General features: G+C 43.7%; 2 long non-coding RNA genes across 3 annotated transcripts; both read right to left on the bottom strand.

The window, feature by feature from the left end:
* Positions 1 to 15,961: 15,961 nt before the first annotated feature.
* On the bottom strand, positions 15,962 to 83,663 carry LOC131816526 (uncharacterized). 2 transcript variants are annotated; one of them, XR_009348092.1, is made up of 5 exons: positions 83,364 to 83,663; positions 20,224 to 20,349; positions 19,712 to 19,868; positions 18,354 to 18,591; positions 15,962 to 18,253 (listed from the first exon to the last, which is right to left on the bottom strand). It is a non-coding gene; the product is annotated as an uncharacterized LOC131816526 (long non-coding RNA). The 2 variants fall into 2 exon arrangements; XR_009348093.1 differs by lacking the exon at positions 83,364 to 83,663 and adding an exon at positions 37,572 to 37,655.
* LOC131816527 (uncharacterized) lies at positions 62,478 to 79,629 on the bottom strand. Its single transcript, XR_009348094.1, has 3 exons — positions 79,240 to 79,629; positions 66,769 to 66,871; positions 62,478 to 64,975 (listed from the first exon to the last, which is right to left on the bottom strand). It is a non-coding gene; the product is annotated as an uncharacterized LOC131816527 (long non-coding RNA).
* Positions 83,664 to 137,568: the final 53,905 nt, after the last annotated feature.

The following is a 137,568-nucleotide window of genomic DNA, read 5'->3' as shown; positions in this document are numbered from 1 at the left end:
GAAACAGTCCCAGAACCCCACTACAGAGCATATAGGTCTGGAACTTGGCAAGACCCAAAATTAATGGTATCATCATAAAGTTTATATATAATATAATTTCTTAAGCCATGCACCAGGAAGGAGGCTCATATGCGGTAACCAACTCAGCCCACCCATAAATAATCCATGTTAATATCCTAAGAGAGGTCACGGATGAGGGTAATGTGCTGACATCTGGCTGCTTCTGGCAGGATAGACTGGATGGTATAAACAGATGGCCTTTAATTAGTGGTGGGTTGTCTCAGCAGAGGGCAGCTTGGGCAGGAATGGTTATTTGGACTACCCACCTCATGCCTGGCTCCTACAGCTCTTGGCAGATTGTCAGAAACGCCACTGTGGTTACTGCCAATAGGTCTGATGTCACCGGATGGCAGCCTCTGGAGTTACCATCGTCATTGGAAGGAGGCCTCTTCAGGAGAGTCTCTGTGAAGATGCCATGGTGCAAACGGGCTGGAAAAACCAGGGGGATGGATGAGGGTGGAGAGAATCCATCAAATAAACTTGCCTTCAGGAGAGTTCCCTACCAAATCCTTGGGCTTTGAAGCCCCAGCTGTTGCTTCCTCTTTTTGAACTCCACACATTTTGAACCCCTTCAGCAGTAGAAAGAGAAATAAGGAGGTGAAGGCTTAAACTTGTTGCCTACTGCATAAGCATTAAAGGGCAGAGGAAAATGCCCATAGGTCATTATAAAGAGCCAGGCTGCTAAAGGATCACAAGTTCCACTGCCCAGATAGAAAACAATCAAGCTTCTGTTTCAGATATAATGAGAAAATGACTTGCTATGTCCAAAATGGAAACACAACAGCCAACCGTGTCTTCAATTCACCCAGTCCCAAAAGTTCTACAGCCAACTGTGTCAATTCATCCAGTCCTGAAAGTTCTGAGAACACTTGGATCCAGAGCAGAATGAGGAAGGCTTCTCTTCTGAATTGAAAAAAAGGAAGATAAAATATTCCTGTGCTGACCCTGTGCTGGCACTTTTGAGAATGTGTGCCTTCAAAGCTAGGGTCGTTGTTGGTGAGGACAAGATCCAAGCTCTGCTGTCCACAGTAAAAGCATGGGTTGGTTGGTGGACATATGAGCATTTAGCCAATTTTCTGCTGATTTCTTTTTCCAACGATGACCTGAGAGTTTACTTTTCAGTATGTGATGGTAGTAGGAATCACACTTAGCCAGCTCAGGTGTCCTCAAACTGAGCAGAAACTAAAAAGACATCTGATGTGCTTTCAGAACTTGAAGCAGATACCACCGTTCTCTTGTCTGGTCCTACAATGTCTTGCTTAATGACTTTTATAGGTCATGGTTGACTCCGATGCAGTTTCTGAGACTTAAGAATTGGCATGATTTGCTTCATTATATAGAAATCCTAGAAGTCCAGAAATCATGTTTATATATGTGATTTGGGGTATACTGCACTGCCCAGATGGGAGAGGTCTTTTTAGACATGCAGCATAGTACACAAAAACCTAGTCATAGAGAGGAGACCTTCTTCTATGTCTCCTTCAAGGTAACCTTGGGGAAGTCTGAAGAAGCAAGGTCAAATTTTCCTAAGTACTGGGAGCTTTATAAAAGTCTGGAGACCTTTGGGAAGATATCTAGAATGCAAGAAGAATTCTGGTCAATAGGAAAAAAAAAAAAAAAAAAAAGGTTTCCCTACTCATATGTGAAATATCTCCAATCAAATAGTATATTACCTGGGCTGAAAACACCAAGTTTAGGAAAGATTGCAAGGATTCCTATGTGAATTTCATGGATTTAAGTTGACATGGATTTACCTCATGTCAAAAGTTATACAGGTAAGCAGGGCCCAGAATATTCTTGATTGTCTAAGTGTTTTTTCATTATTCTTCATTATTGGGATAAACTGGAAAGACATCTGAAGATCCCAGTGTGAGTGTTGACTCCACAATGTATGGGCTGTCTAGCCATGCAAACCTTCCTCTGCACAACGGGAATTATGTACACGTTTTATTGGTTCATTCATTTAGTTGGTATTTAGTGTATGCCTTCTGGATTTTGACCTCTGTTTTAGATGTTAGAAATGCTGCAGTAAATGACAACAAAAGACAAACCCCCTGCTTTCCTGGGTCTGACATTCTAGCAGGGAAGCTAGGTAATAAATATTAATAAGGAAACGTGTACCACGCAGGGAGTGATAGAAAGGCAAATAACACCGGGAAGAGGAATGGCGAGTGAACAATGGGGTGGGGCACCATTTTAGAATGTGAGGAGAGCAAGGTCTCTGTCCAATAAAGGACACTTGAGCAAGTATCAGAATGGAGGAATGGAGTTAGGGAATAGAGTTAGTCATGAGGATATCTGGGAGTTGAATATTCCAGACAGAAGAAAACAGCTCAAGGATAGGCCTGGATGTTTGATGTGTGTAAGGAAATTCCCAAAGGTCAGTGGAGCAGAGTGAGCCAGTGTCCGAGGGAATGGAGATGGGGTCAGAGAAAAGGTGGGGACCAGAGCACAGGGAGCCTCACGTACATTTTGCCTGTGTGACTTTCAGGGGAAAGACTTGATTTCCATGTGTTTGTGATCTCCGAAGCTGCAAGCACAATGGACGTTTCTCGAGTGATTGCTAGGAGTCGGGTTCTTTGTTAAGTGCTGGCCTTGATTAACATCGTCTACTGTCACTACAACTTCAATGTATCCGTCTTATTGTCCCTTTTTACAAGTCAGGAAACTTAGGCTGCAAGGTTAAACCACTTGCCACGTTTGCCCTGCTGATAAGCGCTGCAGATTCCAAAGTAAACGAGACTAAACCACAAAGGGGTCAAAGGCTCGCCCCGTCATTTGACCCTCCCTCTTCAAAAATCCAGGAGATGTAGCCTTGGCGGTGCTCTTCTTAAGCACGGAAGCAAGATAGAGGGAAACCAAGAGGTAGAGCCCTTTGGGAGGAGCCCATCTCTTGCTCCAGACTCTCCACTAAGCTTCCAAACCCCTCATTCGCGGGAAGCCTTCGCTCTATGCTGGCCCTGGAGTGTGTTTCCACAGATCCTGAGAATCAAGCTGAGCGCTGAGAAGCCCTCTGTATTCTTCTCCCCGTGTGGTTAGAGGTGGAGGAGAGTCTCGGCAGCAGTGCCAGGAGCCACACCTCTTTGTCAGGAACATGTAATTAAAAAAGAAAGAAAAAGGGGAAAAAAATGAGCAAAGAAATAGCCATCCACCTCCGTTTTTCTTAAACACATGCTCATGTGCACACACATACACACACAACCCACACACGCGCGCGCAAAGCCAGCAGACGTCCATCCCTCAGGTCCTTGGGATCCCGATGAAAACATTTTCCACCTGGCACAGTGAGGCACTAAACACCCCTCAAACCCAACCTGAGACTTGGACCGTCAGAGGAGATATTTTTAAAACCATGACACAGAGGAGTGTGACACACTCGGTTTTCTCAGTGGGTGGGTAGAGCGCTATTTCATGTTGTTCTTGTCACCGAGCCCAACATTGTAAGTGTGCACTTTATGGCTACACTGAGAAGGCTCTGCAGCAGCCCTAGCACAGCGTGTTCCCAGGGAGGGAACGGCTGCCCACGCTGGCGCAGGGAAGGGGGAGGGGAAAGTCGCTGGGGACACAGGCGATCCCCTTGAGGGTCCTCCCTTGTGTTCAGTTCATGCTCAACAGCAGATGAAGGGTCCCTATGGCTGCTTTTGTTACTCTGTATCCGTCAGGGCCTGTCTTTGGGAAAATTCTGGATATTCAGGTATTCAGTGATACCTAACGCCCTAAATCACGAGGTCTTTTTTTTTCCTTACTCTCCTGTTCTCCTTCCTCTTTTTCCTAACTGGAGACATTTTTTCAATATCCTATACAGTTTATAAGCAAACTAGGAGTGAGCATCTGGGTCTCACTTTTCAGATGCAAAGGTGTTTCCTCAATGGCCCTCCTTGTTTTCTTGGGATGACTAGAAGATACTTATTGTGGGAATGGGGGCAGTGGGTGTGTCTGCTCCTGGGCACAGGCAATAAAAAATGAGATGAAGGTAGGGAATTTAAAAGCAATCTAGAAAACAATTAATAGTTGATTCTGCTTTTTATTGGCCCCTTGCACTGGCAATTCTAAACAATTTCAGTGATACAAGACTCCTCCTTATCTGAGAAGACCACTCCCACATTGCCCTGCACCACCCCTTGGTGAGTTACTGAGTTTGAGGGGGATAGAAGATTGGTTTGAGGTGCGGGTGGACTTCTGTGTTTCAACAGAAAACCGGGCTCTCTGAGTGGAGGTCACTGTATTTCCCACTATGTGGACGTATTTCTTATTTTTCCATTGATAGCAAACAGATTTTACCTGTTCACTTTAATACAAGTATAAATGTTAGTATTGTCCAAGGAATGACAAATAAGAAATGCCCAAGAAGCAATGAGATAAAATGGAAAGATTTAGAAGTGGATCTCCAGAAGGTATCTTTGATTCTGTACTACCCCTGAGCTCCCACATTTCATCCATTAGTAGCGGGACATTCCAGAGCTATTTGGAGGAGAGAAGGAGAGAAGAATCCATATTTCTATTTTAGACATGTTATATTTAATATATCTATTAGATGTCAGGGTGGAGATGTCTGGAAGGCAGTTGGATATACAAGTCTGGAATTCAGGGGAGAGATTGGGTCTGAAGATAAAAATTCGTGAGTCATCAACATATAGATGACATTTAAAGCTATGATCTCAGCCAGGTAGTGTAGACACAGAAGAGAAGAGGGCCACTGCTAAGCCCTGGAGAAAACAAAAAAGGAAGGACAAAGGAAAGAAGATGGAAAAAGAGATTCCACTGACGTAGCAGGAAACCCAAGAGAGTATAATACCCAAAAAGCCAAGTCAGGAAAAATTGCCATTTCAAATGCTGCTATAATCTCCAGATGAAGATTGAGAATTGGTCTTTAAGCCTAGCCAAAGGCTGAGAGAAGAGCAGAAAAATGAGGACAAAACTTGGTAGGAAGAGATTGAGAAGAGCAAAAATGTGAAGGTGAAAACACAGAGTACAGGTAACAATTTCAAGGAGTTTTGAGAGGTGGCAACAAGAAAATAAAGTGATGGCTAGAAGAAGCTATGAAGAAAGGGGGAAATGATTTATATGGGAGATATTCCAGTGCATTTACCAGCTGCTTAGAATGAGACAGTGGTGGGAAATGATTATATTGAGGGAAGGAGAGATTATCAAAGAAGAGTTTTTAATTCAGTGCAGGATGCAGTGTCGTTGAGGATGGAATCTGGTGTAATTCAAGGCAAGATCTGGTGCACTAGCCACAAAGGCTCAGATGGGAGCAAGCGGGGTTGCAAGGAATGGGGACTTCAGGAGGTGGTAAGTGACTCGTTTGCAGGTGGATGAAGTTCTCTGCTGTCTGCCTCTGTTTTCTCAGTGAATAAAAGATGAGGTCATCAACTGAGAGTGAGGGGGAGGACGGAAGAAGAGAGGAGATGTGAAATAGTGACTTTGGAATATGGGATTGCGAGTTGACCAAGGGAATGTACTAGAATGGCCAGGCAATGCTGATGGCCCAGCTGAGGTTGGTGGTCAAAAACTGACACCTGACCAGACAGCCCTGTTTGCATTTTCCTCCAGCCATACTCAAAATCTCTGTGCGAATTCTGAGTTGGCAAAGAGCTAGGTTGAAGCAGGGTAGTTTTTAGGTCAGCAGGCTGGAGGGAGGGATGAAAGCTGCAAGTTTATGCAAGGTATTGACCATAACAGTAGAAATAATAGAATGAAGGCCATTAAAGACTTGAAGGAAGGGTGCAGATGGACCAGTTGATAGGTTAAAGGTCTCTGTAGAGCCAAAGAATTGCTCATCCATAGATGAGGAGAAGGTGTCAGTTGTTGACTTACCCAAGTCGGGAGTGGTCGATAGCATATAGTCCAACACCATGGGCCTTAAAGGATCTGAGGTTGGAGAGAGGATGGAGGATGGAATGTGGCACAAGGAAGATATAACTTCCTTCTAGGCCCCGTGTCCATGGGGAGGAAGGAAGAGCCACTGGCAGAGAAGGTTGAAAGGGAAGCCCTGACCTCAAGGGATGATTGGTTGCAGGCACAGCAGACATTCAAGGAGAATATTCATAGAAAAGGGTAAGGATATGGCACATTTTGATAAGGACTCTGAGTTACCAGTCACAGTGGAAGGATTTTGAAGGACTACTTCTGTGCCCAAATTTCTCCTCTTTTATAAGGACCTTAGTTGTACTGGACTAATCTAGTCCACCTTAAAGACCTCATTTTAACTTGATTAAATTTGAAAAAAAAATTTTTTTTTCCAAATAAGGTCACATTCTGAAGTATTGTGGGTTAGCACTCCACCATATCTTTTTTGCGGGGACACAACCCACTCAAACAAGATCTGAAGATCCAAGTGGCAGTACATGTCCCTGTGGGCTTGAACTTTTCATGGTCAACTGCAACCTAATGTATGGGTGGGAAGAAGACTTCATCTTGGGGTTTTTCTCTGAAAGAGTTTATAGGACAAGCTGGGGAGTATTACAGCAGGGAAGAGATGGTCTCACAAAGGACACAATAATTCCAGGACTACACAAATGTCCATGGACCTTCTTTACAGACAACTCTGAGTAGGGTGGTGGTAGGCAGTGGCTCTCCTGTTGCCCTTCTCCTCATTCATTCTACTTACTAAACCTATCTCATCTATCTCTGCCCTAGGAAAGAAGAAGAAGAAGAAGAAGAAGAAGAAGAAGAAGAAGAAGAAGAAGGAGAAGGAGAAGGAGAAGGAGAAGGAGAAGGAGAAGGAGAAGGAGAAGGAGAAGGAGAAGGAGAAGGAGAAGGAGAAGGAGAAGGAGAAGAAGGAGGAGGAGGAGGAGGAGGAGGAGGAGGAGGAGGAGGAGGAGGAGGAGAAGGAGAAGGAGAAGAAGAAGGAGGAGGAGGAGGAGGAGGAGGAGGAGGAGGAGGAGGAGGAGAAGAAGAAGGAGAAGGAGAAGAAGAAGAAGGAGGAGGAGGAGGAGGAGGAGGAGGGGGGGGAGGGGAGGGGGAGAAGGAAGAGGAGGAGGGGGAGGGGAAGGAGGAGGAGGAGGAGGAAAAGAAAAGACCCCATAAACCTAGATTATTCCAACCTTGGGGCTTTTACACCTCCCACTCCATTGCCTGGAAAACAATTCTTTTAGAGCTTCTCATGGCTAGCTCTGTCTCATCACAGAGAGTTCATTTCAGAAGTCACTTGCTTGAAGAAGCCTTCCTTGACCCTTGTAACCCAACAAAACTCCCCTCTGTCACCATTTTCATCATTATTTTCTGAAAAGTTACCATTTTCACATTTGTTCACTTATGCAATCTTTGTTTCTCTAATCAGTCTGTAAGCTCAACCAATATATATATATATATATATATATATATATATATATATATAGCCTCCCGTTTATTCACCACTGACTCCCCAGTGTATGGAACAAGGTTTAGTGTGTGTAGATGCTGAATAATAATGACCACAAGAACAAAATGAATGATGGAATAATAATCTTTGATGAATAACTGTAGGTGTATAAAAAGCACTAAGTCATTTGACCTCCCTCAACCTCATTCATAAATTAAAGACCTTGACCTAGGTATTATCTTTAAGATCCTTTCCAATCTTATAATGCCAGTTACATAACAGCCTGATATAATCTGAGGGACCCACAGGAATGTGAACCCTAAGGTATGCACTAATATCCCAAAGCCAGGAGAAGAAAGGTCCTATGTATTATACCTAAAAAAAAAAAAAAAAAAAAGTCCTTTTATCAGGTCAAGATAACTGATCTAATTTGAGCAAATGAAGGGTATTACACCTTTCCTTCCACTTACCATTAATCTTTTAAGCTGCAGTTAGACTCCATGCTTAAAAAGTAAGGCCAAGGGACAAGATGGTCTCATAGGAGCAGCTGTGCTGACTCAACCACTATCTTGGGTCTTTGGGTGAGTTCCATTTGGTTTTCATTTTTCTTCTCATGTACTTAGAACATAAAAGGGGCTTCCAAAACTATAGAAGGACTCTCATTCCTTCAGGAACCATAAAGACTGTTATCATTGATCTTAGTTCAATTTTTTGTGAAGGAGGTAGAAATAACTGAGTTTACCTATCTTCTTTCTGCCACCATTAGTGATTCAGAGCTAACTCTCCCAGTCTTGGGCAAAGAGGTGAATTCAACTCTTTTCTCAAGGTTTAAATGTCTAATGCATTCTCCTTTCTAAACTCAGTTGAGCTGAGGGTCATCTGGTGTTACACACACCTCCTTTTCACTTATATTTTGGCCAAGGGATTAACTGCCTAAAGAGAGTTTGCTATAGCAGAGGTCACAGTTAATTGGCAGAAGTCTTGCTTGCCCTCTGTGACTGTGGTCCTATGCTGCCTCTTGGACACTTTCCAATTCTGTCTTCCATCTCGCTACATTATCTTTCCTTTTCCCCACGGGCGGGGGGGGGGGGGGGGGATTGTGACACAAGCTCCACTCATCTTTCTTTTCTTCTAAGTCCAAAGCACATGCCCAGAGCCCCCTGCTTGGCAGGTCACTGTGCCTCTGGGGTTGTAGGATCTCTGTGAGGCTGAGGTGGAAGCCAGTGGCCTATGGGAGAAGCTGCAGCAGTCTCGGGGGAAAAGGCAGGAAGAGCAAGGGAGGAGGTGAAGCTTGCCTTTTTTGATGACTGATCTAAGGCTTCTTACTTGAACTTTTGGTTTTATAGTTCTATAAAAGGCAGCTGACAAGAGATCCCGTTTTGGGAGGGTCCAGCTGGCTGGGCTGAGCTGGGCGGGGCAGCCCCAACATATGAAAGCCAGGCCTGATGTTCAGCCATGATGTCAGAGAGGCCTGGGGTTCCCAGCCGAGCCAGAGGGTGGGAGAACAGACAGCCCCAGCCCGCGCCCTGCCGGTGCCAGCAGCAGCTTCAAATGCTGCCTTCCTGGCTCGTCTGCAAGAGCCCTTCTTCCTCGGAGACGCTTTGCAATGCTTGGATGGAAAGCTCCCTCACTGGTCCTGCGGGTGTCTGCTGGGGCAAGGGAGCCAGGCCTCCTCCGCGGGCTTCCCGGCTCCCCCCGCCCAACCAGGCCTGGCCCGGCTTGCTGCCTCCTTTCACTTCAGGGCTGGAGGCAGGAAGCCCAAGCCGGCTGGCTGCTCCGAGACCCACATCTTTCTTCAGACCTGTGGTCCTGCGCCCTGGGGCTCCAGGCTTCCATTTCTGGGTTTGGGGGGCCAGCCTCTGTTTCCCACTTAGTTGCAGAAGCAGCCACCGGACCACCATGCCACCCAAAAGGAAAGAGTGTGTGTGGGTGGGTGGTTGCTTTCAATTCTATTCAATCTGAAGAACACTCTCATTTTTGTTTTTTGGGGGTTTTTTTTGGTTTTTTTTTTTTTTTTTTTTTTTTTTTTTTACTTGTTCACATCCAACTACTCCATTGCGCTGGTCCTCGCTCTGCAGTTTCCTGTGGACAAAGCAGTTCTGCTCTCCAAGCCCTCGGGGGCTGGGGGTGAAGCAACAGCTCCTCACTCAGCCCTGACTCAGAGGAGGTTCCTTTCTCCCCTGCCAGGAGTAGCTGCTGCCCAGCTCCAGGGAGAGGCCAGGAGGAGGGAAGAGGGAAGGACAGTTACACACAGGGCACACAGCGCTTGCTTTAGACTCTCCAAAGGTTGCCGAAGGGAAGGGTTCTGGCAGCCTGAGGGTCTCACGATGGGTCTAATCTGCCTGCTCAGCTCCTTTCTGTTGAGACTGTTGAGATCCACCCAAGGAGCCCAGCGGCAAGACCCGGAAAGCAGAGTTAGAGCAGAACCCCCTGGAACACTGCTGAGTGGCCCAAAGGATTAAAATGATCCATTGCCATCAGTAATTATCATGCTGTGCAATTGCAAAGTGTTCTGTGTTTTCTTGGCTCTTTGTGGTGGCTTGAGACACATCATTCCTGGACTCATTTATTCATTCAACTGTCAAATTTGTTTATTTTCAGGAACTTCTACTGCTAGATGCCCTCAGTAAGGAAGATTTGAGATTACTTGGTACTTCATTGATTAACCAGTTCCCTGGAAACCAAAGCTCTTTTAACAAAGCTGCCTTGAGGGCAATGAGTATAGGGGTTTGGAGTTTTCCTCTGTATCACCTGAGATTGAGTCTAAGGGAGGTCCTTTGACGCCCATGGCCTATGTCTGAAGATGCACATGGTTTCCTCGAGACTCTCTCCTTCTTTCAGATAGGAAGGGCCTGGCTAGAAGGTAAGCTTAAAGAAATCTCCCAAAGAGAGTGGAAATAGAGCTTCCTCTACCCAAAGGTAGCACAGAGAGACTCTACCACTTGCCTTTCCACACACTTATTCCTACTTCCCCATATTGTGTTCTCTTTTGCTCTTTTCTTATTCCTTCACTATCCATGGAGGGCCCACTATGACCTAATTGATGCCCTCTTTCTTATGAGATATCGTTGTATATTAAATATGTAAGTCAAGTCAAATTTGAAAGGCAAAGTAATAACAATAAATTAGTTCAATGGAACACCTGTAACAAGAGAGCCATCCATGGCCTTGGTACAGGAGAAAGTGGGGGTGAATGGTGGACTGGGTGTTGGGCGGTGGGTGGGAGCAAGTATCGACCTCTCTTCTGTCTCGGTGAGGTCACAGAAACTGCTCAATTAAACAACATCTTTTTCAAAGTCCTTTTTCTTTATCTCATTCATTCTTACAGTAATCCTGGAGGATAGTGGGACCAGGGGAATTGCGCCCATTACAAAGATGAACAAACCGTGGCCTGCAGTTAAGTGACTTGACTTCTTCTGGTCAAATATTTAGTTATCAGCAGAAAAAGAACCTGATCCCAGCTTTTAGTTATTCTCAAAGACTCCAGCAGTTACACTAGAGGAGGTAGAACATAGCTCCAACAAGGAATGTTTACTTTTCTTCCTTTTTTCTTAATTAATACCTTGGATCGTATCTTAGTTTGGACTACTGTACCACATCACTATAGACTGAGTGACTTCTCATGGTTCTGAAGGATGCTAAGTCCAAGATCAAAGTGCTGGTGGACAGTGTCTGGTGAGAGCCTGCTTCCTTGTTCACAGATGCTTGTCTTATTGTAACCTCATTTGGTGGAAAAGAGAGAGAGGAAGCAAGCTCTCTCTTGGGTCTTTTTATGAGGGCCCTAATCTAACTACCTCCCCAAAGCCCTGTCTCCTAAGGCCATCATACTAGTGGTTAGGATTTCAACACAGGAATTGGAGGGGGAGCAGAAACACAGACATGTAATCCCTAATAGAGAGAGAGAGAAATCCTACGAGAGCATTCTAATTGATTCATCCCTTGGTATTACCTGGATTTAAAGTCAGAATATGGCCATACGAGAAGGCAGAAGCCCACTGTTGCTTGCTGGCTTTGAAGATGGAGAAGGGCCTATGAACCAAGGAATAAAGGTTACCTGTAAGCTGGAGGAGGCATGGAAATGGGTTCTCCCCCAGAACCTGCAGAAGGAACCCAGGCCTGCTGACAGCTTGCTTTTTGCCCCATGAGACCCACTTCACACTCCAGAACTGTAAGGTAATAAGGTAATAAGTCGTTTCATTTGTGATCCTCTGGGATAACAGCCATACAAAACCAATTCAGGTGGATAAGCCTCGGCCCAGAGCACTCTCCTTATGTTCCCATCGGTCCATCATGAGCACATCTGCCGGTTATTACACCATGTGAGTGAATCACCGAACAAACACAGATGGCCGGGAGGCCTTCTTGGGTTTCTCTGCCTGCCTGATTCCTTCAGGCCATTTCGATGATCTCTCTTTGTCCTGGTCGGTCCCACCAGCCTCAGGGAATCTGGACCCTCTCTGCTTCCTTCTACCTTCTTAAACAGTGCTTCCCCTCTGAGGCTGGTGCCCGGGTACAGGACCCTGCAGGGCACATAAGTGATTTCATGGCTTCCATGTATTGGCAAAATGGGGCTCTGACAAGTCACCATGGGTAAAAGGAACCACAAAGCCCAGGGCTCTCCAAGGAGGTCAGGACCATAAACATCAAAAAGGAAAGCTGGGTCAGGCCAGCACACACTCAGGTGGAGAATTTTCCACCCATCTGTGGGCAGAGGTCATCCTGGTGTGATGTTACCCTGGACAGTTGAGGAGAGACTACGAGTGATCATGGCCCCATCTGTGAAACTCACAGGGAAAAGGCCCAGCAGAAGGGGACCTGGGGGTCCAGAAGGCTCCAAGCTGGAAGGTTATGGAAGCAGAGCATGAGCCACAACTATGGAAAGGCCCAGGTGCTAGGCTCTAAAAAGAGGCGGCCTCCTTCCTTACTTTTTCCTGTTAACAAAATACCCAGTTTCATGACGTAATTATAGTGATTAGTATCTGACAGTGGGGGTTGTCCCTGTTCTCAGCCCTGATCTGCATCCCACCATTCCCTTAGCCTCCTGGGTTTCCTCTTTCTCCTTTGGAAAGGAGGATAATAATAATAGTAGTGAGCTCATGGCATGCTGTGGAAGATTAATGGATCAATGATTGGAAAATGTCCAGCACATCATAGACAATCAATAAATGTTAATCCCTTCATGATTTGGTCAGATTAAGCTGTATTATCCCTATTGGCACTGATCCCTCCACTCAGGTCTAGGCTTCTTCTTTCAAAAATGACTATAATTAAGTAATTCCCAAAATGACAGAAATGACCGTGTTCTTTAAAATCTATGGTGGATGATTCCAATGTCACAGGGTCCATATTGCCTTCTGCCCTCCTCCAGGCCTTTAGCCCTCTGTCCGTCCCCAGCAGCAGTGACATAAACTGTGTCCTCTCTTCTGCTTACAAATAAGGTAGATCTTTCCAGTTTCTTTAGATTATCCCCTCCATCTCACATGGACGACGTTTGGGAAGCTCTTTATTGAAGCTTTATTTATTTATTTATTTTTTCTGCATGCTCACAGTACTCAGGCATTCAAATCCTTACATCCAACGTCATGCTGTAAAAAGATGAGTTCACTGAGTCCCCATAACACATTCCTTCCCTCCACACTTGTGTGTCAGAAGGATGCCATAATGTTTAATCAGGGAAATATTTCCCAAAGGCTTTCACCTCTAGGCTTCTGGTGACCCAAGGCCGAGATGATGGAATGCCATTCCTATCTGATAACTGGTTTCTTGGCTTAGGTGAAACCAATTTCGAAAGGGCAGAAAGCCAAATCTCTGAGCCAGGCCCTGAGTAGGCATTTCCTTCCATTGTGTTCACTTGTCCAGTACACCTTCTTACTGGGATAGAAGTGACTCTTATTGGTGCCCATATCCCCGGAACAGGAACAGAAGCTTCCATAGGCTTCTTTTAGCCCAAAAGATGATGTATTCTTCAAACTCTCCCAGATTCACCAGAGATACGGAAACATCCATGAAGGGGGTACTTTTTGAAAGTACTGGGACTGGCATGGGTTCTTTAGGCAAGATCAGTTGTTATCTTGGTTCATGGTCTGGATCTCTTCACCCCTGTGTGGGCCTTTGTCAGTTCTTCTCCTGAAATGGCAAGGGCAGGATCCAGTGATCTCTCTGGTCTCTCCAAGCTCTTAGGATGGTCTATTTCCCATTTCTCCCATTTTCAATGTTATGGTGATGCCTGTTTATACCAACCCACACATGACAATGCAACAGTAACTAGAAAGATAATATGGGTGTATTTCTAAGTGTCTTTTCTTTTTCAGGGCTAGCTGTTACCCTTCTCTGTGGAAGTACTTCATCGGGTAAATTGAAGTCATTAGAACTAATCTTTATTAGTCAGTCAGTGAACATTTATTGAGTGCTATATTGGACTGGGTCCTTGAACATAGGACAAAAGACAGAGCCTCTCTCCCAAAGAGTTCACCTTCCACCAGGAGGTGACAGGAAATAAACATGGAAGTCATAGTAATAATACTGTGAGGAGGGCTCTGGGGAAGAAAAAGTGGGTGATGGGGGAGCTACTTGGCTCGGATAGGGGGACCAGAAAACGTCCCACTAAGGAGGTGCCATGTAAAGATCAGAAGAAAGGAAATAGCTGTTCAAAGCATTCTAAGCAGAAGGAACAAAAGTGCCTAGGCCTGAGGTGTTTGAAAGGCCAGAAGTCCAGAGAGATTAACAAGGGCCAGGTCACTAAAGCCTTGTAGACCAGGATGAAGAGACGAGTTTTAATTTGAGGAATTTTATAATCAGATTTCAGTGATGTGAACTGAGGTATCAAATTCCTAAAAAGTCCATGCAATCCTAGAGGTCAAAGAAAAGAATTTACAATCCCCTTTTGGTGGTAATCATGAAGGGGAGCCGGTGGCTATTCAGTGGACTGGAGCCTCATTACCAGTTAATGTGGCAAGTCAGCCTGGGAGGGCTAAGATCTGAGAAAGTGTCCTAATGATGGAAGAGGTGAGGGTGGTGAGCTGGAGGGGAGAACTGCCAGGCTCAAGGTGTGCTTGGGTGAAGGAGTGGGAGGAGATACGCAAATGTGCATGGCAGGAGCTTGGAGGAATGATAACAAACTGGGGGGAGATAGCAAGAGAAGTCTGGGGACCCCTGGTTTCCGACATAAAGGATGATAATTTTTTTAAAGATTTTATTTATTTATTTGAGAGAGAGAGACAGTGAGAGAGAGCATGAGCGAGGAGAAGGTCAGAGGGAGAAGCAGACTCCCCATGGAGCTGGGACCCCGATGTGGGATTCGATCCCGGGACTCCGGGATCATGACCTGAGCCGAAGGCAGTCGTCCAACCAACTGAGCCACCCAGGCATCCCAAGGATGATAATTTTTTAACATGAATTATGATCAACATGGACCTCCTACCCTCCCAATCTGCCATGGTTTCCACTCCTCCTGAGCCCTAACACAGAGAGACTGGCCCAACATTAGACAGGAGGCTGCTTTCCACTCATGGGAGACTGACCTTGCCTCTCCCACCAACTCGTTCCAAGTTAAAAGAGTCAACATATGTTGTTCTTTATTCCTTCCCTCAACACTCAACATATATACTCTTCTAGTCATTCTGCACCTATTCTAATTTCTATTAGAAAAATATATTTACTTGTTGGTTGGTTCTGAAAAATAATACTTAGAATGATTTTTTTAAAAAATAGTATGTAATAAAGTCAACCTTATTCCTGCCAGTCAGGGACCATTCTGAATATTTGATGTATTTATTTCCAGTCCTTTTAAGTGCATTTACATGCATTTATGGATTGTCTATCCATCATTGGAATAATATTACACTTTCAGTTTTGTACTCTGATTTGTTTTCACCATGGCTTTTTTCTATATCATCAGTATGACTTAAATTCATTAATTTAATGGCTGATAATATTCCCTTACAAGGACATACCAGTATTTATGAAACTATTTCCTCATTATTTTATTTTTATTTTTTTAAAGATTTATTTACTTATTTGAGAATGAGAGAAAGAGCATGGTGGGGAGGGGGAGAGGGAGAGGGAGAAAGGGAGTCCCATGCAGATTCCTTACCGAGCACAGAGCCCCACTCAGAGCTTGATCCTACAACCCCAAAGCCACGACCTGAGACAAAATCAAGAGTCGGACACGTGACCAGCTGAGGTGCTCTCATTTTTATTTTACTAATTTTTTCATTATTTCATTTTTAAAAAATCATTGGGATTTGATATGGTTACCACTTTGTGACATGTATTCTATGTTTTCATAAAAATGTCCATGGACCGTTTTACTGGACCTTCATCCTAGCCCTATGATTGGGCAGTATTTTTATTAATTAATTAAGTAGGGTACTATTTTTTTTTTTTAAATCTTTTTTTTTTTTTTTAAGATTTTTATTTATTTATTTGACAGAGAGAAATCACAAGTAGATGGAGAGGCAGGCAGAGAGAGAGAGGGAGGGAAGCAGGCTCCCTGCCGAGCAGAGAGCCCGATGCGGGACTCGATCCCAGGACCCTGAGATCATGACCTGAGCCGAAGGCAGCGGCTTAACCCACTGAGCCACCCAGGCGCCCAAGTAGGGTACTATTTTTAAATTCACATTTCACCCACAATGAAATGGAAGCTTAGCAAGGTTTGGTGGCTCACACAGAGCCATCCCAGCTAGTACGAGGTGGACCAAGGACACTATTCCTTCAGGAAATATGCTCACCTTTACGCCTATGGATCTGCAAAAGGTTTCTCAGAAGTGGAATTTCTCAGGGGGGGCATAACCTTTTTTTTTTTTTTTGGAGGGAGGGGGGAGGTTTAAGATTCAAACATAAACTGCCAAACTGCTTTAGAACAGAACCCCCAACCAAAAATTAGTCTATGAAATCGTCTACACTGAGACTTCCTTACTCCAAACACTGATAGGACTGTGATTTATTTGGCTGGTTTTGATGGCCTACTTGGGAGTCCAAATTCCCTTCTGTTCATGCGCTGGTACCTTTGTATTTTTCTTCAGTGAACTATATTTATGTCCTCTGCCTCCTGTGGTGTGGAAGTTGTTCGATAAACCTGGAAGGGCCCTTTATAGAGTTAGGTCCATTTTCTTTGCTTTGGAACATTTGTGTCATGTTTCATTTTGTTTCTGAGTTTGCTGTTTGCCTTTTAATTATGATGTTTTTATGCAGAGCTATATTAGCAAGGTTTTTCTATAAAGGGCCAGACAGTAAATATTTTAGACTTTGTAGGCCATATGTTCTCTATCAAAGCTACTCAACGCTGCCCAGTTGCCGGAAAACAGGGAGAGATAATACATAAATTGATGGGTGTGGTTGGATTTGGCCCATGGGTTGTAGTTTGCAGACCCTCGATGTAAAAAAAAAATGTCTAATCTTATGTTGGAAAATCCACCAATTGCCTCTCTTTGAGATTTTCTCCACTGCTTTTATATAACTCAGATCCTTGATAGGCACTTCCTGTCCTGTAGGAATTGCTGAAAACCAGCCCAAACACCAATTTCATAGTTGGTAACAGTTCAGCGTCTTGCTTCTTCTAGACAAGACTTCCTCTTCCCGTCCACACACATTATAATGCCTTTTTTTTCTCCTTCCTTCCTTCTTCCCTTCCTCCCCCCTCCCTCCCTTCCTTTTCCTGTTTCTTTTGTCTCTTCTTTTTTCTTTTTCCCTTTTTTGCCTTTCTTTGTCTTCCTCCTCTCTTCCTTCCCGGAATATCAAGGAAATTCTCTTTGTCTTCCACAGAGCAATGGTTATTACTCAGCCCCCTCTCCTGCCTCCCTCTCTACTTCGTGAACTTTCTCCAACAAATGAGTTCCATTCATCAATGGAATTGTGGTGAATAAAATTTTCCCCATCTCATTATACGTAGACACACTAAACCAAGCTCAAGATCGGAGATATATCCATAGACATTTTATTTTGGCTTCTTTTTGTGTGTTTAACTATTTAGTCCTTTTGGTCTCTGTATTGTGGCATATGCTTTGAGAAATGATGCCAACTTTATTTCAAATGGTTAACCACTTCTTCCAAAAATAGACTTTGGTGTATGTAGAGGGGTGAGTTTATGATTAAATTTGGCGTTCAAAATTAGCAGAGAAAGAATCATTAAATTGTGCCAGGACATCTTCCCTTCATTCTTTGCCTATCAGTTTTACTATCATCATGCTGTTTTGATTACAGTCTATTATAATAACTCTAAAAAATATCCTGGATACTTGCACCATTTCTGCTTCCAGATAAATGTTAGATTCGCTTTTTCAGGCTTCCCTTTAGCCCATACCATTAGGATTTTTATTAAAATTATTTAAATTATAGCATAATATAGGAAGAATGTATATCTTGGAGCATCCAATCTTCTGACCAGAAATATCTATCCAAATCTTATTTTGAATTTTTTAATAAATTTTTTCTTAGTATTTTATCATAATTGGCCTCCAAAAAACTCTTAATTTAGATTTGGATTGAGAATTTGGAAGTTTACTAACTAAGGAATTGATGCTCTGGGAGCACAATTTATTAAGGTTTTCATGTGTGATTTTTCTACCAATAATCATTAATGAAATGTATCTCTTATTTCCTTCTATAAAAAGTATCCAGAATTTTTTTACTGAGTCTTTATTCTCACTTTTCCATATTGGTCATTTTCCTTTTACAGTTTTCTCACTCTCTTTATCCTTTCTTACTGCATTCTTGCAGTTTCTGAAGTTTGGTCTTAAGTTTGTTGATTTCACTTGTCAAATCCATGATTTACTATCTCTCAGACAGACATTTCTGACATTACAAGTTCTGTTTCTTTGCAGTTGTCTCTCTTCAATATCCTCTATATTCTCTGCCCAACGACTTGGTTCTACTCCAAGGATGCAAAAATGTCTGTGAAACAAAAGAGAAAACCAGTAGGAGAGAACAGGTCAAAATAGAAAGATTGAGAAACAAAGAGCTTGTTTTATTTGTTTGTTTTTAATTTTATTACCTCCTATAGAGTAATTTCCAGAGGTATGCTTTTCTTTTAGTTCTCAGGATACAGTTGTTTTCTTTACACTGACTATTTGCCTCCCACATTGTGATATTAATTTTTTCCCCCTTACTCTCTACTTGTCATAGAAGGAAGAGCGTTCTATCCAAAAGCAGTGTTTTCAAACAGTTTCGATGTTGGATTCTTCTTGGCTCTCTCACTATTCACTTCTGGGCCAAATGAAACTGTATCTTACCTGGAGGATAAGTTCAAAAGTGAATGAATCCGTAAGTCAGTGAATTGCAAAGAGAGAGGCTGATGAACTTATTCCCTGAACCCCATACCCAGAAACACAGTGGAGATTCCTGCCAAGATGCTCCCATCTGAGACTTCCACATCTAAGATTACTCTGCCCTGTCAGTTATGGATGGTGGTATTTGTCAAATGCTTCCCTGAGATGTCAAAAATACACTCCATAGAGCTTTGCAGCAGGAATGCAGAACCACAGAAGCCTGCCAGAAGTGTAGGAGGCAGATACACTCTGCCCCACAAATCTCTGTTTCCAGGCACAAAAGATACAAGCAGCGACTCAACCTGTGACTCAGTGATTCCCAGCTGTGTGGGTGAGGATCACATGAATCCCAAAGGTGAACCAGGGGCCACAGAGCATTAAGTATTGGTCTGGGGCAGCCCAGGAGCTCCGCAGAGGCCAGCAGGACCACGGAGCGGAGGTACCTCTTGGGATCCAATAACGGACATGGTACGGTAAAGTCGGATGAGGGAGAATGAATAAGGAAGCACTGCATAGCCACTTTGATCCGTTTATCCTGCATTAAGTCACTCTCCTGAAGGGAAGTATCACCTTGTGGTTAAAAGCTCAAAATCTGCCTCTGACATAGTTTCTTCTATTAGTCAGCCATGTTGGTTCATCTTTTCCTCAAAGCATGGGGAGGAGTTCCAGCTCACTAGCTTGCCCTTAGGCAGGGGTCATGTGACTAGTGTTGGCCAATGGGTTGTGAGTAGAAGTGATGCATGTTATTTCTAGAACATAACCGTTATTGAGGCTCTCAAGCATCTCTTCGCTGCCATGGCAACCAGGGGACTATGTTTCCAGATAGTAAAGTTTCAAGATGGTGAAGCCTCCCTCAGTCTAGGTCTTTAATTACGTGGGCCTGTAGTGTACATGAGAAATAAACTTTTGTTGGTTTAATCCATGAAATTTGAGGACGATTTGGTGAACTTTGACGACTATGGCATAATCTAGATCATTTTGACAAGAACATCGTCTTATCAACCGAGTGATCATAAACAACTCTCTGAATCTCTGAGTATTGATTCCTTCCTCATCTGTCAAATGGAGAAATTGCAGCACTCACCTTATAAAAGGGATAAAAAACTACTGCTTCTGAAGTGCTAACCAACATGTCTAGTATGTATTAAGTGCCTTGCAAATGTCACCTCTTAGCTGTATTTGATTCTCCAGAAGATAGAAGTAAAAGGAGTGTCCCTCTGTCAAATTATCTCAACTCACACCTGAAAAGAAAATCAGAAAGAGAATGGAAATGAATTTTTTGGAAACATATCTCATTTATAGACAATTAATGGGATCCTCAACAAACCAACTAGCACTTTATTGCCAAGTCATACATGCCAAAGTGTACAAGGTTCTATGAGATATGAACGACTTGAATTATTTTCAGATAAGTATCTGGGGAGGATAGGTTTCTAACTCCCCAGGAAAACATTCCCACATGCCAGTCCTCTCTCTCGTCATTATGTTCCAAGATGGTAGTGGTAGACCTCTGGGAAAGCAGGAATGATTTCTAGAGGCTCTTTTTTATTTTCTCACAGCAGGGAGGGAAGCTGACTCAGGGTGTGGTGTCCCTACCTGCCACACATGCTCCTTGGGGTGTCACAGCATACCAGAGGTGTGGTTAGGTGAGTATCACTCCACCCATGAGGTGTCTTCTTGGCCAAGCCTCTTCTGACCCAAACTCTCATAAATAGGACTGTGCTGTGGCAGGAAAAATAGGATATATTTAGTGTCCTCCATTGTCTCCCCCAATCGACTATTGGCTATATCTGTCCAGGAAAATCTGCCTTCTATAAAACCACCTTCTAAGCAATTCGTTGAAGATCTCCTACTCAGCTATCCCCCTGACCCAAGCAGGGTTTTTGGATGAGGATTAACACTATCACATTCCAGATAGAGAAGTTAGGGAAGGCCTCACACTGAGGCTGCAAGGTGCTTCCCAAACATCACCCCCAGGAGAGCCAGCTTCTGACCAGGTGCTATTTAGGCTTCTTCCAAATATAATCACATAGTGGAGTCACCAGTGTCCCAGGACAATTATGCAGTCCTTTGAAGCTAGTGATTATAGTCAAGCTCAAAATCCAAGTCCCTTCTCTGGTAGGGATAATAGTGCAAAGACAAGTTTTTTCCAGGCTCATATCCAGCCTCCAGAAAAATACATGAACCTCGTGTCTTCATCCAGGTCATGCTGTCGACACCCTCCCATGTACCAGTTTATTCTCATTGAAGATAATTCTGAAACTTTTTCTGAAAAGTGAACATCCAAGGAAAATTTAAAGAATTAAGGATTAAAGAAGACGAAGCCTACCGACAAAACTGGGAGTGAAGCCATATGTATATACCATGCACATATATGACATTAATGGACACGTTGGACATTGGTGACAGTATGTGTGTGTGTGTGTGTGTGTGTGTGTGTGTATGTGTGTGTATGCACAAAGATCTGTACCAACAGATCTTTCAAAATAACAGAGTCAAAATGGAATGGGTAGACCTCAGGCAGTCTTTTCCAACCTTCCTTAAAAGGAGCAACATATTTTTGGATTCTTTACAAAAAAAAAAAGGATGTAGAATGAGAAAGGAGGCATAATCACAAATGCAAGAGATCCACAACCCTTTACTAATAATATACTTGAACATTTCATTAAATTTAAAAAGATAATTTCCAAGAAAATATAAATTGCTGAGATTGATTTATGCTATTGGCAGCGTAGCGAATTAGCTCAATTGCCATAGGAAATATGGGAAACAGTTTCTAAATAATGATCTTCAAATTGTGGTTGGATCCAGTGTTTTATGGGCAAGTTCCCCTTCAAATTTAAGGAACAAATAAATCCCATACTTTATAAGCTCTATCATAACATAGATACAAATAGGTGACTTACTAACTCGTTCTTTCCTCACTGTATTATAAATATCATTGCTAGAACTTTATGAGAAGAATGGAACCAAAAGTGTACAAATATCCACATTCTACACACTAATTTCATTTCTGAATATGGGGGGGCATTCTAAATATAATTTGAGGAACTCAAATAAATCTATGTGTTGAAAAGATTATATCTCATGGTCAAAAAGGGCTTCTTCTAGGAATAGACTATTACATTGTTCTGAAAAATTCTGGCCAGAAAGAGTAAAGCAAACAATAGAAAGTTTTTGTGAGGGTGTATGTGTGTAATACTGTGTGTCTATGTGTGTGCATAAAATATACTATATCTCACCAAAAAAAAACAAACAAAAAACAAAACAAAACAAAACAAAAAAACAGGATCAATGGTACTATTGTCCTAATTCTATAAATACTGGCATTGGGGGATAACATGAAGACACTCTATTATCATCCATCTGCACTCTGATTTCTATAGGTGTGTGTCCCTCCACTCCTTCCTCCTTCATTAAGGGTAGAGAAAAAATGGTGACTTTTGCCAGCAACCTGGACACGTTGGAAAACCTCATCAGTTAAGACCAGATGCATCTTACTTTTGCCAGCAACCTGGACACGTTGGACAACCTCATCAGTTAAGACCAGATGCATCTTACCCTGCATCTTGCAAGCCTCATTCCAATGGGACAGTAGGTTGAGAGGCCTGAGAAGGAAAACAGGAAGACTCACGGGACACTTACGTATTTCAGAATGCCCCTCAGTCTGTTAGTTGTTTTCTTTCTTCCTTGGAAGAAGATAGATTCACACTACATCAGTTTGGGGCCATTTAAAAGAACTTATCTAAATTTATTTTCTATATTATAGATTTAATGCTCTTTGAGCCTCATTAGGAAGTCTGGAAGCAGCATCTCAGAAAGTGAAAGAGAAAGATCTACTTTAGCTTATGGGTAAAATCCTCATTTTCTTACCTCATCCAAAATTCCTCCAAGAAGCTGTGACATCTAAAGCAGTAACTATGGACTCTAATTTCTCTACTGGTTCTAAGATTCTAGAACTCTGATTTCAAGGATATTGAGACTCTTTGACTCTATAGTTGGCAAACTAGGGATTAGTCCTTTAACATTTCTCATTGAGACCTCTCAATAGCAGATCTCAAAGATAAATAGAATGTGATCCTTCCTTTTAATACTGTTTAATGTTTAAATTCCTGAAATTGATTTCTATAATTCACAGAAGTAATTAAAAAATCTCACGAAACCAGCCTCTTTTGATCTAATATGGCTTTTCTACTGGCTGCTTTTGTCGGGTAGTGACCAGTGAAGAGTTTGATAGTACCTCTTTCCTAACTTTTTGTCTGTTGACTTTACAGATGGAGCCCCTATGCCACACAGCAGAGAGAAAACATTTCTATGTAGATAAGCCTTTAACTGCATGGAGCCATTTTAGATAAGGCATACATTTTCAAAGGGAAGAGTATTCTTTGACTTATACAGGTTATTATTTACCATATTCAAATCCCCACATTACATACAATGAACACTGATCACCTATTATGTGCAAAAAAAATTTTGCTTTGTACACTTTCCTACGATACTTTCATATTTCATCTATTTCTGTCTGTTTTCTATCCCCCAAAAAGCCATGATTTGAAAGGAAATGTCAAAAAATAATAATTTTTTAAAAATTTAAAGCAAGGTAAAAGCGAACTTTCTCCCTTCAAGCCCCCTCTAGATCCATAAAGTTTCAGGGAGTTGTCCCATCTGTCTTGCTCACCATCACCAATTTTCAGGGGATGATAAATCATTTATTTCTATACTGAAACTGCAACTGACAACTGCTGAGAGTTTCTGCCAAAGGGTGTGTCATAGCCAGAGGCAGCTACAGTCCCTATAGGAATCCAGTTCTCAGACTGGGGGACCCTGAGATACCACTGGAATTTGCCTACAGGCCAGAATCAATAACAACAGAGTTCCCAGCGGAAAGCTCACTACTACCTCCAGACTGTTCCCTCTGCTTGCTCTAAAAAGTGCTTCTTGCAGGAAGATTATGGATGTCAGTAAAAGGACCCTAGAACTGTTCCACCAACTATCAACCAGAGTCTGCACGCCCAATGGTAATATGCTTGTGTTACTTCGTTCACTTTTTATTTTAAGATTGACAAATCCATCATTCTAATTCAAAACTCTGTTGGAAGTAGTTGCTCTTAATATTATATCCTTTATTAAAGTATGCTTATTTCTCTCTATATATTTACTTGACATTCAGTCTATAAGAAAGTACATGACAGCCAAAACTATCACCATTGCAGGATTCTAGGCAAATTTTAAGCAGAAAAGCTTGACTTAATATGCTGTGTTACATCAATTTAATGAATGACAAACATGTTTCTTAGATGGAATGAGTGGCAGAAAGAAATCAGTCAGAGGATTGATGGAGACACCAGATTGCCTTCCAGGTCCGTCCAAGTTCGTGGAGTCACCGAGTGGCTTTATCATTTCGTGTAGAGGAAGTTCCCACTATATCAGCAGGAAGATGCAAAGAAGATGATAATGCTAAACAAGACTTTCTTCTTTAATAATTTGCAAACATTTTTTATAACCTCAAAATCCAAATTATCTAAGTGGGGAGGATTTTGATAATTGGTACACAAACATACAAGGAAGGAGAGCCACATGGTGATGCAAACTAGATCAGTATTCCAGAGACATGAAACACTGAGGGTAGATAAAGGGAGGCTTCATAGAAGTAGAGCACCTTGGCTCAACTTTTAAGACAAGAGAGATACTTGGACTCCATCCCAAACTCTCAACCCGCAAGAGTTAAGAACCAATAATCCGCTGAGGTATAGAACAGTGTAGGACCACAGCCTGCAGCTACTAACACACACAACATAGCTTCGTTACTTACCCAAGTGATGCTAGCGTTGACAGAGTAAGAGCAGAATAAAATAAAGGAGTAGAAGACAATATAGAAATATGAATTGCCTACGTTTTACACCTGATGTTCATCCATAGCTTGGTCTGTCTGAAAATGTGTTCTCCAAGATTTCATTTTCAATGGGCTGCTTATTCTTACTTTTCATTAAATTAGGGTGCCTGCTGAGGATATATACTTCTTTGAAATGCATGGAGCCCATTTCTTGATCAGATTGGTTCTTGGTGGTGGTGGTGGTGGTGGTGGTTGGTGTTAAGTTGTAGAAGTTCTTCATATATTTTGGACATTCACCCCTTATCAGATATGCCATTTGCAAATATCTTCTCCTATTCAATAGGTTGCCTTTTTGTTTTGTTGATGGTTTCCTTCACTGTGCAAACCCTTTTTATTTTGATGCAGTCCCAATTGTTGATTTTTGTTTTTGTGTCCCTTGCCTTAGGAGACATATCTAGAAAAAGTATTGCTACAGCCTATGTCAGAGTAATTGTTGCCTATGCTCTTTTCTAGGATTTTTATGGTTTCAGGTCTCATAGTTAGTTAGGTCTTTAATCCATTTAGAGTTTATTTTTGTATGTGGCATTAGAAAGTGGTCTATTTCATCCTTTTTCATGTAGCTGGACAAGGAAGATGTAGCATACACACACACACACACATATATATGGACATTCACACACACATATACACACACTGACACACACAATGGACTATTACACAGCCCTAAAAATGGATGAGCTCTTGTTATTTGTGACAACATGGATGGGCTTAGAGGATATTATGCTAAGTGAAATAAGTCAGACCAAGAAAGACAAATACCATATGATTCCACTCATACACAGAATCTAAAAAACAAACCAAATGAATAAACAAACAAAAAAAGCAGAACGAGACCTATAAATACCGAGAACAAACAGGTGGTTTCCAGAGGAAAGGGGACTGGGGGGATAAGCAAAATGGGCAAAGGGAAGTGGCTTCCACTTATGGAATGAATAAGTCACAAGAATAAAAGGCACAGTGTAGGGAATACTGCCAATGGTACTGTAATAGCATTGTATGGTGACAGATGACAGCTACTCTTGTAGTGAGAAGAGCATAATGTATAGAGAAATTGAATCACTATGTTGTACACCTGAAACTAAGGGGACATTGTGTATCAACTAGACCCAAATTTTAAATAAATAAATGGAACATATCAGATGTAAAAGAGAGGTACCTGGCTGGATGCTCATGTTGTAACTAAAAACGATACTGCCATCTCTTATGGCCTTTTAATGCTTAGAAATGCCTGTCTTCACCCCATACATATGGACAGCTAGTTTGAGACTCTGCTTCTGCAGCCTCTTGCTAGGAGCATGTAGGCACACCCTCGGTTGCAACTGTCACCTGTATGCTTTTGGTCCATCCCTCTCAAATCTACTTCTCCAGTCATTGTATCTCTGTGGAGTTCCAGGGCTCCATATGACCATCTGAAGAACATCTCCATTTAGGTGTCTGACAAGCATCAGCCTCTCTCAAATTCAAATCTCTTTCACAAGAGCAGAGTGCCCTGAGACATACATCTTCAGGAAGAACTTTCAGTTTGAATAATATCCACATCCTTACTCTCTCCTATCATGCCCTAAAGGTCCATCATCTCCACCAACTTGTTCTTCTCCAAGCACATGAGCCTTTCTGTTCAGTGGTAAGTCCAGCCCCTTCCAACCACAGGGCTATCACTTGCAGTTCACTCTTTCTAAATACTTTTCTGGTCTTTGCATATTTAAATTCTGACGTGTATCTCAGGTCAAATGTCAGATTCCCCCAAGAGGATTATTCTAACCTAAAGCATTATTCTTTCCCTTACTTTTATTTTCTATCATTCACTAGACCCTGCTCTGTGGTCTTCAATATCTAAAATTCTTATTCGTTTTTTAGATGTTTTACCCCCTCCACCCCCCACACATACAAACAGGAACTTTGCCTGTCTTAGTCACTGCTTCCCTGGAACAGCATTTGATACATAGCCATTCACTAAATATTTGTTCAATAAATGATTGAATGATGGAAAGTCTCAATGAAGCATCATACCCTACAGATCTGTTCTTCCCGTTGTCTCTCTTTCTCATCTAATAGTACTGTCGTTATCCATTTATTCAAACCCCAAAGAAGGGTTCTTTCTAAATACTTCCCTCCTTAATCCCATCATAAAATGACCCTGCCTCTCAATTTGCCTTCTGACATATCTCTCAAATGTAACTCCTGCTCGCTGCCTCTGGGTCACCACCCTAGCTGAAGGATTTCTGTCTGCTCACCAGAAAGATTAGTCCCTCTGATTTCAATCTCCCACCCAACTGAACCTTTCCAGCATACCACCTAGATCTTTCTAAAAGCTAATTTAGGTCATATCACTGCTCTTCTCAACAATCCTGCAACCGGTTCTCATTGTCTGAGGATAGAATGTGAATTCCCTATTACATCCTGTTAGGTTCTCCATAAGCTGGGTCTTATTTGCTGTTCCAGCCTCTTCTACCATCTCTTGTTTATAAACATTAATCACAGAGCACACACTGTCCCTTTGCTACGTGATGGCTGTGCTCAGATGCTCTACTGTGCCTGAAATATCCATCACACATACATGGGTCTGCTGCATGATCAATTGTTACAAACTAGCAAATGCTTAGCTCAACATTTTCCAGCTTATCTGGATACATTAGATGTACCACTCCAAATTTCACCTCCCTTATGGGATTTTTCACACTCTTACAACTCTCTTTTGCATGTTTATTGTCTTCTCCTAGGCTATGAGGTCTTCGAGGGCCTGTCTTCTTAACCTTCATGGTCTCAGTACCTAGCACATGGCCTAACACTCAGAAGGAGCAAATTTTGTTCTTATTGAATTGATAGGTAAAGGGATGTCAATAAATCTATAGGAGATAAATTTTGTGGTGAGTTCTAATCAGTTACAAGCCTCTGGAATTTCTCGTTGACATATTGACTTCTAATTAGAAGCCATTATTCAAATGTTGAAAAGATTACAACTTCCATAAGAGCATCTGTTTCAGGCTGAGCATATGTAGAGGGCTCCAGTAATCATTGCAGAATGTGATAAAGGGGGCCACACCCACGCTCTGTGCGTGTGGAGCCCTCCTCACTTCAGCCCTGTTGGAAACCATTTGAATGGGATTAGTTTTTCTAGTTCCTTATATAATGTAGTCATTGACTTTTAACTTTTAAATGAGAGGTGACTTCTTCTTCAATCTCTGATAACAGAGTTGGTATTGGAGTTGCTCTTCCCTGTAAACAAAAATTAAATGGGTCAAAATATATAAGGCAACTATTTGCAACCATTGGAAAATGGATGCCCCTCCATTGAGAACCTTGAGATAAGGAAAATTTATGAGCTAAGCCCCCATGTTCACCTGGGCTCTCTGCCAGGCAACACTTACAGGCAAGGCCCCAGATGGTAGAATGCAAAGAGTATGGCAGCCCTGCTAAGCAGCGGGATCAGAGACCAGAGATTAGGAATTACTAATGCAAGCAGAGATTGCAGGGCATGGTACAGGAAAGATTTAGAGTACATGGTCAGTGGGGAGTGAGGAATGGGGCAAGAGGTCTGCGTAGGGTTCTCTGCAAGACCTTATTCAAGGACTGGGCTGAAAATGCCCATGGCAAGACTTGGAGAGCCCTCACAGAGAGAAGCCTGCTTCAGGATTGAGAATGGAACTTAGACTCTAGGGGTTACATGGTACTGGGAGGCACTGAATTACTCTTGCATCCTGAGGAGAGATGATATTAACATCCCAGGTATGCAGGTGGATACCAGTGGATGCTAGGAACAAGGCCCATGATCTAGAGAGTGAATCAGCAAATCATGGCCAATGGATTGTTAAGCTTTTGTAAATAAATTTGTATTGGAACACAGTCAGACCTAACAACATATATTTTTATGGCTGCTTTCATGCTACAGTGGAAGCACTAAGTAATTGTAAGAGACAATGGAGCTTACAAACCTGAAGTATTTGTCCTCAAACCTGCTTTTTTTTTTTTTTCTTTTAAGTAGGTTCTACACCAAGCATGGAGCCCAACATGGAGCTTGAACTCAACAACCTAAGATCAAGACCTTAGCTGAGAACAAGAGTCAGAAATAGCCAATTGAGCCACCCTGGCACCCCTAACATCAAGCCTTTTAAGTAAACCTTGTCAATCTATGTGCTCCAGTAAAGACTACTTTAGGTTGCCCTAACAAAGCCTAAAACCAAGCTCCAACAGGATCAAGGAGAACCTCTAGTATATTATTCACTTGCCAGGGTGAAACTTAACACTCTTTAGACAGACAATATAATACAGATGCCTTATAATCTATTATCTATGATATTTATCTGGGGACTAAGGGAAATGCTAACCATGCAAAGGACAAGAAAATGTGATCCATAATTAGGATAAGACAAAAACAAAAATACAGACAATGGAAATTGATCTCAAGGTGACCCAGATGTTGCAAATAGCAAGAAAATGTGATCCATAATTAGGATAAGACAAAAACAAAAAACAGACAATGGAAATTGATCTCAAGGTGACCCAGATGTTGTAAATAGCAGACAAGGATTTAAAATAGATATTGAACATTTCAATATCTTTAAACCTAGAGAAAACTATAGTTTTAATGAGAAAAAAATAGACTGTCAATCATAAGAAAAGGAATCTGTTGGGGATTCTAGAACTGCAATTTTTTTTAAGATTTTATTTATTTATTTGACACACACACACAGAGAACACAAACAGGCAGAGTGGCAGACAGAGGTAGAGGAAAAAGCAGGTTCCCCATTGAGCAAAGAGCCCAACATGGGGCTCCATCCCAGGACCCTCAGGTCATGACCTGAGCCCAAAGTAGACATTTAACAAACTGAGCCACCCAGGTGCCCCTCAAACTACAATTTTAAAAAGCAAAAACAAAAAGCATGGAGAGGCATCACAGCAGATTGGAATTAGAGAAAGAAAGAGTGAGTAACTTTGGATACAGATAAATAACAATCTAAACTGAAGAATACAGAAGGAAAAACAAAAAGATTGAGACAGATGGAGCCCCAGTAGCTTGTGGGGAAATGCCAAGCAATCTAACATATATATAATTGTCATCCCAGTAGGAAAACATAGCCTATGGGGGAAAACAAAACAAAACAAACACAAAAGCACACACAAACTCCAATAACAAATAAACTTGAAGAAAAAAGGGTCAAATACTTTCCAAGTTTGATGGAAAACATCGATCTATACATGCAAGATGCTGAGCAAACTCCAAGCAGGATAAATACAAAGAATACCATACCATAGGCACATCATAGTCAAGCAGTTAAAAACCAAAATAAAGAGAAAATTCTGAAAGCAATTAAGCAAAAGTAACACATTACATAGTGATGACCAACAGTACAAATTTTGCTTACTTCTCATCAGAACTATGGAGGCTAGAAGACAATGGAATGATATCTTTTAAAGTGAAAGAAACAGGGGTGCCTGGATGGTCTGATCAGTGAAGTGTCTGCCTTCAGCTCAGGTTATGATCCTGGGATCCTAGGATAGAGCACTGAGTCAGGCTTCCTGCTTAGCAGGGAGACTGCTTCTCTCTCTCCCTCTGTCTGCTTGCTGCTCTGCCTGCTTGTGCTCTCTCTCTCTCTGTGTCAAATAAAGTCTTTTTTTTTTAATTAAAAAAATAAAGTGAAAGAAATAAAAAGGGCCATTGCATAATTTTTTTTAATCAGTGAAAATATTCTTCAAAAATGAGGATGAGATCAGAATGTCAAGAGAATAAATGACAAGAAATACTAAGGAATTTCTTGAGCCTACAGATGAAATAATACAAGATGGAAACTTGAATCTATAGGAAAGAAAGAAATGCACTGAAAATGTACATATATGGATATATACTAAAATATTGGGTTTTTTTTCTTTGCTTTCATTAGAAGACAAAAGACTATTTAAAACAAAAATAATATCCAATCTAGGGCTGATAACATTTGCACAAGTAAAACATGTGAGAAAGATATCATTCTGCTCTCAGGTTCTTGTGATGGTTAATTTTATGTGTCAAGGTGACTGTACCATGGGGTGCCCTGGTGAAACATTATTCCTGGGTGTGTCTGCGAGGGTGTTCTCTGGAAGAGGTTAGCAATTGAGTCTGTGGACTCACTAAAGTCAATCAACCCCCGCAGTCCAAGTAGGCATCATCCAATCCACTGAGGGCCTGAGTAGAACAAAAAGGCAGAGGAAGGAGAAACTTGTCCCCTTAGTTTTTGTGGTCCATCTGTTTGAACCGTGATCATTAGTCCAACAGTCTTCTCCTGCCCTTGTACTGGGATTGATACCATCTACTCTTCTGGTTGTCTGGTCTTTGGACTCAGACTGGAAATTATGCTACCTGGTCCAGTTTGCAGACAGAAGACAGTGCAACTTTGCAGGCACCACAATTGCAAGAACCAATTCTTCATTATAATAAATCTCCATATGTATATATTAGTTTGGTTTCTCTAGAGAATCCTAATACAGTTCTCACATTTATGATGCATGGTAAATGAAATGGCACAGCACTAATTCTAACTAGAGTATAAAAATAAAGGAGGGAGTGTAGGGAAAGGAAAAAGTGAAATGAGATTTGGTCAGAAGGGAGATAAACCATAAGAGACTCTTAATCTCGGGAAATAAACAGGGTTGCTGTGGGGTGGGGGGTAGGGATAGGGCGGTTGGGTTATGGACATTAGGAAGGGTATGTGCTATGGTGAGTGCTGTGAAGTGTGTAAGCCTGATGATTCACAGACCTGTAGACCTGGGGCAAATAACACATTATACATTAATAAATGTTGGCTCCCAATCCACTAAACTCATTTTATAACCCATCCATGAGCCCCCACTTCCATTTTCCTGTCCTTACAGAGGAAAGATTTGTTAAAATTTCTTATCTTTTTCCCATTTTTTTTCTTGTCTTCCTTCATCAATATTATAAATTATATCCCGGGGCACCTGGGTGGTTTAGTGGGTTAAAGCCTCTGCCTTCAGCTCAGGTCGTTATCTCAGGGTCCTGAGATTGAGCCCCGCATTGGGCTCTCTGCTCAGCAGGGAGCCTGCTTCCCCCTCTCTCTCTCTCTGACTGCCTCTCTGCCTACTTGTGACCTCTGTCAAATAAATAAATAAAATCTTAAAAAAATAATAAAAAAAATAAATGATACCCTTTATCTCATTGACCCAAATGTTGGATATCATTATTTATATATTTGCAGTTAGAGTCCCTTATTGAAGCACTCATCTGATTTTGCCTGAATATGTACAATTTTCTTAATATTATTTTCTCCCCTCAAAAAATTTTAACATTTAAAAGAGATATAATTGATATGGATTCAATTGCACATATTAATGATACATAATTTGTTAGGTTATGGCATATGTATGTATTTATAAAACCATCACCACAATCATAATTATGTACATGTCAGTCACCCCCCAGATTTCTCTTTTGTACTTTTATAGTTTCTCTTTCCTGCCTCTCTCTTTTCTCCGTGAATCCCCAGGCAACTACTGATTGGTTTTCGGTCACTTATGACTTGTATACCTTTTCTAGAATTTTATATAAATGGAATCATACAGTATAAATAAATAGATAGATAAATGAAATAAAATGGATAAGTAAATGTACTCAGTTAATAACCATTCCCCCCAAAAAAGAAGGAAAAGAACACCAAAAGAAAAAATGTACAGGACAAATAGAAACAAAAAGCAAGATGGTGGGCTTCTATAGGATCAAATCAATAAGGAGAATAAATGTGAATGGCTTAAGGGCTCGAGTGGAGGATGTGCTAAATTGGATAGAAAAGTAACACTTGGGGTGCCTGAGTTGCTCAGTTGGTTAAGCGGCTGCCTTTGGCTCAGGTCACAGTCCCGAGGTCTTAGGATTGAGACCCAGGCCGGGCTCCCTGCTCTACGGGGAGTCTGCTTCTCCTTCTCCCTCTGCTCCTTCCCCTTGTTCATGTGTTGTCTCTCTCTCTCTTAAGTAAATAAAATCTTTAAAGAAATTATAAAGAAAAGCAACTTTAAGAAACTGATGTAGATTGCCTTTATTTTAAATTAAAACAAAACAAAACAGGCTGAGTTAACACTGCCATAAATATATTTATACTCTGCAAAACTTTTTTTAACAATAGATTTTCTTGGCTTGTTTATAGCTTCTAAATATAGAACTGAAGTGTGCTATATAGGTAGGTAGATGATAGATAGATAGATAGATAGATGATAGATAAGAGAGATAGAGAGATAGATAATAGATAATTTTTCCCCTAAAACATGAATGAGGATATTATTTGGGATCTTTATCCATCTTCAAAATTCTAGTAAATCTCTTGTGGCAGCCCCTCAGACTAAAATCTCATTTCTGTTGTTGTTTACTAAATGTCTTATCTTCCTTCCCAGATTAGAATTCACTGAGAGTTCCAACACTAACTAGATATTGACTGAGTACTTATTACATCAGGTCCTGAAGATACAACTGGGAACCAGTTTCACCATAAGCTTACAGACTAGTGGAGGGAATTGATAAGTAATCAGCCAATTATAATAAAATTATTATAAATATGATAGATAGTTGATAAAAAGATGAGAGAATAAATGAATGGACAAATTTCCCCAATTTAGAAATTCCAGTTTCTAGATTAAGCTCAACCACAGCCTGAGTAATCTTCAGACATCTCCATGCAGTGGCAGCTAACAGAGAACAAAGTATAATATCAGGCAGGAACCAAACCCCTTAATAGGATTTGCCCTGAAAACCTGGCATTTCATAAAGCAACAAAATAAAAGCATTCCATCCTTTACTCCAATAGAGTACCAGCAATATCTTTCAAGTGCATTATATGAATGATAATGTCTTTGTTGATACTTAGCTTTAATTTAATTGTAAAGAAATGTGGTATCATATTTTATTCCATGAAGAGGGAAAGAATCCGTGCATTATGCCAGCCAATAAAAACAACTCAAATTGAGGTCTAAACTTCTGATTATCTCCATTTCCCTCAATGCTAGTTCTTTTTTGGAGGATTTGGCATTAAATCAAACTTGAGACTTAATGCAGTTCTTATATAGTATTGCTACTGCTGTTTATGTTAGAGATAGGGTATCCAGCAAAAGCTTGAAGGGACACTGATTGATCACACTGTGTCTTTGGCAATGACTATGTTGCAAGAGGTCAACATCACTTCCTGTGAGAGTACCCATTGTCCTATCCTAGTCTTGCAGAGAGAGAGAATTCTCAAGCAGACTCCTTGCTGAGTGCAAAGCCTGATGTGGGGCTTAATACCAGGACCCTGAGATTCATGACCTAAGTCAAAACCAAGAGTTGGCTGCTTAACTGATGGAACCATTCAGGTGCCCCAGTCTTTGTCGCCTTTTAGCAGATCTGTTTGTACCTCATTTTAATGAAAGCATTCTTTCTGTGGTACACTCTTCAGTATAGCAAACACTGCCCTTTATTAATGGCATCACCCACATACCCAAGCAATACTCACCCTTCCATGCCAGCCTGCCTGGATTTTGTTCAACTGTTCATTCCTTGAACATGAGACTGAAGGGGGATGAATACTGATTTGCCCCACTCAATTACGTAATTCTTTTCTCCTTGAGTGATTGGTTTTAAAAAGTGACCCACTTCTTACCAAAGACATGTAAGAGAAGTCTGAAAAGGGACAGGTTTCAAAGAAAAGTTTCCTTGTGACTGAGAAGAGCCAGAGAGGGGAGGTGACAGGTCCTTGTGTGATCCCTTAAAGCTGTGGCAGCCATCTTTGAAATTCGAGTAGAGCTGAGTAACAACAAAGATAATATTAAATAATATGCTAAGATTGACAGAGCAGCCCGAAGGGACTCATGCCCTTGAAGACCACTTCTGAACAAAAGACTTAATCAAAACTGCATTTCCCTATCATGGGACATTTGTCCCATAGGACTTTATAAATCTTTCTTATGAAGACAGTCATACCATGATGTTCTTCTCTCTGAACCCTAGGGGATTCTGATACAATTCTCTTTCAGTCCATTTCTAAAACAAGCGTCCGTTCAGGATGGTAGAGGGTCAAAGATGATGAGGGGCGCTGAAGAAGAGTATGTGGAGGGGAAAGGGACTTAAATTACTCTAAGAACTGAAATTCTGGTGTGACATCATCCCTAAAATGTTTTGCTCATTTGGGGATAATGCGCCCAGCTAGCAGCCCCCCATCTGCAATAGAACCTACAGATAATGAAGCAAGAAAAAGGGCACGAAGGTTTAATCCTAAAGCCATCTTGTTTCATGGCAAATCAGTGGGCCAGGAACTGCTACAATCTTCTAGGAGGGCCACCAGATTCTACTTTTTTCTCTTTCAGCTTCAAGAAGACAAACTTCCAGTCAAGACTTAGCATGATACGTGAGGACTAATCGCTTTGCTATCCTTCATGCTTAATAATGGCATTTTTAAATCAAATCCTCCAACCCCAGCCAATACAGTCTAAAGTGAGCAATAAAATTAGCTGTGAACTAAGCAATAGGATGAGACCAAGTAGGTAATTCTGTCATTTCTTTTAATACAATCAAATAGATTCACTCCAACAGGTATTACAAAGTTGCCTATTATGTGATTGGTATGATTCTAGGTCCTATTATCTTTTGGATTAATAAAACGTCAGAATATAACCTCTTGCTTTCAGAATTATCGCTGAGAAAGAAAGAGAAAAGGTATGTGTTAAATAACTATAACTGGAAAGAAGACAACAGTGTTCATATACTATAGTTCATACTACATACTTAAGTATGAATAGAACGATGAGTAAGTGATGGGTCATGAGATGTAGTGGGTCAGGAAAGTTTTTGGAGGATTAATTGTTGAACCTGCAAATGTAGTAATGAGTATGGATTGCAGACACAGACCCAAGTAGGAAAGTCCGTTCAGTTAGGAGCCAGCATGAGGAAAGGGAGCTGGGCATGGACTTAAGCCAATGGATTGTTTCCCTTTGGTCTGTCTGTCAGACTGTTAATCTTCAGGAAAAGTGCAGCAAACCCCTCTTTCTTCCTATTCTCTATTTTCCAATGGAACCCCTTCTAGTGTCTCAAATATAGCTCTGCTTGAGAGTAACCTTTGGTCCTTAGGAGGAGGATGCCAGATGCCCTCTGTCTTTAACCTCTCTATCTGCCCTCAACTTACTTACCTGAGTCCACTGTTCTCTTCCCCCCTCACTCTCTCCCTCATTCAAAACAAAATAAAACAAACAATACTCTTTCTCCCCTCTTTTGACAACCGCTGCTTCATGGAAAATTCCATGGCAGCTTCATAAAGGTTTGTGTACTTTTGTTTTTGCAAAGATTCATAAATTTATGGACTATTCTTTTCGGAGCCAGCTAATCACATCCATATTATTCCAATTTCAGGGTATGTTTGACCAGGCAAGCACTCCATGAGGTTTTGTTGTTTTTTTTTTTTTCCCCACAATTTAAATAACTTAGGTTGTTTAAAAAAAAAAAAAAATGAGCAAAACTACACAGCAGAAAAAGAATTCAGTGTGTCCAGGCCTGGATAAGGAGGACTTAAGTGCCTAAGACAAAAATGGCCACGTTTTAAAATACTGAAACATGAGCCTTGATATAGAAGTAATATTTACTAATAGATTATAGTACATATTTTTTCCACTAATTCTCCATACAAACATAGAGGAATAAGACAGCCATGAGGGAACCGAGGCCTTATAAGGTTGACATCCCTGCCTCTCTGGACACAGCTGATAGATGATTAAATCTAGAATCCAACTTATTTCTCTCTGACATTAAAACCTATACTTTTCTCACTTTTCTCATAGTATCTCTGCTTGGCAAGGAATATAGTTATCAGAGGCCTCAGCTTTTCCCCTGGCAAGGAGGAAAACAAAACAAAAGACAACAAAAAAAACCTCCATTTGATCGAAGATGTCAAAGAAATTTCCAGAAGTAGTACTTAGTAGGGAAGTCTCACACAATGTGCCTCCCCATTTCCATGTAAATTGTACACACAAAGCCTTGCACTTTAGACAGGTTCATATTTTCCCAGACATGACAGATGGCCAGCGTCATTTCACCATTTTGCAAGTTAGAACAAGACCATTCTTTATTTCCTTCCTGTCCGCCTCCTTACATAGTATTCCTTTCTCGTGGTTTCTTAACATCTCAAAATTTCCGCTTATTTTTTTTCTTTTGTAGGACAAGAAGAAAAGGAGGTTATCTAAAACTAGTATCTGAATTTACCAAAGTAGTCTTTAAAAGTTGATACTTTATCACAGTAACAAAGCATTACCTTCAAACATTTTTATCTTCCCTAAAATCTACTACTTAACTGGTACTGAAAATAGGGCTCAGAGCTCATTGATAAGATGCCACCAGTCAACCCTCTCCAGGTTGGTCAAACCCATAGTGCCCATCTGAAAGTTGAAACCAAGAATGGAACCCACCATGTGCTCCAGGGTTTGAGGAATAGCATGAGAGTTGTGACAATGGGGACAAAATTGGTCTTTGCATACAATTACCATCAAGTGAATTGCAAATAAGCATCATTTTTCTTGAGTTAGCAGTTCAGATGTTCAATTCTAGAGCCACACCAATTTACCGCAAATCCACCTAAGGAAAGCTGTTCCAAAAGCTCCTGGCTTCAAATCAGACTCCAGGAGCAATTAGGAAGAGAACAAATGGAAGCGTTTGGTTTTCAGGAAACAATTTCTGGTCTGTCCCATTTGCAAATACAGAGGCAGCAAAATTGAATCTTAAAGAGATCTGATGGGAGGCGGGGGTGAGGTGGTGGTGAGGCCGACCAGGAAAAAAGCAGTCTGGGTATGGGACCCCCTGCCGTTGGTCAGATTCAATTGCTAAGTCTCAGGAAACCCTGAACTATTTCTCCTGGAAATTAAATTGAGATTTGAAACTAATGAGGGGCCAAAGTATAGAAGAGTGTTGGATAGCATGTGTAGCTAATTATTTCATTCAGAGGGGCCACAGGCCATACAGCCTGTAAACTGGGGAAATTAATCCTAAAAGCTTAGAGGGAAAAATTAGGGTCCTATCATAAAACTGCAGATATTAAATCTGTTGATAATTACTACTCACCCTTCTAGGAGGTTACAGTAAGGCCAGGTAGGAATTTGCTATCTCAATTAGGGTCAGGCTGATTCCTTTGTGAAAATTTGGCCGGGACCAAAAAAGCTATAACCTGAGCCAGTCCCAGACTGCTCTAAATATTTTCATGTAAGAATTCAAATGTTCTGTGAGTACACTTTTATTTTCATAGGAAAATTCTTTCCTGAGCAGGGGAGGGAAGTCAACATTTATTATTAGGAACTGCACTATCAAGTCCGTCAAGAAACCCGGTTTGGGTACCTCCTTCATGCAAAGTTCTGTCTCATTACACTGGTGGCTGTGGTGGGCCGGGGGTAGGAGGGACTTGGGGCTTGGGAGGTCAGAGGTTACAAAAATAGGGACATGAGTTTCACTTCCCAGGAGTTCCTAATCAGGTGGTATCCAAAATATAGACTTTATCATTCTGAGAAGTGTACCATCAAATACTTATCTTGGCTGGTGGCTCCCACATCAGGCTCATTCTTAGCATCGCTGGTAAAACTTAAAAATGAAAAAACCGAACAGACAAAAGGTCTGGGTCCCCGCCTCACACCCTCTTCATTCAGTCCGGGGCATTTCTTACATTCCTGAGGTAAGGCTGGTGATGAGTCAGTTTGGGGCAATTACCTAATTTACACAGCTTTAAATATCTGAAGCCACGGTCAGATTGGAAGGATTCAAAAAGAAACTCTTATTCCTATTCGTTCTTTCAGGAGATCGTTAACATGTAGAAATGACCAAAGCTGGAGGCGTAGAAGTAGACAAAGGTGAGGTCTGTGAGGGGGACAATCGCACAAACACTTAGCAAATATAATTTCTTTTAAGTGGAAATGAACACGTGGCATGCCATGCGTTGATGGGCAGTCAGTGTGCGTACCCTGGGCACAGTGTAAAGAAACCACTAATAATTGCTAACCACCATTACATTATCACTTCTGCGTGCACTGCGTGGAGCAGGGGACAGCAAACATTTTCTGTAAAGAGCCAAGCAGTGAGTCTTTTAGGCTCCCTGAGCCATAGAGTCACCACGACAATGACTCGACTCTTAGGATGTTGCAAAGACAGTCACAGACCTTAAATAAGCAATCAGGCACCGCTGCGTTCTGAGTTTATCCATCCGATAAACTTGATGGAGACGGGAATTTGAATTTCATGTACTTTTCATATGTCCCGAAACATTATTTCCCTGTTCTTTTCTATTCCTTTCAACCTGTTAGCCCTTTCTTGGCTTGTGGGCTATGCAAAAACAGGCCGGGGACAATGCAATATTGTTAATGACAGAGGGCATGTGGTGCAGAAGATGTCCAGAACACACTCATCTTGTAAAACCAAACTTGTTTCAATGAAATACCTTCCCTTAAAAAGTTGTCAAGAAGGTAGATCTCATGTTAAGTGTTCTCATCCCCAAAATACAGAACGAAAATGAACAAAACAAAAACAAGGGGAAAGAAACCAGGGAACACAAGGAAACTTTCGGTGATGGCTACGTCTATTACCTCAATGGTGGTGACAGTTTCGGAGGTGTCTTCATCTGTCCAAACTCATCAAATTGTACACATTGCATATGGGCTATTATTTGCATTTATCAATTATATCACATTAAAGCTGTTCAGAAGGCAAACAGTCTGTGGCCCTGATTTGTCCTGCAGACCTTAGTTTGCCAGCAACTGGGCTAGAATCTAAGGTGTCATTTGCAGTGGGGCAGGATACAAAGAAGCAACTGAGGATCTTGTAACTTGCACACCGGAATCCGGCATCTGTGAGCACTCGATCCCCCAGTGGAGCACTGGGCGTGTGTGCTTTAGGGATGCACCTGCCATTCAGAGGGAAAACCTTGCCATATTTAAAGACTTCCCCAACCCCTGCTGCAAAGAACATCTGATCTTCAGAGTGATGTAAATCTCAGCTTTGCCTGCCAGTAAATTCATGTACATTGTGTTAACATCAGGTTTATATTAAACATTTACATTAAGGATTGGATCGGAAGATTAAATTGTTTGCATACGTTACAGCCTGGAGAGAACGCCCCCTCCCCTCCCCACTCCCTGCCCGCTGCTTTCTCTGCCAATAGCACCGAATTAGTGACCCATCCAAAAAGTGTGTGAGACAAAGCCTATGGTCCTTGGCGAAGCTGGGCAGCTTCTGTCCTCTCTGCCTGTGATCTTAACAATTGCCAGGCAAGCCGTGAGATCCACAGCCATACCCCACAGAAGGAGGAGTAATTAATGACAAGGAGGATAATGCCCCAACGTGAATATCAGAATTGCTGTCTTTTTTTTCCCAATACTGGTATTTTCCTACCCACAAAACCATTACTTTTTTTGCTAGTTTGTTTCAAACCGGTCTAATAACAATGCTGGATGTTGTAGGGTTGGGAACCCCTGGTCGTGCAGCTTAAATTTCCTGCAACAGACTGAGCAGGAAGAAACCAAAGGTGGTTCTCAGCCGGGTTCCTGAGGACCACTGTTGCCTTCTGACTGTGAAATCTGGACCCAGCGAGACTGGACAGGAGGCGAGCTCGGGTTTGCAGCCTCTAATGGGCCAGCTCTCCTTGCCACGAATGAAGAGTTGCCCAGGACACTCGAACAAGCAAATGGTCTGCAGAACAAATGTTTTTGTGGGAAAAAAAACAACCACCATGGACGCCAAGTCAAGTGGCTGGAGAAGAGTGATGTTGTTAAAGTGCATGATTCATTAAGTCTTGTCTGAGTGTCAGATGTTCAGCATTCGATGCTATTGCCTCCAATTTAAATCATTTTTAAAGAAGTGGCAGAAAAGGTGCTGAAAGGCACCTCACTCTGTTCTTGCACTTGGAAAACACTGTCTACTTGTGCGCTGTGGTAAAACTTTGCATTTTGGCTAGACACCCTGTGTGGAGCTGCAGCTTGGGTTTTTTTTTTTTTTTTTTTGGTTTTTTTTTTTTTTTTTTTTTTTTTTTAGTTTTTACAGTCACCCGAAGGCAGCAAGAGAACATGGTATTTCCACAAGCCAGAATCCCTCTTGATGGCATTGGTAAAATAGAAACAGAGTGCTAGGTGGTCAGCAGTGAGAAGCCCCATTACAACACAACCTCCAAGTCTCCTCAAAGTGATTGACTCCCCCAGATTGCTGAGGGTGTGGACTTTTCTGTCAGGAGTCCGTGTCTTCTAGAATTTTCTTCAGAACCCCTGATAGTCTGGAGCTGCTAACCGTGGTTGATCAACACCAATTACCAGCGAGGCTAATATTGCCCTCACACACTGTATTCTTGTCAGTATCCAGTGACCTCATAGAGACCCTAAACATGCTGGTTCCTTGACCCCCCCCCCCCTCGCAACTGTTACTGAGGGATATCACTACCACTCTCTGCTCACACAAAAAGGGATGGCACCTACCACATGGTTGAACCTTGAGGATGTGATGCTAAGTGAAATAAGCCAGTTGTAAAAGGAGACATCAGTACGATTCCATTCATAGGAGGTAGCTAGAGTAATGAAATTCACAGAGACAGGAGGTAGAATGGTGGTTGCCAGGGACCCGGAGAGAGTTACGGTGATAACTGTTATGTTATATGTATTTTGCCACAACTTGAAAAGGGTGGCGTGGCTGAGAAGGTGGTTAGGAAAGCCCCAGTTAAGACTCCAAGTTCTTCCCCAGGTAGAGCTGAATTAGCACCCATGACAGAAATCCGGACATTGATCTGGGCTTCCATATTTTCAGACATTTTTGACAGGGATGTCATAAATTTTATTAGCAGTACGATTCTCACTGATAGAAACTTCCCTGGTTCCTCAGGCTGTTGCTGACTCAGGCCTTCCTCTGCAGACTGGAAGATGTTTGACTTGCTGAAGAGTTCAGGGGGTTATGTTTCCTACAATTCCAAGAGAGCACAGCTGATCACTGGAATTCCATAGAGCTGGAATTTGGTTGGAAAGTAGACAGATACAGGGCAGCTGTAGACCACTCTGGCCATTTGAAATATAGCCACACTAAGAAGTAATAATGATGCATAATTTGTTTAGCACTGTGTAGATTTCCAAATGTTTCACAAATATAGACCACACAGTCCTCACAACAAAGGCGTGGTGAACTGTCACCATGGAGGTCCTACCACGTGCCAGTTGCCATCTTTATCTTTCTCATTATGTCATCCTCAGCCCAGACTCACACATTTAGAGAAGCCCAGGGACACCTGGGTGGCTCAGTCAGTGAGGCCTCTGACTTAGGTCATGATCTCAGCTGGGTTCCTGGGGTGGGGCCCCCCATCAGGCTCCCTGCTCAGTGGAGGGTCTGCGTTTCCTTTTTTTTTTCTCTGCCACTCCCACCCCTCCCACTGGCGTGCATTTGGGAGCACGCTCTCTCTCTCATTCTGTTTCACGAATAAATAAAATCTTAAGAAAAAGAAAAAGAGGGCAAGGCCACTTGGTCTGGTAAAGGAAAGAGACACGATTCCAAGACAGGATTGTTTATGTGTTTGTTTATGGTAATGGCATTTTTTTAAGCATCAAACTCTGTATTTTGCCCTTTTCATGAACCTAAGAGTTAAAGACGAAAAGAACGAAGGAAAGAATCCCAGGAGTCTTGAAGATAGATGAGATTCGCGCCTTCGGACAAGCTGGAACAGCATCTCATGGATACCTAGCTCTGCAAAGCTTTAGGAAATACATTTTTGTTAAAAAAAAAAAAAAAAAAAAATCATGGGCGCCTGGGTGGCTCAGAGGGTTAAGCCTCTGCCTTTGGCTCAGGTCATGATCTCAGGGTCCTGGGATTGAGTCCCACATCGGGCTTTCTGCTCAGCAGGGAGCCTGCTTCCTCCTCTCTCTCTCTCTCTCTCTCTCTGCCTGCCTCTCTATCTGCTTGTGATCTCTGTCTGTCAAATAAATAAATAAAATCTTAAAAAAAAAATCATAACCACAATCAAGGTCTCGAATAAAGCAGTCATGGCATAAAATACTAAAACTTTCTTTATCCCAATGAATTATTATTTTTTTGTTTTGTTTTGGTTTGGTTTCAGAAAGAAATACAAACAACAACAACAATAAAAAAACAAACAAAAACAACAATAAAAAAACGTTGGTTAAAAAAAGAAAGAAAGAAAGAAAGAAAGAAAAAAAACCTTAGTACCAGTTATCTTTACCATTAGATTGCCAGTCACTGAGATGACCAATTCTTTAAGTCAACTGTTGTGTGCCATCCTCCAAAAATGGAAACTTCTTAACATGCCTCCAGTCCTCTCCTTCCTACCCTGAATGCATATGTCCACCTAAACTTATCTTTCCTACGGTGACTACAGACAGATATCCCCAAGTCACAGGCCCACTAACCTGGAAGGAGCCCTAAGACAGACCCCTGCAGGCCTCTCCTTAATCCTTTCCAGACAAATGAGATACGATTTCAAAAGATCTTCAGGAAATTCAAATCCCCTCCCTACTTTAGTGACCTGTGTTTGAAGCTTTACTCATATGATCAGAAAAACCTTCATTATCATTACGCTAGAGTTCCCCCTGCTGCAATTTCATCTTCTTAAAAAAAAAAAAAAAAGTGATCTGTCCAACTTTACGAAAACCTCTCTAGTATCAGAAGTTTATGCGCTATAAAAAGAGTGACTGATGGTGGGTAACTTACAAAATAATACCATATTCTACAAAAAGAGTATAAAGAGTCTTTTAATAATGTTTCATCGTAATACTTTTAGGATATGATTCAGCGTAGGAATATTTGTAATACAGAAAACTTTGCAGAGATACATGTATTGAATAAGGTTAAAGACCTTTGCACACATGAATTTATTTAGACAATGCTTTTCCGGGCTTAGTTTCATCTATCTGTTCCTTTCTCATGCCTGCATAAGCAAACACAATTTCCTAGATACATCCACCTTGATTGGGCCTTGCTGGTCTGTGTGCATTTGCATCTCTCCATGAATGAGTCCATTTCAAGCACATATACATGTCTGTGCATGGGTAGAAAGATAAGCTTAGCAATTGTGTGATTTGTTTCTGCTTAGGCAGTAAGTTACTAATCTCCTGATTGGAACCAGATTTGTATGAATTAGGAGTTGAAATTGGAACAGTCACTGCTGTGTGCAGGATGTAAAGTGAATAAAATGAATGGGGTATTAACCTTCAACCACTGAATATTAATCAGCTTTTCATAAGAAAGAAAACACAGAGCTTGCCACACTAAATATTTTCAGCGCTTATTGACAGGATATGATTTCTTTTCTCCCTTAGCCCTGTTCCTTCCAGTCAAGGACCTGAACACCGGACAATAGTCAGCTTGACCCAGACTGATGTATGATTTGAAAAACCCCAAGTACTGTGGGTAGGTCAGACTCTGCGCCTCTGTGTCTTCCAGTCACTCCTACAAACATGCGCCAAACTAAGCCTGAAGGGAATTCACAGAAGGACCATGGACAGGAAACCCTAATGACCACAAAATGAACATGTAAACGGAGTACATTTCCCATTGTCCTGGAAAGGGACTTGCAATTGCGGGATGACTCTGGACGTTTGGATGAGAGCGACATCTACGCCAAGAGGGATTAAAAAAGAGAAAGGGTCATGTATGTAAACATGGAATCTGGGTAAAAACAAAACTTGGGATGATCTTGTGTGTGTGTGTGTGAGTGTGTGTGTGTGTGTGAGTGTGTGTGTTTAAATGTGATATTGCAATAGCTTTTATTTGAGAAAGTGAGGGTCTTATATTTATGTCTGTCATGATAACAGCATAGTTATATCAATTTCTACATTTATCCATACCTATATATCTCCATAGCAATACTTATGGACAAGTAGAAATGTACATGCAGTATATTTACATAATATAAATAAATATAAATATAAATATTTACATATTTACATTGTCAAAGAAGGCAGCAGGGGATTCTTATTTCCTGAAGATATTTGGAAATAGCATATATTTTATTTAAATATTACATATCTATATCTGTAAAACTATGTACATAGTACTACAAAGAGTATATTTCATGAGGCTAGGCTCACGTGGAAATTGGGCACAATTTTAAAAACTAAGGAGGGTGATGGGGAGGGCGTGGATTTCTTCCATATCTAGCTCAGGCAAATCTCTTCAAGTATTTTCTTAAATATTTTTGAACGTACTCAAATATTTTTTTTTCATTTATTTGCAAAACTATACTCCAAATGAGGGTGGTGTCTATTTCTATGGTATTGCTTTACTTATCAGTAGGTAACTCTCCATCTCTAATGTGTCTCATAATGTTGAGTAAGGGATTTTCCCCTTGGTGACCTCTCTTATTTTATTATTTTATTTTATTTTCTCCAATAGGTGCCCCTTTCTCTGTCTATATCACCTAGTTTAGATCTTCACTGCCCGGATATGCTCCCTGCCAATAGTTTCAAACCCTTGATCCCAAGCACTGAAGTAATCTCCCTTGTAAGGTCCATTTAGCATTAAAAAAAAAAAAATTATCAATTATCTCACTCCCTTTAGCTGGCAACAACACTGGAAACCCATCCACTAGGCTAATTTCACAGAGATGCTGATAGCCTAATTGGTTTCCTGTAGGACCATTCTTAAGAATTCTAAAGATGCTTCCTCCCCACACCCCCCATGATGTCCAGCCCTTGGTTATTCAAACACTAAGTCTAAGTTCTGTTGTGTTAATTTGCAGGTATATTGAAGTTACTAATCTGCTGACCTGAAGGTAAAGGGAATAGCCTGAATTATCCAGGTGGGCCAGGTGGGCCCTTAAAAGAAGAGGAAGGCAGACCAACCAACAGAAGAGATAGAGCAGAAGAACCATAAGAAAAGAGGCCAATGCAGAAGCCAAACCTTAAATGTGGACTTGACTTTCTGTTGCTGGCTTTACAGAAGGAGGAAGAAAGTTGGGATCTCCCAACTGCTGGCCATCCCCTGCTGACAGCCAACAAAGAAACAAGGGCCTCGGTTCTGCAACTCCGAGGAATGGAATTCAGCAACAACTGCATGAACTTGAGAGGGACTCTTCCCCAGAGCCTCCGGTGAAGAGTGAAGCCCTGCCAACACCTTGATTCGAGCCTAGTGGGACCCATGTTGGACATGTAACCTAGAGCAACTATGAGGTATGAATTTGTGTTGTTGAAAACCACAAAGTTTGGGGTAACTTCTGATGGCAGCAATAGAACACAATATAGGTAACCACCAAAGTCTCCTTTATTAAATACCCAAATGAATTAATCTCAAGAGTGCCCCAGAACATCCTGGAAGGGGAAAGATTGCCATAGTTAGCACATCCTTGAGTCTCATCTGTAGACCACCGGTGTTGACAATTGCCCTTAAGAAATCATAGCTCCTCACCTCAATCTGCTAGCTACAGTGGGGTTAACTCTTTTACAATGAAACGTTGACCAAAAGAACTATGCACAGGTGACACAGAAACTGTAGCTGAAATTAAAAGAAAACCTTTAATAATGAGGCCACAAGAGAGTATGTTATGATAGTATATGTAAAGGGAATACAGTAATTTACATGAGTTTTTGGTAGCTCTAACTGTTTCATCAAAAGACAGTGCCAGTTGTCTGACTCGTTGATAACTCAGAGCAACAAACAAACAAACAAAACAAAACAAAACAAAAAGAGAGAAAAAATAAATATCCAGAACTCGGGACAAGGAGGATATTGGTTTAGATTACCGAAATTGATGTTTCCATAATTCTCTATTGCACTTTCCCCAAGATCTCCTGGCCACTTCTCAACATTAAATAGCCCTGGCTAACAAGCCTGAGTCTGCCTGAGGAGATAATATCAATTTGTAATCCTGGAAGGCAAACTGAAAAGCCCTAGGAAGAAAATGGAATGACTCAGCATGCATATTGAGAATGGAATCCAGAAACCCAAGGCACAAATGCCCAATTACTTGAAGGCAACCTTATTTGGAGGATGTTAGAGTCTTTGCCCCCTTCCCCAGCCCTCCAAATTCCACTGACATTGCAAGCACCCTCTCTTCCGTCTACTGGGTTTCTCCCTTTCTGTCATTCTCAAACAACAGCCAAACATCTCAAACTCCAAAATCCTGAGGCAAATAGCTGTCCGCTGGGTTTCAGGATCAGACCACTGAACCATCCCTTTTCCCAGTCACCTCACTGAAACATCCAGAGCTGGAAGAAGATTCCAGTGGTTTCTGCGGAAGCTGTTCATGAACATCCTGGCTAAAGGCTACCCGGCAAGCACATGGAGGGAACCCTACAAAGAGGTGGAATGATTTATATAACATCTGAGCTGAGATCTTAAAGATCTGGAACATTGCCTCACCTTTTGGAATGAGATCCATAAAGAAGCAAAATAAAAGCATCCTTCAAACACGATGGACATGAAATGTCCACCTGAAACATTTGTGGAAATATTTAGGCTTTAGCCTAGGACTTTCATCTCAGTCTATGAGACCCTTACATCTCTAGCTGAGCTTAAAATTCTTTCAACTGATGAAGAGAAAAGAGATAGTTTCGTTTGAGGTCCCTCAGGGAAGAGAAAGAATGCACTGGATAAAGAATTGGAGTGACATTAGACACATCACCAACTTACCCTGTACACTGTCCTATTCTATCATCATCTGCTTTCTATAGGTTAGAAGGACTCACTAATGGAAGAGAAAGAAAAAGAAGGGATTCTTGATGTTTATTTATTTTTTGTCAGAGAAAGCCACACAAGGCTCCTGGGATGCCAACATTTATTAGCCTCTGATCCTTTCTACTTTGATTTGATAGTCTTTGGAAGCCAAGAGTAAGGATTAATCTCCCAAACAATGACATGGTCATGCCCAGTCTTCTAGTCCTCACCCCCCACAATACCACATATGGCAATGATCTCCAATGGATTGCTACCATTCTTCCAGTCTCAAAGACACATAGCTACATGAGTTGGCATGACTGGATATGCAAGTGTAGACTCTTGTCTCCTAGACTCCTTCCTTGTGATGTTGCTTTCAGAGAAACATTTTTTTCACTGGCTCTACAAGAGTATAGAAAGTTGTCAGCTTCAAAAGATACAGATTTCCTCAAATTGGTAAGTCTTCCTCCAGGTCCAGGATGATCATAGAGTGAGCATGTTCTATCCTTGGGAGCACGGGGCTTAGAAAGGAGAGGAGGGAGTGAAGGTCATGACATCTCTCCTACTGCGATACAATCCCATTCCAGAAGGAGAGACCTAGGATGATTAAAATACTGTTTTTGCAGCTGTCACACAAATGCTATTTAGAATTCGTGTTCTGTATCCCAGGATTTAATGCAAATTGTCCACATAACGGAGGGTCAAAATGATAATTTAGATGCAATTAGCCAGATGTGTTGGAATGAAATTTCTCCCACAACCCCCCAAAATTATCTGAATAACTTACACACACATAATCACCTTACTCCAGTGGGAAAATAGTATGCCCTTGTTTATTTCTCCCAAATACCTAGAGTTTCCAGCAGTGTTACATCGAGAAAGTGCCAAGTCCAGGGAAACAAATAAGATAACTCTGTGAGACCAAGCTGTCTCTCTTTTAAATGCAGACAGAATTAATTTGTTTTCATTGACTCCTTATCAAGTTACCTGACTTTGATTCCCAGCACAAAATGTATTTTAAAAAGGGGGGTGGTGGTAGTGATGGTGGTAGATTGTCAGGAAATAGCAAGTTCTTTTTCTACTGAGATAAAAATCATTTGGCAAGCCAGGGTAAAATACTGCTGGTTTCCAGTAGGGAAAGAGAGGGAGAAAAAGAAAAAGGAAAAAAAAAAAATAGAAGATGCTAATGAACCACAAAAGAAAAAGAAGGAAGTACTTTTTTCTTTTCTTTTTTTTTTTTAAATAAGACCTTACTTTTGAAAACAGCTCAGTTTGCAACCAATTTTTGAAGAAATGTCAAAGCAATTCCTTTGGGAGCTCAACCAGTCTATAGAAGGAGTGCAATAAAGTGAGCAATTCAGATGACTTTAATTAAAGGGCCCAGGACCATCAGAACTGACCTTTCAGACACAGCCTTTTATCTCCAGAAAGGATGAAGCTGGTAAGAGCAAGTGATACAGGGCAGAGGGAGGGAGCCTTGGAAGCCAGGTGCCCAACTGCATTGTGAGGGTAAGTGTGTTGAGGGAGGAAGGCAGACTGTTCCTTAAGAAAGCAGTCCATTTTTATAATTATGCATTTGAAGGAAGGGGGCATACCCCACAGGCTAGTGAGGGAGAATAGGACCTGCAGATGACACCCAGGGTTCACTTGCCCTCTTCATTGTAAGGAGCCTTCAGAACCCCTTGGGCTCTCAAGCGGGCACCTTCCTCCCTTGCTCCAGGATCCAGATGCTAACGTGAGAAGAGATGTTCATCAGGAAGGTCTGGGAAGGAGGTAAAAAGGGAATCTTGGAGCCAGGGTGATCCTTGCAAAGGATCAGCCACGTTCACACCAAGAACATCAAGACCCCTTAGCTTCCTTCTGAAATGAAGACAACCCAGACGTCAAGGTTGCTTACAAACCTCCCCAAAAAAGCAACTTAGAGGCTGTTGGTGAAAGAGATCATCAGCACAGCTCCTACTCCAGTGAGAAAATAGGTCCTTATCAGTTGAGACTGAGGAAGGAGACAGAAAGCAAGGTCTAGGAATCACAGGTCTAGAGGAGAAGAGGGGATTTTGGAATTTTACTGTATGCATTTATCCAAATCCAAGGAGGGGGCTTCCAGCCTTTTCTCCCTCCCATCTGTGAAAGATAAGACATTTGAGGTCCCCAAACACTGAAAAGATTATTGTCCTCCCTTTCCTACTGTCTGGCTATCTTTCTATCTGTCCTTTGTCTGTCATTATCCACCTACCTACCTACCTACAATCATGTATCAACAAAATTGTGATTGTCAGGATATTCCCCAATATGCTGGGTTTTTTCCTTCCATGCACATCACCAGTCCTTACTTCCTTGAAGTCAGATATGCCATGAGATTTGCTTTGGCCAATGGAATATGAGCACAGGAGACATTAGAGACATTTTTAGGCAGAAGACTGACTTTAACAGCCAATGTACAATTTGCACATGTTGTCTCCCCTCTGCCACTGAGACCAGGACAGCTCTAGTTACCAGCCTGCTTCCCAGAACAAAGACAAAGTGGTACAGAACCACCCCACCTCAATGCTCAGAGCCCCTGCTGGCTGACCCAAAGCAAACGTATAATACGGTTAAAAAAAGTGTGCCTTTGTTATTTTCAGCCATGGGGATTTTGACATTGTTTTTTGTTGAGGATACAAAAAATATAATAAGAAGTCTGCAAGATTTCTTTTCCAAGTGACTACTTGGATAACTTGGCACTTCCGTGAAATCATCAAATTCTTTGAAGAATTTCTCTCCTTTTCTATGCTTACGCTATTGTACTGGAGTGTTAAGTGTGTACCCCATCTGTCTATTGAGCAATCAAAATCCTTCTCACATAGAAACTCTGTCCTGTGTTAAGCACAGCAGACCTTATTGACTTTTGTTTTTAAGATTTATTCACTTATTTATTTATTTAAAATTCAATTAACCAACATACAGTGTGTCATTAATTTTTGAGATGGTGTTCAATGATTCTTTGGGATGGGAGAAGATATTTGCAAATGACATAACTGATAAAGTGTCGGTATCCAAGATCTATAAAGAACTTATCAAATTCAACACCCAAGAAACAAATAATCCAGCAAGAAATGGGCAGAAGACATGAATAGAGACTTCTCCAAAGAAGACATACAAATGGCTAAAAGATACATGAAAAAAAATGCTCCACATCACTCGCCGTGAGGGAAATACAAATCAAAACCTCAATACCACCTCACACCAGTTCGAAGGGCTAAAAATTAATAAGACCAGAAACTACAGATGTCGGTGAGGATGTGGAGGAAAGATTGATTTATTTATTTGAGAGAGAGAGTGGGGAGAGGGGCAAAGGGAAAGGGAGAGTGTCTCCAGCAGACTCCCCACTGAGTGTGGAACCTGACACGGGACTCAATCTCACGACCCTGAGATCATGACCTGAGCCAAAATCAAGAGTTGGGTTGTTTAACTGACTGAGCAACCAGGCATCCCTCACTGACTTTTAAATACTACACTGAAATTGCTCTACTGTCATCTGCCAGTCACATGCCCTTGGAGAGTTTATTCAAACTCTGTAAGTCTCAGCTTCCTTAGCTATACAATTAGGATTGTAATTCCTATCTCTCCAATTTATTGGGTCACAGGAGGAAAAGTATACAATTCCTAGTGATACCCTCATTCTTCATTAGCAGAAATGTTACTTGACCCTTCTGAGGAAGCATTTCCCTTCCATAAAATGCGAATGACAATACCAACCTTCCACCTCATAAGGAAATCAGCCAACATAGAGTTCGTAACAGGTCTATACAATAAAGTCATAACTATTGATATAATCATTGTGATCATCATTATATTAATAAATCACACGGGACCTAATATGTATTCATTAAGTCTTATTGGTTTCCCTTGCCCTTCACTGTTTCCCTCTTACCCTTCGTGTTTAGGAGTGGTGTCATTCAGAATAGCGTTATCCATAGCTAATCACGAGGGTGGCCAGCAACCTAAGAAGAGAAGAGAATTAGAAAAAAAAAAAAAAAAAGAGTCTCTGCTTTAGACCCATTTACGATGAGACATGTCTGGATCCCTAGGATGCCAGGTTTTTTCCATTCCGCAAACACATGGCTTCCATTAGTTGACTGATACTGACACATCGGAGGCTTCCAAAGTCCTCTGGGCCTCTGATGAGTGAAAGCTTTGCATGCCCAACAAGGAAAAGGCAGCCTCTGCTGGCGTGAAAATGCTGCCAGGGGCGGGGCGCTGGAGGTGTTGAGTTTAGGTAGGAGACCAAATCTGGCTCTGTTTTTAATGACCATCCTGTCCACACCTGAAAATAAACTAGCCACACCTGGTGAGATTCCTAAGGCTCCGGAGCTCCAATGTTGATGTCAGTGTGCATACAGGGCCTCCATTAATCAGAGTGAGTGTTGTGTGGTGCGTGCTCACCAGGGGCTGCAGAATAGTGAATAATTTGCTGTCTCACCATCTCTGCTGAGACTTCTCATCCAAAGCAAACCCAAGCTCCAGTGTTATGCTCGTTTTAGTTTGTGTTCTAAGGACACTGTTGTTTGGTTGGCTTCCTAGGAACAGTCCTGAATTCTAATTAGTTGGAGCCTGTATAATGGTAACTCAATCCTCGACCCGGCCGTTATCATCTGTTTCCTGTCTTCAAAGACGCATGGTCCATTTTTGTATTGCACAACAGTGATACTAGGGGCCTCATTTCAAGTTTTGTGTCTCACAACAATAAGTGCTACTTAAAAGAGGGGGAAGTCAGGGAATCATTGATCTGAGGAATTTGGGGCAATTATCAGCTCTAGATTTTATAAGGAAATAAGTCTTTGTATCCTTGATTACAGAGGGGACCTTGATTACACTTAGCTCAGACCTGTTATCTCTCAGAATGTTTGCAGTTTCAGGCTGTGCAGTGAGGGTGAGCAAATAAAAGTGTAATGAAGGAGCAGTGAAGGTATATTTGCCTAAAACCTCAAGCTGATCATGAGCTTTCATATGTGTCTGATCACCAGATTCTTTCAACAGCCATGTAAGCCAGGTGAGCAGTTACTCTTAACCCATTTTCTATAGGCAAGCTGGGACAACTAGTCATCCTGTACAAGGCATACACAAGGCAAGTACTTTTTTTACTCTGTTTTGCAGATGGAAGGAACTGAAGCATGATGAGTCCCAAGGTCACACAGCTAGCCAGGCTAATGGAGATTTTTTTTTTTAAGAGAAAGAGAAGGCACACATGTGTGGGCACATGCATGTGCTATTGGGGAATGACAGTGGAGGAACAGAGGGAGAGAGGGACTTTCCACACTCAGTGTGGAGCCCAATGCAGAGCTCTATCTCATGACCTTGAGATCAAGAGTTGAGTACTTAACCGACTGAGCCACCCAGGTGCCCCTGGGCTTGTTGGGATTTTTAAACCTATGTTTTTAAACCATTAGAAGATACTAAGAAAGAGCTTCCTCCTATGGGGAAAAGCTGTAGCCCATTAGCAAAGGAGTGAAGTTACCTATTGCTCTCCTTATTAAAGAATTTAAGGGGCACCTGGTGGCTCAGTTGGTTCAACATCTGACTCTTGATTTCAGCTTAGGTCATGATCTTGGGGTCCTGGGATCAAGCCCCACATTGGGCTCTACATTCAGCAAGGAGTCTGTTGGCGATTTCCTCTCTCCCCACTCTCATGCTCTCTCTTTCTCTCTCTAAAAACAAATAAGTAAATCTTTTTTTAAAAAGTGTTTACTATTCTGCTAGGCTGTGTTTCTCTGTTGTTGAGCTTTTCTTTTTTCTCAAGTTCCGTTGTTGTTATACTTACCAGTGATTTGGGATAAAATCTAAAATGTTAATTAATTAGACTTTTCATTTTTAACCACTGTCATTCTATCTTTGAGGAAAAAAGAGAATAACATTAACACTAGCAACTCTAAGAGAATCAAGATTTTATTCATAAGAGAAGAGTTCTATTATATTGTTTTTTCTATTTTCCATTCGAAAGAGATCTTGGCTAGCAGTGATTTACTGTGCATTATAATTTCAAAGGCCACCAGTGACTCTCAAAAGACATTATCTTAGCTCCTACATACTTTCCAAATGTATTTCAAAGATGCATTACCTACAAAACAGTCTATAAAACAGACTCACAAAGTGGAATCCATGAGTTGTATGAACCAAAGGAGTCATCACCTCAAATTATAAGATGGCCCAGGAAGAAAGTTTCCTCATGGAAAAGGATTTTCCAATTTCCCAAACAATTGTCCATAAATGGATTTACTTAAGCAAAAGCTTAAGTACATTTCAAAAGAAACCATTGATCAGGACAATATGAGCACTGCATAAATTTAAGGGCTAGTTAGGGACATTCTAAAATCCCAAGGCAAAATTAACTTTCTTTGATAGAGGAATAGGGCCAGTTGGGAGCTTTGGCTGATACTGCTTTTCATGAGTCATTTTGTCTGTGGCTATGCCTTACAAATTAAAACCTACCTAAAAAAAGAAAATCCCTAGGTGTGAGATGATTAAAGTTTCAAATCTGGTCATTTGAAAAATCACGAAATTTTGGATGAAAGCCATGCTGTTTGGAGGATTTTATTTTTCTTTTTAAAATCCTACATATTGCTGAACTTATGAAGAATTCTTGATTGAAATAAAAAGTGAGGGCTTTTGGAGAGAGTTATTCTCTTTGATATCAGATGTATTTTAGTCTATAGTTTTCCACTCTGGCTTATGTGGACGTCTAGGCTTGCTTCCATCAACTCATTTAATCTCTGATTTCATAAAAAAGCATGTTTCCTGTTTATTTTTGTCCAAACTGAGCACAATCTGTGCTTCCCAGCTCTTCCAACAATCCCAGTTTTCCAAAATTCATATCAGAATGCCTGCGAGGCATGTTAAGTGCACACTTATCTCAACAGGTTGGGAGCTGCATATCCATAGGGAGAAAACTTCGTTACTACTCACAAAGACACTCACTTACCAAACTCTGATTAAAAAAAAAAAAAAAAAAAAAAAAAAAAAAAAAGTTCAACACTTTAATTTACTGCAAATGAGTGAAGGGGGGAAAGAAAAGTTCATACAAATAAGTGCTGAGCTACAAGTTTAAAAATGAATAGGAAAAATTCTCCCTAAACATTTTAATTAATTTTCATTAATTTTCATATATAAGCTAGCTGCTGGATTGAAGAAATGTTAGCATTCAACACAAGCTCATTTGAAATCAGCCAAAACCAGACACTTGAACCAAATTCATTTATTACATCTATTTCTCAAAGCTGAGAAAATTGATTGTGCTTCAGGGAAACTTTAATAAACAACCATTTGACCACAGACACCAAACATTTTAGTATCACATACTCACCAACCCAACGTACAGATGAGAACATTGAGGGCCATCTTTTGTTACAACTAGTAGTCCTTGTTTTTTTTGACAACTTGGTCAAGAATTTATAGATATCATCCACGTCATTTGAATCTGTCATTGCACCAAAGAAATGTCCAACATCCAATATGTAAATATACAGACAAGTAAATGACTTTTATGGCCACAAACTTTTGTTTTCCAAAAACATTTGCAAAACTCTGCTTGTTAGTTTCTTGATGTATATTTAGAATATGTCCTCTCTCAAATACTTAACCCTCAGAAAATGAAGACTTGAGAGAAATTAGTAATTCTCTGCCTTCACTACATATGCTTCCACATGCAAGAGCAATAACTTTTGCAACCGAGTACACGGATGAAGAAAAGAGAGAGAGTACAATCTACCACGTATCATGAAATGGCTCACTTGAGTTCATTGTTCATGGGGAACAAAGTCTTAAAAAATAACCCAAAAGGCAATATTTGGGGTTATTCATTTGTTTTTATTTCCAATTCCTCATCAGTTAGGTAACGTTGGTCTTTAAAAAAAAAAAAAAAGAATTTATTTGTGGGGCGCATGGATGGCTCATTCGGTTCAGTGTCCAACTCTTGGTTTCAGCTCAGGTCATGATCTCAGGGTGGTGAGATGGAGCCCTGTGTCAGGCTCCTCGCTGGGTGTGTGGCCTGCTTCAGACTCTCCCCACCCACCCACACCTCTCTCCCCACCCTCCCCACTCAAGTGCCCAGGTACTCTCTCTCTCCAAAAAAAGAAGGAGAAAAAAAAAAAAAAGAATTTATTTGTAAATAGGAGTAATGAGTTGGCAATTGAAATCAGGTCTGACAACTATACCCGAGCAATGAAAACATAAATGCCACAGAGCCTTGCAAAACTCTCTCCCTCCCCCCTGGCAATTCCCTTGTTTCCTCCTGAGATTATCTAATTATACAGTAATGCTGGGGTATTCTTCATTTGTAGATTAATTAGTTGGTGCCTAAGCAGTTCTTTGAACATAAAAGGCAACATGTAAATCTAAGTATAATTACTTATCCTCAAGCTAATGATCATTTAATTAGTGTTTTCTGCTGGTTTAATGATCCATAAAGAAGAGGGTAACTTGGGGAAGGGGCTTCTAACATTGCTATAAGAGAACTTTAGGACTGTAGCTCTAACTAGAATGAAAAACAGGGTTTGATGTCAAATAAAGGTTTTAAAACTGGAAGTAAGTTGGAAATCAACTCCCTGCTCTCCAGTAACTAAGAGCCATGAAGGAACTGAAAATGAAGCATCATTTGGTTCATTTGCATATTTCCAGAATTCAGAATCCTAGTTCCATTTGGGCTAATTTGATGTTCTGTGGCAAAACCGAAGACCTACCTTGAAGTGAAGTTGATAGAGCAGACAACAGGTTAACTCTGAGGTGTTCGTATGTTATGAAGGTTCTTCTAGCCTTTTAGTAAAAGAGGATACTGGTTTCCTGATTAGGAGATCATGTCCAAGTTGAAAGTCATCAGATAAAGCCACGTGTTTTTGCAAGATACCCACGTTAGAACTTCTTACATGGCTTTCTAATTATGTCTCTCTATATTTCCCCTACTAGAATACATACAGACCCAGGTACCTGGGCTTTTCTATCTTTCTGTTTTCTGCCTCATCTAGCCAATAGTCAGCGCTCCTTAAGTGAGTGAATGAGGGAGGAAATAATAATGAAAAATATACGTATACAACGAGGCTAAGCAAATATCCTCTAGGTATAAAAGTTATTTCTATGAACTTCAAAAAAGAATTCTATGTCACAGGAATTATGAACAGCTCTGTTACTTATTCTCATTCCAGGAGTCCCCAGGGATGCTGGGTCACTAACACAAACATCACAAGATTATCCAGACAACATTGTCAGTTAACCTGGCATTGCAGCAGTCTTGGTCTACCTACTTGATATCTGCATCAAGGGACTTCTTTACCTATTTCTTCATTTCTTTTAGAGAAGAAGGGTGAGGAGAGACAGAGAGAGAAAGGGAGGGCATCCAACTCCCCTCTGAGCAGGGAGCCCAATGAGGGGCTCGATCCCTTGACCCTGAGATCATGACCTGAGCCAAAACCAAGAGTCAGAAGCTCAACTGGCCAAGCCACCCAGGCGCCCCTCAAGGGACTTCTTTAAAATCCATAGTTTTCTCAGTTATGGAGTGGAGCAGTTGTGACAGTTAAATGGAAGGATCACAAATCTAACAGAAAGTAATTATTCAGCGAGCGTCGACTCTATTAACATCAGTTGATTTGTCTTTTAACAGGAACTTTGATTCAAAATTAAATAAATCCAAAACCTTGCTGAACATCTGCGTGACCTTTTTCCCCACAGATAAGACTTTCCCTTGTCAAACTGTTAAGTCAAGCAGTACAAACACAATATGGGAGATCACGGTACTGATACTTCGTCATAGTAAGAGGCGTCCTCTACACCAAAGCTTTGGGGAATGCTATAAGATCAAATACTCAGAAGAGTTTAAAGATTCAAAAGCGGTTATAAAGATACACAAATCATATCCACTTTTTCTCAAAAGAAGAAAAACGAAAAGAACACAAAACACTGTGATTGCTCATGAAATTAGGTGGAGGGACTAGGATAATAATGTTATCTGAAATTTTACTTAAAAGAGAGACACTGAAATAACGGCTGGGAGATGACTGTCCTCACGTGCCCAAAAGTCTACTCTGCTTTTCAGAAGGATGTTTTTCATGTTCCTTTTCGAGATCCTGGAAGAATTTCTAAATCTGATCCCAAAACAATCCACATCTCCATCAGACAGCACGGGAAGTGTCAGGCATTCCTTACCCACGAGGCTGGAAGTACAGCATTTGGTCAGGTTACAAAACACATGTCTCAAGAAGTTCTACTAGGAAGGTCCTTGCAAAGGATGAGCTCAGAGAATCTCTATGGGCCTTTAAGGTGCAGGTAAGGCATGGCATTCCCAAAACACGTTCACCCTGCACTGGACATGGGTTTTGCCTGGCTTAGCCTTTATCCTCCCTTATTTCTTGAGTAGCTCCAACACCACCAACTCCTACAACATATGCGTGATCTTGGTCTCTGCACCTGAAATCACATAAGAGAATCAAAGAAAATATCTCCATGCGAGTAATACATCAGTTTTTAGAGGGCCTGAATCTGTTTCAACCAAGGCAAGAGAAACATGGATACTGCAAATACCAAGACAAAAAGCCTTCCCTTAATAATAAACTTGATAAATCTCAAGAGAGTGTTGTCCCACATTTTTCCTTGGTTTCTTTTCTGAATATGAATGCTTTCTGTATTTCCTAGAAACCATGAAAATTTAAAAAATAATCCAAAAACAAAACAAAATTTTTATCACTGGTGATTTCTTTTATTCTTGAGTTTTCTCCCCATTTTTTTTTTTTTTTTAGAAAAGTGGAAAAACAAAAACAATATGCAAGAAACAAGGAAACCTATACAAGAGATACTGGAGTCTACAACATTCAGCACTTTGTCCATCCATTGGTAAAACAGGGGAGAATTCGCGCATACCCGTTTACGGAAGTTGCAGGCATTATGAAATGTACTGTTTGCTTTTAACACAGAAAGCCAAGGGAAATAGAGTGAAAACCTAAGCAGATCACACGCAAATAATTAAAACCCAAATGTGTTTCACGAAGACTCTGACTCCAGACGGCTGCCCTCACTGTCCCCCTCCCCCTTTTTATGGGAATCTCTGAAACCAGTTCACCTGGGGGAGAAGGGAGATTTTAGTAGAGTGAGGAAAAATGCCAAACATCCATGGCAACTTCGAATTTTTCCACTTTCTTTCCATGTTCAATTGAGACGTTCATAAAATTATAAATGAAAGGACACATTATGAGCACTTTCTTTGAAGGGGAAAAAAAAGGGGGGGGGGGTCTTGCCTGGAAGTAAAATCTTGGAGTCTGTATCCTTGTGTGGAGAACACTTGGGAGCTTTCTCTGCTAACAGCAGGACCCCTAAAAGAGTTTGTCTTCTGCCTTCAGAATGCAAAAAGGTAGAAGCAGTTGTTTCCTTGGTTGTGGGTGAGGCATGGAGCCCCAGGAGGGGGCTGCAGAGTGCGGGCCCTGGGCTGGTGTCCCTCAGGGACTGAGGTCAGTGTGTCTGGGCGCCTTCCTTCCACCTCCCTCCGCCCTCCCCGCTTCCCTCCCCGCCACCAGGGATCCACTCCTGTTTACATTGGGGAGACTGCAACTTCTGTTTCTTAACATTTAAAAGAAGTTTAAAAGCTTATAAAAAGGCTCTTAAGATTTCTTGGACACCGAACGCCTCTTTACAGAACAATATTTTGATGAGTTCAGTGTAAATGAATCAGAAACCTACGTATTAAATTTCCCTTGACATACACATCAGTTTAAAAAATTAATGGAAAAAGTGCCCAGGGCTCCGAATGTTTGGGGTTTCCTCAACCCCAGAATGTTTGAACATGAAGAATGGAAATCCATTTGAATCAATCAGGTTTGCTGATTCTCCACACACACCCCCCCGGAGCCCTCCTAATAATGAAGGGAGCAGCAGGTCCAGGGTTAGGGGGATGGAGGGAAGCTGATTGGCCCACTGGGGACATGTCACATCCCTGGTCATCACGCTTTGGTTGGGGCAGAAGCCAAGGGTTGGGCTGACGCTATAGAGATATCAAGCCACTGTTCATGAAGGCTGACCCTAAAAGCTATCTTTAAAAAAAAAAAAGACAAATAAAACTAAATAAACAATTACAGGAGATCATATACCACTGATAAAGATATTTGGATTTGAAACAGCCTGAGAAAACCTCACATGTTCTAATTTGTCCTTCAAAGATGAACGCCCTTCTGGGTCCCGTAATTGCGGGTCTCATGACTTCTGATGGCGAGATGGCACAAGGCTCAAAACTTGAGAACCATATGGTTTTGCCGTTGGGGGTTTTTTGTTTATTTGCTGCTTTCGATGCGGATTGTCGGAAACACCCACAAGGATAGAAAATAACCCAAACTCCTGAAGCCAGGCTCCATGCCTACCATCGCCGTTCGTCTGACTTTTCAAATGAACTCCTTCTTTCTGCTGCTTTTGCTTTGTGAGTGAACAGCCACACGGGGTAGCAGCCAACGGGGAGACCGAGCCAGGTAAGAAGGTTGTTGTGGAGTCTGATGATGGCAGTCCGATCGCTTGGGCCTGGCTGTCAAGGATATCACAGATAGAAGGGTTTGCGAAGTTATGAGTGAGACGTGGCATGTATCCAGAACGTCACAAGCACTGTGGGAGGCCTGTCTGGGGCAGCTTCCGCGCCGACACTAAGCGTAGGGCCCAGCAAGAGGGGAATCATGGCTTTGAGCTCCTGCCTGGCATATCTCAGGGGAACTGTCCCAACACACACACACAAAAAAACACATCAAAGTCCCCTGGGAACTGTGAGGAACTATCTGCACCTAAGCGGTCTTTATTATTATTTTCAAAATTCGCATCCTCTGTCCCCCTGAGGAGCCTTGGCCATCCCGAGTGGTTCCACAGAAGCCTGTCATGACCTCTAGCTCGGGAAGGATGGAAACACAGGGAGGAGTTTCTTCCGATGGGTGTAAGCCTCGCTCGTCCTTTCTCAAGGAGGGACTCTGAGAAGCTCGGCAGGGTCTTGGGGGTCGGGGAGACGGAATTGAGAGAAATAGACCTTTGAAAGACAGTGTTTTTAGCCTTAGTCCCCTCAACATCGGTGCTGGGTAATGTTTGTTCAAGGGAGCCAGTGATGCAACAGAGGAGAGATCTCCCCCAGGACAGTCGCGTCCAGGAGGGAGAGCTGCGAGCCTTACGACAGTAACAGCTTCAGGGGACCTGGCAGACCTGGAAAGACTAGAACCCGGCGGCTCTAGGAGGCCGGATCACACACAGTCTTACTTCCTTTCCCATGAGAGCTGGGGTCTGGAGAAGGTGTTCTCAGCAGGGAACAGGACAGACGTGAGAAACGGCCCATTCTAGCACTTTCTCTCACCCGCCTTTCCCTGCTGTCTTCCCAGCACAAAGGGATTCCTTTTCGCCCAAACAATTGAGAGTAAATCATTCCCCTCGGGATCGGCTTCTCTCCCTCCACCTGACAGCATAGGATGGAGTTGTGTTCTGCCCTCTGAGGTCTGCAAGGGGAGATGATGTGAGAAGGATGTCCCCTGATTACGCGTTAAGTGTGGAGGCCTGTAGTTCCCCTGCCCGCTCCCCCAAAGGTTCTGGTGGTGGTTCTGGGTTTCCCAGATGCCTTCATCCTGTGTTCCGAGGAAATCCATTTTAATGGGGGCCAAGGCCGTCCCCGTCTCCTAGGGGGAATTCCACAGGGGCAGAAAACAATAAGAATAAAACAAAAGAGGGGTGCCTGGGTAGCTCAGTTGGTGAGGCTCCAAGTCCTGGAATGCAGCCTGAGTAGGGCTCCCGGCTCAGCGGGGGAGTCTGCTTCTCCCTCTCCCTCTGTCCCTCCCCCTGCACACACGCTCACGCTCTTTCAAACAAAAATCCTAAAAAATAAAAGTAGAACAGAAGTTACACTTGAGGGCCTGAAGATAAGTTGCTGCCCCGTCCCCAGTGGCTCAGCTGGATGGACTGTGACTGTACTTTTCCCTTGCACACTCAAAGGCCACAGAGATGAGGTCTAGAAGTTCAGCAGGTGTTTGATGGACATCTTTTGGGACTTGGACATGCCCGCACCCCCAGTCTAGGAGACTGCACAGACTGGATCTCCTTCACCTTTGATATAGAGCCTGTGCCTACCCTTGGCTCTCAGGGCTAAAGAAAACAGTCAGCCCTGATTTGCCTCCTGCCCCGGCCGAGGCTAATCGGGAACACACCCCGGCCACAGTGTCGTCGCCATTCGGAGCTGGTGTCGTGGGGGCAAATGGTAGGGGTTCTTTCTTCTTTGGGTTTGATACATCCTTCCTTCCGCTGCTCCTTGCAAATCAACCACCAGGAAAAGGAGGGAAGCAGGCAGGAGGGACAGCGGGAGACTTCCAGAAATCTCTTTCCTCCCTTGCCTTCACAGGTTGCCCGGTGCCGACCCTGGAGACTTCCACCTGCCCCCCAGCAAAGGACTTGGTTACTGGCCCGGAGCCCTCCTGGGCACCACCCCCGCGCTCACTTCCTCCTCTTCCTGCTCCCAGCCCCTACCCACCCCCCACCCCCAGCCTCCTGTGGCTTCACAGCCAAATTCCTCATCTCAGGAAGAACAAGACGGAGCTGAGTTTTAGTGAGCTTTCAACGCTTTGGGCTCCATCCCCCATCGCCCCCAAACACACAAACAGTCGCTCTCCTTGGGATCGCTTGTGAATCAAGAAGCATGAACAGGGCTTCAGAGACAGCACATGGCATACACTTCTTTCTGTTAATAAATAATACCTGGGGGGGGGGGGGCTGGGGGAAGTGCTCTTTAATTTATATTTTTAAACTGGCTTAAAATTTTTTTTAATGTGCAATCTCTCCAGTTTTGCCTGGAGTCAAACTGTAAACCCCAAACTTGGAGCTTCAGCAGTTTATTAATAGAGCAGGAGGGGGACTCCCCCACCCCCGACACACACACACACACACACACACACACACACTCACCCTTTCTGCCAGCTCTCAGTTATGCAAGTTGCTTCCTCTTTTCAAACCTCTTCAGATGGCTGAAGCAAAGGCTGACAGTCCTTCTCAATTCTCAGGGACAGGCACGCCTCTACCTGCAGCCCATGGCTAGCTGAGACCCGGCTGAGGCCCCGAGGAAAGGCACTGCTACTTAGAAAACATTTCCTATTTTGTTCCTTTTTGCTTCTTTTATTGGAAGGATCGTGACGGCTGGAAGGCAGGTGCACACCTGTGGCAGTTGGGGTCTTTTATGAGAGGACTCACAGTGCTTGTGCTTTTCATGGAATCCGCCCCCTCGCTTCCAATTAATTTCCCTCTGTTTCAGGGTCACAGATCATACCCCTAATCCTGGCCAGTGGTCTCAGCAATGGGGCAACGACCGTAGAGGACCGGCAGAACCACCACTTCTGTTGGAGAAAAACAACCAAGGGCATGCAGGAAAAGCAGACCATGGCTAGAGGCAGGCCTAATTGCAGCCACTAAATTAGCAGGGATCTCTCAGCCAGGGGCTAATCTAAGCCAGACCTCATGCCAAGTCAGGCCAGGAGCACATCACAATTGCAATTAAAAAAGAAAAGAGAAAAATCACCCTTGCTTCCCAAATGTTTCTTTTTAACATGGCAGGTCCCTAGTAATAATATGAGAGAGCAAAGCATCTAGAATAAACAAGAAAAGTCATTGGGGTTAACAATCTTTGAAAGATAAAAGGACTTTAAATGCATCTCCAGGGCCAAGCCCTTTACATGTTCCCTTTCTCTCTCTCTGTCACATCTGTCCCATCTCATTTGCCACCTCTTGGTTTGACCCAAAGTGTTCTATCAGGCATGGTCCCACCATGCCCCCTGCTTCATCTGGACCTCCTGGTGTCTTCCCTTACTCTGTTCACCTACCCCTCCAAGTGCTTCTGACAGGCCATAGACTTTAGACCCTCCAACTTGGATCTCTTCTTCTCTTTTTAGGTCCTGCTAATGTCCATCAGGTCCCACGCGTCTAGACTAAGCTCTAACACAGAACCTTTAATGCTCCCGTCCACATAAAGGCCAGAATCAAGTTTGGAAATCCCAAACAAATGCACTTTCCCAGGGGGAGGGCTATGAAGGAATTTGTTCTTCTGTGATATACCTGTAGTAATTTTACATTCGAAAATATATATATTTTTTTAGTTTAATTTTAAGATCCAATATACAAACAGACCAGACCATGTCTCTTGACTTTTTTAAACTCTTTTCACATCCCACAACCCTGGATTAACAAGCACAATTTGTCTTTGAATTTGCCCCTTAGGTTTTTAAAATCAAAGTCGATATCAGAGACTCGTTATGCTTCTACAGGTCAAATCATATTACAATGTTGCCAAGAATTCATCTGTACGGGTGAAGGGGAGGCCTATTTTTCACAGTTGTCTTTTTGTTAGGACTACTACCTTGATAAAACGTAGGCCCTTTCCTGGCTGGGGACCTCGTAACCCCTCTGGCCATTTTACAATGAATTTTTTAAAAACTTGGCCAAGCGCTGGGCTCTACTGGGATTTCACCTTTTTAAATTTTGGAATAAGTAGGCTATCAGTAGGGCCATGGACAACTTTTGATCATACACAGAAACTCATTGTAATAGGATTTTTTTCTGTGTTAATTTCATGATTTAATAAAGACATTTGGCACATAAATAAGACTCTCGTAGACCAAGCATTTTTAACAATCAGAGGATTAGGATCAGCCTATCGGGGATATTAGTAAAAGTGTCGTTTCTAGCTTTAGTAAAATTCTCCCATCTGTTTAGAGGTAAATTCATTACTCTTAACTAAAAACCCTCCCGAAATAGATGTGAAAAATGTTCTGCCCCCGTTACGAGACTTTCCAAACAAGCCTAAAATTGCTCAGAAACAAAAGGCAAGAGGAAAAAGAAAGGACCATGTCTCCAGATAATGAGGTCCTGCCTTGGTGTTTTATCTGCAGAACAGCACAGTTTGAAAAGTCTGGATCCTATTTCATTTGAACTGAACATGAATGTAGTGCCTGGAATTCTCCCAAATGAATCAATTCTTTGCCGATAATTTTTAAGTGAAGAAAGATCAACAGGATAGGGGCATGAGGGAAGATTGTAGGCTACAGGGTGTGTGTGTGTGTGTGTGTGTGTGTGTGTGCGTGTGCATTGAGCAGGACAACTGGAACAGTTCTGGATATGATTCTTTTTTTTTTTTTCTTTCTCCTTCCTACCTCCCCCTTCCTTCCTTTCTCTCTTTTCTCTTTCTTTTTCTTTTCTTTTCTTTTCTTTTTTCTTTTTTTTTTTTTTTTGATGTGCTATACTGACTTCTGTCTCCCTTTGTTGGAAAACTCCAGTAGATTTATTTCTTCTAACAGACCCCTGCTGACTATTTGCTACTGTTAATTCCTGCTCAGTTTTCCTTCTCCCGTTCTGAGGACAGCAACATGACAAACCTCCCTTCCTTACATCAGCTTCTGATCTTCTTTCTCTGTTTCTATAGGCTGGTTTCTCTCCCTTGGATGGTAGCCAAAGACGCCAATTTATGTCAGGTAAGAATACACCATGGGCCATTTCTCTCTTTAATTTTCCTCCATTTGTTGAAGGCTTGCTGAGCGCCGTCTGCGCTGACGAAGGGGCAAAAAGCCATTAAGGTCATCATGTTCACTCTAAGGACCAAGGTCACCAAAGGAAGAACTGAAAAATCTGTTTGCATAAATCTCTCCATGGATCCTTGCAAAGTCCTGCAACGAACACAATTCTCTTTCGCATCCAACTCTTTTCTTTCTTTCTTTCTTTCTTTCTTTCTTTCTTTCTTTCTTTCTTTCTTTTTTTTTTTTAAGAACACAGTTCTCTTTCGGTCTTAATATTCCTGTGAAGCTTCTTTGTTTGAGAAAAGAAGGCAAAAGAAACAGCCCTTGAGTCTCCTCCTTCTCGGACCAGTGGAAGAAAGGTAGAGAAAAAGAAAAAAAAATTAACAAAGAGAGGACACACGTCCCTCCTCCTTCCTTCCCCTCTCCCTATCCACAGGCAAAATCTAATAAAGATGATTAAATTACATGTCTTTCCTCCCATTGAAATCCACGGCACACTATTCAAATATTAGAACTCAGGAAATAAGGCAGGACAAGGTCCCTCATGAAACTTTAGAAGGCAGCACGGGGGTCTGAGCTGGAGGTCTGCCTGGCTGGGCGGCTCTAATTAAGAAATCACCCCGCTGAGCAGAACTTAATCTAAATAAAATATAAAAAGGAATTCAGTGAAAACCATTACCTCCTCCCCACACACCTCACGTCCAGAGCCTCCATCTCTCCGTCTGAGGGACTCTCCCTGCCAGGACTGGAGAGCTCTCTGTTGTTCCGTGTGCCCCCCAGCACCGTCACATGGAAAGACCCCCCCCTCCTCCTGCCCCTTGAAGAGGAAGCTGAGTCTTGTGCCTGCCTCTTGCTGTTTGGCCAGACATTCTGAGGACCACAGGCAGATTGAGTCAACGTTGTTTGGGTTCGGAGGGGAAAGGGAGATGGGGTTTGCTTAACGATAGGTTAAGGAGTTGGCTATCTGGCCAACTTCTCCAGGGTTACTCCAGTCAACTGCCAACCCACAGCCTCTCTGTAGGTGGCTGAGTTCTTCCTGCCTATCCATCAGCTGCTTTAGACGCAGTGGCCCCTTGAGAGCCCAGGCCAAGTCTGGTTAACGTTGGTTTGGGTCAGGATCCTCATCCTACTGTGTCTTCAGACCTCTGCTCCATCCAGGTCCTGCGTTACACCCTCCAATGGTGAGCGGCATGTGGTTAGCCTTAATTCCATCTGCACCCCTAGAAACCTATCTTGTATCCTCACTGTTGACCCTTCAAAGTGGATTATTCTCTCTTACGTGTTTGTGGCTTTGCATGAGCTGCCATGTCTGCCCTCAATAGTGATTCCTAAACAATTGAAAACCTGTTGTAAGAACCAGACCCTCTCCTTCAGTGGGGCGGTGGGGGGGGGGCAGATAAACACAGGTCTGGCAAACAATTTCAGGGGTACCTTACCCCCTAAGGAGTCCATGGTCACCAATTTAAGGATCCTTGAAAGAGACTGTCTTTTCTCTCTTTTCTGACAGACACTCAAAGATACTCTCCTTCGATCAAACTTGAGTCGGACTCTTCTGCTCTTCTGACTCCTTTCTGACAAGGCCCCAACCTGAAGTTCTGTCCTTGGATCGTTCAGTCTAGTTTCAGCAGGAATCCTGCTGGTTCAGTTTTGCAAAATTCTCCCACCCTTGATATCTGATCAAATTCCTCATCTTGTACCCTGGATATCTTATCACTCTGGCCAGGTTTTAGCAAAAATCCTGTCGTGTTGGTTTAGCCAGAATCCCCCCAGTCTTGATATTTCCTCCTAGTAATTTTCCACCAAGGGACCCCACGTTGCTCCTTGCCTACAAACCCCTCCATCTAAGGGACTCTCCCAGAGTTGGGTCCACTTTCCCTTGCTACAAAATCCACATTGCAGCAGTCTCTCTTGAGTAATGCCCTCCTCAACTATCTCTAACAAGCGCCATGAGTCATTTTCTCTCTAACACCTCCCGTTTTCAGAAGAACCCTCACTTATCCTCAAGGAGACCTCCACAAAGCCTTTCGTCACCAACCTGGAAGCAGTTATGAACAGAATTCATGCCTGTGTGCTCCTGATGACCCCGGTATGTACATCTAGATTATCACATATCACAACACAGTAATTACTTGTTTGCATGTCCATCTTTCTCTGGACCAGGAGTGGGCAGACTTCCTCTTCAAGGTCTAGACAGTAAATATTTTACGCTTTGGGAATCACGTGGTCTCAACTCTGTAAAACCAGCCATAAACAGTATGTCAATAAACCGGCATGGTTGTGTCCCAATAAATCTTTATAAGCACTGTAATTTGAATTTCATACAATTTTCATCTGCCACCAAATATTATTCTTCTGTTGTTTGTTCTTTCAAACATTAAAAATATATAAGCCTTTTTTATCTCATAAGCTATACACAAACAGATGAAGGGAATGGCAGATTTGACTCACAGGACACAATTTCCTGAACCTTTGTGTACAATGAGGACTGAGGAGAGGCCCTCAAAAGTAAATCTCATTCACTTCTTGGTCCCATTATCCAGTTCCTCCAAGGTAATTCATCTCTGAGTTTCATTATCTAGCATTAACTGATATATAAACAGGTGAATAAGTAAGCCACTAAATGAACAAGTGACTAGGAAAATTTTCTTGAGACAGATATTGAATAAAACAACCATGGGACTTTTGAAACCTTGGTGAGGTTCCATGTTTCTTTATTCATGATTAGGGCCATAACGCCTTAAGTGGTTAGCTACTAAGGCTCCAGTCACAAATTTTGCAAGTCTAGGATTATTCCACAAATCTAGTGCAGTCCAATGTAGTCAGAAAATACCTCCTTTAATTTTAAAAAAAAAAAATTATTTATTTATTTTAGAGAGAGAAAGAGCATGTGCATGAGCAAGCGGAGGGGGAGAGGAAGACAGAGAATCTCCAGCAGACCCCCACTGAGTGTGGAGACCAACATGGGGCTTGATCTTATGAACCTGAAGTCATGACCTGAGCCAAAATCAAGAGTCAGACCCCTAACCAACTGAGCCACCCAGATGTCCCGGAAAATACCTCCTTTTAGAGATAAGGTTCCTTCCACCACTCCCTGCTTTGACAGGATCACAGCCACTTTGAGCTTCTCTTTAACACTCTCTTAACCTTTATGTGGTAGGCTGCTTCTGACATAGCTCCCAGTGATTTCCCTGCTGGTATTCAGGTCCTTGCATAATCCTCTCTTTTGGAGTGTGGGCCAGACCTAATGACTCACTTCTAATCAACTGAACACACAAAAGGGATGGGCTGTCATTTCTAAAAGAGTTTATATAAGATGGTAACTTTGGTTTTGTCTACTGTCTTCTCAGCTTGCACACTTTGATGACAAGCTGCCATGTTGGAGAGGCCCATGTGGCAAGGAACTCTCTTGAGTAATGCCTTCTTGAGACAGAAATTGAGACCCTTAAGGAAACATCAAGGAGCTGAATCCTTCCAACAACCTCATGGGTGAGCTAAGAAATGAATCTTCCTGTAGTTGAGGTTTCAGATAGGACCATAGACCCTAAACCAACCTGTTTCATTCTTATAAGTAACCTTGAAGCAAAAGATCCAGCTAAGCCATGTCCATACTCCTGACTTATAGAAACTGTGCAGTGATAAATGTGTATTATCTCAAGGGTAATTTGTTACATGGTACTAGATAACTCATACATTTGCCTATATGACAATTGGATGTATTATTTATTCAGTTTCCCACCAAAATGCTAAGCTCCCTCACCGCAGGGGTCTGTTATATCATATTCATCTTGGTCCATAATACAAGCTGACGAAATGTTTGTTAAATTGACTTACATTTTGGCTCCCGTTGAATTCAGTCAACTTAAACAGCAATAGTAACATTGAAATATGTACCAATGACAGGACAGAGCTGACAATTGGCTATGGCAGAAGTTTTTGAACATCATGAGGGGGAAAAAAAATATGTGGATTTGTACCCTATTGTTATCAGTTTATAGTTTAAAGACTTTAAAGAGGTTTCCTTAATTTTCAAAAGCGTCTTCAGCTGCCCCCTGGGTGGTTCAGTCAGGTAAGCATCTGCCTTCACCTCAAGTCATGATGCCAGGGTCCTGAGATCAAACCCCGTGCTAGGTTCCCTGCTTAACAGGGAGCCTGCTTCTCTCTTTCCCTGATGCTTGCACTCTCTTGCTCTCTCTTACTCTCTCTCAAATAAATTAGTAAAATCTTAAAAAAAAAAAAAAAAGTCTTCCAAGTGGGTGCCTCCTAACTATACAAAAGAGAATCTTTGCCCTCGTTGACCTGATCATACAATCTCCCCATTGGACAGTCAGCCTAAGTGTTTAGACAACTCTTCTCCATTCCCTTGTTCCACATTTTACACAGGCAGGTGAGAAATCCTGTAAAGCGAGTGGAAAAGATGCAACTAGCGAGAAAAAGTTGCAAAAATGAAAAGGAGGAAAGAAAAATGAGAAGAGCAGAGAGAAGTGGTCCGAGCACCCAAGCCTGAGGCAGAGAACTGGTTCAAAAGAAAACATCTGATTTCCCTGTCTCTGGTCATAAATATTTTGACAAGGAGCTTGGAATTTATCAAAAGAAAAAAAAAAAAAAAAAAGGAAAGGCAGATGTCGTCTTCCAAAGGACCCAACGCTCTCAGAATTCTATGACCTAATCCCATGTAAGGTTGTAGTAGTGAGACATCCTCTCTTGTCTGAACGTCATGGCATCTGGACCTTTGTTTTCTTAATAGCACACACCATGCCACTATCAGAGGTTAGGAGTAGAGCACCAGGGATTTGGGGGGACATTCTGGCCACCATGTTTGAAAACATATTTTTAAATCACATCAGATTCTTATTCTCTATCTTATCTCTCTATCTCTTGCTTATCATAGAAGTTAAACCAACTTTTCATGACCTTGTAGACATTATATAATACATTCATCCCCCTACTCTGGTCACCAGCTGTCAGCCAGTCTCATCCCAGAATGGAATGAGGGTTAGGTCAGCTGAAGTTGGGAAACTTTCATGCTGGAGCATGAGGGAGCCAATTCCCAGCCACTGAACAAACCTACATTTTCTGCAGTTGTCACAGGACCAAACAGATCTCGAAAAAGAAACCTGAAAATATTCAAAGGCCAAAAAAATTTGAGCTCCTGTAAGCCCAAATGTTCTTGTCTGTAAAGCAGGGATGATAAGAATATGTCTCTCATAGGGTTATTTTGAAGGTTAAATATGTGCAAAAAACTGTCTGCTGCAAGGTTTCTGAACCCTTGCTATTTTGGGCGAGATAATTCATCATTGTAGGTGTCTGTCCTCTGCATTTGTAGACTGTTTAGCAGCATCCTGGCCTGTACAAGCTAGATGCCAGAAGCCCCTGCCAAATGCCATGGCCCCTCCATTGTGACCATCAAAACGTCCCCAGACATTTCCAAATGTCCTGGAGCAGGGCGGGTGGAAGTCACCCCTGGTTGAGAACTGCTATGCTAGTGCTTGGCATGTAGTGATTGTTCCAGAAATATTAGATGCTATTTTTATCATTATTAAAATTAATTCCAACAATAGCATCAGCTGGTGAGGGTAACAGCTCCTCTCTCTCACTGACTGTAGACTTGTAGACTGTTTAGCAGCCATTAAGTTGGTAACAACCCAATAAGAAACCTACTCTCTCCTACGGAGTCTCTTTCCCTGGAAGGAAAAAGTGCCGCCATCTTGTTTTGCTCCAACTAGGTTGATTCCTTAAGCCTCCCAGTTTGTGAGACACTACAGATTTTTCCACTGGTGTAAATATTCCAGCTATAAGAACTACTGGTACAGTTGACTCTTGAAGCAGCTCTTAGAGGTTTCTGAAAGTACCATAAGAAAGAAAGGGACGTTCAAGGAGTACTGTCCAACAGAGGTTACCCCCTTTGCTGTTTTTTGTGGGTTTGTGCTTATTTGGGTTCACAAGTGGGTTTTTTTTTTTTTTTTTGCCTAGATTGTTCTTGCAAATTCTAACACTTTGCTTTAGGTGTTTTGATACCACACTATTTTGAGGGTACAAATGTTTTTCATGGCATGTCTTGTGTTAAGTGTACAAGCTGAGAGGTGATTGTTGCTGACTGAATAAAATGCAGTAGTATTCCTCAAAGTTTTAATCAAATAGATGTTAATAGCACAGTAAAGTTGCAAAAAGACTTCTGGGGGTCTGAGAGTGGCCAGCTGAAGATATGAAAATTTATTCCACCTTCTATTTTTATGTTTAGAATTCATGCACCCTTTACTTTCTATGCTAAACTCTCTTTCTCATTTGTTTCAAGGTAAAATTTGTAGGTAAACTCTCAACATTGAGCCCTTTTTTTTCTGGCAGCTTTTTCTATTCCCCTTTATAAAGTATGCACAATGTACTGCAAAGCAAAGATCATGACTTTGGAATTGGATGGAACTACCACCAAATTTGTTCTAATAATAGTAATAAAAAGTCCTCAACCTTGCAAGGTTCTGAAGAGATCCTACATAGATTCCTTCCTCATTATTCTTCTCCTTCCTTACCACATAGCTTTGCTTTTCCTGTCTTATTAGATGAATCTTCCCCCCACCCCACCCCCCGCCATTCCCACCAGCCACCACCGTGTTGACTTCCTCCTTCCTCTCAACACTCTGCCCAGACCTTTTCCCTTCCTGGAGGCTTGCCTCTCTGTGCCCTTCAACTTCTTCAAAAACTGTCTTGAATCCATGCCACCTGTGAGGGTTTCTCGGCTGAATTACACTCAGGACGGCCACCCGCCTTGAACATTCAACATGCCTCGACAGCTGAAGACCTCAACACAGAAACTTGCTTCTTGAAAATGTTCGTTTCACTGTCAACTTTTCTTTCCCCTTACTCTAAATTTTTATAATTTTTATTTATTTATTTGAGAGAGAGGGAGCAGGAGTAGGAGGAGGGGCAGTGAGAGAAGCAAAAGGAGAAGCAGAATCCCCACCAAGAAAGGATCCTGATGTGAGGCTCTATCTGAGGACCCTGAGAACATGACCTGAGCCAAAGGCAGATGCTTAACAGACTGAGCCACCCAGGTGCCCCAATTTTATAATATTTTTAAATTTTAAAATGAGTAGGAAACGAATGATGTCTGTCCGAATCTAACGAGTGTGCTTCCATTTCCCAAATAGCATAGTTCCTAGCAAATAATAGATTCCATATTCATGTTTTACAAAACAAATATAAACAAGAGCTTCTTATGGTCTCTCCTGACACCCTAATGATAAGTAACTTGGGGACAGGAAATGTATCCATTTTCCACTTACGATTGAACTCAGAGGTTTGGACACTTAAGACCTTCAAAATATTTTTGTTGAATGAACCAAAGAATAAAGACATGTTGTATTTTTCTAGCCCATTTCTATGAGGTTAATTGATCTGCAGATTTTTTGGCAAAAGAACGTATTTATGATGTTTTGTCAGTATCGTGCTTGTACAACATGCATGTTGACTTGCAATTGTTGGCTAGGTTCACGCACGGTCACTGAGCCTCCCTTGTTCACGCTTGACCTAACTCACATTCTTCAGAGCATCAAGCAGAGGGCTTTGCCCATAGTTGGTAATTTAGAGATGCTATGGAATGAATGTCACTTGCTGCATCATGCAAAGAACGGAGGCAGAAGAGTTTGGGGGAAAAGTACTCAATAAATGTATATGAGAGCCATCTTGCCCCCCAAATAGGTATGAGGTTAGATTAAGTGTTTATAAAGGGAGGGAAAGTCCTCTGGTGAGGAGCAGGAGGTAAGTCTGGCAGGGCAAATGCTGCTGCCTGCTTGCACTTCCCAGGGGGCTGGGTTGATGTCTTCTGTAGTCAGAACTGGAGCTCAATGTCTTTTCCAGGTATTTGTGCTTCAGGCAGAGGGAAGGTCGGTCTATTATGAGGAGACTGTGCTCTCTGGGCTGTCAAGCACTGAACGAAAAATCATAACTTGCATTAAATAACGAGGGTGGCCACAGGCCAATGCCTCTGGATTTTTTCACTTATAGATGTTATCGGCATTTTTGAAATGAAGACAAGCCGGCAGTCACCAAAATTGGAAATGGTAACAACAGCTGAGGCCAGAGTGTGCTGGTTGATAAAAGAAATAGTGGGAACTGGGATCCCAGTGGGGACCTAGTAATCCATAGAACCTGAGATGATGACTCTGCCTAGACTTAGATACCAGTGGCTTTGAGCCCTTCCCCACTGCTCGCTTCCAACTAGGAAGTTAGAAAGCAGCATGTAGATCTTATATGCTGGACATTATCTTTATAAAGGACAAGAGGTCACCTGGAGCATTGATTCATGGACCCCTTGGATCCCTTGGACCCACTCTTAACAGCCTCAAGTGATTGTCCTGTGATGTTTTGAAGTCCATTGTGAGTCGGCTGGAGACCACTTTTAATAGTCTCCCTCTTTCGACCAGTTAAATGCACACATGATCTCCTCCTTGATGGAACTCATCCAGGTACCACAATAAAACAAGAGTTTTTGAGTGAGGCATTCATTACACACTTTGGTTAAAGAGTCATGAGACTCTGTCAGCTGCATCTAAATAAAACTCAGTTATAAATATGTGATAAATGACTAGAAAATCTTCAAATGGATCTCTCAATCCAGGCATGACTGATTTTTCCAGGAAGAGTGACACTGCAATTAGAGGGGGAAAAAAGCTCAAGAGAAAAGTCCTCCCATTAGTGAGACTCCATGTAACAGGAGATAGAGCACAGGAGGTGGTCCAGGCTGACCTTGCCTGTGGCCGAGTCAAGATACTCAGCCTGGCATCCATAAAGCAGGTCCAATAGCACCTACCAAAGGTGTAGTTGTAAAGGTCAAATGATGTAATGTTTGTTAAGTCACTCATCAAGGGCCTGGTATAGTAAACATGAAACAAATTACTTGATCCATGGGAAAACCCAATATTCAATCACACTCCCAACTTCAGACCCACATTTGGACTCAATTTCCACTATAGGCTCTGAGAGAAAACTGCTAACCCAGAAGGCCAAACCTGCACAAAGCTAATGGAACTTTCCTGCAAAGCCAACGAAGATGATGAGCTAAGTCTTCACCACGTGAGTCTAAGCAATGCAGGGCATGCTCCCCATCAGACTTTTAACCAACTGTGAGTTGCCTGCTGCATTTTTCCACTACCCAAGTTGTTTCCTTCCTTATAATAACTGTCTACTTGGTAGCTTGTGGCCAGTGGACTAAGAAACAGAAGGCCGTTGGTGTTAGCCTCTTGAGCTGCCAAGTAGAGATATTTTTCTCAGGTTTCTGGGTGGGTTTTTAAGCCAACAGCCTTGAAAGGGAAACAGAGCCAGCATACCACAGGCATCTGGGACACAAGGCCTACACAGTATTTTTGAGAAGTCAGTATCGCTCACGGACGATAAAGGGGCATTCACTGTGGGCAAAGGCACTCCACAGGAGTGGGTGGAGTTGGGGCTATGAGGCAGGCCTCGGACTGAGTTAGCAGCCAATTTTCTTTTTCCACCATCTCTGGAGTTGAGGAGGTGCCAATACAGCTACAAGTTTTTGGAGACATCCATAGGCGAAGATAGTGAGCCCCCCAAACTCCCCCCAAACTCCCCTCTTTTCCATGGAACTTAGCAGCAGCTACCAGGGGCGTCATCACAGAGCGTTAATTTTTTCCCTTGCCTGGTTTCCCACATTCTGTGACCACCTCGGAGCATGCCAGGGAAAATACTGAGAGCCTAGGTAAACGAAGGGGAACCCAACATTCACCAGTCTGGCCTTAAAATAGCCAGCGGAACGCCCCCATCCCAGAGAGGACACAGGCGGCGACTGTTCACCAGTGTGCTCTGAGCACCCGCCCACCCCACCCCAATAGCTCACCCCAATTCCCGTGAAAGCCTATCTCAGAGAGAGGTGGAAGCAGTAGCCAGATGACTTGGCCGTCTCCTTTCCTTTGGGCCCCGTGACTTGGGTGAATACTAATGAGCACACAGTGACCTGATGCAAACCAGGGCACCCACTGGGCAGGGTGGAAACCTGGGTGGAACAGACGTCTGAGGTGGTGGAGGGCTGGGCAGAGCAACCAAGGAGAGCCAAGAGGAAGAGTGGAGGCCTCAGGAGCTACAGGACACACCCGGGGCTGTGCACACAGGCAGAAAGGAAGATGTCTCCACGTTGACTGCTGGCCAGCCTGGGACATAGTGCTACAACTTGCCCGCCATGCCACCAGGCTGTGTATTCTGGATGGAGCACATGCCGTGGGGAGGGGTCTGCCAAGAAGGGATGTAGACGGAGAGAAGGAAGAAGGGGAGCAGTACTGTGGCGTGAGGATAAGGGAGCGTGTACGGCATACGCGGCATGAGCGTTGGCTTTCCAGAGTTTTCTAGGTGCTCCGTGCAGTTGTCAGCTTTAGCAGAATGCCCGGTTAAATTTGAGTTTTAGATAAACAACAAATAATTTTTAGTATAAATATGTTCCATGGAATGTTTGAGACATAATTATACTAAAAAATATTTGGTGTTTATTTGGAATTCAAGTGTAACTGGGCGTTCCGTATTTTATTGGCAACCCTAGGGCCCCCTCGACTAGAATGAAAACCACCAAGGGCAGAGATCGTTTCTGCCATAGCCTCTGCAAAACCTAACATGGTCCATTCCCTGGGCTCCTTTGCCATGTAATGTACTACAGAAAGGCACACTCTGCCTTGGCACTTTCTGCCAATCTGACTGTCCTGACTTCACCTACAATTAGCCATGTGATTGTGGGCAAGTATCTTTATCACTGTTTCCTCTATGTTCTCATTTACTAGGTGGGAAAAATGGTAGCTGTCTGCCTTAGAAGGCTATCACAAGGAAATAATACAGGTAAAACCTTCACTGTGTGCTGTGCTCATAGAAAGGATTTCATAGACATTAGCTATTATTATTGGATACTCAATAAATAAGGGAACATGATAGAAAAAAAATCCCATGGGTGTTAGAGACCCACCTGAGCTGAGCATTGGGCTACTTCAACCAGCTTTGTGAGGCTTGAGAGAGACTTTACCTTTTCCTTTTCCTGAAGATTTCAAGATTCCTGCAAATCCTAAAATCCCATAATTTAAATAGATTGAGTGGATGGGAACCACATAGAATAACAACCATGTCAATAGAAATGTGTAAGGGGGTTAGAGAGTAGAAGCATAGAGGGGGATGTTTCATTGTTCACATAAAAAAGTCTGCCCCCCAAAGCAAGACTGGCCTTTCCAAGGCTCTGATGGTAGGAAGGCTGGGTTTCAGAGATTGAGGCAGAAGACAACCTGTGTGAGAACAGAATATTCCTCCCTCAACTAAGATTTACAACAAAAGGATCCCAGTAGGATGCCAAGTGGGAAAGCCTTCCCAGTAGGCAACCGAGCCAGTGGTAATAAATAAATTCATGTTAGTCCAGTGCCCACACATCTGAGAAGCCATGGTCCCCAACATCCACAATGCCTTCTGTGGCCAAGAGTTAGTTTTCAATGATTTGCAACATTTACAGGTAATTTCAAATCTTACTAGTGACCTTTATAGCTATTTCTTACCACCTCCAGGAAATCATCCCTTAGCCTCAAAGAAATGATTTGTCCCGCTCATGTAATTCTGAGGAGAAGGTGGTCACCAAGAGACTATGGATAGGCAGATACCCTCACAGAAATGGTTTCCTTCCACAGGAGATGGAGGAGAAGAGGGTCCATTGACAGCATGACCAACAGCATAGACTCACAGCATGTTGGGTTCAAAAGCCTTTGGAAAATGATGAAATAAAGAGAAAAGACAACCCCCTGCCTCAGAATATTCACAATACACTTGTAAGGCAAAATCCTTGTTCAATATAGCAATGACTTCCAAGTCTGAGTATGGCAACATAGAAGGCTGAGGGGAGTGCATTTGTGCTGAAATGACCAAGAATGAGCCAGATGGGCCTAACCAAGATGTGAGCTTTCCATGGATATATGGATAGCAGGGGAAGAAGGTGGTGAGAGTCTTGAAAGCATAAAGAATGTTCTAGGCAAAGAAAAGAGGGTATCCAGAGCATGCCAGGAAATGGCCACAGTGGGACCCTAGTTACAGAATGAGGCTGGAGATAGATCAAGTCTTCAGCATGTAAGGCAGGGGGCTCTAGACTATTAAATTCGCTCACAGGCCATGTTGCACCTAGATAATTGGATTACCTATAGTTTTTCCCGTTGTACTGTGATTGAAGGAGCTCGGCAGTAGCATCGAGTGGTCCACCAGTTTAAAAACATTTCCTCCACCCATGCGAAATTCCATCCACTGAATCATCGTGATGAAACATGGCTGGGGACATAGAAATCCATCTACTCTCTGGTGATGGCAGTATAGGATAGCTCGAGAAACTACACATCACATTCTCTTCAAGCAGCAATTCAACTTTTGGGAATTTATCCTGAAGATACACTCGAACGTGTGCCAGATGTTTGTTTCAGCCTTGTTTGTAAGATCAAAACATTTGAAGCAACCTAAATGCCCATTGCAAGGGGGCTAGTTAAATCAATTATGGTATCCATACATCCACAGAATAAGGCAAATAAATGCAAATTAATAACAAATACGGAATTTCTCTATATACCAATAACAGGGCCATCTCTAAAATATGTTGTTTTTAAAAAAAAAGAAAGATAAAAAGAAAGGCAAGGCACAGTAAAGCCTGTAAAGTAGGCTGCCATATTTGGTAGAGCACAACTACCCCCCCACCCCCACGGAGTGTGGGATGCATTTGGTGACTTTGTTTCAAAGACTACAGTATTGGAGGGAGGAGAAGGAACTTGACAGTGGAGGAACCTGACAGACTTTACCTTACTCAGGAGATCAGAGTCCCATCACCAGCCATAAGTCACACGAATGCCATGTACCCATGATAGATACAATGATGAAAATGCACATTGCCTCTTAGGTCATCCTCTCCAAAACCCATAACCCCTGGCGAACCATGACGAAAAAGCACCAGTTGGCCTCAAATTAAGGAGCATTCTCCAAAATACTTGAGCAGCCCTCCCCTCTTCCCCCCCAAAAGAGTCAAGTTCATCCAAACAAGGGAAGCCTGAGAAACTGTCACAAACTGGAGGAGGCCAAGAAGACTCGACAACTGAACTTAAGGTGGTGCCCTGGGTGAGATCCTGGAGCAGGGAAGGGATATTGAAATGAAACTGGTAAAATCCAAGAAACTCTGAAATGCAGTGAGTGGTAACGTTCTTCCTGTGACAAATGTACATAACAACGTAAGATGTTGAGGGAGCGGGACTCCTCGGTGGCTCATTCAGTTAAGTGTTTGCCTTTGACTCAGATCATGATCCCAGGATCCTGGGATGGAGCTCCAGGTCCTGCTCCCTGCTCAGCGGGGAGCCTGCTTCTCCCTCTCCCACTCTCTTGCTCTGTCAAATAAATAAACAAAATCTTTAAAAAAAAAAAAGATAATAAAACCTTTTTAAAAGATAATTAAAATATTTAAGGAGATAATAAAATAAAATCTTTAATAAAAAAAGATAATAAAATTTTAATCTAAGTTCTTTGTTTCTAAAAGATCCTTTTGTTTTGAGATTCACTTTTTGAGTAATGCATTAAATCAGTAGCCCTCAAATAATTTATTAGTGTGGATTATTTCTCAGAGCAATAAGTTGCATGGCCCCAAAGTGCAAGGCTCCAAAGAGAACGGTCCCAGGGACATAAGAATTTTGAGGGAATAAAAGAACATTGGGTAATGGTCTGAATACATGGTATTGCCTAAGAAGATCCTGGGCATCCAAGGGACAAAATAAAGGCACGTGTCCCCAGGGAGATGGTGGGAAAAGGAGAGATAAGATGTCCAGAAGGAGTGACTCTGGGCCACAAAGACTAAGTTAGCCCATACAAAATATACATAAGATTAGCTCTCCTTCTGCTTCCCCATCTACTCTGTGCTACATCCTCCCAGTTCTGGAATGAGCCCTTCTCTGCCTTTTGACTCCTAATCAGGGAAAATATTCTAGACGGTTGGTGTCTGAGGGACACTCTAAACCCTTGCGAGCTGACTCTGCAGTCATTCTTGCTGTCGCATGCGTTGGTCTTCTGTTTCAGCCACCACTTGGCAAAAAGCATAACTGAGAGGTGACAGTGGAGTGAATTTAAATTTGACCCCGTAAGAGAAACAGGGCTGTTCAGGTCAAGCCTAAAGCCCAAGGGAAAGGGCACAGGATAACAGATGACTGAGCCAGCTGCGGGCAAGACGCCAGACGGACACCCACCAGGAGAGGCAGGGAAACGGTTAATAATTCACGGTGACACACATTAAGCCAGCAACTCAGGGACTGCAGTTTGGCTAATCATGAAGTCAAACAGAACTGTCGGAAACTGGGAAGGCGCTGTCGCTTTTACTGTATTTTTCCACACTTTTTTTTTTTTTTCAATTTGGAAATGTTCGTGGGGAGCTGGAACACTCAGGCTGGAGAACTCCCGGGGTCTGAGAGGGAAGAAACTGTCTCTGCTTGGATCTCAATCCAGTTCAGACCAGCAGATCCCAAGGGCATCAGCCATGAGTGGCACTTAGGTGGCCTCTTCGGTTGCCAGCGCCCCCTCGTCTGCTCCCAACCCCTGTCCTGTAGAATCATGCTCACCTCCTCTTCTTTTCATTGCCCTTGGGTCCCAGCGAGCAGCCTCTTGCCAAGTTCCATGAACGGCGCGCTCCATCCACCGGCCACACCAGCCTCCTTGTTACTAAGCTCGGCAGCTGCTTAACAGGCAGCAGATGGAGAGAGGAGCTCAACACCCCCGAGGTGGGCACTAGGGCAACCTGCGGCTGAGAGGCAGAGTGGAAGTACAATGCTCTGCCCTCACCCCCGATTGCTATGTTGGCAAGGACCCCGCTGTCACAAAGCCTCACAAGTGAGCAACCAGCTCATGGAAATTCACTAAAAGGACATGGTCGGCTCAGGACGTTTAAAGTGACCGTGGGCTCCACTTTGGGGAGAGTGTAGGAAATAAGTGCCCATGGTGACGGAGGTACTATGAGGTACAGCTGCCCTCTGGATCTTACAACCCTGGAGATTCTTGTTCTGACCTTCCTGGCATAGGTACGTACCAAGTACTTGCTTTCTAAACGATAGGGAGAATTCTCCTCACCCCCGAACATGTACATGATATTTTCTGCATCTGAGAGCAGGTCCTCATCATAGACTGATCCTACGGATGAGTGTCACTCCTCATGCAGCGGACAACTTGACTTTAACATTACAGACCGACGTATCTACCACCCCCACCCCCTTACACGCGCACACACACACATGCTCACACACACAGTTTATTCTGTAGGAACGTCTCCACTTAGCATCTCTACTCCAAGTCTGAGTTAAGTACCAGCGATTTTAAAGGAAACAGACCAATTTTACCGAGTGAATTCTAGATGAGAACAAATATGGATAGGATGCAATATGTATGAGAGCAGGAAAGCACACGCACGCACCCCTCCTTGCTCTTTCCCTCTCAGCAAGAATTGCACCTTGTTCTGAGCCCTTTCCCTCCCCACGGGGCAATGGGTCTGATAAGCTCTGAACGAACAGCTACTGTTCCATTGGCTCAGCCAGAGAAAGTCTCCCTATAACGCGGCCGAAGTAGTCGGGTCCCGGGCTCCATCATGACGGCTTGGGGCTAAGGCTCTGGGTCAGTCATCACAGCCCTGACCTGCCCAGTGGAAGTTCCCTGACCTATCTCACGGAATAGCGCAGAAACACAAGTCCCCCATTGTTCTCCGGCTTGGGGATTGAGGGAAGGGGGAACACGCGCGCACACAAAACCTCCCTCCAAAAGATCAGTGCAATTATTAGCCAACAGTAATGGCTATAAGCCAATCTGTTCTCAAATCCTCCCAAACACAAGTCACCTCAGAGCCTCTTAAAGCCCCAAACACAAGACTGTGTGTTCTCCTGCATTTTGCCACGTTGTTCTTGAAGGCTGCTGGGCCGTTGCTTAACGCTGCCCTTACCCACAAGGCTAATAAGCAGAGAAAGAAACAGTGACTAACACACATGTCTGAGCCTTGGGTCCCCATGCCCCCATAAGTCTGTGAAGGCAGATGCCCTGGGCCAGACATCACTGGCCACCGCTTCACCCAACGTCACAAGGTCGAAATGCTGAGTTTGTGGCGCATGGTTGGTGTTCATTGTAGAACTCTCCAGAAGGCTGTGTTCTCTCCCCCTTTCACCTTATGTGAAGAACAACCTTTGACCCCTGTACCATTCCTGCTGGCTACTCTAGTCTCCCACCTGGAGTAATGAGTATATATTGGGAAAGGAAATTAAAATCCACGGGATGACTTGGTGAACACTCACTTACACTGCACACGAATTTTAAACCATCGTCTCAGAGAAAGCAAATTCTTGTGTTAGCCTATATTGACATATATATGAGATAGTTCAAAAAAATCCATACTATATCTTAATTAAATATGGATAATGATGAGAGACACATAAAGAAGAAAATTCAAGGCCAGAAAGGTTGGTGATATATTTACCTAACCCCAAAGCAATCCAGTGACTGGATTTAAGTTGCAGATGTGTTAAAGGACACTAAGAAAAGAATATGTCGGCTGAGTTCAAAGACTCAAAGATTCAATGACTGTGTGGATATCCTACTCAAGAGAGTACCTACATGAGTCAATAAATACAGAGGGGAACAAGCATTGCCTGCAGCTCAGACACTTATCCAATCATTCCTTAATTCTTCAAAAGGTTTCTGAACCCCAACTATATTCCCGGCATGGGTGAAGGCCAGACAGTTTGTTGGTTTCTTTTAGAGCAGCCATATTCAAAGCCCCATCATTTTCTGAGAAACCAGTGCCATTTGGAAAACACAGGCACAGAGAAAAGTCTCCATGGTGAACAGACAAAGGGAAAATGTTCTAAGTGACGACAAATCGGGAAAGGTTTCAAGCTGCTCTTATTGATTATGAAGCAGACCGGGACATGTTAAGATTTGCACAAAAGTCTACAAAATATGTAGATGAAGCATTACGTATAACCCGGTTCCTACAAATTAATAGCATGTCTTTGCAGCAGGATGCTCTCAGAAAAAACTCTGTGGAAAGGTCTAGAACCTGAGTTTGAATGACCAAATCACAATGACTCATTATTCTCCCATATGATTATTTCGTTCTGTACACACAACGAAACAGAACCAGCACCACACCACTGTTTATATACAACTTCCATAGTGCATGATTTTACAAACACGTGCACACAGATGTGCACACGCGCACACACACACACACACACACACACACACACAGTCTTTCTCATCTGGGAAGTTTTGGGTTTCAGTTAAATTCCAGAAAGTCTCTCTTTGAATAACCCCTGGTGAATCATTTTCAAAGTTGTGTCGGAAAATGGAGGTTAAAACTAAAATAGTAATAGGGGTCAGTTGGACATCAGCCTTCAGCTTGGATTGTGATCCCAAGGACCTGGGATTGAGCCCCACATCGGGCTCCCTGCTCCATGGGGAGCCTGTTTCTCCCTCTCCCTCCGCGGCTCCCCCTTCTTGTGCTTGATCTCTCTCTCTCTAAGTCAAATAAATAAATAAATAATAAAAATAAAAAACAGTAATATACAATGCTAAAAATAATAAAATAAATAAAAAGCAAAATAATAGTAATAATAAATGGGCCATTTGGGAAATACCTAAAATCCTGAGACTAACCTCATTGTATAAACTTACGAGAGTCTAATCTCACAGCACGCATACACCGAACCCCTCTTTGGCATTACTCACTAATAAAAAGATCGACAGGAATACATAGATGCTACAATGGTTTTCTCTCTAGGATGCCTAGCTCTAAGCCCCTGATGTAATCGCACTGTCTGTAGGAGGGACAGGCATTCTTGGGGCTTCGTAAAGCAGGTCTGTGAAGGATGCGTGTCACATTCCGTTGTGCTTAACTGCACACAAACACTCGCACACCCCCACTTCAACCTCATATTCCTGTCTCTGCAAAATTGATACAATTTCATTGAGGTCGATTACGAGGTTCTATGGTGATCCAGGAAAAGAAGAGCGAACAGCAGTGCACAGAATAGCGAGGCTCTGAGGACGTGCAGAGCCCCGAAACCCTGGGATCTCCCCCTTGCATCTTTAGTGACTCGCCAACTCAGGGGCACAGCCCACAGGAGCCCAGCTCACCAGCACCTGCGTGTGGATAAACTCCCTAGACAAGGGCTCTAGGTACCAACTCATGGTGGGGGTAGGGGAGGGGGGGAACCAGAGCCACAACTGGGGCCCACTGTTCACTCGCCTAAACTTCTTGACTTTGAATCCAGACCAGGGCCAACCACCCCCTTCTACACGTACGGTGAATCTTGCAAATGGAAAGCACAAGAGGAGCATGAAGAGGGTGAAGGCAGAAGACAGAGCCTTGCAGGGTGGAGAAGGCCAGCAGCAAGAAAGCTTGCCTGTCGGGAGAAGAATCACTCGTGATTCTCTCCATCCACCCGGTACTGAGAGACCTCCCCAATCAGGCGAACCCACCCCGCTCCTTCCTAGACACGAATCCAGTCCGTGCAGGGCTCCGCCTGCCTCTCTCGCAGCAGGTGGCCAGAAAGGATTCTGCTGCGAGATGTGCCCCAAGAGTATCTAACCACGATGACACAAAGAGAAAAACAAGTAAGACTCACAATTGAATCCCTGTCAAAGTTGGGGAGCGGGGAGTCAGGTTCAAGGGCACCACAGCTTTTTAAGTCAGGCAACTACTCACCTGCATCTGGCATGAGGATGGACAAAGAAAGTCAGGTCAAAGTCCAAAAATCCAAATGAGCAAATCCACGGGTCTCTACCCTGCTAGGTTTTCCTCTGTCCCTCAGTCGTCATGTGTGGGTTAGCTGCCCAGGGACGTGGCTCTGATGAATTCAGCACAGTTCCAAAAAGGGGACCAGGGGGTCTAGCCGCATCCCACCACTATCCCTCAGTCCCGCGTCAGGATGTGGAGCCACAAGGACCAGCGACGGTGTGCAGAAGCCTTGCTCGCGACATTGAATGAGCCCACAGAATACGTCAATCTGATCTTTTATAGTGCTTTGTTTATTACCTGTGTGCCTTTATTTCATAAGGGAACCGAGAAAGAGAGAGAGAGAGAGAGAGAGGGCAGGCATGATGAAGATGACTATTCGTAGCAATCCAAAGACAGCTTTTCTTAAGCTTCATTCATACCAGCAAATGTGACCAAACAACCTAGCAATTGTTCTCTCAAATGTCACCTTTCGGTACAGGCCACCGTGCCGATAAAACTCGGCTCTCTCCCTTTCGCTCCCCACTGCCCCTCCTAAAAAAAAATTGCTGTGTTATCCTCCAAGAGAAATCTCCTCCAGAGAAATCGAACCAACAAGGAAACCTTTTCTTCTTCCCTCAACCACCCCCCCAACTCGTTTTTTCTTTCTTCTTCACGCAGCTTGAACAATTTGGCTCTGTTCTGGGTGCATTCCTGTGGCCCATTCTCTTTCAGTCCCCTGTGCAGAGCTGAGGACGGTGGACCAGGAGAACACAGGCCCACATTCAGACCCAGGACGGCCCTGGTCGGGGGGTGGTAGCGTGGGGGGGGGCGGTGAACCAAATGTACCTAGGATTGTTGCGACACCAACTTAATACCTGGGCCGAGAGACAAAGGCTCTTTAGAAAAAGCCCAGGCTGCCGGGTAACCCATCCCCCGACCTGCTAGGAGTTCAAAAGATAACAGAAGCTGAAAATAAGGCCGAAACATGATTAAAGTTTTCCAATTCATTCCACGAGCTGTTATAAATGATGACTGCTCATACATGGAGAGAAGCTTTTTCTCTTTGCCTGTGTGTGTGAGTGTGTGTTTGTGTGTGTGTGTGTGTGTAGGTATGTGCACGCATGTGCACACACACACGCACAGGCGTCCAGTTCTGGATCAGTGCTGTCAGAGCCCTGTCACCTTGCATGAGCAGACGTATAGCCATTGCTCGGAAAGTCCCTGATTGGAGGGGAATCTACAAAATGAGGAAACCCATGCGACATGAACCCTATTTTTGTTCTTAACAGCGGGTAAGTGGGCATTTTCAAGTTTTTAATTCCTGTATTTATTCCTATGTGGATCCCGGAAGGCATCTCTGCCCGTGGAAGAGCGTGGAGGCCTCAGGAGTAAGTTCTGAGGCTACAGGGGCAGGGCGGGGGTTGTGTGACTTGCTGTCGCAGAGCTCTAAACAAATCAGGGGTTTAGGGGACCTCTTTTCTAAATGGGGTGGGTGCCCAGCCACTTACAGGCAGACTGGGAGATAGCCCCTCATGGCCCCAAGCACCATGGTCCCAAGCCAAGTTTCTTCATTAAATGAGGAAGAATTTTGAGCCAGAAAAACTGGAAAACAATGACAGACAGAAAGAGCCAGGCCTATAAGGTAACCGGGAAATAAAGACGAGGCACCTCAGCACTTGAACCAAATGGGATTTGTCCGTCTCGTCATTAAAACCCAACCCTCACTTAGAAAACTCTTAAATCACTGTTTTACCTACTTGTTTTTCAAAGAGACTGTAAGCTCCATGAGAACCAGGACCGTATCACCACATCCCAGCATCAAACACGGCTAGGTACCGAATAACTCGTTTTGAATGTTGGAACATTCCAGATTCTCAAGGAATAATAATAATTAAAAAAAAAATATACAGTGGGTGGGGGGCGGCAGGCAGCTCATGGCCACTCACAGGGGCTGACTGTTAGATTTACAAGCATTTTGTGAGCCCGTTCTTAGACACAGCCGCTATTAAAAGTGAAATTCTATAAACTTACAATGAAATAAAGTATACTAAAAACCAAGGTAAAGGACCTATCTCTCCCTTACTATTGAACCAAGTTGTACTATTATCTCTGGTCTTGAGGTTGTGTATGTCTATCGCGTCTACACGGGGGAAATACTGGGCAATGCTGACCACGGTCCATCTTTCCCTCACTTTGTGGTCAGTGATGTCACATTCGTAGCTTAAAACTGGCCATGAGGAGAACAGTAACACATGGTAACCTAAAAACGCCACAAATCAGGATTTGATTTATGGTTTTTTTAATTGTCTAGACTTGAGAGTGATGAATGAAATATTTTACACCTAAAAGTCTATCACTTCTACGGTGGTTACATTGCGAGGAATATATGTGTGTGTGTGAGTGTGCGAGAGAAAAAGACTGTGTAAATATTCTTTCAGTATTCAAAACTATTCCCTGATTCGGAGAAGAAATCCTTTACATCATCGACCAAGAAGTGAGGCCCCACCAAATGTCTTCATTCTTTTATCTCATTCCTTAACAAAAATGAAAATATGAAGCATTGTTCATGTTGGAAAGTGCATAGACTCTTTCCTCAACTGCAAAAGAAAAGTCAGTGGGATATTTTTCAGGAATCAATTAACCAGGGGATGCCTGGGTGGCTCAGTCAGTTAAGTGTCTGCCTTCGGCTCAAGTCAAGATCCCAGGTCTTGGGATGGAGCCCCGCATCAGGCTCAGCAGGGAGCGTGCTTCTCCCTCTCCTTCTGCCTGCTGCTCCCCCGCCTTGTGCTCTCTCTCTCTCTGTCAAATAAATAAATAAAATCTTTTTTAAAAAGGGATCAATTAACTATATGGGATTTGCAAATTGTGTGCTACACATCCTTTATGTCAATGATATTCCTAACCCCTTTGTGTGGATAAACATGAACACTTTTTTTTTTTTTTTTCAGAGAGCTGGTTGTTTAACACCTACCAACACACCACTGTCCCACAGTCTAACTACATGTGAGGGAAGAGAGTAATTTCCATGATTTTTAGGATGACTATTACCTAGAAGTATGTGCATACGTCCGTATGTGTACATGTAACATGTGCGTGTGTGTGCGTGTAGATGTGTTTGGTTTGTCCCTTGGCTTTGGTTTAATAGAGGTGGCTCACGAAACACTGAAAGAATTGGTAGAAAGATGACCCGGTATGAGCTGTCCTACTCTTTCATCGGGGCCTCCAAGAACAAGAGCTCATGAAAGACAGGCAAAGGAGGGAAGAGTCCACACTTAAAATTTTCCTACATCTGGACAGTATTTGACAGTTTCCAAGGGGACTTTTGCACCAACAATATCATGAGAGCCTCGTGGGGGCTTTGTGATAAAGGCAAGACAGAGCTTTCCCATTTTACAGATGAACATGTTGAGGCTCCCAAAGCTTACGTACTCTACCAAGTACTCACACAACGAAGGGTGACCGGCATAAAAGTAGAACCCAGATCCGACTCCTAGCCCAGTGTTTCTCAAGAGAGGTTCACAATACCTGCTTTGAAGCAGTTCTTCTGGAACGTTCCATCTTTCTTAGACCTGAATGTAAGTAAGGAGGCAATGCTCTGGAGAGAGAGGACACTTGGGAATCTGGAGGTCCTCTTGTCAAGCTCGGTCACACTTCCTAGCTCTACGTCCTTGGACATAGAGCCTCTAACACCAGAGCCAGAGAATCAAACCCCATGGACAAGTAGCTACAGCAGAGTCAGGCCCACAGGCTCTGTTCTCTGCTGGCTTTTGTACTTTTTTTTTTTTTTAGAATAGCCAAACCCCTTTAATCTTTTCAAGCAAAATCATCTGTGAGACAGCAGAGTATAGTTCAGACCAAAAGGCAGTTTTCTGGGGTCGAATGGGGAGAGAATCTGCTCCTGGGGACCCTCACAGCACCACTGAAGAACCCTAGTCTCCTTGAAGTGTCTTAAAAAAAAAATCCTCATTAACATTTAATGTTAATGAATAATTAAATTAAAAATTAGTGTTAATGAAGACAGTGCATGTACATGTGTGTCTCTGTGTCTCTGTGTATGTGCTTCTGTCTGTGTGTGTCTGTCTGTCTATGTGCCTCTGTGTGTGTATACTGTGGTGGGGGGCAGAGGGCCCCATGTTCTATTTGGTGGGTCTCCTCCTTAAGCTTGGCTGAATACACTGGAATCTTCTGCCACTGTCCACAAAAGGCCAAAAGGAAGGAGAGCAGTCCCTCAGTGACCTAAATGGACAAAAATAAAGTTACAATCCTACATCCTACTATAGAAAAGCAAGCAGGCAAATCCATAAATGTTTTATAACATCCCTTTGAGATAGGTGCCTTCCTCATCATGACCTTGTAGATGGAGAAATGCATGCTGACGGAAGTTAAGTAACATTCTCAAACTTCTACTGCATGTTAGTGGTGAAGCAGAGTCCGGGGCTGGTTTCCTGGATGGACAACCTGTGCAATCATCCAGGGACATTCTAAGGGCCCGTGCTTGGACTGCAATGTTCTACAGGTGCTTGTTTTAAAATTCTTGATAATTTTGTCTTTGAATTTGGGTTCTGTAAGTAAAGTCAGATGGAGCATGTGTAGGGGTTTGGGGCCTTTGCTCACCTGTGGTCCTGCCTCCCACTGCCTCTCAGCCCTCCTGGGATGGGTTCCTGGGATGGGTTCTTGTCCACCTGCTTCCTAGCCTTGATACTCTGGGTCTGCCTGTCTTGCCTTCGCCACCCCTGTCCCTGACCATCACCCACTATCTGGAGCAGTGGGTAGACAAGGAAGATTTGTGTTTGGTCATCATTTTCCACAGCTGTGGCACAGGCACATAGGGACAGGGTCACGTGCACACCTTGTATTTCTCCAGAGAGGAAGGCCCAGCCATTCCCACCTGGAGGGAGGGAGAGAGGAAGGGGGGGGGGTCTCTCACACACCCCTAGTCCTGACTCTGAGCATGTTCTAGAAGGGAGGTTGTGGTCTCATCGATGCACTATGCATTATGTAGCTGGACTTGGCTCAGATTCAAGTCCAGATACCATAAGTCAAGAGAAGAAACTATGGATCCTTATGGGGGAGCCTCCTCTCCTTTTTACAAGGATCAGCGCCTTGTGATTATTCCCCAGCCGTCCAACCAGCTTCTCGGTCCAGCATTGACGGATTCTGCCTCTGCCGGCACCCAGGTCACAAGAAGAGGGAATGTGAGCCCCATGTTTGCCCTGCATCTATCCCTTCTCTCCCAGGTATAGATGCCCACACGTACTCTCTTCAAGTTCCACCGACTAGAATTCCAGCAGCACTAATGAGCATAAAGTTTCCCCAGAGGATCCAGGGCAAGGCTCCCCGGCCTCGTGAAGTAGCTGCAGGGGAGGGACGCAGTCCAGTGAGGGGCTGTGCGCAGGCAAGGAGCCAGCAGCCGTTCCTAGACCTGTCCTCCTGCGACCCGGCTCCTTAGAACCATGAGAGACAGTTCCATTTTTTTTTTTTTCTTGCAATGACCAGTGCATAAATTCCCAAAAGGGCAAGAATTCTGCCCATCTTGTGTGCTGCAGGCTCAGACCGGCGCGGAGCAGGTAGCTGCGGGATGGGTCCAGATGCAGAAGTCCTATGACTTAACGCCGTCCGTGATGTTTGTATCCACTTCAGCCCTAGATCTTTTGAGTGCAGAGTGAGGAGGAAAACCCTCATCCTCTCTCGGGTCCCCTCCTTTCTTTCTCTTACATCCGTCCCTGCAGCAACCAATAGCGAATCAGCCAGGACCCCTTGGCTCCTTAACAAAGCCAAACAGGTGTAAGAGATTAGCTCCTGGAAGAAGCCTCTGTCCAACCAAACAATGTCAAATCCTCCCCCCACCCCCACTAATAAAGTCCAGAGCTGTAAGCAATTCTCCTTGTTATTAGGCAGGAAAGAAAACACAGCCCGACTCCTTCCCAATTAGCTCGGAGGACCCTCCGATGAGCCGAATTTAAACCAGAGACCTGCCATGATCTGGCTTCTAGCGCAGACAGGGCCTGCCTTCCCCAACGAATGGAAACTCACTGGCCCAGGTTCCCAGCCATCTTGGCACGGGGGCGCAGACAGCCCCTGAGCCCCCACCCCAGTATCCATGGGCTGTCTCTGCCTCTGATTCAAACCATCTTTGCGACTCTCTGCCAGATCCCTTACTTTGATTTTCCATATGGAGGCGTGGGGTCTTTTGCCAGGTTAGTGTTTATAGGGATGGGCTTTTTGACAGTTTCGCTGTCAGTGAGAGAGGAGATGGGATCCCTCCCCTGGACGTGAATCACTTTCTTGTCATCCAAAAAGGGGAGAAAGACCAACATCCTGAAGCAATAACAACACAGTCGAAACCCCGAAGGGATCTAGCAATGGGGATGTCTTGCCTCTCTCTCCACCCCCTCCTCAAACTGATAGGTCTTGGGGCGGGGGGGGGTTAAACAGAGAGACTCCAAGGTGCTTTCAAAAATGGCCCCTAGTTCTGTTACTTTGTGTTTACACGCGGAGTTAGAGCAACTCAGACCACTCAAGTCATCTGATCTGCTCTCCCCACCCTGTCTCAGGCAGCGGTTGGAAGAAATCTCGTCCAATCTTGAACATCTTACCTGAATAGGCGATGTTTCGACAGTCTTCGTAATAAGCTCTCAGGAAAGATTGTGACTGCCAGGCCCTGTCCCAAGGCTGTAAAGCATTACTTCTCAGAACTCTATAAATTTTATAAATGAGGTCACGGTCTTTGAGAAGTTGCTTGTCCAAAACACACAACTAGCCACCAGTAGAACTAACATTTGAACCCAGAGTCCAAATCCAAACCTGTGGTAGACTTTTTCGTGCTGCCTGCCAAATATTTCCCCCCTTCCGACTCAGCTCCCCCTTCTGGGGACATGGTAGGATCACATTTCCTGGGAGCCTTAAGACTAGCCCAATGCCAAGGAGTTGTGGACGAAGATCACATTTATGAGCTCCAGGCTGGACCAATATGTGTCTCCCCAGAAAGCACTGTCCCCTCTGCTATGCTTACTGGCAATGTTCCAGAAAACTCTATGTCAGCCTGGGTCCCAGCATATGGGTACAATGACCGGGGAACAACACTCAGTTTCTGGTGATAAATATGTAGTATGAATAAACAATAAACTCTAATTGTTTTAATCCATTAAGATTTGGGGATTTTTACAGAGAAGTCAAGAAGGTGGTTGTTTTGGAGGGGCAGAGAAACAGGGCACGGGAAGAACTTCTGGGGTGCCCTCTGAACCCCATTTTCTAACAAGAGTGCCTGTTACAAGATTGTTAGCCTTATAATAATGTGTTAAGTATTATTTCTTGTAGATTGCAGTATCTGTGTTTTATTTTACACTGAAGGGTTAAAAATTATCTGAGCGATGTTTGTTACCACCCACACCAGCCTGACTGAGAGAACGCAGCCAGCGCTGATCGATACACCATCACGGCCCCTGTCCTGAAGTGCTTTCTTGAGTCTCAGTGATCCCCCTTCTGGGCTCAGAGATCAAGAAATTTCCATCTTCTGAGTTGAGAACAGAAGCCTCAGTTTTTTCATCTACATCTAAGTCTTGTCATGAAAAGGACAAAGTAGAAACATGAAGAGAAACATGGAATGAATTACCTGGGGCTGAAAGTCTTCCAAGGTTCCTCATCCAGAATTTCTTTAGGAATCGCCAAGAAGGCGAGAAATGACTGTGAATTTGAGCACCTGAATAGTGGACATCCCATGAACTTCCTCTCGGACTGCTTCTTCCTGCTCTAGCAACCTCAACACAGCCTCTTGTGGTTCCTTTAGTCTCCAGTGTGTGATATGTACAAACAGAAGGAGGCAAATGGGGTGGCTTCAGCGACAGTTAGGCAGGAGGGAGAAGGGAGAAGAAGGTCCTAATGGTCTTTGATGTGTCCCTGTTGGCAGATGCCTGAAAGGTGCTCAGAGGAAATCTCGCTTAGAGATCAGCCAGTGTACAAAGGGCAGAAGGAAATTGCTATGCCTTTCGTCTACCATGACCCTGAATCAAGCAAGCTAGGTTGGCTCTTGCAACATCTGGGAGCTTGGAAACCCAAGGCATTTCTAAACAACTCCCCACCCTCCCACCCTCCCCAACCCCAAGCCGCGTTAGCCTTGGAGAAGCAAGATGCTTTCCCCTGGAAGTCCACTGTGGTGTTCTATAATTTATTCTCCTTCTATACACTGCCCCCCGCCATAAAGCCATTACTGCATGGGGAAGTGGCAAGGGCTACCAGTGTGGGGTTGGCTGTGGGGGAAGAAGACGGTTTTTTATTTGTTTTTTGTTTTGTTTTGCTTATTTAGTTGCTGATCTACTGACGTGATAAAGCTTACTGCGGGTTCCACTGTATTTTAGAACTCTTGCCCTCTTGAAAGGCAATTCCCAAACCAAACCCCAGATTCTTACCACCCACCTTCAGGCCAACTGCTGAGCGTTCACTGCAAACTCAGCCCTTCGAGGGCCCTCTGTCAGCGTTCAGAAGCTCTTGACCAACAACTCTTTCCCAAGCCCGGTGCTCGCTGATCTAACCTCATTAAGCCGACACAAGAAGTCTATGTGATTGATTTATCCCATATAATAAAGCCAGGCAATTACTCACCGGGACAACCTGGCACATGATCTGGTCCCTTCTGTAAGAGGTAGCAAACCAGCCACATAAGAAACCACCCTGCTATTTGGGGAGAGATAAATTGCTAATCCGTGGTTGTCGTCCTACAAATGAATTTTCATTACGGTCTGTGGCAACGCTAAACTTCAAGGACCTGTAATTACAAACCATTGATTTTTTATTGTCACCTGCTGAAAGCCGAAGCATAAAACATTATCCCTTTAGCACCACGGTCCAGCTGGGTGTGAGCCCTCCTGCTCTAAGTACAGGTGGCAGTGGAGAGAGGTATGAGGCAAGGCCAGGGTGCCCTCCTCCCCCACACCCGGAAACTTGCCAGAGAGAAGCCCACGCCAAGGGTGAATCATTTACAAAGGGATCAAAACGGACCACTTTTTCCAGGCACAGGAGTCTTCGCTTTCTCTTTCACGGCCTTTGTCTCTTTCGACCTTATTTGCAAGAGAAGATACAACCTACTGGTAAAGGGTGCAGGGTCCAGAGGCAAAACTCCTACATTTGCCTTCGGATTCCACTTATTCCTAGCTGTGTGAGCCTGAGCAGCTGGGCCTCAATCTCCCCCTCTATAAAATGGGAAGGTTAGTAAGAATATCTACCTGCCTCCAAGTGTTTTATGAGAACTAAGGGCACGAATTCACATCAGCCTGCCCGGAAAATATACCCAACGCAAGCCACGTTTTCGTACAACACGAATGAAAGCACGGGTGCTGTCATTCCTTGCCATCGAGACTGTAAGTCACTTGTTAGTGGAAAACTTTCTTTAGACATCTTTTTAGATATTCAGACCGAACTCATGAAAGGCAAGTTCTGGAATATTTCCCTCATTATCTCCCATGGGCCCAGCGCTATGCCTGGTGCCTAGCAGGTATTTATGGCAATGTTTTTAATGCCCTATACATTGTAAATATCAGAAATTCCTAACAGAATGAACACGTGAATTTTCAAAATTATTTTTAGGGCACCTGGGTGGCTCAGATGGTTACGCGTCTGCCTTCGGCTCTGGTCATGTTCTCCCGGTCCTGGGATCAAGTCCCACGTTGGGCTTCTAACTCAGCAGGGAATCTGCTTCTCCTTCTCCCTCTGCTTCTCTCCATGCTTGTGTGCTCACTCTCTCTCTCTCTCTCTCTCTCTCAAATGAATAAGTAAAATCTTTAAAAAATTATTTTTATCCACTTTCCCTTTAAGTGATCATTTGCCTTATTTCAAGGATGATGCTGATGAATAAACAGAGACCTAGGGAGGAAAGAGGTGCTCCCCCAAGCCCGAACGGAGGTAAGGACAGAATATGGAATTGACAGGGAAGAAGCGTCTCATTTACTGAAAAAGATACTACATTCTCCCCTGGTGGGCCATCTTTGGGTGTATGTGTTTCACTCTGGGGGTCTCCAACAAATCTCTGTGTTTGAAGAGATGTTGAGGATGTTGACGGTTCCAGAAAGCACATAGTAATAGTCAACCAGTTGCATGCCTGAGAAGGGAAGACGCCTAGGGAAGGAAAGCTGTGTTCAAGGTGCTGCAGAATTCAGGACGCTGTTCTCCGTCACCCTCCACATACGGTGGCCGCTAAGTTCCGTGACCCGGCCTCCAAACATTACTGAATTCCCTGCTGCCTCAGCCCCAAACCCCTGGCTCTCTTGTTCAGTCAGAAGTTATACTGCTGGTGCCCCTACATGTCTCACTTTAATGGCTCCTCTTCTCAGTAGCAAAAAGTTCAAAACCCTTGGCTGGACATCCAAGGTCCATATCAATCTCACTCCAGGTCAGCTTTCCAGAATCATCCAGCCCATAACAGTTCTGTCACAGAAAGCAGCAGCTATGGATGGATGATTCTAGTTTGGAGAGGGATGATTGTCTTTTCCTTATGACTCAATATGCTCTTCTTCCACTTTCTCAGCTCAAGAAGTGTGATCTCATCCCTACCTCTCAAGGCTCAGCTCTCAGGTCACATGGCCCCGCAGAACCTCCTCCCGCCTCCCCTAGCAGAACTAAATGCTCTTCCACCTTTGCTCCCAGGAACTTTGAGCATCATGCTCTGTGACCATTTCCATTGCTCCATTCTGAACCCCTCCAGGCAAATCCTGGAATTTACCCAGCTTTCGATTTCATGGGCTGATCAGCGTGCCTGGTGCCCAGGAGATATTGATCAAATACGAAATGAATGGAAATTGGACGTAGTTTCCCATTTAGTACGAGAAAGATGTTTCCATTAGGAGAATGAGCCCCAAATAGAGTATGCCAGACAAGGACAGAGGCCCAGGGTTCCCACGCAAGAACGTCGTAGAAGACATTTCCACATTAAGCAGAAGGTTGAACAAGAGAAACTTTAAGAATGGCTTTTAGTCTAGACTTAAGACTCAGGGATATGGTGACCCTTGCCACGTCAGGTCCAGACCTTCAGCCAGTTCAAGGGACAGAAAAAAAGAGACACATAGAAGCCTTGGTCCAGGGATCTGAGACCTTATAGCAGCATTTCTCCTAGAAATGGAGGATTTTGACCTGTATGTGAAAGTTTTAAACTCTAGAGCAAAAGAGAAGAACAGCTCAATACATTAACAGTGTGGAATGTCTAAGACTTTTCTCCTAAAAGATCCAAAGCAATGAACTTGCTTCCTATGTATTAAAAAAAAAGAAAAAATGACTTGATACCCTATGTTCTCATCACTGAAAGAGGTAGGGGGGCAAAACATGGCCTTCTAGATGTGTCAGGGTTGTGATAAGTCATGTTTAAACTTTACCCAAAGTGAAATAAAGTGTCAACAGAAACTGCTGCCCAAACTCTCTGATCAGGTCAGGCAAACAACCAATCGAAAAAAATCAATCAAATGTGAAAGATGGCCTAACGGGTGGGAATGTTTAACTCTGTGATTCCCATAGAAGCCAGGTCCACTTAGCGTGATTCCTGCCAGCTGCTGCTACTCCTCGTAGCCATGAAACAGCCAGAAGCATATAAGAAGGTGTTGTTTCGTTGCCTGGCTTGGCCACGGACAGGCTCAGAGCTTGGTGACAGGCTCAGAGCTTGGTGACATTGGCCGAGAATGCGGGAAGCGTGCTAGGAATCATGGTGTCACCTCAACCCCAGGGCCAGTGCTTTGGGATGAGAGGTGACCAAAATTCCAAAGAAGAATGGAAAATTAACCCTTTATCTTAAAGATGGTAAATGCTCAAGGAAATTGGCCCTCGTAGGTGCGAGAGAGGAGAAACATTTTCAAGTTGGTGTGACAGAATGACGGCAGTGGGCTTCCATGTGGCACATACCATTGGAAACAGACGGCCCTTTCCCAGGGGTAAGGGGTCAACAGGAACCAGACAGTGGCTAAGCCCCCAGCTAGGTAGGCTAGGGTTTAGGCTAGGGTTTAGTACAGGGTTTCCACTGTAAGGAGGAAGCGAAGTATAAGTCAGGAATTTGGGGAGCAAAGGTTCAATTTTAAGGGCCAAATAAATATGGAGGGATAATATGGGTTTGGTGGACAGGAAGGTGTTTGGGTCTCAGCACCCACAATGAACCTAACTCCTGACCCCTGGGGTTGACAGAACTCCTGAGGTACCTCCAGTCTTGCCAAGCTTGGCTCAGGAATCAACTGGACCGATCCTCTGGTGGTTTCGACTGGATAAGGCCAGAAGAGGACAGGGATTTGACATGGCAACCTGCTCACATCCCTTCTCAGTCTTTGATAATTGACCTCAGGGCATGGCCTGCTCCCCATCCTCTTGTATTGTAACATAACCTGAGCCTGGAACAGAGTATAACGAAGTTGTACAGGGATATCTGAATCCCAATCCAACCAGATAACAATACAACACCCAATGTGGAAGAGAAATTGGTATAAACTCTTTGCAAAGTAACCTAGGGATCCTTATTAGATCTTAAAAATGTGCAATACTTTTGCTAAATAGCTACAATTTTAGGGTCTTATTCTTTAGGGGAAATGCATTAAAGATGGAGAAACAGAAGATTAGATGACAGAGACTATTGGAGAGAATAACATTTTGAATGTTTACCACTATTATATTAGAAATTTTACATGGGCCATCTCATTTCATCTTCACGAAGGCTACAGGATTGGGACAATGATGCTCATTGTAGCCATGTTTGTAAGAGTAAAAAATGGAAACCAGTCTTCTTGTGTAACTGCTAAGACTAACGTTATGTTGTGCCCACATAATGCTTTACTACCAGACCTTTAAAAATCATTTATAAAGAATTCTGCACTGGTAGGAGATAACACTCAGAATATAATGTGAATGAAAGTATAGAAAATATATATGCAATCGAATTACCAAAATATGTCTGTATTTCCTCGTTTATATGGGTGCACATATGTGATATAGTTAAATGCTAATGTGTCTACATATCAAAAAGTTCACAGTTATAAATGGGTGATGGGATCATAACTGATATGTATTTTCTCCTTTACAATGAGCATAGTATCTTTAATAATCAATCAAAACATTTAATGGAAATAGCGTGTTTACTATGTGCTTCTAATGCTAATATACGATCACACATTACTGCTTGGTTAAAATACCAACATCAAAGGAATTACAGAGGCCATATTTGTCTAATAATGACAACTGAAAAATATCTAAGCTATGTCCATAACTACTCTGCTGCTATCAGCCTTGGAATACACTTGGTGTGTTCTTGTGACAAACAGCATCACAAGGAGTGTGACCCCAACATCAGAAAATATATATCCAGTGTTTTTCTAGCCTGAAAATAACAATGACCTGCTAACATTCTTTCATATTGAAAATACTTTGGGACTAGCTTTATTAAAAAAAATGATTAAAACCATTGCTCCCATATTAAAAAAAAAAACTCAACAGTAAGTTATAGTTTGCTATATTTTGTTAATTGTTGGCAGTCCTAACTTCATAGTCCTAAGATACAGAGTGTCGTAAACATTTTAATAAGAACATATGGTAGGAGAACTTGGTAGAGCCAAGCCTTTGAAGGGTGGTTTTCTTTCTCTAAAACAGAGTCATAAAAGGTGTGGGGAAGCCTGAAGAGATGAGAACAGACTGTGTGGTTCATCACTGAGAACCCCAGACTCAGCCTTTTCCTTAGGGAATTAGAGGGAAAGGGGAAGGTGGGTAGGCTCCTAAGCTTCATTTGACTTTTCTTTCCCTGATCACAAGGTGCCATCTTCCTTCCTTCTGTTAAACTCAGGAGCCAGAGGCACACTCATGCCTCATCTCACCCATGCCTTATCTCTGGTCTGGGACGCCATGTCAGAGGGAGCTGGAAAGGGCTAGTTAAGGCACACCTAGAGGCAAATCATGTTTAATGTCAGGAGACTTCACCGGTTTGCTGTTTAGCAGCTATAAATCATGAATATTCTGAGACAATTCAGATGGATTACTTTTTCATTCTACTTAAGAGTTTAGAGTTAGGCAAATATAGTGACATTATCTAAAGGATTCCATCCTGCTGAATACTCAGGTGTGTTTCCAGTGAAGATACATAATGTTATATAACATGTATAATATGTTGTGTTATCATCAATAAGGTAGCTACTGGGTAAATGATTGCCTACACACAACAATTTGAAGAGAGATGTGAGAAACCCATGGTCAAAAATGCTTTCTTCTTGCAGGTAAAATCACACCTAGTGCTGCACCATTGGAAAAATGGACTAAGCATTATGTTTTCCTCAAGAACTCCATTTAAAAATGCTAGTAGGGTTGCTCATGATGGCACAATGAGTTGCTGACATTGGTCATGAAATAACCAAATGGATTGTGCTCTTCCATAGATGTGGCGATCCAAAGTAGCTAGAATATTGCTCAGGGAAGAGTCCAGAAGAAGAGAAGGTACCAAGAGGAGTGTGAACAATGGAGGGGAGTGTAGATTCTGGAAAGCAGTGTTGAAAATTGCAAAATTCATAATTTCATCTCGGATGAGCCTGGTTTTGGATCTTCCAAACAGAGGAATGGATGAAGTGGTCATTAGGACCCCTTTGGTTTTAGGGCTTCCTCATCTGGTTATCATGTCCTTGGGGAGCTTTTCAATGGCCTCCTTCCTTCTTTCCACACTTGTGAATGGAGATAGGATTCACCAGAAAATGGGGACAAGCCATATTTTGAAGGCAGTGTTGATAAAGGAGGTGTTTCCTTTTACTCCACAGCCAGCCAGGCTTATTGGCCATAAGCAAAACCAAATATAAATATCGAATTCGAATCTTCCCACTAAACCACAGGAAAGCTTTAGCCCAACCCCCACTACTGTCCTACGGTTCTGGAACCTGGAGGCACTAAATCAGGATTTCTCAATCATTATTTCTCACGGGATTTCACAGGATTTCTCACAGGATTTCTCAAGCACCATTGACATTTGAGACCAAATAATTCTTGTTGTGTGGGGTTTTCCTGTGCATTGTAGACTGTTTAGTAGGAACCCTGGCCTCTATTCACTATGTGAATAGTAACACTCATCCCTCCAGTTTGACAGTCAAAAGTGTCTATGGACACTGCAAATGGCCATTGGAAACAAGATCACCTCCAGATGAGAACCTAAATGGACAGAAATCTTCATCTTCATCTTCATCTTCAAGGAACAGAGGGTATATAAATGCAATCCTATCCCAGCTAATCCTATACACCAAAGTCCCTCATTGATTTTTAAACTCAGAGCTGACAGAAATGGAGGTCCCTTCTTGATCTATGCAGAAGCTTAAGTAATAAAAAGACATTTCCCATGACTGGGAGGGGCCTTTAAAGAAGACTATTGGTCATAAGTTCAAGAGCCATTTGGTCTCTGCACTTGTGGTCCTAAGTCGGATATCTGGATAGCATTTGAAACCAAGGTATCATATCTGTATCTAGCTGCCTGATAATAGGGGCCGATATCTTCTTCACAGGGGACAACCTTACCTACCCATGGCAGACTAACCAAAAACACCTCCATGATTCTCTGTGGTGTGTTGGCACTGCGATCCCTGGTCGGATTTGAGGAGATATAAAGACTGTGTGAGGACTCTCTGTCTCATCCTGGTACCACCCAACCCCTCATTTGACAGCAAGCTGAGGGTCATGAGCTACTTGATGGCAGAACCCAGGGAAGAGGGCAATAGGATACTTACAGCTAAAAGTGGGCTGATCAGGCTCACAGCAATAAGAAAAAAATAGTGTCAAGATAAAAAGAAGCCCCAAAGCAATGACAGCCAATCCTGCTCGAGTGGTTCCAAGTGCTCTGAGGTCTAACAATAACATTAAAAAAAGTTTTAAAGTATTTTAACTTGAAAAAAAGAAACATAGTCCCTGGGTCCCTCTTTGAAACTTCAAGTATTTATAATGGCAAGCCTTCGGTCACTCTAAGAGCACTAGACAGACTGGTGGAACAAGTAAAGGCCACAGTTGACTCTTGTCAAGCCAATCAGTTCTCCCCACGTCTGGATCCTTTCCCTCCCATACCATCCCCTGCTGTCATTTATCAAGACTGGTCTAGTCCTGTGGAATTCCACTCATTCTTCACCAGGGCTTTGACCTCATCCCACCAAACAAGCAAGGTACTTTCTGGGAGAGTGCTAATACCAGAGCATGGGGAGGAGTGGAGGGGGGTGAAGAGGCGGAAGCAATCGATGCTCTAGGACTTTCCCACACTTAGGAGAATCAATTTTATCGGTGTTTAGACACTGGGTGTCAAGGCTGGTCAGATGGAAGCCAAAGGTTGTGTGGGGGAGGGAGGCTGAGAGGAGGCTGCTGTTACAGCTTAAATCAGGACAGCTTCCTGGAAGTGACTGACTCTAACAGCCCACTCATTCACGGGGAACTGCTCATCACACCCTGCATACCCAGATGCTATGGATCCTCTCTCTCTAAAATCTGAAGAACCCCAAAGGGTTCTTGGGGTTCTTCCTTGGAAACAAAGGTCCCAACATGCCATCTCTATCTTGGAAAGCAAGGATTGGTTCTAGAGAAAGGCAGACACCAAGGGCATTGGGTTCCGACTTCATAAGTAAATCAAAACTCTTCACGTGGCCACCTTCTCTCAATCATCCAAGAGCTGATTATCCCAATGATGTATTGTCCTGTCCAAATCGTCTCTGTTTCCTCTTCCTTTGGTTGCTTTCTGGGATAGTGATGATTACTGCTCTCATCAGAGGCAAGCAGAAGGTAAAACCCAAACCGGTCAGGCTGCTAACTGGTAGCATGTTTGAGCAGAGAAAGAGGTTGAAGATGTTGTGTTAGTGGAGACCCTAAGCTTCTCATGTTTTCACTCCCACTTTCTCATGTGCACCAGACTGTTCTTACACTTCTGGGCCTCTGTACATGTTGCTTCTTCTTTCCCGCTTGTCACTCACTGAATGCCCATTGTTATATCAAGACTCAGGTTCTGTATTTTCTCCAAAGCTGTCCCTGGTGTGTCCTCATCAAGTTAACTTCCCCTCAACTCCGTTCCCACTCTGCCAGAAAAAAATGCACTTCTTAATATTAAGCTCCCTGATTATTAACTCCCCTGAAGGCAGCTTCATCTTCACCCGATTCACCTAGCATGGTGGGCAGCATCTACTAGACCTTCCATAATTATGTGATGACCACACAAATCTGTAGATTTATATTATCAAGGTTCTCTCTATTCCTTATAATTCCAGAAACCTGAGCCAGAAGCAGGTGCAGATGCCTCCCTAGACCTAGTGATTGCTCGTGAAAATGATATCGGTCTGGTCCTTCGGATATTCTGTTAGTTTCCTCTCTGCCAAACCCCAGACTGCAGCTCAGCCCAGTTAGCCTGGTTCTGACTGCTCTAGAGTTTCTAGTACCTGCCTGGCTGGACGAGGGGCACCGGCACCCCCGCCCACAGCTCAGCATGCCGCAATCTCATTCTTTCCACACCAGCGCCACTCTCTCTGCCCCAAGCAACAGGACTGTGCAAACAGGAGAGAGGGCCCAGGAACTCTGAGATCCCAATGACTCAGATGCCGGCTCTAGGCCATGCCTCCATGACCAGGAGACTTCCCATTAAATCAGCCTCTTCCTGATACCAAATGTCCCTACTGGTGACTGATGCTTCCTCTGGTAATCTGAAAGTGTCCCACATACCTGGGTGAGGTAGTAAGCTATCGTCCCCTCGCTCTAAAACCTATCCTCTGCCTCTGATGGCAAAGGAACTCTGTGAATGATATTCTGTCCTTGCTAGCTGCTTCTTAATAAGGGACACTGGAGAGAGACTGAGAGCAGGAGAATGAACAACATATTCCCCTCACCCTTTTTACTAGCTGTTCCTGCCAAGGCTACCTCACGCCAGTCACTGACACAGGCTCCACCTCCCAGAGCCAGTCTCAAAGAACTACTACTTCTTCTTTTCTTCTCCTTCCTCCTCCTCCTCTTCTTCTTCTTCTTTTAATATTTTATTTATTTGAGAGAGAGAGAGTGACAGGGGGAGAGAGAGAGAGAGAGCACGAGTGCATGAGCAGAGGGAGGGGCAGAAGGAAAGGGAGAAGCAGACATCCCGCTGAGCAGGGAGCCTTGATTCAGGACTGGATCCCAGGACCCCAGGATTAGGACCTGAGCCAAAGGTAGACACTTAACCCATTGAGCCACCCAGGTGTCTCTCAAAGAGCTTCTTGAGAAGTACAAGCCTCACCAGGGCAACATGATGCCTTCCTCAAAGGTCTGAAGTACCACTCCTTTCCTCCAAGCCCCTCAGAGGCTGTCAGCAGCCATACAGAACCTCCTTCTCAGGTGATTGTGCCCCAGTTCCTCTGGGCCCTCCCTCTGATCTCTTGGGCTCCATAACCCTATTCTCCTCCTGTGTTCCCCTATATTAAATTCTCTCTGTTGAAATTCATACTATGGCTTCTGTTTTCCTACCCTATTCTTAACCAATGCAATATCCAAAGATTCTTTCTGCCTATTGCCTAGGGAGAAATTTGAGAATCAACCCAACATATTCTTAAACACAAAATGGCAGCAGAGTCTAATAGAGAAAATAATTTCACTGTGGGTTGGATACTAATTGCTTCAATAACCTTAAACAAGTCACATAACCCTTTGTGGCCTCTAGTCTTCAGACCATAAATGGGAGCTCAGCCCTAAAAATGCAGCAGAAAGTATATGTGAAAGAGCTTCAAGGTCTATGTTGGAAAGACACCTTCATCTGCTCAAAACTACTTTTAGTATCAACAGGCTGTAAAGATACCAGTTTTGATCTCAATGGTCTCAGCAAGACAGCTCCTCCCACTTATGTCAACCACACAGGAAACACTCCAGATTCACTGCTTTGTGAAAAACTCCCTGCACCTTGACAGGAAGTGGTTGAAATCTCCAATTTCCTTTATTGATAAGAGCACAATCACCTATTTTCAAAATGAGATTTATTCTGGATGTTGCCAGGTCGACCATTTTCCCCACTGAGAGACCTTAAGTGTTGGGGAGTGTCATTATTGAGGAAAGGATAGAAAAGAGAGGAGGGGAGAAATGGGGTGAGGATAGAAAGAATGTGTTTCTTTCATATTTAGAGTCAAGCCAAGGTGTTATATTCCTATGAAGAATGGCTAGATCTGGAAGAAACTTGAAGGATTAGTGGAAAGTGGGGGTGAGGGAAAGAGGCGGCACCATCAATTGCCTCAAATTGGCCCCAAACAGGTTTCCTCATTGTTCTGCCAATTGGTTTTGCAATAAATTGGAGGAAATTTGGCGAGATATTCAACCAGGGCATGGACAGTGTTTTGGGACCAAAATAAACAACTGTGAAGAACTTGGCAGTTTCTGATTGGATGTTTCAGAAGTGAGTTATGAGACACTGAGTTGTGAGTTACTTCTCAGAGGTTTACGTAATGAAAATTAAAATAAGGCCAATGATGACAAGTTTTGCTATTAACACTGGAAGTCAAACGCTAAATAGGAAATTCATTTATGAAACACAAAGAATAGAAAAAAAATAGAATCAGATCAAATATTTAGGATGATTTAAGTACACTCAACACACTGAACTCTAAGAATTTAGTCTAGAAACTCCACATATAGAAATTATCCAGGCCTTCTCTACCTGGGGGCTTATTTTTTTGTTTTCTGGAAAGCTATATCCCTGAGACCCAACCCTTGCTATATTTTCTTGAATATCTGTGAATGAACTAAAGTTCTTAAAATTTTGTGTGCCATGAACACTTTTGGAAATTTGTTAAAGTCTATAGATTTGCATGTTTATTTTTAAAATTTTATTTATTATTTATTTGGTGGGGGAAGAGAACACAAGTGGGGGGAGGGACAGAGAGAGAAAGAATCTCAAACAGACTCCTTGCTGAGGATCCCTGAGTGGAGCTTCATGTGGTGCTTGATCTCACAACCCTGAGATCATGACCTGTGCTGAAATCAAGAGTTGGATGCTCAGTTGACAGAGCCACCCAGGCGCCCCTAGACTTATATGTTTAAATGCATAACTTGAAATACATAGGATTATAAGAAAAAAGAACAAATTATGTGGAAATATGGCTATCGAAGTCCTTGGAAAACAAAATTGTCATATGTGACATACATGCATCTTTATTAACACACCCAGTATTAAGACCTGACTGGGATGAGAGAAGGCAAAAATTACGTGGTCTTTAAAGGACCAGTTGACTTGACCAGCTTTAGAGTGCCAACAACCTTCATTTTGGGGAAACAGCCAACCCCAACTGCCACCTTGACTTCTCAAGGAGCCAACAGAGTAAATACTTTAACTTCACCTTCTCCCCCTTCTTCCAGCTTCCTGCCAGAGCTCTGCATTGGGAGAATCTAACCAGAAGCTAAAGGGCAAGGAGACCCACTGATGTCCTTACAAGAACAAAGTGGACAAGGGTGAAGAGGGACCTGAAGAGACACATGGAAGAAATGCAACAGAGTATTGAAGACATTTCAAACTCTGGTCCAAACTCCTCCTCACTTCCCTCCAGCCCTCCCTCAAGGTAGCCTCCATAATGGACATTCCGAAGTCCCAAACATATCAAGTTCTTTGAGTTCTGCATAATTCATCATAATCTAGACTAGTATGCCATTAGCCTCTTCCTTTAGTTGAGTTCCCTACTGAGTTCTTACTAAGTCTTCAGGTTCAAGATTAAGCGTCCCCTCTTTTGGAAAATGTTCTCCAATATTTCAAGGCAACTTTTTCAGTGCTACCTGTGTGTTTCCCCAGAACATTGCATCATTCCAACATTTCCCAAATTGCTTCTTTAAGGACATGGGTTCTCGAAGGTGTTGTTAGGTGGAACATGAAATACCAGTTCACTGGGGATCAATGTTCCATGAAATTATTTGGGAGATGATAATTAATTCCACTGCAGCAATTACCAGATTTCTTTGGACTCTTGGTAGAAAATTCCCAAAAGGAGGGCACAGATTTATCTAAAGAATAAGGCAGATAGCAGTGAAAGTGAGAGGAAAAATAGGAAGAGTTTATGCCTTTGTTGGGCACAAGGTCTATTAATCCTATATGCTGCATAAATACACACAGAACAAGATTCTCCCTCTAAATCATAATCCTGTCCTCAGATGATACACACTGAGGACCACATATATTTGAACAACAAGAAAAATGCCAGTTAACATGCAACTTTAATCAGAGCAGGAAGCTTAGGCCTACTGCTTTCTAAGGAGTAAAAAAAGCTCCAGACCAAATGGGACAGAAACAGGAACCAGAGAAATGAGGACAAAACCTGTTGGTCCTAGCAGCTATTCTAGAGGGATATTTTAGTTTTCTAAGAATTACTTTTGGAAACACATACATTTCATGTTCATACACTTTTCTGTTTTCTTATGATAAAAATCTATTCTTAAAAAAACAGTGATATTTTTGAAAAGCTTTAGACTGTCTTAGTCTAAAGAAGGACATTTAAAAATCTCTCTTAACACTCCCCAACTCCCATGAAGAAAAGGGAACAGCATAACCATGGGTAAGTGTGACCACCTCACAGTGTCACGAAGAGGGAGGTGGAGTAGAAGTGGTAGAAAGTTGGAGGTCCTTGACTTTGTATCTCTTCCCTACTAGGCTTGTATCAAAACTTTTTCATTTCTTGTCCCTAATTAATGGAGAGGGGTTGTTTGTAATGGTTCCTAACTCTGTGGTATTCTCATGCCTCAGAAATATTGAGTGTCTGAACCATCTTAGTCCCTCATGGACACTATTTTTCATACACATCTTGTCTTTAAGAAATTACTTGATGGCCATCGAACTAGAAATGTTCATGAGAACCTGTAGATGTTTTCTTGAGTTCCTTTGGTGGACAATATGGATATTGTGCCTTTGTGTCAGGGTAAAGTTTTAAATCAGAGGTGATTTTCAGGAAGTGTGTCCCTAAAGCAACCTGAAAACATGACTTTCAGACCTGTCAAACCCAGTTAAGATCTCCATCAGTGGCTAGTCTGGTGTTGGCAAGGCCCTGAGGGTGACCTGTATGACCCCCTAGCTAAACTACAAAAGTAAATTAATTTCTTCCAAATGCCATTCCTTACATTTGGCTATTAGGACTTGAGCAGTGCAGATGCCTGAGTTAATTGAAATGAAAACCATTTTTCTTGTGACCAACTCACAGTTTCAAGTCAAGTAGACTCACCAGTAGCTTAACCTCCTTTCTACTGAGCTTATAAAGAGGCAATGGATCTTCAGAGGGCTGACCAGGCATGCACACCCTTGTTCATAAAAAGAGACAAGCCAGAGGAAATGTGCAGCAATGAAAATTCTCTCAGAGCCCTGAGCACTTAGACCATTATCTTCCTATGAGCAGGTCCTAACTTCTCTGCATCTTGAATTTTTTACCTGCAAAGCACACTTAGCAAAGGTGACTTCTGAGCTTGGAAATGATATGATTAGAAGAGAACTCCAACAAGGCTGAGCATTGCTCTCCCCTTGGAGATTACCCACCCCATTGGTCCTGGGACCCCTTGCCTACCTTCTCTACCTGTTAATAAATCACCAGCTCATCGCACATCTAATACTAGCTCACTCCAATATATCAGCCACAAGAATGGAATGTGTGTGTGTACGTGTGTGTACACGTGCACATGTGTGGGAGGGTGTCAAATTGCCTTATTCTTACATGATGGCTACTATGGTTACAAAAAGTACAATTGACTTTTTGTCCACCACATTACTTTGACTCAGAACCAAAAAAGATACAAAGACTGAACCTAATTTGCCTTTATTTTTCATCTTAATTAATAGAGCCAAGTACATCAATGGAAGGCTTTTGGAACCAAGTGACAAAAGTGATTTAAACAAGAGGGACACATTGAGAAGTTATTAGGTAGGTGGCTCCAGGAAGGGTTAATTCAGAAGCCCAACAGTTGGCTCCCCTCAGAGTTTCTTGGCTTTCCCTGAAGGTTGCAAGCTTCAAAAATTACTTCCTATAAGGCAACATTCAAGATGAAAAGGAAGAACCTGTTTTGATTAATCTTTTCATGCAATATTTCCCCAAAGCCTCTAGCATATTCCCATTATCCTTCATATGTAAAGATTAGATTGTCCACATCCAAGTTTACCAATGGAAAGGGAAAGTTCAAGAGTCTCATGATTGTCCTAAATTAACCAAGGATCCCCCCTTAGCAGCCTCCTTGCCCACCTCCCTGGACACATAACTCCTCCAAACCTCAAACAAATCAGGGTTCTATTAGGGAGGCATGGCAAAAATTTCATTTCTTTGTTTCATTGTTTTTTCATTGTTCATTTATCTGTCTGAATACAAATTACATAAACCTATTTAACTGAATGCCAGACTATAGTTACCTGGGATTGGAACAGAAATCTACTAGCCTATAGGACCGCTGTGCAGAAATTTTTTATTATAATTTAATCTGAGTTTACAGAAAATTCTCCACTTATTTCTCCCTTCCTTTTTTGTTCATTTGACTCCATCTAGGGCATTAAAATCCCTAACATTCTTGGGTCACCAGGGTGGCTCAGTTGGTTAGAGTCTCTGACTTCGGCTCAGGTCGTGATCCCAGGGTCTTAGGATCGAGCCCCACATCGAGCTCTCTGTTCGGCGGGGAACCTGCTTCCCTTCCTCTCTCTCTCTGCCTACTTGTGATCTCTGTCTGTCAAATAAGTAAATAAGTAAATAAAATCTTTTTAAAAAAATAAATTAAAATCCCTAACATTCTGACCAAGCTTATTTTTACCCCAAGGATCACTGTTTTGGTAGCCATGAGACTGAATTGCCAACCAAAGATTTAAGCAGGTGCCGTCAGGTGTCTAAAGGCAGATACCATTGATATCTGGCAAAGATATCAAGAATTGCTGAAATGAATTGACTAGAACCAAGCCCAGGTTATAACATAGCAGAATGGCTTCTACGTGTGTGCGTGTCTGTTTGAGCAAGTGTGTCTATGAGAGTGTGTTTTATTAGCTGACAACACGTGTTTGCAATACGGCTTGTCAATGTGGTTCTTGACTTAAATACGTGCTGCCCAGAGTAAATGCACTAAAGACAGCCCTTAGCCGTACCCCTGAACACAAGAGTGCTTTACGTATTTTCACAGGGACCAGCCACTCTGTATAGTCAGCCATATGGAGCCTGACTTTGATGCTAGAATCAAAACCAACTTTACAGAAAAGGAGGAAACACATATATGTAGAGGAAACAACTCTGGAGTCAGAGAAGGTTTCATGGCAGCTATAGACACGCTGACGGAGTGGGTGGATGCCAGATCTTACGCTCCCTTGTCCCTTTGCGGAAGCCCATCTATCAGTATCTGTCACTCCCTAGTCCTCAATGATTGTGACTTGACTCCCAAAGAGCCAGACCTCTTTTCCGAAGTTCCAAAGTATTTATATGCAGTTAGCGTCTCAACTTTCCTCACAGCCACCCTATCCAAGCGAGCCCATCCTGAGTCTTGTTCCATGGTGACCCTGCTTAAGAAGATGCCAGTTAGCCCTTAAGATGAAATTCAATGTCAGGGGCGCCTGGGTGGCTCAGTGGGTTAAGCCTCTGTCTTAGGCTCAGGTCATGATCTCAGGGTCCTGGGATCGAGCCCTGCATTGGGCTCTCTGCTCAGTTGGGGAGCCTGCTTCCTCCTCTTTCTCTCTCTGCCTGCTGCTCCCCCTCCTTGTTCTCTCTCTCTCTGTCAAATAAATAAATAAAATCTTTTTAAAAACCAAAAAGTTAAAAATGAATGCCTTAGTAGAAAAATGGGCAAAGGACATAAAGCAGCTAGTCATTCAAAGAAAACTGTGAGGGGCCAATAAATTTACAAAAGTTGGAGCCTATCTGTAGCCTTAACAACACAGACTTCTCTTTAAAGATAAAGAAAAGAAAGAAAGAAAGAAAGAAAGAGAGAAAAGAAAAAGAAATTCAATGTCAGTGGATGCTGATGGTCAGGGGCAGCTTTGGGATGACACTTCTGCAATGGGGAGATCATTGCCAGATCATTCCCAAAAGGGACAAAGATCTGGGAAGATTCAGGGACATCTCAGCACAGGAGGTGGGGAGCTCTATTTGGAACAGGGGGGATCCTTCCCTGGTTGGACCAGGGTGACAGCCTCCGGTTCAGTGTCAGCTTCTAGCCAGGTCTGTCCATGGGGACAGAGCTTTGGTCCCGGGGTAGTCCTGGGCTCACGTCTGTTCACTTTTTAAAGAGCCAAGTGATCCAGTCTCAGAACCTAAAATGCAAAAGTCTCCGAGTAAATCCCAGACTGTGCAATTCACTCTTCCCCCGCAGGCCAAACAAGAACTAATTTTAAACAAACCACCATGACCAAGCCTGGAGGAAAGGCCCAGAATGCCAGGCAATGGAGCCGACAAAACTGCACACCCCACCCAAATTGTTTACTCCTCCCCGAGCCTTTCTGAGACAGGACACTGGGCTGGGGTTTGGGATGCTGTCCATTCCACCCTGAAATTCCCTTTTCAGGTCAGGATTAGGAAATCCTTCCCCACACCGGTCCCCACCGAGCCAGAAGCTCCTGCCTTCATCCTTTTTTTCTGTTTGTTTTCATTAAAGACTCAAGTCTTGAGTCCTATAATAGATGAGCTGAAAAAAGAGTCCAGCTAAAAATTATCCACGTACGTGTGTAATTCATGAGTTTCTATGCCAGTCAGGGTTAGCCAGAGAAACAGAATCAATAGAAGATTAATATGTATTTATTTATATATATAATATTTGTTTTATGTATTTTAATATAGTTTATATGTGAATATAAATACATTGGTTTATGATATACAATAAATATAATACATATATACATTATATGTATGCATAATAATAATAAAATACATTTTACATGATACATTGTATGTATGTGTGTTGATCTCCATATGTGCATAATAAAGAAATTTATTTTCAGGAAACAGCTCATGTGATTATGGGGACTAGGAAATCCGAAATCCACGGGGCAGCCCAACAAGCTAAAAATGCCGGTGTGGGGGCACCTGGGTAGCTCAGCCAGCTAAGCCTTAGTGTCAGTTCAGGTCATGATCTCAAGGTCATGAGGTCAAGTCTCATGTTGGGCTCTGGGCTTAGGGGACATCTGTTTGTCCCTGCCCCTCCTTCTACGTGCTCTCTCTTTCTCGCTCTCAAATAAATAAATAGATAAAATCTAAAAAAAGAAAAAAAAAGACACAAAAAACCTCAGCTGTGGATTAATTCTGCAATCTTGAAGCAAATTTCTTCTTTTCTGGGAAACCTTCGCTTTTGCTCCTAAGTCTTTGAACTGATTAAACAAGGCCAACCCACATCACGGAGGTACTCTCCTTTACTTACAGAACCCCAGATTGTAAATGTTAACCACGTCTGCAAGGATAGCTTCTCAGCATGTTTCAAGTACTGTTCAATTAAACAGGTCACTGCTCTATCTTCGCCAGGTTGACATGAAAGCAACCATTCCTGCTTTCAATGGCTTCCTTGGCATCTGAAACTCTCTGAAGTTCTTGTATTTGCAGAACCTTTGGGATTGTTCAAAACTCTTAGCTAGGTAAAGCCACAGACCTTGTGGGTCTGGGACATGGGGGTACCAGGCAGTGCCCTCCCCTGGATGTGGGGGTCTCAGTGTCTAAATAAAGTAAGAAAGAAACAACTCTCAGGTTATATGCGTGGATGATGAGACAGGCAATTTCGCAGCATCATTTGGCTGGTGTTATTTTGCTGAAATGAACCTTTTACAGATGAGGAAAATCCAAGGCTCAGAAAGGTGTCTGAGGGCACAAATGACTTCCAGCCAAGGATGAAAGCAGAACCCAACCATTCTAACTCCAGAGGCTGGCACCGTGTCCCGTGGACAGTCTCTCTGAGACTGGCCCAGAATGGGTTAGAAATTTCTACTTCCTTCTTTCCCTTGTGCCTTTTTTTTTTTTTCTTCTCTGCGTTCTTCCCAGCTATCTTCCTAGAATGTGGCCTACATCTACTCGGGGTCCCACCATGAGCTGGGGACTTTGCAGCTAGAGGAGGAAGTGGGGGATCAAAGGGAGGGGCGGGTAGAGCTAAGATCCTGAGCCTTTTCACCTAACAACTCATCAAGGTAAAGCAGGAAAATTTTGTGCTGCAAAGCACATATTTTACCCAAATTTAAAATCTTGCTCTGAACTGGGCTAGTGTTCCCTCCGGCCAACGATGTCCCAGGCGTCTCCCAGCACCCCCAGTCACACTTACCTGGATCACACTGAAGGCCAGGCTGGAAAAGATGAAAAAGCCTTCCCAAACCAGCCTCTGTCTTCAAGCCAAAGTGCTCATCCCAGGCTAGAGCTTCATCCATCCAGATGGAGTCTGGACCTCCCCTGACCTATTCACCAGCCCCTTCAATGGCACATAATAATGACTTTGCAGGTTTTGTCCACCCCCAGCCTCTGGCAGGACTTAGAAATCCACTACATGAGCGCTCCTGGGTCGTGCCACGTGCAGCGTCATTGAAAACCCTGCAAACGTTGTCCCACAGAATGGCTAATGGAAACTGTCTGCAGCCATCCATCAACCAGAAATGGTTGTAATTCACACATGTCAGGCAGCTTTTTCCTCCAAGTGAGTCAACACAAATGAAAACTGGCTGATGCTCTGGTCCACCAGAGACCAAAGAACAAAACCACGACATGGAGCCAGCCCAATTCTAATTTAATTCAGAAGAACAAACAGAGAATCACTCAACAGACCTCAAATCCCCAGTCTGAAAATGATGCCCAGGGAGCCAACTGTTTTATGGACCATCTACCCCATCTACTCCCTCTTGCCACAGCAAGTAGATGAAAATAGCTCAGAAAACCTTGCTTGGTGAGTGATGGCCTCGTCGTGACATTGTTGTCCATGTTGACCTTGTACTTTCTTACTGAAAAGTCAAATGCACTGTAGAAAGCATTTATTTCACAAAATAACTACTGTACTTCTGTGTAATGCTTGCATTTTGTGTCTCTCCTTCATGTCACTCAAGATCCTACTCAGATGCCGCTTTCTCAGAGAGATCGTTCCTGGCCACTGCTCCAGTATGGCGCCCACCACCACCCAACATGCACTACCCTCTAGATCCACTTTATTTTTCTTACTGGCATCGTATCACACATTTGTTTACTTTTGATCTGCTCACCCCGCCTCCCACTAGAATGTAAGATTTATGTGGGCAGAGACATTGATTAATTTAATCGTGGCTGTGTTCCCAGCATCTAGAACAGTATCCGGCACATAGCAGGGGCTCAATAAATACTTGTTACAATAATGAATCAGTGAACTGGTCCAAGGATCAGTTGCCTAATAGACCATGCTGAGACAAAGGAATCTTGGGGTTTGATATGTGACATCTCACGTATTGGAGAACTTCTCTGAGAATTCTTGACCTTCAGCAATTCACAGCTTCAAAACCTATGGGTTAGGATGAGTTGGGTGTTAGGGAATGTCTGGCTTGAAAGTCCAAATCCCTGGAAGTCCACATTACAGGAGGTTCCAGTTATTGTTAATATTATGGCTGTGAAAAATGAATGAAAACATGGTTTTGTTCTGTGCTTGGGTGAAGTAATGAAGCACCAAGGTTGCAAGACATCAGGAGACACTCGTTCTCAGGCACCAACCGTGCACCTCTGTGACCCTGAAAGTGTTTCCTTACATGTTGCTCTCGAGGTATGTTGCTCACCTCACCATAGTCCCAGCTCCTCAAGAAATGACAAGGAAGGAAACAATAGTGTGAGAACATTTCTTGAATGCAGTTTGTCTCATGGGGTCATGATGTCTACTGAAAACATAACCCTCTCAAGGGAAACGTGATGTTAGAGCAGAGTAGGAGTCAATACAACAGCAGGATCAACATTTAAATTTTAGTTCACATGAGGATTCCCAGAAGTCTCTGGACAAAACTCACATTGATGAGGGGACTAGTGGTTCTCAGAGCTATTCCTCAGTCTTCACTCGAGGTTCCTTGGGCTTCCAGCTGGTATATTTATAGGCTTATTCGAATACAAGTTAGGCAAAGAGCAGTCTTTGGATACACCTATAAAAAAACAGATTTTATCACTGGGACAAAATGCATTGGCAATGCCACACCAGTGACTTTATACTCTAAGGCTTTGGATAAGATGAAAATGGCTGGAGAAAGGGACTGCAGGAGATGTACCAAATCATCAGATGCCTTAATTGTTCACACATAATTAAGGAAAAATGACCAAAGTGGTTCATTCCTATATATTATGATAGAGTTCCTGCCATGTTGGATGGATAAACCAGCCATTCCTGAAGTCTTACCACAACTGATACCCCCAAAGAAGGACTGATAAGCCAAAGATAGCCACATACACACTAGATATGAAAAAAGCTAAATGTCTCTGGGTATGTTGTTCCTTAATTCTGCCCAGTAAGGTTCTCCATGTAAGATGGAGACATCTAAGTCCAATAAAATCCTTTCTTTGAGAAAGTATGACTCATTAGGCAAAGAGAAGGCTAGTCTCTAAAGCCCAGTTCTCCATGAGCGTGGATCTACCAAGATCTAGGGAGACATTGTGACAAAGGACATAGCATTCCTCCCCCCCCCAACCCCACATCGACCCTTGCAATACATCCCCCATTACGGAATAACACCCACTAGGTGTGGGGGTGTCCTTGAAGAACCCGACACAAAGTCTGACACATAATCTTTAATATTTTTTTAAAGAATATAGAAGTTTATTGAAGACACCACAAGGAACATCAGGCAGGATAGAGAGGAGAGGCTGTCTGCCTAATCTTCACATGTTGTCATGCATTTAAATACTGATGCAATTGCCCAGCTAAAGCTGAAAAGGGTTAAAATACCAAGAACAAATGTGTCTGCCCATCATTGTGTTCATCCAACAGAGATTATGGATTTTTAAGGAGTTAATGAAGACACAAAGAGTGGTATTCATCATGTTGGATTATTTCTCCTTGGTGCTTTTTAGAAAGCTGAATCTCTGAGCTAAATAGTAAGTGTGTTGCTGCGCAAAAGTGTGTCTCCATAAGTCTGCTTAATCACAATATATTGCTCTCATCCTAAGTTAACCACGGCTTCTAATACAGATAAGATTCAGAACTTGAAGCAAGGCCAGACTGGGAAAATAAAATGGAAGGGAAGTAAGTCATCCTAAACAATTGATGAATGGTCAACCTTCAAATATGCCCCTGAGACTATCAAACCATTTAACCAAATCAAGGCAATACAGCATGTTCTACCATTTTTTATTCCTTCTTCTTCCTTTGGTCAAAAGGTGGTAGCAGGTGATCATCCCCGGACAGTTCCTTCAAAAATAAATGTCAGAATTTCACATCCAGTCACCAGATGTCTTGGTTAAACAGCTGGCAGTGGAATTTGACTTCATGGAAAGGGTTTAAGACATGATTTAGTCATTGACCTCCAGTGTTTGCTCTGACTTCTTACAGGGGAGCTCGAAGAAGAGCTGCGAAGTTTCCCAAGCTCCATTCAGGTGACAAAGACCCACTCTGCAAACAACAGTCCTTCACCTTCTGAAGACCTGACACCTATGAAGTAACAAGGAAGGAATTCTCTGGCTCTGCTTCCTGGCACATTCATTACCCAGGCCCATTGATTCTGATTAGTTGGCCTTCACAACTGAGCCTCAAGAGATGTGTTATTAGTGATCTGAATAAATTGGACACTTGAATCAGAAAAAGTACCAAGTACTCCCAATGTTAAAACAAGTCTGGATCTAGACACCCTCCTCCCCTTCATGCCTTCCACAGTGACCTTCTGTTTCTGATGAGGACTGAACAAAGCTGGTGTCATGGACTTCAGGGAAAAGCAAAGTCAAGGAGAGAGGTCAGTCAATTGGACACGTTTAAAGGCCAATGTGCTCAATTTTTTAAAATCTTTACTCACCTCTCGCTTAACTGGGTAACTTGCAGTGCCGATAGTGGAGACTACATTTAAGGATCTAAGTGTCAGTCAGGGATGGAGACGCACATCCTGTTTGTCATTAAGAGATCCCATGGTTCTTTTCAATGTTTTCTTTTCTTGATGTGTAGGATGACTTAGAGCTAAAGTGAAAAATCACTTATGACCTCATATCAGTCTCTGCGCCCAAGTGGTTTCAGCTAAACATTCTTCAAAACTCAACATAAAGACAAATCATGAATAGATTGCAAAGCCTTGAAACCCAGCAACTGTCTTTTTAGTATCCCACAAAGAGAAATGGTGGGGAGCACACCCCTGGACCGAAAACCAGGAAGGGAACCCACATTCTCAGTGCATTAGTGCATGGCTATCCCAATGGCTGTGGTTAGCTCAACTTTCTGACACCAAAGAGGAAAATGGCATCACACTTCCGAGGCACCAGTGGAGTATTGGACCCAATGATGAAAAAATTCAACTGCTCTCACAATCTGAGTATGGGTGGGAGAAGGAATGGATCTAGGTCTACAGCATGAGAAGTGGTCCACTGCAGTCACCATTCCATTCTAAAATCCCAATTTCAGCCTCCAGCTTCATAGCCTTCATTTGGTTGTGCTTAACTCTAAAGTCCTAAACATTATATTTAAAGCCTTTTCTGATCTGGAACCAGCCTATTTTCCAAACTTCACCTCACACGGTACCCCAGATATCCCTAGCCCTCTATGGTCCAACCATCACACTGACTTGTAGTCCCCAGAACCTACCATATTTCTCATGATACCTGAATTATGCCTCACTGTTTTATCTGTCTGGAAATTATTCTCCCCACCTTTCCTTTCTCTGGCCAACTTTTACTAGACGAGAAAGCATGTGATGGAAAACAAATAGTATGAGCCCACAGCTGAGTTTTTGCATTATATCAAAATTTTGTCTGGCTGAAAGCTCCAAGGAAGAGGGTGCAATGCAATAAATTAAGCAATCCCATATGATAGTTTTTAACAAATAAATGTTCAATGTAGTTTATATGTTTATATAAGTTTATTAAAAAGCTATCAATTACTTAAATTTCAAGGTTCATCTCTTAAAAATGATCCATATATAATTGGTGAATCATCCTTTTTGAAGTCATATACACATGGCTTTGAGAGTGAGCTCTGCCATTTACTAACAGCATGACCTAGGGAAAATTATCAACCTTTTTTGTGGTTCAGTCTTCTCATCTGCAAAATGGGGGCTTCCCTAGCACCTGCAACATAGAGTTGTTTTGAGGACCAAATTAGACAATAAGAATGAAGTGCTGAGTATGAGTTACCAGAAGGAATGGACCACACCTATATCTCCAAAGTTTGTATGTTGAAACCTTACCTCCCAATGGGGTGGTATTAAGAGGTGGGACCTTTGGGAGGCATTTGGGTTCTGAGGATAAAGCCCTTATGAATGGGTTAATGCCCTAAAACAAGAGAGCGTTCCCCTTCTATCATATGCACTACCCATGAGAAGAAAGTTATCTAGGAGGAAGTAGGATCTTATCATACACTGTATCTGCTGGTGTCTTGACCTTGGACTTCACAGCCTCCAGAGCTGTAAGAAATAAAATTCTGTTGTTTGTAAGCCACACAGTGTGTGATATTTTTGTTAGAGTAGCCTGAGCTAAGACACATGGTGGGCAATAGTATTCAGTCAACTCAGTGAAGGGCAACCATCACCATCATCGTCTTCTTCATCACCATCATCATCATTGTCATCAAAATGTCAAAATAGGCCCCTACATCTCTCCAAGCTGACTCCTGCTGTTTTAAGATTTGATGCGCTGGTACCATTTTGCAGCTAACAAAGCCATTCTAGATCACACTGAAAAATATTCACCCACCACCTTCATCTTCAGAAATAGAGAACTACAGGACTCTGCTCACATGGTTTTGCCCGGAAGGGTGACAGTCATTAAGACATTCTGGAGTGGGCCAGGGAGAGAGTCTAGCCACCAACATCATTAAAGAGAGAGGCAGCCCCCTTTCAGAACTCCTGACATCTAAAGAGTCTGGTACCCTTTCAAAAGACTATCCTCATTCCTGTATTCAACCCAAGGGCACATAGTATGCTTCTCATAATTTTAAACATGGGGAAGCTGACTCCCCTTACAGACAAGCTGCCCAAGCTCACTGTTGAGCCCTGTCTTCAGATTACCTGTCCCTAGCCCCACCATTCACGCAGCCTGAGCAGCAGTCCCTAACCTCAATATCCTCTCTCTTTCCAGAGGCGTCTTTACACAGTTGACTTTGCCTTTCTCCCAACAATGGCCATCTGTAAGAGGCCCTCAGTGCCTGGAATTTGAAATTGTTTTTCTTCCCTCCCTTCCTGAGGACCAGATTGTTCCTAAGCTCTGGGCTGCCCGGCCAGTGCAGGCCTGACCGACCGGCACGTAGGGTTGCGTGGAGGATATGGATTTGTTTTTGCAGGACTGCTCATAAGCGATGGTGTGCCGGCATTGGCTTCCTTGAAGAAGGGGCATGGCAGCTACGCATGTATTTGCAGGGAAGTAAACTTCAAGAATAAACAGAAAGTACACACACTCCACATCCTGCCACCCAAGCCCCGGACTCCTTAGTCCTGACAGGTGATCCATTCTGACTTCCTTACAAAGACACACGCCCAGGAGACTGCAAGTCCTTGAAGAATGGTGGACAGGAAAAAGCACAAACTCGGATTCCCCACTTTCTAGCAGGGTGGGCTTGAAAATTTCCTCAGCCTCTGCGCCCAGACTCCACAACTGAAAACTTGCCAACATTCTTTCAGTTCCTCCCTTAGACCAGAGTCTTCCCCACCTCAGGGCCTTGGAATATACTCTTGTGTTTGCCTGGAACGCTGTCCCTTGCCTCCTGCCCTCCTTCTCCTGATGGCACCCCTCTTCTTCTAGGTATCCGCTTCGATGCCTTCTCCACAAAGAGCCTTTCCTCAGCTTCCCTCCATCCACCCCACCCTGATTATTCTGTGAGCAGCCTTCATTTCCTTTCTTCAATTATTTGTCATGATTTCCAATAATTTTTATTTGCTTTGTCTTCCTATTTAAACTTGAAGCTCCTTGAGGGTTGCCCTCTGCTAGGTCAGCACAGTACCTGACATTTATGAGGACTCAATCAGTATCTGTTGTAACTAATGAATAAAGGTCCTTGCTTTGTCCAGGTTTAATTGGTGCAAGGGAGAGGTAACAACCACCAGAGTCCAGAAACCCTGATCCTCTGGACCATCTTATCTTCATGAATAATAAATACCAGTAAAAGAAAGACGTAGAGTTAAAAAGACTGAGGAAATTAAGAGCATAAACTTTCTTTGTGTATTTTATAACCCGAGACCAACATATTACCCCAATTGTATAACATTTTCCCGACACCCACTTGGGAATCTTTTCTACCTGCACAAGTGTAGGAGTGTATACTTACAAAAATATCTAAATTGTGAAAGAATTGAACAGAAAACCAGATGAAAAAATATTATCAGTGACAAGTTCATACATAGGAATTCACAGTTAAAGTCTATTCATACTATACAAATTTGTCGAGTGCCTGGGATTGTAAATATATGAATGAAGCAATTCTACATTCAGTAGTCAACAGTCTTGCGCGAAAACAAAATATACAATTGTGAAACTATGCTAGGACCTTAGAAAAACAAAACAATATAGAAACTACTTAATTAAGGGCGCCTGGATGGCTCAGTCAGTTAAGCATCTGCCTTCAGCCCAGGTCATGATCCCGGGGTCCTGGAATCGATCCTGCTTCGGGCTCCCTGCTTCTCCCTCTGCATCTGCTGTCCCCTGCTCATTCTCTCTCTCAAATAAATAAAATCTTTTTTTTTTTTAAATCTACTTAGTTAATTGGGTTGAAGTTCAAAGTGAATTATAATGAGTTAGGAGAAAACAATTTTTAAAGAGTTTTGGCTAAAGTCTTGAACAGAGTGAGTGAACAGGGACTGGCATAGAAAAATTATAAAGGTTTGAACTGGATTTTTTTTTTTTATTAAGTAGAACTCCCTTATTACCATGTTCTTTGTTACCAAAGTACCTTTAACATATAACATTGTGTGAGTTTCAGGTGAAGCACATGTTGATTTGATACATTGAAAAATTATAATACGGTGGTCATTAGATTGAGATCATGAGCACCTCTATCATGGCACATAATTATCATTTCTTTTTTGTGGTGTGGGAATAATTAAGATCCAGTGTCTCCGCAAGTTTGGTGACAATATACAATGTTGTCCATACTCATTACACTGTGCATTCTATCTCTAGGATTTGTCTCCTAATTACACATCTGTGCCCTTAAAAAATATCTCTTCTTTTCCCCCATCCCCAGCCCCAGCCCCTGGTAATCACCATTTTACTCTGTTTTTAGGAATTTGGCTTTTTTAGATTCCACATACAAGGACTAGCACGTGGTATTTGTCGATCTCTGTCTGAACTATTTCACTTAGTGTAATGTTCTCTAGGTTGTCCATGTTTTTGCAAATGGCAGGATTTCCTTCTTTCTCATTGCGGAACAACATGTGTGTGTGTGTGTGTGCGCGTGCGCACACTACATCTTCTTTATCCATTCATCCCTTGACTGGCTGACATTTACCTTGTTTCCATATCCTGGCTATTGTGAATAATTCTCCAATAACCATGGGAATGTAGATATCTTTTCCATACCCAGTTTTCATTTCCTTTGGGAGAGCCTCCCCTTATTTTCAAATGCAGAAAACCAGATCCAGTGGATTTTTGCCCCACTTAGGTCGTCTTACAGAGGAGGATCAGAGGGTCAGGAGCCCAGGCACCCAGTCTTTCCACTACATCAACCGGGACATTTTTGGAGGAGGTAGGGCAAAAATCTCAGCCACGGCACCAAAATGAGTGAGCAGGACGTGGCAGTGGCCATGGCAACAGGATGAGGCTGGGAGTGGAAAGACGTGACAGAAGAGGCTTGGAGGTGAATTGTAGGGTGGCCAACGGCTGGTTTCCTCATGGAACATCCTTATTTTTGGCACGTCAACTTGTTGAGTGGCACCTGAGTCATCCCTCTCGAGGCCAGTAACCAACTCAAACAGAGGAACTCACACATCACTCCTTTCACCTTGGGCATCGTGGGCACCCACCAAATATTTGTTGCTTTGCTTTGACTCTGATGCTGGACCTATAAGCATGCAAAGGAGCGGTCTGTGTATGCCACCACCAAATGTGCTCTATTTATGATGGGAAGGTTCGGAGCAGGAAAAAATAAATCACCTCATTTACAGATAGCAGGCATTGCTCTTACTGAATCAAAATGTCCTTGTTGACATGGAAACAAGAAACAGTTGAGCTGGAAGAACGTGGCAGAGAATGGAAATGTAGCACAGAGGTACTATTTTCACCCTCCCTTTGCTTATGACAACTACACCCATGCATGGTACCACTGGGTGTGGTCCCCTTTCTCTAGCTGGAGAAAGAGCCTCCCCAGAGAAATGTGGATTCTGGCTCTATTCTTTTTGTTGTTGTTGTTAGGATTTATTTATTTATTTATTTATTTATTTATTTATTTATTTATTTGAAAGAGAGAGAAAGAGATAGCAAGAGAGCATGGAGAGGGAGGTGCAGAGAGAGAGGAAGAATCTCAAGTCAATTCTGCACTGAGAGCAGAGCCCAACTTGGAGCTGGATCTCATGACCCTGAGATCATGTCCTGAGGCAAAACCAAGAGTCAGATGCTCAACCGACTGGGCCCCCAGGCACCTTCTCCAGCTCTATTCTTTAATAGCTGTGCCATGATCTTGGGCATTTACCTCTTTGAGCTGCAGCGTCCTCATCTGCTAACACGGGTAAAGCCCTCAGCACAAGGCATGATAAAGACCAGGTGTTCAGCACACATGAAGTCTCCTTTCTTTCCTGACAAAAGTAGCCTCAGGAGAGAGACCAGGCTCCATAGGGGAAAAAGAAAAAAAAAAAAAAGAACAATCCTAGGTGGTCTGGTGGCACGAAGAGGGAAGTTTGGGGGAAGACCGAGGAGTGAGAAGTTGTCAAGTCATGGGGCAAGCCTTGAAGCTTGCAGAGAAGAGGAAGGAAGGGGCCATGGTGTCTAAGAGCAAGGTTCAGAATATGGGAACTCAAAGTCTACTTTAAAGCAGGAGCACCTGGGGCAAGTTCAATTCCCTCTTTGGACCTCAACATTCCTGAGCAAACATAGGAAAGTTTTAATATTGATCTTTAGAGTTCCTTTTACCTCATGAGCCAAAGGTTTTAAAGATGGCCATTAAAAGTAAGGGACAGGGCAAGAGAAATGTCCTTGCTGGTTGTCTTCCCCAGCATGGAGCTATAGCCAAATGGAGAAAGGAACTCGTGAGGACCTCAGGAACCTAGGATAGTAACAGAGAAATTGGGGCGGGGGGGGGGATACACTATTTTCAACCCGGAGGGTCTTTACTTCCTCTTGGGCACCTGTTATTGGTGGGAGGTGGCATGGGAAGAGTGCTAAAGGACACACTTCAATCTACTACAAAGGGCCTTGAGATGGATCAAGTAGGTAAGAAAATCCACGAAAACCATCTGGGGCTTTAACCACACTTGACTCTAAAGCGAACCCCTGTTTGAAGCATTTCTCTCTTGGCTGCTCTTCCAGAATAAAGCAAAAGGATGAGGTAGGAATTCAAAGCAGAAATCTATCATACCAAGCAGCTGTCTCAGTTCTATTCTGACCTCTGTTAGTCATGTGGCCTGAGGTGTGCTCATAGCTGATTCAGTCCCCTGAAACCTAAACACCTCCAAGATAGGCCAGAGAGTTCTGAGACCTCAGTGGTACAAGACCAGGGAGCCCAAGAACCTAAGTTGGAAAATAGAAGAACATGTGTGTTCTTTGGCTTGGGTAGGCTCACACCACTCTTCCCATCCAAATTATTTGGATCTATGGAGCTAAGTGTATTCTTTCCCTGGGGCTGGCTACCACACAGGGCACCACAAACTGGGTGAGTTAAAGCAACACACATGCATTGTCTCACAGTTGTGGCAGCTGGACGTCTGAAATTATGGGATCAGCAGGGCAACACTCCCTCTGAAGGCACCAGGAAGGATCTGTTGGTCTCATCCCCTCCCGATGCCCTCGGCATCCTGTCTTCTGTCTTGTCATGGCATCCTCCGTGTGACTTCTTTCTTTACCTTCTGTGTCCCAATTTCCCCTCTTGAAAAGGCTCCCAGTCCTACTGGACGAGGGGTCTACCTTATTCCAACATGATGTCATCTTAACAAATTACATCGGCCATGCCCCCTGTGTCCATAGGAAGTCACATTCCGAGGTGCCGGGGAGTCAGGCCTTTAACGTCTTTTAAGGGTACGCGATTCATGATCAAGAGGTCAGGACTTGAAAGTAACAATCCGGAAAGATTAGAGACAGCGAACATTCACTCCTTGTTCCCAATACTCCTTCCCCAGAAGTGATACGTCCAGATGGACACAGTGCAAGCAGCCCTCCCAGATAACCGGCCTCCAAACTCTCTATCCATTGACTCAGACCTTAGGCTACTCCTCTGTGAGCTTGGGGGCCCCCGTAATGCATTCCAGTCACCAAGTAATACGCCACTCAAATCAATCTACAGAGAAGCTGTTTGTTTAAGTAATGAACCCGGATTGTGTTGCCTCCAAGTAGAAGTAAAATTGTTATTTTGTTTAATGAAGGAACGCTTTCTTGGGGGGGGGGGGGAGTAGGAGGATCACGGAAGACTGAGATCAAAGACCGGCATCTAGGAGAAGTCAGGGTTGTGAACAGATCCCCACCTTGACAGATCATCCTACCAAATCGTTTCCCCAAATCTCCACATAGAAACAGTCAAGCCAGATACATTCGGTGGGGTGGGAGGCTGGAGACCCACAAAACAACATTTCATTTACTTCTGTCTTTGCTTCAGGTACAGAAAGTTGGGGGGCGGGTAGGAGGGCGTCCTAAAAGAAGGATCCCTGGCTCTTGTCCTCTGTTGTATTATTTCTACATTAGCGTTATCAGGCTGGTTACCGAAAGACAGATGCCCAACAAGAAGCTGATTGCATTTCCCAATCTTATTTGCAAACAAGCGTTCATTTCCTGCTTATCAAGGCACAGTGCGGGTGTTTTGTCCGTTCAAATCATTGTCTTCAGCCGGTGAGGCAAGCCACCGGGCAAGGTTCGCCCCAGCCAGATCCCGGATGCTCAGTGTCATTGAACTCAAGGAGCACATAATTAGTATTGAAAGGTGTGATTGCGGCGCGGTCGGCCAGGTAATCAGCCCCCAATCTCTCTTTGGGATTTTAGACCAATTGGAAATCTTAGCCCAAGAGGAGGCTGGAGGGAATTATCCTGGAAGTGTAGTATCCCTTTTCAAATATAAACACTGGACAATTATCCCAGCCCATCAGCCCTCCCTTGCTCGGCATGTCGGGTCCAGGCGGCAAGCAGAGGGGACCAGGCTCTTCCCCGGGCAGGTCTGCCTCTCAGCCTCGGCTCCCCAGGGCGCTTCCATCAGCTCACTCACATCTTCCAAGACTGTCGCAACCTTGGGATGTCTCTGCAGACCAAGCCTCTTCATCCTGCTGCTTGTTTTGCAAACATTTGGCTGCTTCGTGGGAACCTGCCTCAACCTGAGGCCCGAGTTCCCTGTTGGCTGGGATGCTGGAGGCTTCTTGAGAAGGGCTGGTCTCTTTTCCCAGTCCGATCTGATGGCTTTGGAAGAGACAGACTGGAATGCGCCTCTCTGCTAGCCCTTCACAGACAGGAGGCCCATCCTCGGTTCTCAGAAACCAATAGCCACAGTTGACATGAAACTTGGTTAGGTATTTAAACGGGCATTCGCATAAAAACACATTTTGTTTAGGCAACTCAAGGAAGCATCAAATGAGGACTCTCGTCTCCTTCTGGACCAGGAGCAGCTCCCTCCTCCAAGGACAGGGCTGTCTTAGGACAAGGCATATACATATGGAAGTGCAGTCGCCTGTCTATATCAAAGGATGCTTTCTCCGTGTGTTTTGCTTTCACCAAACTCACAATGGCTACCATAGCTAGACAGCAAAATAAACACAAGTATCCATAAAATACCGACTCTTCCAGGCTCTGATGGAGGCTGAGCAGACAGCGACCTGCCCCAGACTTGGAGGCAGGGCCCAGCGTATAAACAAAGTTTGCATGCAAGACTCCGTATATTATCAACACATCGTGATCAGACTCTCGCCAACCGCACAGCAGACACATAACTCTAGTTATGTAATGGGACCATCAGCGAGGGCTATGGGAAAAAGACTTTTTGTTCCTTGCAATGTCTCCTCCACCTAGCGCAGATGGGCTCCGGATGATGTCCCCGGGAGGTTGCAGAGCTCTCAGGGCCACGGCTGCTCCTTCCCACCTTTGAAAACACTGACCTTCCAGGGTGGGCCACTGGGCAGAGGCCGTTTTGCCTTCTGCAGAAACTTCCCCATGTTTCCACGGCACCAAGTGTTCTTAGCATCTTATTATGGAAAATGTCAAATATCCGGAAAATTTGAAAAAAGAACAAAAACCAAAAAAAACCACAATACATTCATCACTTAATGAGATACAGTTTGAAGTCATTACCTTCTCCTGCATGGTGTTGGTAGAAACAGGGACTCCCCTTCTCCAATCCTCATTTTTCAAGGGTCTTGTCATGGGAAGACCCCTGGCCTGGGAAATCCGTGCTCCGTGGTTCTTCCAGTGGTCGGCTGCAGCTTATCCCCATCCTGTGTCAGAAGTGAGAAGACCCCTTGGGGTGCCTGGGTGGCTCAGTCATTAAGCATCTGCCTTTGGCTCAGGTCATGATCCTGGGGTCCTGGGATCAAGCCCCACATCGGGCTCCCTGCTCTGTGGGAAGCCTGCTTCTCCCTCTCCCACTCCCCCTGCTTGTGCTCCCTCTCTTGCTATGTCTCTCTCTGTCAAATAAGTAAATAAAATCTTGAAAGGAATGAATGAAGGAAGGAAGGAAGGAAGGAAAAGAAAAGAAAAGGAAAGGAAAGAGAAGAGAAGAGAAAAGAAGAGAAGAGAAGAGAAGAGAAGGAAAGGAAAGAAAAATGAGAAGACTGCAGTTATAGACCGACCTGGGTTTTTTATCACAACCCTTCCACTTACCAGCTAGGGGAATTTGGAGTGTGTTATTTTATTGTTCTGAGCCTCAGTATGCCTTCGATGTACGATTGGCACAGAGCTAAATCCAATTAATCCATGGGGACCATTGATTAGACGCCAGGAATTCTTCCTCATGACACCGGCTAGCCCAGAACCTCACAGTAACCGACGGTGGGGAATCAGGCTGGAAACCCAGGCCCGCTGCCTTGGGGTGCCATCATGAAAGGAGCAATAGTGAACGTGGTGTGTCTAGTACAGAGTTTCCACCTCTGCGGCTTTTCAATGAAGAATTCAAGGGTTATTATTATTGGCTGTGGTAGTATTTTAGAGAGGGAACCCGATTACAGTGCAGGACAGAACCAACAACGAGTGCTTCTCATGGCTCCAGCTGCCTACGCCTCGTTGTTTTAATAGTCGAGGCCACCACGAGTATGGGCAGCACCCTAGCTCTAAGGGTAGCACCCCGAAATGACAGGTGTGCCTGGAGAGCTGTGGCTGGCAAAGACCGTTCTTGAGAAGCCCTGCCCTGAGCGCTCAGATTTTTAAATTCAGAACGCTGGATGGGGTGGCTAGGGTAAGAGACTGGAAAACGTTAAAATGACACAGTTTGGTACTTCCCTGCCCTATCAGAATAGAATTCTAACACAAGCACTTGTTAAAGTGAAGCTTTTATTGGCTGGCTCACCTTTTTGGGAAAATTGATGGAGGTTTATCAAATCCAAACTCTGTCCATATGTTCTACTGTAAACATGGCTGTTGACCTCGTGGAAATACGTCGAGACTGGTTCGTTTCTCATCTGCTCCGCGCAGATACTTTCTGTAGTAGCCGCCACGGAATTCTAAACCCTGGAATTTCTGGGGCTGATGCCTCACAGATGATTAGTTCTTCTCTGTTTCTAGGGTAAGATATGAGATTCCTGAAAGGAAACTAAACTGCCATGTTTCAACCCCAAATTCTCTGGACTGCTTCCAGCACTTCCCTCATCCTAAGCTCCTTCAAACTCATCCTAACCAGATGGCTCCATTAGGAAGTGTGCCACAGATTTCTAAGGTAAGTGTCTCAGCCCTGGGAAAGGTAAAAAAAAAAAAAGGATGAATGGATGCTAATTTTTGAGGAAGAACCAGCTTTGAGTAAGAGAATCATGGAAGTCCAGACATGTGGCATATAGCTTTTCTAAAAGTTCCAGAGCAAATTCAAGGAAGGAAGGAAAGAAAAAGGGCAGGAGAGCAAACCCATTAGTTCTGAATCCAGAGTGTTGCTCGGCATTAAATAATTAATAACGCCCATTGGCATAAGTCCAGAGATCTGACAACTGAAACAAATCCAACATAGAACAAGTGTTTTGGAAAACTGAAGGTCTCCTACTTATACTATCTTTTCAAAGGCATGCAGTTTCAGACAGACCAAGAGAGGACACTGTGGATGAATGTCACAGATTTTGCATCCCCGATGACAAGGCAGAGGCATATTCTGGGTCTTTGCCCAGTAATAGTTGAAGAAGATAAGTTAGAATTTGAGGGATTGGAGCTACCCTTGGAGTGAGAGATTCCCCAGCCCAGGAGAGAGACACAGATCCAGAAAAAAGGGATGGGCGTGATCAGAAGGAAATGATTCCAGCCCTGACCCAGCAGGGAAAGTCTCCCCCAAGTGCAGGTACAGGTGATTTCAGAGCTATATCCACACAGGTAGGATTCTTGCTAAAATCTAAAAAGAAAGAGGAATGAAGCAGGGCGGGGGGGGGGGGGGTGGAGCGGATACATTAGGTAGTAGAGTCCATCAGGAGCCTCCACGTCCTCATGAGAATTTTATTTAAGAACTTGCTCCTAGAAAGGACTGTCTTGCGAAGAACTTCGGTCACATTAATCCTTCCCTGGGCCATGGCAGTTCACCGCCAGCAGCCGATATGTCACCAGAGAGAAACAATCAAGGATGGGGAAGAGAAAGCCATGTTTGGGGTGGGCTGGCAGAACAACTTCGCGGACTGCCCTGTTTTTTAACATACCCACAAAAGTATGCGGAGCCAAGTGTTCTTTACGCCCGGGCCAGACTTTCCTACCCCACCTTGGGGGGCTGCCAGATTTCGCTGGCTCTCTCTACACTGTCAAGCCTTCTTGTGAAATGACTGGTACTTCCTGCTTCCTGTCGCACCCCAGACCCAGACACGCCACCTCTCCCTGGGTCTCCGCCCTAGAGGAAGCCAAGGGGTGCTTGAGGACACAGAAGCCCCTGTCCGGACGAGGACAACAAGAACAGGGTCCTTTCCCTCCCGTTGCCTCATTTCCTTCCACCTTCCTCTGCTCCCCGCATTCCTTACTGCGGTCCTGCGCACCTGGCTCGCATTCAGCGCCGCATTCCTGCGCCGTCGTGTCCCAGGCTCCCAGCTGCAAGGCCATGGGGGATGTTCACAGAGTTCCAGCTCCAAGAAATTCTCATCTCCATAGACCTGTCTACCCACCTCCCACCTGGCCTCCAGAGAAACAGCCAACATTCCTTTAGTCCCACAGAGAAAGGGTGTGACTTGGATTACTCAGTAAAGCCTCCAAGCCAGCATCTTATGCCCCCAAAACAATAGAGTTGTATTTTTCTTGGATTTCATTCTTTTTATTTGGCTTCTCCCTTGATTAGCAGAAAGAACGCCTCTCCCTCCCCCAACTTTTTTTTTTTTTCTTTTCTTTTTTTTTTTTAATATACCATCCCTGTTCTTCTGCTCTTCCGGTAGAATCCCAACCCCCAACCTCAGCAAGGTAAGGCCTTGGATCACGAACCTGAGTGACGTCAGTGAGCTTGAGAAACGCCATCCGTTTCTCCTGGGCTTTCTCACACGTGGGAATTGTCTCTTGGGAGTCTACATCCCATCTCTGATCTGTTTGTTTTGGATGCTAATCCCAGGACGCTGGGCGAGGTGTTAGTCAGACTGACCTTTCCCGTTTTCTGAGTCAGTGATCTTAGATCACTAAGTCAGGCGCTAAGTGTTGAAAATTAAAATCAATGTGTGGGGCCCCATCAGTGGGAGCCAGGAAGGTGGGAACAAAGGGGTGAAAGGGAAAAGGTGATGCCTCGGTTTGGGTTGAAACAGACAAAAATCTATCCATCTGCTGTCAAATCCATCCTCATCCAAAAGGGATTCTGCTCTCTGGAAGCGAGGCTCACATTACAAAGAATATTACATGGACCCTCTCTTGGCATGTGGTACCTCTGAAAGTCTAGCCCGGGTCTGAAGTCCCATGCCCCGAACCTTCTGGAAGTCAGGGGGTTTTCTATGTGGGGGGTTCCTGAGCCCCTGAAGTATGTCTGTCAGGCTCCAAGGAGTATTGAAGGAGTATCTTCCCTTTCACTAGGCCGGGACCTTTAGGGCACCCGCCACTTCCAGCCCCGACTTCTCTATCAAGCAGACAGATCTACTGGAACCACAATGATGATAAGGCCAGGTGTCTGGTTTGGATTGGTCTTCTGAATATAGCTCCTATCTGGGATGTCAAAACTCCTAGTAAATCCAGAGTCAATGCAGCTTAAATATCAACAGGAACTCAAACAAGACAACCTCTTGCTTTTAATATGAGAAAACCGGCTTGTTGAGAAGCATGTGGTTCTTAAAATTTTATTTTATTTTATTATATTATTTATTTATTTATTTATTTATTTTTGAGAAACATGCTGTTTTCCACAAGACAGCAGAGCACGTGGTCACCTTTTTGGTCTAAGGATTCAGGATTGTTATCAGAAGGATGTGTGGCATCCTTCTGTTGGCAAGCATTAAAGTTCAACCGAATGTCTGGCCCGACCACTTATGCAGAGCCCCATCAGTCCCCAGAACGCTTGTATCCCCCCAAACCAACCACAAAGCATGCTACTCCCAGCTGACTAATTCCAACCCGTAGTCTGGGTCTCCTTCTCCTTCAACATGTCGAGCATAGCAGGTGCAATTCTTTTCAACAAATACTTGTTGAACATCAATTACATGCACAGCATTTGCTCAAATCCGATAATGAAACGATCCTGAATCTGCTTATGAGACCAACCATCCTGAGAGACTTTCCATACACAGTTTCTAAAATTCAGCAATTCCTTCTTTCCTTTTTCGTACAATCCCGTTCCCAAGAAGAGACAGCTTGATTATAAAAGGGAAGAAATTATCTCTGTTTCCTTTTCCCTGAGAACACGCAGACTTACGCACATAGACACTGAGACACGCACCCGTATAAAATCATTATCTGTCCAGTAGGATTTACACATATGTCACAAATATAAACAGGCAAGACACGTCTAAATGTGTACTCCAAGTATGCATCCTTTTTGTTTTTGTTTTGTTTTGTTTTAAGGCCCCACCGAAAGAAAAGGGGGAGAAGGAAAACCCCACAAACCCCTCCAGGAGTCAGATCTATATTGTCAGGTAATTGTTAGCAGAAATCAGCTATAATAACAAGCCATTTTAAAGGAATGTCAATTCACTTCTATCCTGCTTAAAGAAGATCCAGAGTCTGGCTTTGTTCTTAACCTGAGCCGTTTGGAAGAAATAATACCCTCTTTCAGAAACTTGGGGGGGGGGGGGATTTGAAAGGTAGGCTCCCGCTCTCCCCGATCAGCCCTGGAAGGAGGGGTGACTGTCATCAAGAAGGCATGGAGGACAAGGGGAGATGGAGAGGAGAAGGGAGTGGAGGGAAATTGGAAGGGGAGGTGAACCATGAGAGACTGTGGACTCTGAATAACAACCTGAGGGTTTTGAAGGGGCGGCGGGGGGGGGGGTGCGTGGGAGGTTGGGGGAACCAGGTGGTGGGTATCAGAGAGGGCACGGATTGCATGGAGCACTGGGTGTGGTGCAAAAACAATGAATACTGTTACGCTGAAAATAAATTTTAAAAAAAAGAAGAAGAATGAGGAGGAGGAGGCTAGCTCTGGAGATCAGCCAGGAGCCTGGGGGGACGGGGGGGGGGGGGGGGGGCGTCCCAGAGAGTGAGGTGACAGGGCAGCAGGAAGCAAGCACCTTGCTTCCAGAAACCTACGAAGGATCTCTATTCCTCCTCCTTGGTGTGGACTGGGCAGCCAAGGCCTCGAGAGTGTGGCGGAACCACCAGTCTCTCAGGCAACGTGTCCTCCGCCCTCCCTGCTGACGGCCTGTTTGCAGTCTGGGATGGTTTCTTGCAGTTGCTTCTTTCCAAGAGCCTGAGGTTTAGGGTTTGGGTGAGCTTGGTGGTTCGCCTTTTTTTTCCCCTCCCCCTACCCTTTTATTCACAGTTTCCAATACACAAAGCACTTGACAACATCCATGGAAACCTCTGTGGCCACAGACTTAGAAGAAGACAATGACTGAGCGTCAGCCACACACAGGAAAGAACATGGGAGGGTCCCGTGGCGTGGTGTTTTTTTGTTGTTTTTTTTTTTTTTTTTTCCTGATCAGGTCCTCAAAAAGGTGGAGTTTTGTCTGTCTGTGTTTTATTTGGGGTTTCTGTTGTAGTTGTTGTTTGGTTTTGTTTTTGTTTTTGTTTTTTAGGTTTTTTTGGTTTATTTTTTCCACAAAAGGCCAGACTGATGAGGGCTTTAGAGCTGAGACATGATGGATTTTTAAATGCAGTTGCCCGAGTCGATCCATGTGGATGGACAGTTGAACAGCACAGAGCCGGCCCTCTCTCAGACATTCGAGAAATGTTTGTGGAATGAATGTGTGCTGTTTCTTTTTTTCTTTTTTTTTTTTAATTTTTTATTTTTTATAAACATATATTTTTATCCCCAGGGGTACAGGTCTGTGAATCACCAGGTTTACACACTTCACAGCACTCACTAAAGCACATACCCTCCCCAATGTCCATAATCCCACCCCTTCTCCCAAACCCCCTCCCCCCAGCAACCCTCAGTTTGTTTTGTGAGATTAAGAGTCACTTATGGTTTGTCTCCCTCCCAATCCCATCTTGTTTCATTTATTCTTCTCCTACCCACTTAAGCCCCCATGTTGGCACTATTGGGCATTTACCCTAAAGATACAATCGTAGTGATCCAAAGGGGCACGTGCACCCGAATGTTTATAGCAGCAATGTCCACAATAGCCAAACTATGGAAAGAACCTAGATGTCCATCAACAGATGAATGGATCAAGAAGATGTGGTATATATACACAATGGAATACTATGCAGCCGTCAAAAGAAATGAAATCTTGCCATTTGCGACAACATGGATGGAACTAGAGCGTATCATGCTTAGCGAAATAAGTCAAGCAGAGAAAGACAACTATCATATGGTGATGTGTGCTGTTTCTTTAAAGAGTTCTGTGTCCTTGTTAGAACCTAGTGGATGCTTCCTAGAGGCAGGAGTCCTGAGTTTGAGTGTGTCATTGTTCTTATCCCCAGTAGGTCTCCCTGGCTCCCCTGAGAAGGACTCCGAGCTCAGGGCACAGCAATTAAATGTGATCTTTGTCCTCTTGAAACCTGCTGTCCTCATCCTATATATTCATTCTCAGGAAACAGTCCTTCCCAATCGCCTTTACCCCACTCTCCCATCTTTTCTAATCAATTATACAAGAATAAGTGGCAAAAATGAAGACTGAGGCATGGGGAGTTCTAAGCTGGCTCTGGCATGGGAAAAACAGCTAGAACAGTGGGAAGACTCCTGCGCCATCGTCAAGGGTCCCAGGGTCTCTGCCCCACCTTCTGTGACTCCAGTTTCCTCCCTCCTTAACCCAGCATCACAGTCTGGCCATGTGGAACACGACCATGTTTGAGATATCAGTCTTTTCTGTACAGATGAAATGCGTTCTCACTCAGACCATGTTAGAACCAGAGGATGCTAATTTTGTCATCGCAAAAAGAACATGTCCTTCAGCTTCAAGGGACAAGTCGGGAGCCTGTGCAGAAGGGAAGGATGGCTCATAAGAGCAAACAGCGATGTCAGAGCAGGTGCAACCACTGAGATCATCGTCATCATCATCAACTACTGAGATCGTCATATCCGCCATGGCCTGTGCTAAAGGCAAGCCCCCATATGTGGGTTTGCATTGCCCTAAGAAACAGAGTCCCAAGGAAATGAGGCAGGGCCCCAAAGAGACAAGACTATGGGTAAACAGTTTCCCCCACCATAGACTAGAGATGATGAAGGCATAGCCCTACTGATCTCCCAGTAAATGAATTATTACAGAGTAAGTAAGCATCCCAGAGTTGGTAGCTACTGGTTCCTTAGGTGAGTGGGTTTTTACCCGTTAAGACTTAAAGTTTTGAAAGTTCAGACAAGAGAACTAACCACTCTAGACCTCAGCTTTCTCATCGGTTAAATGGGAAAAAGAGTAAGAACTCCTATGGAAGGTTGGGGATAGGGGGATAGGAGCTCTATCCAGGGAAAGCCCTTTGCACACCCGTGGAGTACACCGTAAGGGTCTGCAAACATTTCTTCTGGCTAATGTTCCAACAGAGCAGAAAAGAAAAATTTAGATCAGGGTGGTAATGGAGGGCCTGCACTTCCAAATGAGGGTTTGCCTGGATTTAAAGCGGATAGAGTCAACCCCCTTCTGCCCAGCAGCACAAAATGGTTTGGGAAATCCGGACAGGACTGGATCCAGGGGTACAAAGGCTGCCACCTAGCCCAGAGAAAAACAGAAATCCAACACGCACCAGAGTAAAATGAAGTAAAGTGATGGCCGTGAGACCAAATCAGCCAACGCACCACTCCTGCAAACCCAGAAAAGTTCTCATGAAAGATAAATTAAGAGGCGGGAAGACACGTTAGAAGTGCATGGTTCAAATCACACTTTGTTCTCTGCTCCCCCCCCCCCCCAGAAAGGCAGCCAAACTCTGATTAGGAAAGAAAGGAGAAGATAAGATCAAAAAGTGCAGTTGACAAAGGAGCGAAGCCCCAACCTCCCCGGGTGACCCAAAATGGAGCGCCAGCGCAGAGAGGACCAGGCTTGTGGGGGGGAGCCGGCTCCCAGGGGGCGGCTGGCCTGCGTGCCCGGGAGCAGGACTGCGAGCTCACAGCAGCCTGCGGAATGCTCCGCGCAGGGCCCCGTGCGGGGGCCGGGAGGGGGCCCGCAGGCGCGCACCCCCACCCGGATCCTGGGATCTGCCGCTCCCATTAACTGTGCGACCTTGAGCCTGCCACACGCTAGTCTCGGGCCTTCAGTTTCTTCACATGAAAAGTAAAGAGTAATTTCTTCCCCTCACCACCTCGGAGAGACAGACGTCCAGGGAATAGGGTTGACGAGTGGATGTAAGGGCACTTCAGAAGCAGACGCAGGAAGCAGCGGCCAGGAATATTCATTAGTAGTGGGATTATTTTTTCAGCAATAGGTGAGGAGGAGGAAAGCAGATGAATAGGAATGCTTTTTCGTGATCTGCACGCAGGAGACACAGGAGAGGGCTGCGCTCCCCCCTCGCTCCCCAGTGTCCCCTGCTGACGAGTGTTGGGTGGGCACCGTGCAGAGCTGTCCTATGCGAGTCCAGACAAAGGCGGGGAAAGGGGACGGAGAGATAGAGCCCACAGTGTGGACCGAAGCATTACACGGTGCCTTGGGTGGAGGGGAGAACACAGGCTGTGAATGGACGGAGGCCAAGGCGAAGGTTTCTCCTCTCCCAGCTGACACCCCGTATTTCCTACCTGGGGTGGCTGCCTACAGATGAGAGCAGAAGGCTCATTCTTGACCCCTTACTGCAGGGCCCCGCCCACCTGAGCCAAAAGTGTCACCCAGGAGCAGCAAAAAGCTAAGGCACTTTGGACACTTAATACTTAAATAAATACCTGTTGAAATGAACTCCGCCCACCCCACCCCACCCCGCCCCGCCCCGCCCCCGCTCTCAAGCCAGCGCTATAGTTCCTGAAGCTAGTGTTTCTCTCCTCCTCCTCCTTCTCCTTCTTCTAAATAAATCACAGTTTGGATTTAGGGGCCGGGATGGAGATGTGTGACATTGTTTCTCAAATGCCTCCGGTTGGAAAGCATGTAGGGTGTTAGGTTCTAACTGAATCCCAAGTCCCAGAAGGGCCTAGACAGGGCACATCCAAATACACAGGCTTCCATCCCTGCTGGCCCTTTAAATCCCCCCTCCCTCCCCAGAAGGAGTTGGGGAGGGATTTGTGTTTCTGGGGCTCTGGGGACTGAAGTCCCTGGGGCCATCTGGGAGTGATTAGCCTACAGATTTCAGGTAGCTCTAGCCACACGTGCAGCCCACATGACACCCCCTAATTCCGTACCCACAGCTCTCCTTCTCCAAACAAACAGCAGTGCCTTTTGCAGAGAAAAGAAAATGCCTTCCTTAGAGGAGCTGCAGGAGAAAGCCGGGTCACACTTGCCTCCTCTGCCCTTGCCACCCGCCTCCAATCCCCACCCCCCCCACCACCCCGCCCACCATTCATTCAACAGTCAGCCACTCCGGGGTTCATCCATGAAAGGACTGTGCTTTGTGCTTAGAAAAGCAAGCAAGAAAACCAGGAAGAAAAAAATATTTATTATCATTGTATATTTGGGTAGCAAAGTCTAGAGGTTTTAGAGGTTCTGATATGTTAATAATGACTTCAGTTTGTGGTTTGATTGTTTTCTCAAAACCTGTAAATCCAGGCCAGAAATGTGTAAAGATTGCAATCTGAAAGCTTTATGTCCATCAATCCAAATATTCTCCAAAGGCATGTCTCTAACACCCTTTCGTCTAGAAAGAAGTCAGAGGACAGGAAATTTAGAAGTTTCTGGGCAAGGACAGATTTCCTTGTGAGTGGCACAGATAGTCATCTACAGGCCACATTTTGAGGGAAGCCATAAAGACATCTCATCTAACTGGCCAAGGAATCTCACTATGTTCCTGGTAGCTAAAATGTACCATTAGGTATTCATTGCTTTGGCTAAATGTTGGTCACTCATTCCTGCACTACACATTTATTTTGCAGAGTCTACATGGCACACAGAATGGGGATATGAAGGGAGTAACACCCCGTCATTGTCCTCAAGGAGATCACAGTTTAGGGGGTGAGAATATACACACAGTAGACAAATGACAGCATGAAAAGGCATGAACACAATGTTTTAAGAACACAAATATCTCTTCTCTGAGAGAGATCAAGTCTTCACGGAGGGTATAGCATTTGAACTGGATCTCCATTCCCTACCACAATCTGGCTGCCTCTCAGACTGACTATTCTCAGACTGAGAATAGACTGAGCCTTAATAGTCATTTACTCCATAGTCTGAATGAGCCTCACATCTTTTCTATGAGAACAGGATGGCTTTTTCTGGGAGAGACACCCTTCCCGGAAAAGAGAGAGGAGGACTGCAAGCCAGGGGTGTAGGGAAGGTTCCTCAGTACGGTAGAAAGGAAAATCTTGAAGATGGGGAAGAATCCAGCACATCAGTCTAGGAAGACAGGTCCTGTTCCGCCCATGGGTCTTAGAGAAACAACCAAAGGACACTGGAGAGACTTGAGGAATTAGGGTTGCTCCTAGGCATGAGTAGTAGTAATAATAATATTAATAATAATAATAGTAATAATACTTCTTTTCTTCTAAGGGAGCATTGTTTGGAATTTTTCAGAATCCAGATATAATCTAACAATTTCTCTGAACTCACTCTTAAGCCTCAAAGGCAACCTTACTCCCACTTCCTGGTTGGTTTGACTGAAAAATCAAAGTGTCCTTGGCAGAGGTGAAGTTGGGCTGGGAAAGCCCAGGGACAGGAGAGGTAGGTGAATGTTCCTTCCGTCCTTTGTCTGACCTGAGCAATCCTCTGGGTTGATGAAACTAGCCCAGAAGTTGGCAGAAGCGGGTCTCAGGCCTTGCTGATCTGAGGCAGGTGAACTTGGAGGCCAATGCCCCTAACCGTATCACCCTGAAACCCTGCTTTCCTCAGACCTAAGTTTCTGGAGGAGAGTCAGAATCCGGAGAACCTCCTAAGTGCCAGGAAAATAAAAAGCAATTAGTGACTTTTGCTTTAGGCAGAATCTGGAGGGGAAAAAGAAATCCTGGAGCCCCACAAAACCCCACCTCCCTGGGCCTCTTCCGGAACCACAATGTTCAGCCCACTCAGCGTTTGGCCAATGCCACTCTCTCCTCCCTCAGAAGATTTCTTTGCTCCTGGAAAATCATCTGGAAACTGTCATCACCACTGTGCTGGTTGGCAGATGTCCCCCAAAGAGAGAGTGAAGCGTACCACACACTACAAGGCATTTCTGGGCTTGGACCAAGAAAGGGGAGGGGCGGTGGGGTGGGAGGCGATGGCTCAGGCAAGGAGCAGGCGGCATCACCAGCAATGGAAGGAGAGAGGTGACTTCTGGGGCCCAGGAAAGGGATGGAAAGGCCTCTGCCGCTGAGCCAGGTGCTCCGAGGACCACGAGGACCACTCCTCGAGCTTTGCCTTCCCCTCAGCACTGATGGAAGGCTAAGGAGGGGAAGCAACTCTGTGACTCATGCAGTCTTTCAGAACAAAGAAAGAGAAATCCATGGTAAAGGCAGAGAGGGTCTCAGAACACAAAATGGCCGGGGGGGGGGGGGGTTTGTAAAATGGGATATGGGCAGACAGAGGCTGAACCCACCCACGACTGGGCTCCATCATCTAGAGCCCCAGAACCAACATTCAGGCCCATGCACCCCACTGCTCCAGGTCCACACAGCCTTCTGGGGTCACCTGTGCTTCAAAATCTGCAAGCGCCTCCTGCCCAAGAGACCCCATGCCTTTATTATAGTTGACTGACGTTCAAAGGAAAACTAGGGTCTGGGCTCCCTCGGGCCTGGAGGCAGAGGGGGTATGGGTGAATGCCTGGGGGCAGTGTCTGAGCAAGACCACCCAGTGTGCCTTCATTTCCTACAGAGATAGCAACCCTAGCCAGATACCCCCTTTTCTCCTAGTTGCTGAGGGAGACATGTCACCCTGAAAGATGTCTCCATGGCACCAAGAAAGTATTTTAGGGAAAGATGTCTACATTTGGGGCCCTCTGAGGCTTCACCTTCTCTTTTAAAGAATAATAAATGCTCTGATGATTGAATCTAGGGGGACCGTGTCCTTAATTTATAGCAGGAACTGCTTACTTGTCTCTGCCTTGTACGTAGATATTAAGGGTAAGAAGACAGTTCACGGACAACCCAAGCTGAAAATTTTGTCAGCTTTAGGAGCACCGCAAAGAGAGGCCGTTTCTGCAAACAGCCCATACCTCCTCCAGGCTGTGCTCTGCTGGGCCTTCCCTCGCATTTCAGCCAATCTGGAAATCCAGGGGAGAAGGAGGTTCCTGTGCTAGGACTCCCTGTGAAAGCAAAACGCTCTGCCCTTTCACATAAGATGGAAATACACCGTGTTCTTAAGATAGTAACAGGGAGTTTGTGAGATTCTCTGGAGATTGAAGGAAGGGGAAAGGAACAAACAGAAAACTGTCCCTCTCTTCTTTGCCTGGCCCAATGTCATTCTCATTAAAAAAAAAAAAAAAAAAAAAAAGCGGGGAGGAGGTGTAACAGAGGGGGGAAAGACATTGAAGACTGCGCTGACACCTTTTACATCAGTGAAAAGGTCTTGGGAGAAAGATGTTAAAGGGAAAAAAGGGGAGAAATTCAGGGAAAGGAGGGAAAAACCTGCTTTCTCAAAATTCCCTGATCTGTCTATTCGACGCTGAGATAGTACCGGAGACAGTCCTGGTTTCCTCTTCAAACAAACCCAGGAAGGAATCCTGTAATAACCCTGGCTCTCCCGCAGGCTTGCAGACAGCAACGCGCACCAAGAAATTAATTTGAAATAATCAATGACAGGGATGGCAGCCCAGCGGGTCCCTGGGTTCCCTGCGGGCCCCACTTTCCCAAGAAACCCCCCAGGCCATTCTCCATGACTGGGGATCAACCAATCTCTGGGTAGTTTTGTGCTGTCGGGGATCCGAGAACCTTCCGCAGACAGAGCCGCCGCCCCCCCGCCGCGTTAAGACGACACTCTCCAGGAAACTTCAAAGTTGGGGGCTGACTTCAGGGCCTCCGCACTCCCGGTTCCCCGGGGAAGAAAGAGCTGCCCACGGACAACCCCCCCCCCCCCACCTAAGTCAGGCAACCGGGCTGCGCGCTGAAAAGCCGAGCCCGGTTTGGCCCGGGGAATCTATAGGTTCCAGTAACTCAGAAGATGCACCCCGGAGGGGGTGGGGCGCGGGGAGCGGGTGAGGGGGAGCTCGAGCGCCTGGGTGAGAGAGAAAAGGTTTGCAAAGTCACAAGATAATGCGTCTTTAATTCTGACAGTTACCTTTGGAATTGTATACTACTAGCATTTCTCCCTTTTCCGTGGTTTGATGGAAACATT

This window comes from Mustela lutreola, chromosome 15, assembly GCF_030435805.1.
Source record: "Mustela lutreola isolate mMusLut2 chromosome 15, mMusLut2.pri, whole genome shotgun sequence".
In the NCBI taxonomy this organism is placed as follows: domain Eukaryota; kingdom Metazoa; phylum Chordata; class Mammalia; order Carnivora; family Mustelidae; genus Mustela; species Mustela lutreola.
Note: the sequence above shows the minus strand (reverse complement) of the source record. Positions and strands in the feature narration are given on the sequence as shown.